At 40.7% G+C, this 144,179-nt stretch overlaps 1 protein-coding gene and 3 long non-coding RNA genes across 4 annotated transcripts; 2 read left to right on the top strand and 2 right to left on the bottom strand.

Moving 5' to 3' along the window:
• Positions 1 to 30,491: 30,491 nt before the first annotated feature.
• On the top strand, positions 30,492 to 66,803 carry LOC136301382 (uncharacterized). The gene is made up of 3 exons (XR_010723859.1): positions 30,492 to 30,801; positions 56,610 to 56,784; positions 66,054 to 66,803. It is a non-coding gene; the product is annotated as an uncharacterized lncRNA (long non-coding RNA).
• A 13,069-nt stretch (positions 66,804 to 79,872) lies between these two features.
• Positions 79,873 to 98,262, bottom strand: HAS2 (hyaluronan synthase 2). Its single transcript, XM_066176678.1, has 4 exons — positions 98,176 to 98,262; positions 88,696 to 89,322; positions 84,060 to 84,161; positions 79,873 to 82,032 (listed from the first exon to the last, which is right to left on the bottom strand). The coding sequence occupies exons 2-4, from the start codon at positions 89,320 to 89,322 to the stop codon at positions 81,100 to 81,102; spliced, it is 1,662 nt and encodes a 553-aa protein (XP_066032775.1). The 5' UTR covers positions 98,176 to 98,262; the 3' UTR covers positions 79,873 to 81,099.
• On the top strand, positions 97,697 to 98,290 carry LOC136285472 (uncharacterized). The gene is made up of 3 exons (XR_010719471.1): positions 97,697 to 97,795; positions 97,929 to 98,046; positions 98,206 to 98,290. It is a non-coding gene; the product is annotated as an uncharacterized lncRNA (long non-coding RNA).
• Positions 98,291 to 105,095: 6,805 nt separating this feature from the next.
• LOC136301377 (uncharacterized) lies at positions 105,096 to 111,058 on the bottom strand. The gene is made up of 3 exons (XR_010723858.1): positions 109,930 to 111,058; positions 108,590 to 109,315; positions 105,096 to 107,967 (listed from the first exon to the last, which is right to left on the bottom strand). It is a non-coding gene; the product is annotated as an uncharacterized lncRNA (long non-coding RNA).
• Between the last annotated feature and the right edge of the window lie 33,121 nt (positions 111,059 to 144,179).

The raw sequence follows: 144,179 nt of genomic DNA, 5'->3' as shown, positions 1-144,179 counted from the left end.
CTTTGCTTAACAGAAGGTAAATGTGGAGAGAGAAATTGGGGGGGGGGGGGGGGGTGATGAGAGGATGGGGCAGGGATCCAGTGTGTCTTTAAATGGATTCCTCACTCTGCTACAGATTACCTGTGGGACCCTGTTCTAGGTGATTAATCTTTCGTCATTTCTGTGTAATTAGACATTCAAGTTCTCACAGGAATTAGCTCTTGCTCTATGTGTATGTACTACATCTCACATGACTGTCCCTTCAGGTGAAATAAAATCCAGGCAATGAGCGTTTTTGCCAATTGCTGATGGTTTTAGTCAATAATTGTAACTGGAAGTGAAGCATAGAAGTTTTGAAAGAACTGAGAATTTAAATAAAAAATAAATTTAAAAAAAGAGAAAATAATTTAGAAAGTGATTTTGTTCTTCAAATATCTTGTCACTTTAACTCTACCCTACATGGGTTCCTTGGTGTGCCACAGATTTGCCACATAAGATGTGGCTATGATCTCTTCTTGTCCTCTAGTCTTCTGTCATTAAAATAGGATTATTAATACTTAGAGGGGAACTAAGAGTGCTCTTGTGGATCCTGGGAGATGAAAGGAAGCCAAATCTTCTCAGAAAGAGCAGACTAAAGAATCAGATGATAGCTTCACTTTTATGAAACTTTGTGCAATTCTATAAATGTCCTGAATTCATTTGCCCTAAACATCTGTGCATTTCTTAGAGATGCCTTATTTTTTAAACGGTTTGCTGTGAGCTGGCTATAATGTGAACAATACTTAGTCCTTAAGATCCAAAACATTAGTTTCCCTTAGAGATTTTTTTTTTTCCCTGAGTGGGTTCCTAGTACAGGGGATTCTTCTTTTAGACTGGCTGGTAACTCTGGCACTCTCGTCACCCTTGTGAGACCTCACTTGCTCCTTTTTGCAGCAATCACCTCAATATTTGCAGCAGAATATCTAGGGAGAACATGGTGCTTCTTGTTCTATGCTCTGAACCACAAATTCTTGCCAAACAAGTTCCAAGGCACAGCAGTTACTTCAACACCTTAGCACTTCTGATTTAATTGAGAAAAATTATTTTGAAATTGTATCCTTGGATCAATCTGCATCATGCCACTGTGTAAGGCAGAGTGCCATAGAAAGTGTCCTGGTATATGCAACCAAGTTATCCCAATTAACACATTGAGAATCTGAGCAATTAAAATTATAACATCACGAAAAAAATCAAAACTATTAAATGTTTGAAGAACACAGTATTCTTCTAGGTGAACTACTTTTCAGGCTGATGGCTAAATATGTCCTTGGCTTATATGACTTTTTAAATGAGATTTTTGTGAGTGCTGTTTTTTTATTACTTTAAGCTCTGTCAGGAGTTCACTGTTCAAGGTTTAAGAAACCTGTGTAATTGAAATATTACCAAGAGGGGAGAAAGGTGCCCAATAGCTATTTCAATGGTGTCAAGAAGCACAAAGTTCTATCACAGTCAATTTCAGTCTCAGGAGAGAGATAGAAGTACTTTTACCAAATTCAGCAGAAACCTCTATCAACTTCTATTGATATGGAATTGGAAAGGAGGACTGGAACTGATTTTGGTTGATCTTGTAGTTCATAACCCTCCTCCAGGCAGATGCAGCCAGTCCTGAATCACTCATGGGGAATGTTTGTGTAATCCCTTACTACAATCCTCCAGCAAATGAGATTCCATGGCTTCCAGAAGAACCTGCTCCAGGCCTCACCATCACTACTATTGAAAATATTTTCCTAGCATCTAACATAAACTTCCATTGCTTTATTTTAGACCACAACTTTGAATCTGTCCCCAGCAGTCATGGAGAAAAATTCCTCCCTTTCCACAGACATCTTCTATTATTGCAATACATCACAGTTACCCCAAATTGCTCATTAATGGAAGAGGTCCTGCCTGAGTTAACACAATTTGCTGTATGTTACCATGTGTTTACAGAGCAGTGCTGTTTAAGTGTGCTGGGGTGCTTAACCCCCCCAAAAGAGAAGTGAAAGGCTTTGGCTTCACCCAGCAATGAAGCTGCAGCTGATGCACAGAAACTTATCTAAAGACAGCAGATTGTGTATCTGTATCCTCAGCCTCCAGCTCAGAAAAAAATCCATATTTTTGGCTGAAATTTTCCTAAAACTGCTCAACCTGGGCTTCACTGAATTAGTGTCATAGAAAATTTAAATTAACTAAGGTTTTAAGTCTGACAGTGTAGCAATCAAAATGTAGAATCTTGTTAGGCAATGTTAACAAAGCTGTCATTACTTCTGCTTGATTTATGTTGCTCTTTGACAATGTGTATCTAGGCAAATGCAGGGATAGTAGTCTCTGCACTTCAGTAATTCCCTTCACCTTCTGCTTTTCCTTTAAATATTCTTGAAATGTTCAAATCAGACAAACAAAAAACCAGCAAAATGTACTTTTGTTTTAGAACTTTGGCCTTGAATCTCTGATAGTGTGACTATGAGTCACACAAATGTAGAATACATGCTTTTGTGAATAATGAGTCAGTAAAATATTTTCTGCTGGTGTTACAGACATCTTAGGGAGCTTTACTGGCTGTAATTTAACCTCAAAATTATTTTAAACATAAATTAGGTTCTGCTATTGTCCTATAACATTTAGTATATAACAGTTGTATTACATAAATTATGAAAGCTATAATCTTTATGCTTCTCTGTAGCTTTGGAGGAAAACCAAAAAGGCTCAATTGGAATAAAGGCTCCTAAACTGTAGGTTTTGTTTTCTCTTGGCTTTGGATCTTCTATCAATTTCCTCTCATTCTTGATGATTCTTGCTTGCACATCTACAAAGCTTTTAGCATTCACAACAAATATATTGAATGGAACACTTAAAACATACTAATAAAAGGGAAATTTATATATTTATATATTTATATATTTATATATTTATATATTTATATATTTATATATTTATATATTTATATATTTATATATTTATATATTTATATATTTATATATTTATATATTTATATATTTATATATTTATATATTTATGTCTGTAAGAGGATACAATCACTCAAGGATGAATTTACATACAGTGCTTAAGAAATTTGTTTAAAGTGATGCAGGACTATTTTCACTTAACACAGGAGCTTTCTAACTACAGTCTCAATCACTGCCTACAGTACTTATTTTCTCAGTGTGGAAGTCAACATCAACCTACATCTCTGAGCTCCAAGAGTCATTGAGGGTTGCAGGTGGATGAACCCAGGTCCTATTTCTCCCATTCTGAGTATGCACACAGGTATAATATAATAACACCTCTGCATGTTTCAAATGCAACATTTTGTTACAGGAAGCTCATTGCAAATGCAGAGTAAAAATAGCTATATCCTACCCATGTGCAGACTAGGCTATTTGCCTTTTCTTTAAACTCTTTTCCTTCTTTCCAGATTCCATACAGGCTGTTACAGATGAGCATAACCACATCCTTTTCAACCAATCACTTCTTTTTCATTTTCTTTCCTCTCTTTTTAATGGATGAAGACAATGCTTATTCTGAGCACAAATACAAATGTAAGCTGCAGAATATCTGCCATTATAAGCAAACTTACAGGAAAGTAAATTTATTTGCTGTTAAACCACAAAGTACTGGGAACTCTATCTTCATGTATTTTTAAGTGATTAAATTAACCCACTTCTAAATCCTAATTCTCCAAGTAAAATAAAGTGCATTATCAGATAGCTGTTGACTGGTGAAACTGTTGTGGGTTTGACAATGTCTGATGTGCGGCAAACACAGAAATGTACCTGCTTTCTAATGTCTGGATTTTGTTTTTCGGGGTTTTGTTTGTTTGTCTTGTTTTTCTCAACATGGTATGTTTTAAGAGAGATTTAAGGAGAATTTAGCTAGTTTATCAATCCTAGTGGAGAAGCCCAGAGAAGCTAACTTTAGTCTCAGGGTGGATTTTGGTGGTGCACTCCCCTGCCCTCCCCAGGCCTCACTATGATCTGAGAACCATTTCATGTAGGGCTGCCTACATGAAATCTGCCCTGATCACTGCCCTGTATGAACTCAGGTCAGCAAGAGATTCCTCTACCACCACTAACCTTCCAAGATCTGGTGGGAAAGTACATGCTTAGTCACTCTTTGCTGCTTTTTTTCTGGCTTTTCTTTTGGATAATGCGTGCATAATACCACTATACAGAGATCTAGAATCCAGTTTAAAATGTTTTGTTGAATCACTCTACTTTTCAGGCTAAGGCTGTAGTATCCTGAGCATTTTAATTCACTATAACTCAGACATGCTGCTCTACCAGCCCCAACTGCCTCAACCTGCTCCTGCCCCAACCCTAAAGGAAGCTGACCTAGGTTAACATTAAACTGGCAAATAGATAATGAATTTATAGCAGGGATTATTCCTCTGATCTTCCTCAGGCATCTAACTCGGTGGTTGTGCTGGGACATGGAGGGAGCAGCACAGGGAGCTGCAGGATGGCAGGAGAGAGAATCTGGATGGCAATGTCTGCCTGCATGGGTTTACACTGCCTCTGCTTCTGTGGTGCTCAAGAAGAATTTTAAGAACTTTAAGTTCCTCAGCTGGAGTGTCCTTTCTTTCCTAAAACAGGTTGATTTTTCTGCAGAACAACCCTGGGTGTTACACAGACTCATGGCTCCTACAGGTGTCAGCACCTTTCCCATAGACCTATGGCAATGATAGAAAGGCATAACTTAATCACCCAACTTAGAAAAAAATTCCCAAATTAACTTTTGCCTAAGATAACAAGGTTTGTATTCTACTTACTAAATAAAATTAGGGCCTGTAAAAAGGATTCTTAGCATAAGAACATAAAAATACATTATAAAATTCAACACTTTATTTTTATCATTTCCATAAAGTCCATGATATAAAAATGTTGGCCTACTAAATTAATTTTCATCAGGCTTCATTGCACAGTCTATTCTCCTGATGTTTCCCAGGGATAGCTGCTTTAAGTTTTTGATTTAAATCATTAAATGCTTGATTTATAGTGCATGCTTCCGGAGCCTTAGCACTTTTCCAACTCATAATGCAGTGTATTCTTATCCTAATCATGTTACTGTTTAAATATATTTGGATGGTGGGGGATTAAAGTGAACCAGCCTGTTCATTTTCTTACAAAGGAGTAAGATTATTTATCTGAGAGCTGCTAAGGCACAGAACATAAGTCAGACCAGCCTTGTTAGCAAGTTGGAGGCAGACTTAGCTGCTCCATTAATATTTGAATATCATCAGCTGGTGTAGCCTTGCTTCTAAAATGTATTCCCTTTGGATAAAATCCATATCTGCGCTGGGAATAGTTGATTATTTGGATGTTGTAATACATTTAACTTCTTTTAATCTTTCATGAAACAAGACAGATAGAGGTTGATGTATCCAAGCTAGGAAAACATGTTGCACAGGGTTGAAGGACATGCTTTATCTAAGAGTATTCAATAACTTCTAGCTCCTGCTCTGAGTAACTACTCACCTTTGATTTTTGTTTAAAACTGTAGAGAAATTTGTGTCTTCTTTTATCATTGCAAAGAAAGATATCCAAAGCTTTGATGTCAAAATCTGTACTGGACTCACTCACCTATTAGAAGGGCCCTTACATCATTTATAAAATTATAATAAACTTTATATATTAGAAAGCAAGAAGCATGTAAAGACAGTATTTTTAATGTCATTTCTATCATGACAGACTGAATCCAGACCTATTGGAGTCAGCCCCCACTGCAGCTGAGAGCAACTGATGTTTCCTTGAGTAACTTAGATTAAGAAAATTTTTCTGACGACTGACCAACTCAAAGCAATAAATCTCCTGGTTTTGCCAGACTTTTTTGTTAGAGTTTTGTATTTCCAACAATCTTATAAGCAGACGAACAGTGGGCATAACCACATATAAAAATCACACATAAAACCCCACTTCTTTGTCCAAGAGTATTTGTGAAATTTTGTACTCAGTTCTGTGAATACTTCAACACTGGAGCATTGCAGTGACAAGCAGGCAAAAGGGAATACTGGTGCAAAGTCTATTTAAAATTGGAATGCTTAGAAATTTGCCGAAAGCAAGTATCAAATTGTTCACAGATGGAAGCTGGTGGTGTTCTTGCAAGTCTCTTCTCATTGTTTTCCGTTTTCAGAAAACAGGACTTAATACGGTGGTGCAACTTTAAAGAGAACATACGAAGACTAGGATAAATCATGCTGACTCTCTCCCCCCAGCAAACATCACTTCTTTAGCCAGCTGAAAGATTCCAATATTCTGTTTATGTTTGACATCGATCATTTATTTTGATTTACAAAGAACAAGGGAATTATGGGTGCTGACAGGAAAACTGTGGGAATTATGCTGGAGTGATTTTGGATGTTATGAGTCAGGGTTACTGCCCTATCACTTTGCCAGATGTTATCGGCCCCTTTGGCTAAAGCAGCAGCAGTTAACTCTGTGCTTCAGCTGAACTGCTGTGCATCATAGCCTGGTGTGTTAACCTCCCTTTGATTTCATTCTTTTCCACTGATTTATATGATTCAGTTTCACCCCGTTTACAGGATGAATAAGATTCAGTTTCATCCAAGAGGAGTTCAGGTCATCCAGACTGCACCGCTGTGAACCAAAGCACAGAAAATGGGAACTATTGGGCAATTTGCTTTGAGGGCACCTATAACCCTGACTACAGCTGTGATGGAGACACATGCCCAGCAGGTAACAATAAATAATATGCAGCAACATTGAAGACAAATGGATGAAATACATGAGCTACCAAAGATAACAGAACAAAACTGGATATTTTTCCTTATACAACAGAAGGGATAAACATTTTTTAAAATTCTGCTTCCAGGCCTTTTCTACGAGATACTACTTTCAGTTTCCAGTGGTTGTTATCATAGAATCATACAACAGCCCAGGCTGGAAGGACAATCTGGTCCAAGTTGTTGTGAGAAAGGGAGCCTAGAGGAGATTATGTAGCAGCCTGCACACCCATATCTTGAAAAACTTAAGGGATGAGCACTTCACCACATCCCTGGGGAGGCTAATGCTGTTTGCTGTAGTTTCCAGACTGATTTAGGGAGTAAGTATCCAACACTGAAATACATACGGGAAACCAGAAATGCTGGAAAATGGCAGTGATTAGCAAATACATGAGTGTGGAGAGAAACCAGGTCTTGATGCTTTGGCTAGGCTATACTGCTGTACTCATAAAACAAACAAATAAATCAGCTTTTAGCTGGATGCATTTAGATTTTCCAACTGGAAGTGTCATTAATTCTCTAAAATCATTCTTGTCTTTCTATTTATTAATTTACTATGAGGAAAAAGTGGAAACTGTTGCATGGTACCATCTGGCTTTCCTTAGAAGTATGGTACTGTGAAAGGGAGGTGGCCTTTATTATGGATTAGCAAGAAAGCTGGGACTGCTTCTTCTTTTATTCAATGGAAATTTATAGCAATATTTTATATTTTACTTTTGCCTGCTTGTCACAGCATCTAAGCTGTGCATGAGAGACCCTGTCTACTGGCTAAAATACTTCACAGACACCGGCTTTGGTGAGCAAGGTGTGGTCTCCTTGATTGAAGGCTGGAAATTTCTCTCTGCTCTCAAAAGTGGTGTGGGTTTTATAGTATACTTAGATAATGTTGTGTTTACTTCATACTTCTTTCTTTTCTGCTGAAAGTCCCAGGTAACTCTGCTAGGAGGTTTGAATTATTTTTAGGGTGCCAAGTAGAATATTTTCAACTTTCCCTTTTGAGTCCTTTCTTGTCACTCAAAAATTTACACCAAATTTTTTCAGCCATTCCCTTTCATAAAGCAAAAAAGTTCTTTTTTTTTTTCCTTTCCCATTTACTCTTTTTCTTCTTTAAAAAAAGACAAAATCCCCCCAAACCAACCAAAAAATTCCCCAGATTTTGCATCAAATCTGGATTTCAGTTTGATTTGAAGATTTGATAATCTTCAAATATATGTACTTACCAAACTTTTTATAGTATTGTTTTCTGAATTAGAAAATTTATTTTCATTTCAGAAGCCATATATTTGATAGGTGATCAATCAAATAACTTCCCCTGACATTAAATCTTAAATGTCCAGAGGTCTTCTGCTGATTGCCTAGAGAATGTGACAGTCCTTGTTGGCATTTTCAATTAATTTTACAGTAGGTACCAAGAACAATGGCACCTCTTTTTCTTCTCGTGCTTCAGATTCACAGCTGGGAAAATCAGCTCTGATTGAGAAATATCTGTTGGCTGAAGCAAGCTATTGGAGCTCTAGCTGCATGTGATGAGTTTGGTCTGCAGAATGGAGCTCTCTGATTGTGTCTTTCAAAGGGGTCAGGATTAAGACAAAGTGGTTTCATAGCCCTTTTTTACAGGCTACCTGCCAGGAGGTGAATTTAATTCCTACAAATCATAATAGTAACAGAAACAACAACAATAAGAAAATCTGTGCGTTATGTCAATATTATATGCTACTGTTGTTCCCAAAATATCTCAGAATGGCTGCTTTTCAACTGATTCCTCTAGTCCTCTTTAGTCAACATCATCCCTTCTGCTTTTCCTGACAGAACTTGAGAGTTTACCAAAGTTTTACAAGCTGACTGCATTTGGGGTTTCTGCTCTGGAAATACCCAGTTGCTCATCACTCCTAAGATATCTTCATATCTTTTTTATGCTACAGTCACTTGGAGCCAGAGTTCCCATGAAATAGGGCAGTTCCAGAGAGAAGTGCCACTGAGGGTGTGTTTTAGCCAGAACTGTAGATCCACACCTGTGCATTTACTTATGAGTCTCAGGCGCAGTTCACAAGCTAAACTGAGAAGTTCACGTATTCAAGGACTTTGAAAAAGCCAGGTTTCCCCTTTCCTTAGAAAACCCCTCACTTCTGGTTTGCATAGAGAGCTTTGCTGGATTAAGGGCTTCACTTCTGCTTCCTTCAGTTTCTTTCAGAGTGAAGTTGCTGCTGATCATCACTTTTCATCATTTTTCTCTAATTGTAGTGTATCAGACTGGGAATAGAGGAAACCACCCTGGTGTTACTGCTGCCATCTCCCGGGTCAGCAGAGGGAAGGGATGCAGCTCAGAATGTTTTCATAAAGGATGTGCCCATCATGGTGAGTTTGCCACCTCTTAGCTCTGGTACAAGGAAATTCCATACTGTTTTGTCTTGCCAGAACCACAATTTTCTCAGCGTTTCAAGTAAAACTGGTTGCTAAAGTTGATTCTGGCAAAATGATGAAATCCATAAAACTGTCAACTCTCCCAGTATCAGAGGTGGGACTGTGTGCCAGCCTTGCTGGCACGGTGCCCTCCTGCCTCTGCCCCCTTCCCTCTGGCAGGCTCATTGCACGATCCCGAACTTCCCCGAATGCCCGGCAGGAAATGTGCTCATTGCAGTGTCTGGATTGCTGCGGCACTTGACTCGTCCTGCTGGCATCTCCCTTCTGCACCAAAATGTTGCAATGAGATGGCAAAATAACCCCTCATCCTTTTAGAAGTTACATTGTTCTAGCCTCTCCCTTTGCAAACTATTGACACTATTCACACAGTTCAAGGATTTTACTTCTTTTGGGTCATTCTGAAGGACTTTTCTAGGCGTCTGTTTTGGGGGATTTTTTTTTTTTTTTTTTTTTTTTTTTTTTTTTTTTTTAGGAAGGAACTAGATACATATAAACAGAAAGTTAGCAAATCATAACATAAATACCTCTCCCTTCCTCCTACCAAGCCATTTGCTTTCCTAACTGAAACCGGTGGTTTGTGATTCTTCACATTATTCTTTTAATGTCATGACCTGTGTGTCAAAGTGAGAGGTTGCTTGTGGATTTTTCTTGTCTTTGAAAGGAATACTTTCTCCAGAGACAAAGAAGCTCTTTTACAACACTCTTAGCCATTGCCATGAGGTGGGAGCTACAAATTGGGCAAGCCTGGGCAGTTGCATGCTGACTTTTTTCATTCCTCATGTCCCACAAGTATTTCTCTTTCAACAAGGCTTCTGTGTAACTGAAAAGGAACTTTTTTGTTTCCTTGATTTAGTTATATTATGTTTTAAATTTTCTCTTTTGGCTCCATTTCCCTCTGGAAGCTGCCCCGGCCATAAAAATTATCAAATAACCCTTTAAAATTTTAAAATTGAAAATTTATATTGTTCCTCTATCCCTATGAACAAAAAAAAGGGACAGATTTACTTTATTTCATTTGCATTTTCAAAGCCTTTGCAAGCTGTTTTCCACAATAGACCAGTCATAGCTTTGCACCTCAGAAATGAAAAAGTGGGCAGATCTGGCCCTTGAAAAAAGCCTTTTCCAGCTTTTTGTAAACATTAATGACCTATTCATAAAGAAAAGGGCAAAAGTTTCACACAAAGAGATATTAAAACATTGAGACACTTGTAAAGTCTGTTGGAGAAATAAATGATGGCTTTGAGCAGACACTTAGGGAAGGAGAAAAGAGGGTTACAAATATGCCAGATAAAATCTTTTGATGAGATTAGGAAATTTCCATCAATGTTTTGGTGATTTTTGTATATGCATATTATGTGAAAGAAGAATAGCTGTACCACATAAAACAGCAAAATTGTCCATGTACCTAAATACTCTGCCTCCAACACTGACAGTAGTGGTCATTTTTGGAAGAGTGTCCAAACAGAGCAGGAATGCAGTGATACTTCCCTGGAACAGGGTCCCATTTCCAGTGGCTGGTAACAGCAACACTGCCTGGGCCACCAGCATGTCTTTTCAATTCTTGCAGGCATGTCCAGCTGTGTTTTGACCGTGTATATACCACAGTCTCCTGTGGCAGGAGGTTTCACAGTTTAACAGCTAGCTGTGATAAAAAAAAAAAAAACCCTAGTACCTGCTCATGATTGTTTTGAATGTATGACCTATTTTAATCAGCTAATGTTCTCCTTCGCAATCTTCTGTTGGGAGGAACAGTGATTTGTAATTCTCTATTTCCTTTTCACCTTTTCCATTCTACTTTTAGTTGATTTTTCAGTCTTCTGTCATGACACTTTCTAGTAAGTTTTCCAAGACTGAGGATTCCTTATGTCTACAGCTGCTCATTCTATCAAAACTGTTTGGTGTCTTTGATCTTTCAGTATCATTTAGGTCTGAAAAGACCCTAAAGATCATAAAATCCAATCGTTTTTGCTGCTTTCTCTATCATTCTGATTCTTCCATATGGTTGCATGGAAGAAATGGGCTTATATCCTTTCGCCTTAAAAATATACTGGCTACCACCAGTGGAAACCTGATGGAGAGAAATCTCTGACAGTTACTGCTATTTTAGGCCAGAATTCAGAAAAGTGCTGTGTGCTGTTGCCTTCTGTACAGGACAGATGTTAGTCGTGTAACTTAATGTAATACTGGAAGGTTCTTGTCTCAGATCCAGACAAGCATTCAGGTTTTCAACTCCTGTTTGGGCTTCTAACACCTGATTTAATGGAAAGCTGAATACTTGGTTAGATGTGGTTACCATGCAAACCTCAACAGAACTAAACCTTTGGTGTGTGCTGAGGGGTTTGAACTTGCCAGATCAAGGCATCAGCTTTTCAGAGGTGTTATGAAAAAGAGGCCCTGGTAAACTGAGACTATCAGGGATTATGGGAAACACTTTTATCCTGGATGATACACATGGATGTTCATTCAGTATGGCTTTGCTCCTTCTGTGGTAAACTGTTTAAATTTTCACTTCCTTGGCTACAGAAATGTTACCAGAAGAATGGATTCTGTGGGAGTGCTAGGCAATCTGTACAAATGCTCTACTGTCTTATCCAACATGGTACTCTGAAGTATAGAAAAATGGAATACATGAGACTTATGTCTTTATGCAAACAAAAAGAAAAAAGACTGGATTCATTATTACATTTTCTTGGATGAAGTCAGGCTTAGTGATTACATTTTCCTGTAAGAGGAAAGGAGCAGCAGAGGACACCTATCATTCCCAGCAGCTGACTTTTGGTTATCATTCAGTGCTCCACAAACCCCCTATGGTTACTATGTATTTTAAATCACCTGATAAGTTCAGTGCCTTGTGCAACCAAGGCATGATTTTTGTCTGATTCAACATTTCTCTTTAGTGGGAATTCTTATGTGGGCAAAATCTGTGTGATTCATCCCTCCGGCAATTCACTCTCTAAGATAATCATTGCACATAAAGGTCCTGTGTTAATTTCTGTTACAAAAAGAAAAGAAATGAAACAGAAACAACAAATGAACCACTTCTTTTCCTCTACGTTCCAGCTTTCCATTTGGAACCCCGCCTTGCTCCATTCATCTGCTTCTACCAGTACATACCGGATGAGTGTCTCTTTACACAGTGCATAATTCAAATTTATGAATGCAGTTTGTGTAAATTGGACATTACTGAATTTCCAGATATGGTGATTCAGCCCTAGAGAATTTGCTTTCTCTTTTCCATAATTTGAAATGCCATTCCCTATAAGTAGTCCACTTAAACGCTGCTGCTGGAAACCATGAAACAAAGCAAACAGGCATTCACAGTTCAAAGTGGTGTTGTCAGCCTGGGGAATTTCATTATCACCTTCCCTTCCTTTAATTAGCTGTATTTCTAGAGTTTAAATAGAATAACTAAATGACTAAGGGGCCATAACTAGACCTGAATTAGAGATGGAATACAGTATCCAAAGGCACATGGGTTACATCTGCTATTGTGCTGTGCAGAAAAGTAAGTCAAGCATCTTGTTACCTGAGGTAAGGTTATATGTGCAAGATCAGAAGAGTTATCAAGGTTGATTATCCACTGATGAGACAAATCTCAAATTCACAGTGAATAGGCCCTTCCTGTGAATGACTCTAGGCAGAGAATTTCTTCATAAACCATGAAAGCCAAAGACTGAAAACTAAATTCACATCTTGCCAAATGACTTGTGCTCTCTGGGAGAGGTAGGGAAGGACTGAAGAGAGAAATTGAGGGCAGAATGAAAAAAGAAAAATCCCTGATGTGGCATGTTTCATGTATTGCAACACAGCTTGATGCAGCCAATTGTTGGAAGTGCAAATAGCTCCGTGACCTCAGGTCTAAAGCATACAGCTCTGCTGCAGAGAGGAATGGCAGGCTTTCTGACCTAACCACATTATAATAAATGCTCTAGTAAACAAAGAGGTGCTCTGGCTTTCTTTAAAAACTGCAGGCGAAAAAGGTAAGCTGTGAAGTAATGCCAACATGTTGTAAGCATCATGTAAAGAGAGTATGTGGATGGAGGCCATCATAACATTTACAACCACAAAGTCATTTGCTTTCAGAAACAGCTGAGGTGGAAAGGGTTTACTAGGCAGATCTGCCCAAGGCAGTGAGTAATCCTGTCCTCTGTGAGGGGCCTGACTTAGTGCAGCCTCAGCAGCTGGTGGCAGCCAGCTGGAAATGGGTGGCATCCACTGTGTGTCCTCAGTGCTGCCCTTGGATGGTGCAGCCCTCACCCAGCAGCACCTGGCACTCAGCGGAGCCCCCATACATGCCCAGCACATGGGGCTGTACACACTCCAGAGGGTAACACTGGTTTGTACTGCAGCCATAACCACAGACCTGATGCTGCAGGCAGGTTGGACTTGAATGCTGCTCAAAGGATGATGACAAACTGCTAGATGTATGTGCACTTTTCCCTATCTCAATCTGAATTCCTAATCAAAGTGTAAATTAGTTTCCTGTAGATTTCTCAATTAGTTTCTATTAAGATATAAGAAAGACATTATAAAGAATAACTCTCCAGCAGTTTTGTCCTCTCCACAAAGTTATATCATCTACCACTTGATTAAAAGTGTGATAGTACTGAACTCATTTTTCATGTTGATCTGACTGACTCCATTTCTCATGTTCATCTGGAATTGAATCATGAGGTCCTAAATACAGTACAGTTTAACTCTACTCTTTGATAATGCATGGAGATATACTGTATGCACTGAGTACATTAAACATTTTAGAAAATCAAAGATTAGTGGTTGGAATGGAACTTATGTAACAGTTTTCTTGCTCTTACTATTTTAGGTAATATATTTAGTTCATTTTATATGAATCTTGAGAGTTATAGCCATCTTAACACCTTAAAAAATTCTGACATCTGAAGTTTGAGGAACACATGGCATAAATCAATATTTCTGTACTTTTTCTTACTTCTTGAGTTTTGGTGGGGTTTTGTTTGTTTGTTTGGGTTTTGTTTGGGGTTTTTTTTGTTTCTTTGTTTTGTTTTTGTATTTTCAACACAGGCTCTTTGAAGGTGACAGACCAGTAAAGAAATTTTATGCCCCACTTAAAACCGGCAATGATAATAAAGTTTTGACATTTAGGATAGGCATTAGATTTCAGAAAATGCGTAGACACTGTGATCATGACTAGCTCACAGATTTCTATCCCCACTACAAAGAAAAAACATAATATGCATAAATATATTTCTTTCTATATATTTTTGCAAGTGTAAAAACTGTGCTTTGCATACAAAGAGCAGGTACAGTGACATTCTTTCAGGAGACCAATATTAGTGCCAGTTAAAGATGCGGAAACTTGCCACGGGCTCTGCAGCCCTGGGCTTGGCTTCTGTTTTCCCATTGTTTGCTCTGCTCATGTCAAGGCTTCTTTCAAGAAAGGCGATGGCAAAACTCCCACTGACTGTAAGGAAAGTGAGGTTTGGCCCTTGGTGAGCAATAAAAGCTCTGTGAAGGATGGGGGTGGGAGTTCATGGGGCTCCTGTGGGGCTGACATGCACCGCCAAGGCTCACTCACACCCACCCCTGCACACCCCTTCCAGCTTCCAGATTTACTGGGCTCTGTGGAAAAACCTCACATCACACTGCATGGTATACTCAGTCACAGATGAACTTTGAATCACTCTAGCTCACGGATTCAAAAAGAGCAGCCTTACTGCCATTGCATAAAACAAAGAAATTGTTAGTTTCTTTTGTCTTGTTTTTGGTACATTATTTACCTGACAATTGGGAAAGCTTCACAAATATTCTTTTGTTGGTGGAGCCATCTGCAGAAGAAGAAACAAGCCCTCCTTTCTGAATAGTGCTTCAAGATTAGGCATCTCTGTCCCTTTCAGGCTGTGGGAAGTGCTGTAGGGAAGATCTCTCTTGTCCTCATTTGATGCTCCCCTCTGTGAGGCTGACACAGCCCTCCTGGAACCTTTTGACTCCCTAGGCCTGGAACAGAGGAGAGATGGAGAGCTGAAGCACAGTTGTCCATGTATAGACAGGTCTGCCTCTCTCTGGAATTGCAGTTCAGTCAGATATTGGGATGGGGTCTGAGAGAAGGAAGAAGAGTCTTGTTTCTGTATCCCTCATCTCTCCACTGCACAGAGATTTTGTTCCCCTGACACAGAGTCAGTGTCTGCCACTGAGTCCCCCCATTTGTTTTCCAGCTGGTTCTTTAATACTCCTAATATTTCACTAGTAGGGAATATTAATGTTTCACTCTTGTACCTGACAAGTTCTGGAATACACAGGGGTGATATACATGGTTTTACTTAAATTAATTTGTAACGTTTGAAATTCAGTTTAAGTCACCAGGAGAAAAAAAAGTCATGGCACAGACAAACGATATTCAAACTTCACCATAGTATGATACATTCCACTGGTGTTGACATCTCCTAGCTTGCAAGGTGAAGAGCAGATAAATCAATCAACACTTGGTTTAAACCTACTGTGGGGACAATACTGTAGAAAGACAGATGCTTGATTGACAAATTCCATGATAGCTTTCCCTGCTTTCCACACTTGCTTTCGTTGTTTACACAAGAAAAGAAGACCTCTGCCTCTCCAGCTTGTTTGAAAATAACAGTTTATATTATAAATATTTTGTAAATGTTCAAGTGAGGGAGGCAATACTACATAATACTTTTTTTTTTTAACAGATAAGTGTGGAATAGCTGGTATAAAGGTGGAATAACTATTTTTTGCTAGTTGTGTGATTGGTCTTCATCCTCCCAATGTAACTCATCTGCCATTTTGGTTGATACATAACAAATTATTTAGGTTTTGATATTTTCATTTGATTCTTCATGGATCTGGCATTTAAACCTTAGCATGCATGTCCTATTTGTGTGAAAATCTTCAACATAGATGCCATTGACATAAGCAGCTTATAGTGACAACTTCAGTTTCCAGCCAGGACAGAAGATCTGGTAATGTTGAATACTCTTTTGGACATAAGTCATTATAGCTCTTAGAGCTCCTGACAGAAAACCTGCAGAAAGGCACTGAGTGGGAGCGTGCAACAACTAAACACCAAAAGAGTGAATGATACTCAGAAAGATTTTTCTGTATGCTGGCAAAGCTATCCCAGAAAAAAATCCATTGCGTCCATTATTGTGGATCTTGTAAGCTTGGGATCAGAGCAGCAGTTTACCTGGTGTTGTATAAACCCTTGGCTGCTACACTCAGGCAGAAGAAGTCAGTCTAGATTCCAGACATCTGGAAATGTTAGAGCATAAAGGAAAATATCTTCCAATTTTATTGAGGGCCAATACTTTTCAGTAATTTAAGAATATGGACAGAAAACAAATTTCCTGATGACAGTTGTCAGATACATTTTAAATGTCACCTTTCAACATTTCTCTAAAGATTACAAGAAATACTCTGAAAATAAACGATTTTTGTGCTATGGAGCCTCCTGATAATTTCCTTCCTTTACTTAATGAAGTAAGTTGCTTTCAGTTCTGCACATCCTGAGGGAGGGTGTGTTTTATAGGTTATTTAGGTATTTCCTTTCACTCTAAATGGTGGACCTGATCCGACCAATACTTCTATGCTGATTTGAACACATAGAAAGAACTCCTGATTGAAGAATAGCTTTGGGTGTGGAACAAATTTCCCCAGGAAATTGAATAGACCATACTGAATTATTTATCCCTGTCTTCCATCAAGCACATGAAAAAGGTTAAAGGCATCAAGTGCTTTGGATCACTAATATTTTCAGGAAGCTTGCAGCGCAGCATGCAGTAATGAGAGAGAGCTGGTAGAACTGCCATTCCTTCATGGGCATCATTGTACTGCACAGCTCTGAGACATGACTTGTCTTTGGGCTTGGACCAGGTAGTCCTCAGAAAGCCATGGATAAAGTATTTATTGGCTGTCAGGAGTTCCTACTGCCATGGGTTTGAACACACACCATCACAACCTGGTCATCATCTCCAACCTAGCGTAGCTTTCTGAGTTAAATATTGAAGCAACATTCCCTTCTGCATTTGTGACTAACAAACATCAGACAACTGAAGCTGCTTGAACATTCAAACATTTGAAGTGTTACAAAAACTGTAACTGCTTTTGGAAACTCCTTAATCAACAATATCAGAACTGACTACAGAACATCAGAATCTAACTAACTCTGATTCTGATGACCCATTTGGGAAAAATCATTTGCAAAAAACTTTAGGCTTATAGGTAGTATATAAGTATTAGATACAACTGCAAAATTTATTATTATTATTGTCATTAAAACTTAAATTATATTGAAAATTGACAAATATCCAGTCTTAGATGTCCAAGATGTGATATTTTAAAAGATTTGGGTTTAGGGAAGCTGCTTAGTGCTCCAAAATCTTGTCCCCAGTTTCCTCCTAACCCTAAATTCAATAATACCAACAATATATGATAATTGTTGCAGCAGCTTCAGAGAGAAAGCCTTGGACCAAAGGAATCTGTGACTCTGAATCATAGTCCATAATTTGTGATGTTGAAAGATGAATCCGTATCCTTCATCAGTTATAATCACGTTCTTCATTACTGAGTTTGTTCTGGTGCCAAAAAAGGATGTGTTTCTCTCCAGACAAAAGGAAAGGCAGTGATTTGCCCAAAATATGTACAGCATACACAGAGAAAGACAAATGTGAGATGCAGCAAAAAGACACCACACAAAGTGTGGACAAGTATAGACTCATGGCATAACAGCTGTCAACTTCATTGTGAAAAAAATGTAAATTCCCCTTCTCTGTCCTTATGTTTTATTCACTCCCGTGTCTTCCAAGAAATTCCCTGCTATCATGCTATTGCTTTCACACCTTTCCTCCCAATACACAGATTATACCCTCCACCCAAGTTCAAAAGAGATGGACAGAATAAAGAAAAGAGGACTATAAGCATGCTTTTTTTTTTTTCTTGGAGAAGTGCCAGTGCAGTTTATCATCAGGAATGATTTAAGACCCTGAATCAACAAAGTTTTAAAACCTATTGCATGATACTATGGATTTTTACTCTTTTAAAGCTCTAATACATTTTGGATGGACTTAGATGTTACCTGGGAGAATGCTGGTTGAGGCTTGAAATTCCAGTTTCAGAATTCACTTTTTGTGATTTCTTTTGTTTTTCATGTAACATTCACTGTATTTCCTGATGCTTCTCATCTGTAAATCCATTAGGTTGGTATTATGAAGAAAACAGAAAGAATTGCGGAGTTTGCTTTAATGCCACCTAAGATTTTGAGTACTTTAGAATATTTTTCAATACATAATGCATGGGTTAACATCTGAATTTCCGGTCATGAAGAAGAAGTAAAAATGCTTAGTTCCCAAGTGTAGGAGTTATAAAAGCTTTTTCGTTGTGAATTAATATCAGTCCTATGGGGATACTCACAGAGTTGTTTATACTCACTAAAGTCAGAGTTTATGGATGATGTATATTCAAAGGCTTTGAATCAAATTAGCAGTGTTATCTAGTTATTATTCTCTGATGTTAATGAGTCATTCTGAGCAAGCAGTATTTCAATAATTTATACATTCAAGTTTCATTTTACAAGATTCACTGCAACAATAAAGATTGATCTTGATCATTCCAGACACTGGCAATCCAGATAACAAAAAGTATGGAAGAATGGTTTTGCAGACTTGAAAATATACAGTCGTTTCTTCTAACTGCTCTTAAAATCTTCAGATGGATGAGTTTTATTCCTGGCCTGTGGTTTGCTTTGGCTCATATATTCCCTTTTTTTTCTCAACTACAGCTCTCCACAACTTTTTTAATCCTTCTCTGAGGAATTTAGTTTACTCTGATTATGAACTTCTCATTTACTTCCCCTCCTTCATGTATGTAACAGCTTCCACTCTTCAAAGTCCAGCTAGTAACTGTTGCTGTTTTCATAGGCATGTCCAAGATCAAACTCTGCGGTAAAACATTTACTTCCCCATATCTGCTGTCTGAATCACCTTCTTTCCTTCATTTACTGTGGAGAGGTGTACATCTGTCTTTCTACCATTCTTCTGGCCTCACTTCTTCCTTTTCACTGTACCAGTGTGTCAATTTAGTTAATTCTGGATGCTTTATTCCCCTCTTCTCATCCCCTACACTCACTCAATAATCCAATTCTCTACTTACCTCCTTTGATGTCCTTTCCAATCTGATGTTCTATGATGCTCCAGCTCTCACTCTTGCCCTTATCTTTACAGAACAGTGTTCCTTTATGGCTCTGAAACTGGTCCCATCTCTTTGGGTACTGCCCTCAGCAGTGTTTCTTTCCCTTGCCTGTCTGTACTCACTGCTTCCCACACTCCCCTCTGGACTTTCCTCTGGCTGCTTCCCACTCATCCATACCTTTTCTCTCTGATTCATCTATGGAGCCCCCACACAGCTATGACCACCTCTCTGATCTTGGGAGCATTTGCATTTATTTTTTGATGCACCTGTATTTTTCACTGGTATTTGTCCCCTGGAGTTAAGTGCTTGGACAGTAAAACCCACAGGCACTAGGTTGTGCGTAGTTCTCCTTCAGCTGGTTTATTCCCCTAATGAATAGGGGAATGCTGACCAAAGGAAAATGCACTTCAAGTCCATGTCCTTGACTTCAACTTTTCCTTATTCTTTAACTTCCTTTTTTCAGCTTTACGTGTGGGGTCTGGTAGCCATGAGCCGATTTTGATCTGTCTCAACTATTTCTTTTATGTTTCTCATGGAACCCTGTTTTCTCACTTCTTGCTGTTCAGGTATCTCGTCAGCTGTTTCTAACCAGATGGTCTTTTTCATTACTGTTGCCACTTACAAATACATTATTTTCCTCTACTTTCAACACTTCCTTCCTTTCAGTTTTCTCCTTGATTATCTCCAAGATGTCTTAGTGTTCTTCCAAGGCTAAGGATGTGTGATGTCTGGATAAAATCTGGCTGAAAATACCATTATTTTGAGGATTAAAATGCTCATATTCTCTCTTTTTTTTTCATCCTGTAGTTTACTCTTTCAGTTCTATCTTCTTTCTTTATCAGCATTATTTAGCAACACCTTTTCCTGTTGCCCTGCTGTCAGGCTTTTAAATCTGTTTTACCGTTTCTTTCCTTTGGCCTCAGTTAGCTTTTCCATCCAGTCTACCTCACCTGAGAAAAGTTTCTGTGGGTCTCCTGTTTTCTTGTTCAGTTTCCTCCTTTCAAAAAAAAAAAAAAAAAACCACACCAAACAAAAACAAAAAAACCCCACCAAAAACACACACCAAAAAAAACACCCCAAAAAAACCCAAAAAAACCCCCAAAAAACAAAAAACCCCAAAAAACCAAAAAAACCTGTCATGGCATCTTCGTCTTCTTTGTTTCTGCCTTTATCCAATTTGTTTGCAATTCCTTTCAGCTTTGATGTTGCTCAAGACAGTATGTCCAAAGCAAGTAATTTTGGGATCATTCAGATTATAAAGTGTAGTCTATACCTATGCAATCCTACCTACACTGAAGATTTAATTTTGAACATAAGGTGGCACGGAGACAAATATTTGTCAGCATATATGAATGTGAAGAGTAATAGCACATTAGTTCTGAAACATGAATTACTAAAAATCTGATATAGCCACTGAGTTGTACAGGACCCAAATTCCTGGAGATTGTGCAAGGCCAAAGAGTTCAGTTGGACAAAACAGAACAAATCACTCCTAGTGAAGCAGTAAGTCCCAATCACCTTAGTCCTGCTGAGCTGTGTGGCCTTGGGGGAAGCCAGATGGTTCTGTTATACAAATATCACGTAGAGCTGAACATGACCCTGACTCAAATAATGCCATTTCTGGTAAGTAGGATTGTAGGAATAAGCGGAGAACAGGATGTTCATTATATAAAAGCAATGTAGGACACAAACCAAGACAATTCATAGTCTGAGTTTTTTCCTACATTTTTGTTGCAATAAATCCAATGATACAGCTGTTTTAATTACACCTCTTGGTCAAATTGCAATAGAATAAACATTTGGTCTTTTTTTCTGTAACCATAACTTGAACTTTTTTTCACCCACACATGTGCAGAGGCGCAATCATACCACATGGAAGTCTGCACAGTAATTTAGCATTCCATCTTTTTTTTTCCTTCACTAGCACTTCCCATATTCTCTCAACAAGGACTCCAGCCTCAAAAGAAGTCTTAAGGTTTCTTTTGGTTCCATGTTTGTATAGTCTCATGAGTGATAACTTATAAACATTTCCTTCATAGTACTGGCTCTTTTTTTTCTTTTTCTTTTTTTTTTTTTTTTTTCTTTTCTTTTCTTTTTTTTCTTTTTTTTTTTTTTTTTTCAAAAAAGGAAGACTTTCTAAAGGATGATTATTTCGACTTCAGTCCAAATACAAGTTCCAGTGTCCCAGGTCATATCAGATCTTAATTTCTGAATCTGCAAAATGAGGAAATGAGTGATGTCCCATTTAGGAGGGGTAGTAAATCCAAAATCAGTGAGACACAGGGATTCCTTGGTGATAGGACTGTGCAAGTATCTCAAATGACAGTGGATTAGGAGGTCATAAAGAAATTTCATTTCAGTGTACTTAGCTTTCAGTATCAGGAATTTCTTTTTCCCAAGGAGTTTTTATTACATATATACATAAAATTGCTTCACGTAAATGAAGGATCCTTCATGTATAGCCTTCTGTAAGTGCTGTGCTCACTTCTAATTGTATTATTTGCTTTATTCTCATTGTTAGTTAAAACTGTGGAAATAAAAGGAAATAGTACCCCTTCAACAATTTGTTCCAGTAGTATCATTATATATTTGAAGGTCTTGGCTGAGACTCTGTAACGGTGTGATATTTCCATCTTATTAATAAAAAATGAAAGGCAAAGTCTATTCTTCCTGTTTGTATTCAAGAATTACACAGGAATAACACACTTGTGTAATTTGGGATATGCTTTCAGGGTCAACATCCAGCAGCATTGCTAAAGGCGATGTCTGGATTTTCTTTCACATAGGCACAAGAGAAAAAAATTAAATGCAACATCCATTATCTGGTCTACACCTGGAGGGTCACTGCTCTACAGAGCTGGGAAAGCATCATCTTTTCACTGTAAATACAAATAGGGTGAATATTGAGGTTTGGCTTGGTTTAGTTTTTTTCTTACAGGAATGCAGCTTAGGAAAAGAAATATTATTGTCTAAAGCCCAAGGACAACACAGAACATTTTCCGGACTGAAAATACTTAATTACTTACTGTCCATCAGACAAGCTGCTGTTCTGCACTTAGCATCATGCTTCATTGTCTGACAGCACAGCTGGCTGGAGGCTGAAACTGAAAATCATTTTCCTTTGCTCAATTTTCTTGTGAACAGCAAAATAATGGTGTTGATATGCCAGACTTCACTGGGAAAGTGCATTGTGAACATGCAAGATCTGTCTCCAGTGGTCTTAAAAAGAGGAATGTGATTTGATTCCTACAGAGATAAATCAGAACACCTTCAACTTTGGCTTTGCTTAGTCTTTACTGTGATAGACTTCCATTGTTCTATGCCCCAACCATGAATAACCAAGAACACTAAGGCAAGAAAAAGAAAAAATGGTCTTATGTTGTGAAGCCACTTAGCAGAGCTAAGTGAGCTATTGTAAATAGACAATTCGTGAAGCATTCAGTCCAACAAAGCAATCTTGACCCATTTCCACTTCAATTGACATTAATGTCAATTTTATACTATCTGTAAATGCATGTATGCCTCTGTCGGTACACAAATATTAAAACTTAGAACTCAGTATGCAGTCTTTCATTTTATTGGAAAGCATGTCGGTGAATTCGGTTTTCATCAATTTGCAACTGAGCAATCAGGTTAATTCTATTAGCACTTAATGCAAGTATATTTCATAGTATTATTTCTGATAGATTGTTTAACTCTCAGTGCTCAGGTGTGACCTCAGTGACCAATCATATTTCATTTTCATTAGTATTAAGTTGCACAAACAATATAAAAGAAAGTAAATGTGTACCTTTTGGGAGCACAATTCATGCTGCTTTAGTAAGTATTTTGTTTTACTAGAGTTTATTATACTGTTTAAAGTTTTAGAGTACAGCTTTTCTTCCTTTGAAGTCAAATGTGAAACTCCTTTTGCTTTCAGGGTAAGCTGTATTGGACCAATAAATCAGTGCATTTTCTCCGTGTAGCCTTGAATTTATTAAGATCTTCTACTTCAATCAAAAAAAAGAGTCATCTATTAACTGGTATAAGTCTGTTCAGCAGCTGATTTAGCACAGGTTTGGTAGTTGAGAACACATGTGCAAAGGTCTTACAAAACAGCCTCCTGACTAGTTTTCCTCGACTAAAGCAAGATGCTCCCTGAGTTTCTTCAGATGGTTACTCAGTCTGCTGCACCACATCGTGCCAATTAAAGGCTTATATACATTCTATAGGATGTGCTTTACAATGCTCTGCTCAAACTTTCTAGTCCCTCAGGGCCACTTGTGTGGAAGACCTAACAAAGTTTTCACAAAAGGCAACTATTTCCAGAGAAATTGATGACTTACTCACAGACTCCATTTAGTACACAAGTAACTGCCATCATAAATATTCATAAATATTCCAGAAATGCCAAGAACAATCCAAGAAGGAAAGGGAATGTCTAGAGAAATGCTTTTAATAATAGTACAGCTCAAATGTACTGCAAGTTCTCTCCATATCAAGCAGCCCTGTGTTTGCATGGGTCTTTTACTGCATCAGAGAGCTGTAAATAAAATGTCGCATCATGGCATTTAATAAAAACCACAGCATGGCCACTTTAACACTGCTGTCTTGATGTAGCAGGAACTCACAGGTATTTTTGAAATAAAGCTTTGAAGTAGTTATGGGAAATGGACTTAGGAAAAAATCTTGTCCATAAGTTTTGCAAGATCAGGTCTAAATCCAAGTGGCTGGACTGTTAAGATGCAGTTTCCTGCATGTATGTTAGATCAGGACTGTGATTTCACTATAAAGCACATTAATTCCTGTATTCAGAGACTGTTTTGCCTTATAGCTGTGGACATTCCTTACTTTCAAAGAGAGGAAGTCTGCAGAGCTGTGAGGGACAGCTGAATTGTGTTTAAAAGCTACTTGATTATCTGTTGTAGATTGGCAAAAAATCTGAAATAAAACCTTTGCGGAACAAGAACCCAAATGCAAGTCAGTGTAAGAGTACAATCATTTTAAAGCAAATGCATGTTCTAAAGAAGCTGTCTGATCTGTAGCCATTTTCAGTGGCATGAGACTGAAACAGAAACATCTGCTTGAATTTACCAGTTATGAAGCTGCTATTGAGAAGAGTGAGTGAACAGTGAATAACAAAATTATTGATGCTTAAAGAAAGGAATTAAAAGCTTATGTGAATTTTACCTAAACAGAGAATTAACTTCTTTCATTGAAGCATTTTCAAATCTAGTTTAAAATTATATCATCCTTTATATATTAAGAACCTGTCTTTGCTGCAAAAATAACCAATGTATTGCTCTTAATTTGAATTCCATCTACAAACTAAGCCCTTCCATTCAATGTGGTAATATTCTTACACACAAGTTAACTGGCCCTTTGGGAGGCATAGGCTACAGCTCAAGTAGGGATGCTGCTAATCCATTCACAATTTATGGTGTCTCTTCACAGTCATGGCTTCTTTTGCTCCAGTAAACTAACTCAAGAAGCAATAAACACAAAAATAACACTCTAGGATTACTAGGGATAGAGGTGGAGAGAGGAGATGAGGCTTCTTGGGATGATACTTGCTCTGGTAACAGGAGCTGCTGTCACTGAGGTGTGTCCCATCTCCTCCTTGTGTTTTGTCAATAAATAAAAATAAATAAATATTGCTTTGTCAATAAATCCACTTAATTCTTCCCATCTGCTCTGCCAGCTCTCTGGTGTTTTGGCTGGGGTTCATTCAGCCACCCACGCTAGTATCAGGCACTTGAGATGCCAGGATATCAGAAAAAACCACAGATATCAGAAAAAAATCACAGATACAGCTCAGAGACTGGCAGATGTAACCCAGGGCCTACGACGCTCACACTCTTCAGGGCAGCAACCAGAGGTGAGGTGGGTACACTTGAGACTTCTCAAATGGCATCTGCTGCTTGTGTCTAAGCAACTGAACCAAGACCTTCATGTCTGTTGATGACAATGGGGGTGTAGATGCTTTGATTTAGGTATCCAGATGTTTTGATCCATGGCTGACTCCCACTCTGACAGAGGTATTGCCTCCAACTCCCTCAGCAAGGCCTGCTGTAGCTTATATGTCAAACCTCTCAGATGTCTCAACAGATGATTAGAAGTTTTAAACACAGCCTATGGTAAGAATTACAGGAATAATATTATTTTATTATTTATTAATATTAGAGAACTTTTATTATTTCAAGTATTTAATAAGTATTAAATTCTAGGGATGGCTGAGGTTGTCCAGACAGGTCAGATGAATAATGCAGGCAGTGGAGTAGCTGCTGTTGCCTCAGCTTATTGCAGTGGGATGGTGACCACTGCCATGATCAGGTCTGAAGGCTCACAAGCCTTAAAAATAAATGTCAAGTTTTCTTCTACATGGAGTATTTCCCACATTATCCACAAACACAATCAGGTTTTCCTGTTGCCTTCCACTTCCACACAATTTCCCAGCTTCATTGCAGGGGCAAGGTGTCTTCTGCAGGGTTGGTGGCCAAATCCTGCTGCAGTGGTTTCAGATGTTACTGTCTCCAGTCTGGGATATCTGCTGGGTTGATATCCCTGTACCTGCAGAGGAGAGTCCATGCTTGGATCTCACTCCTTCAGGTCACATTTTGGCATGTCAAGTCAGCTTTAACATGGTTCCAAAATTGCTTTTGCTTTGAAGTAGTTTTGCAATCATCAGACACTTGTGTACACAGACCCCAGGAGGCTGGGACTTGGCCCACATCTGGGTACTGCTTAAGCTACCAGGAAAGGAAACACATTAAAGTTTCAAGCGGAATCAAGAAGGTTTGCGTGAAGTTTCTCTTCCAGCACAATGCACAGGTGTCTGAAAACCACAAAAGACTGTGAATGGCCTCTTAAGTGGTGCACCACATTTCCCCTGGAAAGGCCTCAGAACAACAGTGGTGGAAGTCCCCGAGGACAAGAGCCAGCAACACCTGCGCAGTGACAGCAGACACAGCCTTGCAGACAACCCAGCAGACACGAGTTTAACAATTCGCTGACAATTTGCAAATGTAGGATGAATTCACAGCAAGTCTGCTTCCAGGCTTTTGTAGTTCAAATGAAAGATTTCACACATTTCTAGGAATTGCCCTCCTGATGGAAAAAGGGTCGGGCATTTGGAAGCCAATATACAGAATGTGATAAACTTCAATTAAAAGAAAATGACAGGAAAAATAAAACTAGGTATTTGTTGGGTTTTTTTTTTGTGGTTTGTTGTTGTTGATGTTGTTGTTGCTGTTGTTTTGTTTTCGTTTTTTGGTAGTGCTTTTTGTTTTGTTTTGTTTGGAGTTTTTTTGGTATTGTTTTTTACCGTGAAAAGAATTTGGAAATCATATTTCCCTGGGGTGTAAATAGATTTTCTGAGATTATTTATTTGTCACTCTGTGGACATTCATGATAATTATTTCTGTTGTAGAATGGTTGCAGAATGTGACATCCAACAGAAAATGACAAGAAAATTAATTTTTTTTTTTCTCCCAGAAAGAAGAAAGATACTTAGGTGGTCATGTGGTACATCTAATGGAGGAAAGGCATACCTTGAAAACAATACACAACAGAAAACAGAACTGAATTTGCTCACTCACTTCTGTTTTCTAAACTTGCACCAAAAAACCCATGGAGAGCAAAGTGTAACTTAAACATGCAGAGGGAAATGAAAATGATGCCTTTGACTTGTGCAGACTGAAGCAGTTTCTTTTCTTCAAGGAGAGGCTTAGAAATAAAGGCATGTATTGACATATCTGGTTATCATCTCATGTCTGATTATGAACTAAAAAAAGACAAGAAACTCCATTGCAGTTCTAACAGTAGAAAATTCTCATTGAGCTCAAGTGGTAGAGATCTCTGAATGTCTAACTGAATATCCTGGGCTCTATTCCCATTTTTAATTTGCTGACAATGTCTCATTTATGAAAAAGGAGCCATTTTAAATTCTTTCAAGAATTAAGTGATACTGAATTACTCAGAAGGATCTTTCTTCAGCATTTCTTGTTTAGAAAGGCAATGATCAGCATTCTATAGGTTCTCAATATGCACAAAAAAGGAGAGAATATGGGGGATTCTTTTGGACAAAATAGTGTAGATGTCATACATCAAAAATTAGTTATCAACTAATTATTTATAAAATGTTTAAGTATCAATTATTTAGGTGATAGACAGCAGCAGAACTATGCAGTCTAGAGCTGATTGTGACATCCCAGAAGATAAATGAGCTACAATATTTAGATTAAACAAAAAAGAACCATTATAATAATATACACAATGAGCAAAGCACCGCATTTTCTAGTTAATGCCAAAACCGAGTCTCACAATGAAGTGTTTGTGGAACATTAAAAGTATAATTTAGCATATCTGAATAAATTATTTTCTACTATGCAGTAAAAACAGAGAAACACATGGCATAGATTATAGCCCCAAATGCTTTTAAAATTCTTGGAGTGGAGGCCGCCTGGCAACTTTTGTACCAGCTGGAAGAGCGAAAGCCCAGCTGGCTTGGCAGTAGCCACCATCCTGTGCCTGGGCTGGCAGGCGGCCACTGCCCCCCTTGCACGGCCCGAGCCCCTCCCGTGCGTGCCCGCAGCAGCCCCGGCACTGCCGCACCACGGCTCCGGCACAGAGACACACAGACGTACTCCTGGAAAAGCCTGGATGATAGTGCTGGGGGATGCAGGAGAGCAGGTTTCTGGGGTCCTTCCACGTTGAAATCTCTGTCTTGAGATTGTGAAGGGATGATGAGAATTCAAGGGCTGGTGCCACTGTGAGGGAAGGGGGGAATACGGAGATTCATGCAATTGTTTCAAAACCTTGCTCACATGGAAGTAGGATGCAAACAAAGGAAAAGTAATAATTTGTGTGTTTTATGGCCTTTAATCTAAGCATTACAGGACTGTTAACACACTGGAAGTAAGCTCCCCACGGTCACATACTGATGTGGTCAAGTTAAGGAAATAAATGTAGTGACATCAAATCAGAACTCCAGTTTGGGAGGGGTGAAGGCTGTACCCAGCTTCAGGCGAAAGAGTGAAAGCAGGATGCCAATAAACAGCCACGTTGTCTCCTTTGATCACTCTAGTGGAGGAAGGGAAAGTCTCAAATTAGGGAAATTGGCACCTTCAGGACTTCTGGGTCCTTCAGAGGCTTAGGTGTAAATAGAAAAATAACCCAAAATGGGTCACCCTTTGTTATACAGTGAGAGGGAGCACCAACAAGAGAGAGATCTTTATGCAATGAAGCATTATTTGTTCTATGTCTCAAAGTTCCTGCTTTTTTGTCGTGTTCCTTTGACAAACATAGTAGTTGTCCATCCTTCCCAGTGCTTCCCTAAGCCTGAACAGTGTCTTTCCGGGAAATTAAAACAAATGCAGTCACAGTGATCTAAGCCTGGGTTTAATCCCTCCCGACTCGTTCCCAGCGCATCTGCTCTGATAACGCTCTGGTAATCAGCTCCCTCCAGCTCCTCCCAGTGCACAGCCAGCAGTGGCTGAGACTGAGGGGCTTTTCATGGGCATGGGTAGGAGCTGGCAGAGGAGTAAACAAACCTGCAGTCAGTGGGGATTTAATTCCACCTCATGGGTTGGTGGCAGGTTACTACATGTCCCTTCTCACGCAGGATAAGCAGTTGAGGTGTTAGGGCATGGGTTGGACTCGATGGTTTAAAGATCTCTTCCAACCTAGTGATTCTGTTCTCTTCCAAAGAGCCCTATCTGAAGGCTGTGCTGATTCAGGAGAAACCACAGACGGCAGGAGGCAGAGTCCTTCAGCACAGCTCTCCTTGAGAAAGTTTTAGTGGTTTGGTTGCTTTTCTGGTGTGGGTGCTTTGATCTTCAGGGGGAGTGTCATCAGACCTCCTCCTCCCACAAACCCTGAACCGATGGTAGAAGTTTGGACCTTGTACCGCGATAGTGCCAGGTCTCACCTGCTCCATATTGCAGAGGAACTCTCCCTATTCATATGACTGAAAGACCTGTGCAATAGCTTCAGCTCAGGATGAAACACTGTTCTGAATACCTGCAGAGTCTGAAACATACCATGTCACCACTAATTCCCATGGGAGGGAGAATTTGCTCTCCTATGTTTTATTATATGTGAACATGTCCAGACCAAAATCCAGAGGCTGGATTCATTAAATTGACAATAAAATATGTTCTCAAGGATGAGTATGTAATGCTTTCACACAGACTGAAATATTATTTTTGAATTGGACTCACAAATTTATTTTCATTTGACTTTCAGTGATATTGAAACACCTGTCTCTTTGAAAACAGGTCTTTTTGACTTTTAAATAATTTAGTCTCTGCTGAAAATTGTATCCTATCGGCTGGAGAATCTGACCCAGGAAGTCTTTGGTTTACAGATTTTCAAATTCACCAAATATTTCTCATATCTCTAAGACTTTCCTTGCTGAATACCTTCAAAATTGTAATGCAGAATGGAAAAATAAATAATGTCCTTTGCATAGTCAAGAAGATTAATACAGGCTTGGTTCTTAGCAGAATACTATGAGACTCTGGAGAGTTCCAGGCTAACCATAATGGATAGTTTTGAAACACTGAAACCATGTGCCCTTTCTATTCCAGGACTTGGCCTCTGACAGAAAGGCCACCAAGAGTCAGGATTTACTGTTGTAGGTGTTATGCAAATGGCTTTTGGACCCCAGTCAGTTTGTGCTGTGCCATCAGGCATGGGGGGGTGTGTGTTTTGCAGCAAATTGTTCTGCTTAGTGGCCTAAAGTTATGATAAGCTACAGAGTAGTGAGTGTAAAATAATGGTGATCAACTCCCTTTTTAAAGGAATACATAGAGTTGCACTGACATTTTACCAGTGAAGTATCCCTGATTTAACTGGAAGCTGCTCTCCTTTACCTCTGTGTGATCATAGAGTTAGGTTTTATATTTGTGTAAGTGCTGTATCTTGATATCCACCTGTCCTGGGATGACGTTGTGAAGTTTGTACCCCCAATCGTCTGTTGGGTTTGTGTTGGATATTGCCCTGTGTGCCTTTGGTGTTGGGTCTGGGAGCAGGGAGAAGGGAGAGGCGCGTGGTTTGTTTTCAGAAACTTTCCTCCGCTGGCTGGCCTTGAGAGTCGGATTCAGCAACACACGGCGAGGGACGGAGATATCTTCTTTTTTTTCTTTGTGCTTTTTTTTTCAGTAGTTAGTTAGTTAGGGAGTAGCTAGTAGAGGGGGAGAAGCTTCACTTTTTTTTTCTTCTCCTCCTGTTTTTTTTTTTTTTTTCCTTTTTTCTTTCCTGTTTTTTTCTCTCTTTTTTTTCACCTTCCCTTGGAACTGTTAAAATCTCTCCAGACTGAGGACCTGGGGGAGTGCTGTGGGTGCTCACACCTGGAACCCACCAAGATCCATCCGGCACAGCAACGTTTCCCAGTGCCAGAGGGACTGAGACAGAGCAACCATCTCCAGGAAGGACTTCTTATCTAAATCAGTCATCTCTCCAGAGTGGCACGAAGTTCTTGTCATCAGGTATTGTCCAATTTATTGTGCTGGGGAGTGCTTTGCCTATTTAATAAACAGAGTTCTTTCCACTTCTCTCTGAAGAGTTTTTTTTTTTTTCCTGAACCAGTTGGAGGAGGGGAGGGAAGGCCCCTTAGGAGGTTTCCTCCCAAATCTACCTTAAACCTCTACATCACCACACACGGATCTGTTGCACTTTCCCATGTTATCTAAGGCATATCACACTGTGCTTGTAATGAAGTCAATGGGGACTTTGCTTTGGAATTGAAAAAGAAAATAGAAAAAGACTGGGCATCATGTAAAATAAACAGTAATATTAGCTTCTTTAATACCCACTTCATTGCATCATAAATAAAATATTTTCTTTTAAAATTGGACGTTGTAGCAATTCATATCTAACTTTCATCTTAGCTTCAGTGGTAAAATTCTCCTCTCATGTTACCTCTGAATTATAGAGGCATGAAAGAAGAATTAGGCCTTGATATTTGAATTCACTACTACGTCCAAGATGCAAAAATCTGATCTTTTCTGGATTATGTTTAAGTGTAGGGAGACTGCTGTGCTTCTTCTCCATTTCTGTAGTTAAAGTGCTCTGTATATATCACTTATATGTGCTATATCAATTTTCTTTTAAATTGTGGATTATAGGCCTCACTGAGATCCTGCAAGGGTCCATCAGGAGTTATGGGCAGTAGCCAGGAGCATTCCCATCCTTTTGAAGTTGACAGTGAGAAAAGGCTGTAATTACAGGTGAATGTCTGCAAAGGACAGGGAGTGGCTGTCTGCATTAATTGTTCGTTTCACCCCTTCTTTCAACAAGTCAACGTGAACATTTTCAGCCACTGACTATTGCCTTTTCTCACTTTTCCACTTAAACAGACCAGTTCTACTGTTGATCCAGGAGCAGAAAAAAAAAATAGGTAGATAAGACAGAGAGGATTCAAATACACATCTAGAAGACATTTAGAATCATAGGATCACAAAATCCTTTATGTTTTTCGAAAAGACCTTAAGATCAGCCAATCTCACCATTAACCCAGCACTGCCAAGTCCACCACTAAACCATGTATGTCCCCAGGTGCCACATCTACAGGTCTTTTAAACACCTCCTGGACTAGTAACTTCACCACTTCCCAATGCAACCTGTTTCAAAGATTGACAACCCTTTACATAATGAAACTTTTCTTAGTATCCAACCTAAACCTCTCCTGGCACAACTTGAGGCTGTTTCCTTCTTTTCCCTGGAAGAAGAGGCTGACCTCCACCTGGCTACAACCTCCTCTTAGGTGGTTGCAGAGTGTGGTAAGATCTCCCCTGAACCTCCTTTTCTCCAGGCTAAACACCCCCAGCTCCCTCAGCTGCTCCTCATCTGACTTGTGCTCCAGATTCTTCACCAGCTCCATTCCCCTTCTCTGGACCTGCTCCAGCACCTCAATGTCCTTTTTGTAGGGGCCCAGAACTGAACGCAAGGTTCGAGGTGCGGCCTCACCAGTGCCGAGCACAGGGGGACAATCCCTGCCCTGGTCCTGCAGGGACCTGCACATTCTTTCTATACAGCAAAACAAACTAGGTCCTAAAGCCAAGAGATTTCTGAGAGCTTTTAACCGGCTGTGCCCCAGACAGCAGTCAATTGCATTTTCAGTCATCTAAATACCCTTGAACTGTGGTGGCAGGCCCAGCTCAAGGGGGTCCTGCTTGAGTAAGCAGCTGGCAGAGCAGGGAGACCACGCTGCTCTGAACACAGGCTGAGGACAGTCTAAGTCACAATTGTTTTAGAAGCAGAGGATGACGTCTCTCAGCTAAGAACAGGTCTTGTCCTTCTGCTGACAGAATTCCATCAGTAGAACAGTAGATTTCTTTATGTGAATTGATTATTTTGAGCTTTATAATCCCCCAGCTCCCATTGTATGACAGATTGGATGAATCCTACTACAAGATGCTTATCCAGTATTATCTGCCTGACAGATAAATACCTTGATTAAGTGGTATTAAATCCAATTCTTTTTCCATAGGCAGCTGATCATTGGCTGTCCATGTCCTCTTTTTCTCAGGCCCTGGAGCCATCACCTTTACTGTTTCATTCTGCTATACTGCTCACAGATCAGGCTAATGGCTTCTCCAGACAGCAGGCTCTGCTTCCACTTCTTGCAGGCTTTTTGAAACAGCAGAAGAAAGTTAACAGGTGTCAAAATATTCAGTGATATTAATGTTTGAGCAAGTTCTTACTCATGTTAAAACTTACGAAAATTCATCTGCTTCATAAACTTGTCTTATGCCTGCTTGTGGGTTGTCATGTTTGCAGGTAAATCCAATGCCTTATTTATACCATAAAAAAATAGCTAGGATGCTTTTCTCATTGCATGACAATCTGACAATCACTTACATGTCTGCTGAGAGACTGCCTTCTCTTTATGGATAGGAGCTCCTAACATATCTAATGTCACCTTAATGCATTAATATACTACAATAAGATCAAAAGAATTTGCACCATAATCTGGACATCACTGCTTGAAATACAGCTCCCTGATTTAATCATATGTACAACACAAGAAGTTCCTTGAAAGGGGCATATCTGTGCTTGAGACATCCTTGTTACAAAAAACAATAGCAAATTATCAGTTTTTTCAAAGTCTGCAGAGATGAAATTCTTTAGACGTGATGAGCAAAATTTTATTAACGGTGTGTTTCTCTTCACACAGTCACAGGAAAACTGGTACTCTCTTTAAAAAATATATAGCTTTCCATCTATTTTTAAGTACAGTTTTCTTTCTATTTTTATGCCCTATATATAGGCATATAGGGTATATATACCTATAAATGAAGTAGCAAAACAACCTTGTGACACATTTCTTTCTCCGCCTAATCTGTTGGAGGGTTTTATGAGACTGATGCCAGAGTGCTTGTCGAACACCAGTTCTGTCTTAGAATCATAGAATGTTCAGGGGTTGGAATGGAACTTATAAGTCATCCAGACCCAAGCCCCTAGACCAGGTTGCTCAGAGCCCCATCCAACCTGGTTTTGAACACTGACAGGGTTGGGGCATCCACAGCATCTCTGGACAACATGTTCCAATGCCTCACCAGCCTCTCAGTAAAAAATTTCTTCCTAATATCTAACCTAAATTTTCTCTCTTTCAGTTTGTACCCCTTACTCGTCCTATCACTGTGGTTTCTAATGAAACAGAAAAGAGACTGCCCGAAGAGTGTAAGCTTTGACTGACATGGTCTCTGCTCAGGTGCAGTTGGGTAGGCTGGAAGCATCTCATTCCAATCTGAGCTATAAATATATGTTTCAGATTTGAGTGGAGAACAAGGAGCTTTAGTGAGCCACACAGAGTTAGAACTGCCCTGTAGCATTCTTGCTGTAAAATTCTCTGACAAAAAGCAGTCTCTGAAATTACTGATGTCTTTTGAAATAAATTCAGAGAGTGGGACACTGGTTTAATTCTGGCACCTGAAATGGTATCTTGTGGAAATGCACAGAAATTTTTATTGTGACTTGTCATCACAACTTATATAGTCAGCACATGGAAATACAGGAATATTAGATTTTAAGTAGTCCCTTGTTCTTTCATGGCTTAAGCATAAATATCATTCTTCTTAGTTCCCCTAGAGATTCAAATAATTTAGAAGATAATAAGGTTGGTGAAACAGTAGATGAACTGCCTATCCCAGTCCTCTCACTGTTGGTGTTGGCTGGATGCATGCAGAAATGGGCATGACACCAGCTTAAGGACAGGTTACTCACATTTTTTTCCACTTGCCAAAGAGTTTTGGGAGCAGATGTGTCTTAGTCACAAAACCATTACTACAAGACTACTGTTGAATAAGCATTTAAGTAGTCTTATGCTCTCTCAGAAATGAGTAAAGTGGATGGTCCCTGAGATCCTTGAGCTTACCTGTCACCTCTACAGGTGGCTGAGACGTAATCTAGGGAAAGAGGGGCTGGCCCGGAGGTTTGTGGTACTTCATGGTTCCTTCACAGACATCTATATCTACATCTATGTCTACACAATGGTTGGCCTTGATATCTTAAAGGTCTGTTCCAACCTAAACAACTCTAAGATTCTATTTATATGTACATGTGTATTTGTGAACAAAAACTTAAGTGTGTGTATATGTCCTGTCTGTGTAAGTTGAAGAGGAGAATCAATGCAGGCAGGGAGGGGGAAAAAAAATGGAAAGAAAGGAAAGATTGTCATCAAGGAGTTCGATAATATGAACAGGAGTTTCATGGTAACTAACTTCATGATAGTTGGTATCTGATTAAAACTGTTTAAGAATTACTTTGCTGGAAAGCCATTAAGGGAAGCCAGCCAGATATTAGGTAACTTAAGGCTGCTTGGGAAATCAAAACAAAGTTACAGGGCCATTAGCTCAGTGCTATGCTTTTGGCGGGAGAACGGACTGTGGAGAAGGGGCCTCCAGGTTTCCCGAGTGATTTTTTTCCTCCCTTATCAGTTCCACTGGGGACATACGTTGTTTGGAGAGGACGCCAGAGGAAGGAGTGGAGGCATTTCACCTGCCATGCCCATCTGGCCATCTTTGCTACCCACTGAGTCCCGTGGGGCCTCTTCTGCGGAGGAGGGGCACGGCTGGGCACGGCTGTGCCAGCCCTGTGCTGATGCAGGTGGGACAGGAGTGACCTCTTCCGTTTCCACTCCTTTGTTTGCCACCAGAGGGCACAGAAGTTCAGGGCATGGGCTCGCCTCATCCTCCTCAGGAAACCCCCAAAGGAGCCGTCCAGGCACAGCCAGGCCTTTCTCTCCGGCTGCACATCCAGGTTTTGGTTGTCCCAGCTTCTCCTTCCATCTTTGGCTTCCCCCTGAGACGTGCTTGCTCTGCTGTGCCCACGCAACATTTCCAAACTGCTGCACACACGAAGCTAATAAACCAAGGGACAGACTGGCTGTTGGGAGCAGCGCGTTGGCCACTTTGGCTCTCGGTGGGAGCGCTTTGCCAGCGGAGCTGAAATTCCAGCAGTGCTGGCTCTCGGCATGCTGAGTCTGTAAACATCTCCACATTCTTTTGAGCTTGAAAGTAGGCTAGAGATACAGCAGGGAGATTGTCTTCAAACCAGCTCATGGATTACCTCTGCTGTTCCAGGGCCATGCTACCTGGTGTTGGTGCAGTGCCTGTCTGCTTGCAATCCCAGTGCCTTGCACAGACTAAGTGCCCCACTGATTGTGAAAGATGGAAAAGATCTTAACAAAGGAACTTGGACATTACTAGAAACAGTGATCATAAAAAGTGTCTTTTCTTGCTTCAGAGTGGTTTCTCAGGATAACTGTATTTGTTAGTGCTAAGGTAGTGCTGCCCGGCTTCCCTGGTACTCTTAGAGCATTCTGTTGAGTTATACTGAATGAAGAGAAACCATTCCCAGCCCAAATCTTAGCATTCAGGAATTTTGCAGAAACTGCAAGTCTACTTCTATTGTGTGGAGGAAAACTATTTAATGGAACAGTTTAATGATGCTGAGACTTCCAGAGGCAGCAAAATACTGATACATAAGGCTCTGGCTTTGTTTGAGCGAATCCAGTTCCTGCTTTCCTCATTGAAACATTAGAGGCGTGTCTGCATGGGCAGTTTATAATTCTACAAATTGTTACTTTACTATAAAAATATGACTGGTGAACTGTTGGCGACTTATAGTACAGCAATACTTATGTTGTCACATCTTCGTTCCCATGTATTTTGGTGGTCCCCTTCCTGCCTTTCTGTCACTTTATGCCCTGTGCCAGCCAGTTGCTTTAATTAACAATGTGTTACTCCCTGCTTAAAAACTGATGCCCTCCTTCAAGCTCTAAAGGCCCCCTAATTCACCCTCCTCATTGCTCCTGAGGTGCCAGCATATGTGCATACAAGGAGCATCAGGGAAATATCTCAGCATGGGCTGCAGGGTGGGGCAGTGGAGGTGAGAAAGGACTGTCTGTAGAACTTGTATTGCCCGAGTAAAAGAACAGCATGTTCCTACTGTTTCATCACAGACACTCTGATTTAACTATTCAAAGTGAAATACAGGGACTTTCACCTGTTTTCTGCTACATATCTTTTGGCACAGCACAGGGAGGATGACAACATGCATGGTGCAGAGGAGAGGATCACCTACCCTTGGGTCTGAAGCTGGTGGAAATCCATACATGGAAGCAGGGTCTTGCTCTGAAGGAACAGCCAACTGTGCTTCTGGACACAAGCAAAGCATGACAGTGTAAAGCAATCACAAATGCAGAAGGTCATTTAGGTATAAATCTTGCAGAACAACCCTGCTGTCTCTGACTCAGACACACAAATGCTTTTGGAGAATGAATTTTGCATGATCGTTTGTGGCATGTATCTTGTCAGGTGCCAGGCTCTCTCATTTACTCTGCATAAGACCTTTTGGTCAATCACTCAGCAGAGGTATCAATCCCAAGAGCCTCATTTTGAGAATAAATGTGAGGAATCACTGGAAAAGACAATCAGACTAACGCTGGTTAAGAATCCCCTGAGCTGGCTCTATCAGTGCTTTAAATTTGGATTATTTTTACCTAATTAAGTTGTTGTGACAGTAACCTAGCGCAGGCAAGGAGCCAGATGAGATACCCAGTGACCTTGGGTGGATAGTTTGTCTTCTGCTGGTTAGTGATTGCCAGATATACCTGGAAGCCTTTACTGGTTGTTACCCGTCCTGTTTAAGGACTCCAAGGTGCATTCCAAGGGCAGTGAACATATGGACTTTATGCTGAGGACTGTGGGAGGATCTTCTCAGGGGAGCAGGAGGCTATATCGAGGTATACTGCTATGGTTTGATCAGGACATTTGTACAATGCAGTGCTCTCAGCCTTCTCACGACTTGGTGTGTAAGACTCTTTCAAACTAGCTAACACAACTAGAGGCTCCTGTTTTGAAACACAGCAATTGCACTGATTTATAGCTTTGGGAAAACTAAGTGAAATCATTTGAATTAGTTGGGAACTTTGTCTTTAAACAACTCTTTATTCTTTATGTTTTTCTTTTTCCTGGATTTTTGGAAATCACTGATTTGTTGAAATCAAAATGTTTTGTGACATGGGTGGATTTTGGCAAACAGACAGGACCCATGCAGAGTTCTGAAGAAACCCTTCCTGCCAGGAAATCAGCTGCCATCAGGAAATTATTTGTTTTTTTGGCAACTCTCTTGGCTCATGGCCAGGATGCATGGCTCCAGTGCAACTTCATGTACAGACTGGGCTTCCTCAAAATACGAGCTTGGGCTAGTACTGCTATACAGGATTTCAGCCTTCAGCTTGGGGACATTGTGGCTTCCAGGCTTCCTGGCCCTGGGTTAGGAACTTGCAAGCTCAAGGAACTGCTTTTCCCATAGTACACAAATCTCAATGATGGTTCCACAGTTTCCCTTTAAAATATATGAACACAATTACTGTCATTGTAAAAAACCACGTGGACCAAGCTGTTGCTGACAAATCATCACAGCTTCCTACAGAAAATGTCTTTGCAGTCTATTGGCAAAGCAAACAAATAAAATATGGACATATAAACTGAAGTGTCTTCTGCTAAAGCCTGTTTTATGGGTACTGTAGGGCTCTTAAGTGGAAGTGTCCTTGCAAGAATGATCAGTTCAGTGTTAGCCACAACAATGAGATCACTATGTCTTGGGCAGAGATAGCCTTATGACAAAGTTTTCTAAGGCTTGTAGGTGGAATAAAGAGCCCATTTACAACCCTCCATGGGAAGAAGAACAAGGTTAAACAGCACAGGGTATGAAATTTCTTCTGGGACAAGAGACTACTCTTTTGGGCTTAGATGGGACTTAAATGGTGCATTACGATCACTGTTTTGTTGTTTTTTTTTTTTTTTTGGGAGGTAGCATCACCCCCAGCTCTTCTCAGACGATGCATTATAAAGGGTTTGTCTGCACAGCAGAATCACTCTATGATTTTATCAAGGTCTGGCATCCCTGCACTGGCAAGCCAAGGTGGCAATAGCAGTAAAAAATACACCATACAAGCGCTTTAGAATAAGCATTAAAGTGTTTTGCCAGTGTTTCTAAAGCATGTGAACCCTGTTATTAGCAGATGATAACATTCAGGTGCTGCATTTTCCTGGCCATTGTCCTTCCTGGCAGGCAGATTACAGCAATTCAGACTCCTTTGTTTTGTTGAGCAGAACTGCTTCTATTGAGAGCTTTGCCCAATCTCGGGCACTCATCAAAAAAAGGAATGAATTTGGACTCAAGCTAATTGAGGTTATCTTGGGGAAAATATATAGACACAAAGAGGTAAATCCATACAAGGGATGCTCACATCTCTTTGTCATGCCTTCTCTTTTATCAAAAAAGAATGAGTGCCTTCAGGTATGCTAAATCATGTGTTACCTAATTCCTGCTGAAATTGCTTTATTTTCCTTTGGGCTAAAGTGGCTTCTGATGAGAATCTAAAGAAAAAACTGAAAATCTGAATATCTACTAAGTAGATCAGCAATATTTCCTATCGATTTTTCTTTGCTCCAGTTCTTCATACAACATACTGCCATTTATAGTGATAATCTTTTTTCAGCTGACCTATCTACAGCATAGCATATTTAGTTTGATGACAGTATTTATGACATAATATAAAAGTGGTGTGTAGGAGCCAGGAATGGGGAAATACTTGGAATGAAGTCAAACACAGTCACACTAAACATCTGATTGTCCAGCTCAGTCTTGCGGTTCTCATTCAAGTGAATTCTTTGGATGGGAATTGGGGCTGAGTAAACTGTAAAACGAGAAGCCTTAATCAGATTTCTGTAGATTGGAATTGATCTTTAACAGGTTTTCTGTGTAAATGGAAAACCTTCACTATTGTAGGTGTAGCCTTTTTGAAGTCTGACATTTGCAGACAAATCCTGCTTTGATGTTACCTTAGTATGCAAAATGGTTTGTAGTTTTCCTTCTGTCTATTTTTTTTTTTTTTTTTGGAACAGTGTAATAATCCAAAATGACATTATTAAGTACAGCTAGGTTGGCCAACCAGAGGCACTTTTTCCAGAGGTAACTGACTGATTCACAGGTAATTGCTTTGGCAGGAATGCTTAAAATCAGAGAAATCAGACAAATGGAAAAAATTCATTAAATCAGGATATTCCAACCTGTAAAGAGGCACCTGGCATGAATTTACAGACTTGAACCAAGTGTTTTATTGGGAATGCAAGAACTTGTTCCATGATCAGTGAAACTAATGAAGCTTCACATCTGCTGAATTTGTATCTTATGATTATGTTTTTCACCTGTTTTCTAATGCCGTAAGGTCTGGAGTATTCATAAAAATTCATCATGTAAGTTCTCTGATATCAAACAGGAGAGCTCCCACTGCAGTATTGATAAGTCTCTCTCCCCTATGAAGTTATCAGGTTCATTTAGTCCCCAAGAGCTCAGATAACTGTAATCCTCCATCCTGTTGAAGATAAGATTGAATTGGTTTACAAGTGGAACACATATTTGGAAGATCACACAGATAATCATCACTCCTCCAAGCCATAAACACACTGCATAATTATCCAGATTGTGTTCCTTTATGACATCCTGCTACAAGTAGCTCCAGCTACAGTGTGCCTACCAAACTGATCAAGGAGTAGAAACTATGATAAGGATTTGCCAATTACAATCTGGAAACTGAGGTAAAGATACCACCAAAAAAAATTTCCGCCATTAAATTTAAATTCCTAAAAGCAATTATAGTGTAATAAAAATGTTAAATGAAGGATTGCTGTCTGAGACAGCAATACAGTACAGTATAACTAGCACTGAATGAAGAAAACAACCAGGATTTGTGTGCAGAGGACACTGCATGCATATATGCTCCATTTGATTAAGAATTGCTGGTCATAACACCAACCTGCCACTCGTTTCTAATCAGTATATGGTATTAACCATATTCTATTAACCTTTTACGCACCATCCAGAGTGTTGTTACTAAAAACCACTTTGTATACTTCAGTAGAAAGTGAGCAGTACTGATGGTTAAATGAATGGAGTTAAATGACAATTTGTAGGCAGGTGGTTGATAGCAACACAAATTTCCCCACTTGCATTTGCTGATAAGCAAAATCATAGTAAGTTTTCAAAATAAATAAGAATGTATTTTGGAAAGGTCTGTCACATCAAAGTTCTCCATTTTATAATGAGAAGCATCTAAATGTCTAACTGGTGCATAATTAAGAAATATTCAGGTCTGAATGTCATCATCTTTAGAGCAGTTGTTTCAGCCAGTTTTAATTGGTTGTTGAATTTGAGATTGTTTAAATTAAATGCCATGCTTTATTAATTAAGTGAAACAATATTTATCTCACTTATGTGTGGAATGGGTTGGGAAGCTGAGACATAATTGAGTAGAACACACACAGACTTGAGCCAGAGCAGAAAGGAAATACTAGTTTAATGAAGAAATTTGCACAATAACACTTAATCATCTGCCAACATGTAGTTGTCTATAGTGCTACTGTGTCTGCTGTGCACAGACACAGATCCCATCTTTGTCTTCTGCTGGTGACCCTCTGGCTCAGGAGACAGTTGGATAGAGCCTTTCAGGGATGAGCTTATACCCTCATATGCCCAATATTTGCATGAGAAATGCACATGAGAATATGATGTCTGGAACAGATGCATTTTGTGGGAAAAATTCTCATGTCTCAGCCCTGAGAAGGCAAGGAAGATGTTCTTTTACCATGACATATGAGTTCTGAAGGCCCACCTGATTACTGTAGCATGTTCACAATAAAATTCTTGTCACAGTCTCATAGAAGCCATAAAAGGGCCAAAAGACATATAGGGGACACAACTGAATAGCTGACACCAGACTGCTTCTTTGCAAAGTGTCTGGGAACTTTAAAAGACATTGGCAAGACAGGAGAAAGCCCACACCCAACAGAGATCAAAAGAACTGTAGCAGCTTAAAAAGGGAGCTCCTACAAGAGCGGCAGTAAAATTGTTTGTGGGAATAACTCTCCTTTTGGTCATATAACTGGTTGTCTGAGAGGGGTGGGACAGCCACAAAGAGATGTAGAATGCATGCTGGGGTTTTAACATGCTTTTTTCCTCCACGTAATTTAATCCTGTGGTTAAGTTAAACAATATTTTGGTCTGCTTAGTCCCTGGTTTTCACAGAGTTTCAGAAAGGAGATACAGCTGGTGTCTGAGCTTGGTCAGAGCTACTATACTCACAAGTCCTGACCTAAAACCAGGAAATATGCTGGATTTCTCATCTACCAGTACTGTTCTTACAGAAGAGGAGCAAAAGAAGGCATTTTGGGACACCATGGATAATCTGGCACCTTGATTAATGCCACTGATAATGTATTGTTTTCTCACTGTCCATATTATCAGTTAAAATTTCAGTGCTGGTGAGTTTTCATTATACAGAAAATTAATTGACATGCACTAGAAATGTAGAAGATGTTATTTTTAAAAGGATGGACCCATTGTATATATCTGAATTAATTAATAGATTACCTCTCCTTGTCTGATTTTTTCCTGTCATAACAAAACAAACCACAGCAATAACAACTCTTCAAACAAGGCCTGGGAGATCACTCAAGGTCTCTCCTCTCAGTTACTTAACCCACTCGACTATGGGTACAAACTTTCATGAGATATTTCATGTATTTACTTTCTCTAGGCCATGATAAACTTGGACAAATAACCAGCTGTTTGCACCCCCCGGCAACGGATGGTAACTACAGCTGAAATCTCCTTACACCTTTAGGCAAGTGTCTGACTTCAGAGAAGAGAATGAGGTTGAGTGTTGCTCCCATGGCAGTATGCACACTGCCTCTGCATTTCTTGAAATTCTCCTGCCTTGCTCAAAGAGGTTTCCACTCAGCTTGCTGGCTTTTACAGACCATCTTTCTCCATGGCAGGGAGTCAAGGTCCCTGTCTCCTGGTTGTGAGTCATGGTGCCTGACCCAGCCCTGGGCCCATCCCACTTAATTTTACTCCTTTGACAGTGGCATTTACAGTAAGAAACTAATGACTGTACAGTTCAGAGGGGCTACATGGATCATCTACATGTAAGGTCTTAGTCATCTCTGAAGGTGTCTGGCCTCTTTCCATTAACTGCAGAGAAAATTTGCAGCAAATAGCCTTGAAATCTACATGGTTCAGTTACATTCCCAAAGTTGTGTAGAATAAATCTTCAAAGGGGTGCCTAAATTTGGAGTGTTGCTATGCTCAGTATTGCAATACCTAAATCGCTTTTTTTCTTCAGAAACTTCTGATTTCAATGCTGAATTTCTGAGTTTCTGTAGGACCTGGGCTAACTTCCTACACCTAAACATCTAGTGCCATGTGAGATGTTGTATTGTGTCCAGTATAAAAATGACAGACCCAGTGCAAGATGTATCTTTCTGGAGCAGCAGCAGAAGGCCATGAAAATTACCCTGTGGCACTTTTGGCAACTGAATTAATCCCCTATTAACACAAAATTAATAAAAATATGTAAGAAAATGAGGTAGTTAGTTACCTTAAATCTTTGTGAGTCCAGCTCTTGAACTTCTGATATCATAGCTCACCTGTTATCCTTAACATTGGATAGCAAATCCAGTAGACACACCTCGCTGGGGACTCCCAGCCTCTGCTGGTGCACAGTGGTCTTGTGTTAGCCCATCTCTATAGACTAAATGGTACGTTTGAACAGATGCAGGTCCTGGAAAGCTGCTGTCTATTAAAAATATGTATTAACAGTTTCCTTGAACTCCCTCTGTGATACCATAGGTCATCAAAATATTTATTTAGAACAAAAAATACTCATCTTTTCTGCAAAGAAGATCTTGACAGAAATGCAACCTCATCAAACTATCCTGCTTCTCTTGCTTTGAGCACCATCACATGTAAAACAGATGTTGTGAATCCAGATAATCTACCAAGTCTGAAAAAAGTCATAAAGTATAAAACAACTGTTCTGTATTTGTAGATAGAGATAGCTGAGATAGATAGAAAGACCAGCTGAGTAGCAGTAAAAGGGGAAGCCAAAGCGAATTACCAAGTGTTTAGCATTCCCTCCTCTTCTCAATAGCTGTAGTTGAGTAACCTTTTGTTCAGGGTAAACTTTTTCAAACTCTTTCATACATGGACTGGGCAGGACAAGCAGCATAGACTAGATCAAAGCTTTAACAGATGAAGACAGGATGAATCAAACACTCACAGGTGAATCAGATCAGTGAAACATATCCAGACAAAATAAACAAATACGTTATTCAAGACTTCAAATTATTTACTGCAGTTTTCACACTGCTCTACTGCATCAGCACACCTTCCTTGAGTAGATGCAAGTTGTAACAGTTCCCCAGGTAAATAAACCAACTTCTTGTAAACAGAATTTTTAATTAACTGGTCTGATCCACGTCATGGATGCAAAAGCATGTGAGCAACCATGCTCAGGCCCAGCTTGAGTTCAGTGGGACTCCTTGGAGCAACTTCAGCACCGCAAGGACATGGCTGTGCAGTGAGCGGGCAGCAGCTGGCCCTGGTGCCAGGATAGGTGCAGTTTGACTCCCAGGAGGTAGAACTTGCCAAAACACAACTATGGGGCCATGCAATGTGTGTCTGTCCAGAGGAGGGTGCAGGGACAGAGATCCCTTGTATGGGGAGCTATTTCCAGCCTCCCATTAGCCTGGAAAACAGAGAGCTGACAGTATTGGTAAAGACAAATTAATGCTGATATGGTTTGTGCTTGTGTCAGGGTTTTTGCTGGTATATGTATGACACAGAAGAAATTGCAATTTTAACTAAATCTCTATGCTGGTCGAAGTATAGGCTTGGTCAAATAAAGAGAGGAACATATGAAATAATGCTTTAATCAGTTAAAATAAATGTACAGGTGGAAGTGGCCAATTTCTTCTGTAGCTAATTTCGTGCTCATACTATGAGCTAAAGATTGGCAGAAGATTTGGAGGTTGACCAAAAAATGAATTTTTTTTCTATTTCTTCCTTTCCCTTGAACATTTGCAAGCTTCAAAGACTTTACTGAAATAATAATTGTAAAATATATTTAGTTTATTTGTGTGTACTGAGTGAGGTGGATTCATATCACTGAAAGAGCTGATACATGCCAGTTATGCATTTTGACTTACAGGCTTTGACTCTGCACAAAAATTACATAAGATTCTTTTTCTTTGTTTCTCTTTTGGCTACATGGTCAAAAAGTTCATGTGAACTCTGAAGTAGTTAAAAACCAAATCACTGGCAATAAAAATGTATGAAAATTATTCATATGGTGCAGGTGAGATCACCATAGTACTTTTGAAATATGTACCTGTGTGTGTTTTATTCAGTATATTTTGGAGATTGCCTGATGTAAATTAATTTCATGGAAAATTAAGCAGATAGCCACAGCTGCACTTCACAACTGCCAGAGATCTCTCTAACTGGCAATTTTCCAGGAAGCCTGCTAAGAAAGAACTGAAAAGTTTACCACAAGCAGCTATGCTGAGGCAGACTCCAAGACTGAAACAAACTGGCTGTCATTTTACCATGTGGTTACTCATAAATGTATTGGATATTGGAGTTGGTTTTGAAGTCAAGTTGTTTATCACTCCAAAGGGACATGTTAGAAATCATTGTATCAAAATTCATTACTAGAATTAATTTTAGGCTATTCATTGCCTAGAAGATTTGACATCTTTTGACTTTCATAATATTTATTCTAGCTCCCAAAAGACAGTATCTTATGAATTACCTCATAGGTTTAAGGAAGGAGTAATTTTTGAAGTATTACTTTGGCTAAATATTTAAGCCATTTGTGACTATAAGTTAAGCTTTTAATTTAAATGATAAAAAGCTAATTCAGCAAACTATAATAATAGCCTTATTATTTATTGTTCTTTTAATATTACTGGCAGAGAAATGAGGTGAGCAAACTTAGAGGATAGACTTGTCATAGTACTGGAGGGAAGCTCTACAGAGACAGACTCAGTCAAAGGTCCAACTCTAAAACCAGAATTTAAAGCAAATACTCCCCTGGATTATTGAGACCACAGGTCTTGGCTGTCCTGCAGAGGGATTTTTGCACTGCCTTAAATCAGGATCGCCAAGTTGAAGAGTATGGGCAGTGATGGAGAGTGAATTTTGCTAAAAGTGGTTTTAACAGTTAATTGAACATTTCAGGATGATTTTACATACAGCAACAGAGAGCACAAGCAGACCCTACATTTCCTTCGTGTTCATTTATTGACCTGTTTAAACTAACCTTTGAAAAATGTTTTTCTATACAGATTTTTTTTTATTTCTTTCTTTTTTTTTTTTTTTTTTCCATCCAGACAGCTCTGAAATAGACAAGGAGAACATTTGAGAAAGGAACATGAGCAAATTGTAAATTGTTCTCTCAACACCTTGAGGTTATTTTTTTGTTTGATTCTGTATTTTGTGGGAAGCGTTGCCTACAGTTAGAAGCAAACAGGTTTGTGAACAGGCACAAGAAACTAGGCAGAGGAAAAACATGTGCGTGCTTTGCTGGATACTAGACTTGCTCGTCCTAATCAATGTGATCAGATAATTTCCAACTGCAAAGCACAGTCTCCTGTTTAGTTAATTTCTTATTTTGTAGCTGTTCTACAGCTAATAGTAGTGAACTGAAAAAATAGAAGGAACATGTCAAATTAAAAATAGCCTTCCATATCTTTATTTTACTGTAAGGGGAAAAAAAAAAAAAAAAAAAAAAGCAGGCAAATGTGGTTTGTCCAGAAAACCACTCTGCCACTTCTTAATTTTCAACAGCTTAAATCAGGAATTTGTCATAACTTCATGCTTAACTGGTTCCCAAGTATGGGAGCCAGCAAAGTTGGAAGTTGATGAGCACTGTATTGGCATGGCCAGTTTTTTGTCTCTTGGGTCTGGAGGTATTTGGACAAGTCAGCGAGTCATAACAGGGCATTGTTATGGCTGCCCTGTGCCCTGCTTGGGGAATATTGACATCCTGCCCTGTCCAATCCTTCTCAGTGGCCTAAAGACACCAGAGCCAACCAGATCTGAATCATGCAGCCCACAAACACATGGTAGCCACAAAACTGAGTTGGACACCTGCTCTTCAAAACTGTAACATTAGTTTTGGACATTCTACATTTGTGTCCCTCCACTGTGGGAGGTTTAGGATCCAATAGGAATGAAATGCAGCTTAGGTAACTTCATAAGACAGTATTTTGTTTTGAAGATCTGTGAAGAACCTTAGAGGAATGATGATGCTCCACAGCAAAACACTCTGCTCATTGATGAGAAAATGCCTGGATGGGAGGATTGACTACATCCCAGGAGGAAAATAAGGCTGGTTCATCAGGGACAGTTCTGTTGACACCAGACATATTCAGCAGGCCATGAATTTAGATCTTGAACTTAAAATAGCACAGGCCTCACTGACTGAGTCTTGTTTTATCTGAGCAGGTTTGTGTCTTTCTTCTGTAAGTCAAACACTTGCACAGTGTTCATTCGTATAGCCCTGTAGCAGGTCACATACATGAAAACCTGATCCTGGGTAATGCTGGCCAGGAGTTGTCTATGGAATAGTTCTTATCTGAGTAGTACGAACTTCTGGAAACTGCAGGAAGTGCTGACACTTGTGGGTGAGACAGTGGACAAAAATGGATGAGACAAGGAAGAACAAGCAGTCAGCTCAGAAGCAACCCTGGGGACAAAGGGAGGATAACTCTAAAACAGACCTAAGCTTCAGGGTGTCTCTTTTGAGGTGGGAAACAGCAGATGGGACACACGAAGATTTTTTCAACATTTTTTTCAATGTCTGTAGGATGATGCTGCTCTAGGCAGGAGTTAGATCTCTTACCTGAGCTGACAATATCCACTTAAGGACTCTTCTGACAGAGCTGGGAGCTATTCTGGGGGTCTGTCTGACCTCCTGTGCTTTCCACATCTCAATTCCTTTACAATATGAAATGAAACCAAGTCTTTATATTTTTTAAATCAAATAAGTATTATTGTTTTCATCTGGTCATCCCACCATCTATAAATACTTTCTGTATCTTCACTGGACACACCACTCCAATAAAGGCAGGGATCAGGAGCTAGCACAGGATCTATGGCTGGCTCAGGTCAGGCAGCATCTGACAAAGTCTTGCTTTCCTCTCCCTGGGGCTTGTCAGGGAGGGAAGAACAAATCAGAGACGCAACTCTCTAGGCCAAGAGATGTTTACTGAGTGGCTGCATTGAAGAGAGGGCAACAACAAGAGAAAAGATCAGATCTTCTGTCTTCTCCTTGCTACAGCAAAGTGAAGTCAAATATTCTGATGTAAAATTGTAGGGAAGTGGTTTTAGCAGAGAAAATGGCTAAAGGAAAGAGACCACAACCTCTGTAAATATAATGGCTAACTACATTGCAGCATCCAGTGGTCTCAGGCACCATGACCTTGAGGCAGATGCTAAAAAGCTTATTCCAAAAAGTCAAGAATACAGATCACAAGTTACTTGTACTAGGAGAATAGATATTTTACAAAGCCAATTGATTTACAGAGCATATCTCAAAGCTGTTAGCATTGTTGTACAGATTTTCGTTGCTCTTGCAAAGGTGGGCAAGGCAATCTGCAGTAGTATTGAGAAGAGGAATGCCCAGACTGGGACCTTTATTTAAAGCATTTCCAATCACAGATCAAGGAGTGGCATTGAATGAAGGATTTAGGGTTTTTTTCATAGGAATGAGCTCACTGGCTGGAATAGGGCAGAGGAGCAGTGAGAAAACATCTGAGTGAGAAAGCAGCTTTCACTCTCCTTCTGTTAACAAGATATCCTGCCCAAATTTACAGGATTTAGGGCTAAAGGTCACAAGGCTGTAGTTTCTTTTGTAATGCTATTTCCAGATTAAGGTATCTATAATTTTTTTACCAAATTAAGCACTCAATTCTTAGCAGTCATTATCCTAAAGCAAGCATCTCTCTGGGCACTCTTTTCTATGTAAAAAAGAAACCAAAACAGTGACGCAAGTTATCATAGGGAGGCTTGCTGTTGAACCCAATTAGACAAAGAATCATGGAAAAAGCAGTCATAAAAAGGGCAAAGTTTACTAGTCCTGGATGTCTTAAGCATGTTTATTTATCTGGCGGAGGTCTTGGTGATTCCATGATTAACATCTTGATTAATGAAAACATGTGCTCTGGCTGCAAGTTAGCATTGACGATGGTTTTTGTTTGAAATCTGTGAGTGAGGGAGATGTTTCCACAGTCAGAAAATCCTCAGTGATGGATTGTTGTGCAGGCAGGGTTTTTAGTGTGACACTGTAGAACAGGCTGTTCCTGGCCAGCAGACCTGGGGCGTTATGCCCTGGTTCTGCTCATTTTGGAGGCAGCTCTGACAACAGCGGGAAGGGGCACCAGGGCGGCTGCCTCACACTGTGGCTTACTTGTTTCCTTGGATTTTTCATGTGTACATGTAACTCTGGCATCACCCTTCCCATGGCCTGTCCTATCCATGAGGTGAAAAAGACCCATCTCTCATCTCAGATACAAGGTGTTAAATAATTACATTTGGACATCTTTTCCTTTTGCACTTTACTTTTCTGCAAAGTCAGAGCAAGATTATACGTATCTGTACAGGCTTTTATTTCTGGCAATGTGCTTGTTGCTGTTTATCTCCTAAACACATCCTTGGGTTTAATGACCTTATGGGCCTATATTATAACATGGATCTTTGTGAACGGGACTGAAGCTGAAGTTGCAAGTTTATGAGTTTATGACTCAGAACCAGACTTGAGCTGAGAAGGGAAAAGAGGTTTTCCTATAAAGACCTAATTTGATCTATAGCAGTAATACAGTCTGTTAAGGACAGTAAGGGTAAGGGTCAGGAAAGCTGATCCCATGCTTGCTTTCCCACCCTTTCTCTGCTTTGGGACAGGCTGTGCTTGTATTATTAGGGAACAACTCCCAGCATGCATGCAGGAGCTTTCTACACCCTTCCTTTCCCCGTTGACTTTTGCTCTGACTGAAGCACCATGAAATTTCAGCCACGGACTCAAGAGTTTCCTGGACTTTCTTTTTGAAACTTGGTATTTTCTATATTTCTTCTCATTTTTTAAAGAGCTGTGAACTCACTCTTTTCAGAGACTCATCCTCTTTTTTCTCTGTGCCTTTCTTTAAGACCAAGGTGAATTTTTACTCCCATTGTGTCAAAACAGTTTGTGCAAACCCTTCTCCAAATTTGCACAAAACCTATGATCTCCTTTCTTTCCTGTGTAGCAATTCAAATCTTCACCCCACACCAACACTAAATACTGTGTTTGGTATCAATGTCCTCTTTGCTCATAAAAAGTATCATCAACTTCATATTCTTGGTCAGGTGGGCTTTAAGACTTCCCTGGGAAATCACACAGAAAATTCCCTCCCATCCTCAGCCACTCAGCTACCCAGCTTCCTTAAGACCTCCAACAGGCAGTCACATTCTTCTTCACAGAGAAGATGGTGACATCTGCTTTCTCTTCTTACTGCCTTGTGGCAGATGTGTTCTCATGCCACCCTTAGGTGAAAATTGCCATCCACCTTCATATCTTAGTGGCCCTGGGGAGAAATGTCAGAGTGGCAGAGAAGGGGTAATCATTGGCTTTTCTTACTCTGACACTTAAGCCTGATGGTTCCTTGCTGTCAGGACACAATATCTGTTCTATCTGTTCTAGCTTCACAGGTCTACAGCGTGGGTGAGAAGACGTCTGGAGCCAGAAACTGCCTCCAGAAACTCCTCCACAACTGGTCCTACCACAAGTCTCTTTTCCTTTTTGGCATGTCTCTGTTCTGCTAAATCCTAAGATTTCTCAGTTTGGAAAAATGATAATGGAGGCAGAATAGAGCACACTTCCATAAACCCTGGCTTGTACAGGGAAAACAAACAGGGGCTGATCAGATTGACCGTTCACAGTCTCTCAGAATATAAAATCTTTCAGGGCGCTCAATAAAATTGTCAGGCATAACTAAAAATAGGCAAAAAAGGAAAACTTTTTGTGTGGCCTGTAGTTACATTGTGGCAAAATAGATTAAATAAATAAGTGCCAAAAGGGATTGACACATTAATGGAGGATGAGTGTTTTGTTGACTATTAGATACTATGCTCTGGATGTAATTTCAGTCTCAGGAAATCTTTACACTGTTGATTTTTAGAGGCTGGTAGGCAGTAAAAGGACTCTATATACCCTAATTCTCATACTTTTGTTTCAGTATCTGCTAATAATCACTGTCAGAGACAGGACAAACAAGCTTTTGATTTGACTGGCTATGGTACTTACATTTTTTTAACAAATTGGAGCGGCTTTGCCCAGAACTTGGACTACAGAGTTTATTCTGCTCTGCATATTGCACTTCTGTTCTTTTGCTGATAGCCAAGAATGACAAATTTAAAATAAGGCTTATGATAGCAGCAGCATGCATGGCACAGGCTGTATGGTAATGGGTTGGTTTTCCAAGTAAAGCACTGGAACAGCTTCAGTTACTGCCCATAAACAGGATCTGAACATCCAATCCCTTGATGGTGGAGAGGGCCTGCAGTTGGGGTAGATCACAGCTTACTGAGCCCAGAAGCTCTCAGCCCTGCCAGATGCTGTGATTTCAATCCATAGTTTGAAATTCAAGCTACTCTGTCATAACCCCAAAGCCTGCCACAACCTGGGAAAAAACAATTTCACATGATTCTCTTGTCCGACTCAGTAGGTAAGAATAAGGATACTGGCAGCAGGTAATGATCAGTAAGCAACATTGCACACCAAGTTCACAGAGAGAATGGAAACACCCTGCTAAATTCACCTGATCCTTAGGATCTAGGCAGTATTATGTTAATGGTTGGACTCAGCAATCTTAGAAGATTTTTCCAATCTAAATAATTCTGTCTGATAAAACCTCAAATCTCAGGGTAAGTAAGTGAAATATTCCCCAGGCAAGTCCTTTTCAAACCCTGCTCTGAAATGTAGGATGTGAGGAATGATGATGTGTATAGAACAAAGCCAAAGAAAATATTCCCTAATATTTGGAGAAATAAAGTGGGGTGGTTTTGTTGTTGTTTTTTTGTTTTGGGGTTTTTTTTTAATTTATTTTTTTGCATTTACACAGCAGGACATGCAGGAATTTCAGGGGCACACTAACATAATCAGTGCAAATGTTGGTCAGCATTTTCAGCAAATGCTGGTCTTTCTTGCTTTTTGGCTTTTGTATTGTTTTGTTTTGTTTATTGGCTCTTTTCAATACCCCAGGGGTCTGCTGGAAAGGACAGAAATATAAAAATCAGTCCTGCAAAATGCTGAGAGCCCTACACTGGCCTGGCTGTTGTGGAAACTGAAGACACTATGCACCCATGGGCAAGGTCCCTGCTGCTGGGCAGGATGAGTCCAGTTAACAGGTGTGAGATTCTCTAAGCTACTAAGGCATAGATTCAACTGTCATAGATCCCATAAAGTAGTAGCATTTGGCAGATCCTATTATTAATGATACTCTGTTTTCTGCCAATAATATAAAACAATAATGCTTGTGAGTTAACCAAATTCAAATCATATGAAGATTTTCCTGTATTCTGTCCAAAAAGTTCTTGTAACAGGCTGATTCATCCAATATAATTTCTATCCCAAGAGCAAGGGAAGATGATTTTCCCACTCTTTCACTGTGGGAAACAGAATCCAAATCAGCCTTGATTTAGTTCTCTTGGTGGTCGCAGACAGGAACTACCTTTTTTCTAGGAGAGTGTATCTAAGTTTTGCTCGTAGCAGTTTTCTAAAGAAATGACTGTTCTCTTGCTGTAAAGTTGCTCATACCATGGAAATCCACCTAATCAAATAAGGGTTGAAAACCAGCAAAGAACTATTTTCCTTGCTGCCTCAGAGCCATCTGTCTGGATTGCAGGTCCCTGTGGATTAATGTGTGAAATTCAAGACCTGGCACTGTGGTCTTTATTTAGGGAGTTGCAAATACATGCAGAGCAAGTGTTCTGAGCTTTTCTCTGAACATTAGGGCAAGATCTCAAACCATTTACAAATTAATCCATTAACTCTCATAGACCCCTCAGAGCCTTTCCACCCCTTGTGCCATGAACGTGTTACAGGAACTTTCAGGGTTATTTTGGGGTTTTTTCCTCTTTAGGAGGAAACTTTGGTATCATGAACAAGGCATTAACTTTGCTGTCACCTAGTTTACTTCCAATGAGAAATTGGATCCAAATCTCTACTTATCCTGTTGGCCAGATCAGCTCCTGCAGCTGCCTCTCACAGCTCTGTGACGCCTGAAAACTCAAACTCATACTCTGCTGCTTTCCTATAGGGAAGCACAGTTAATACACTGTTCATGATGATTGGCCCACCTGCCTTGGGTAGTGACTTAAGTTGTTTCCAAGTTTTGACTCTACACATCTTGCTTTATTACACCTTTTATGAAAACCAAAAGAGTGCTCAGGCCACCCAAAATCTGATATTATAAATATTACAGTTGCTTAGTCTGTACAACGGTGCAGAAAGAAGATGGTGTTCTGCTAGAAAAAGCTCTTGTGATACATCAATGGTAAAGCACAACAAAGGATAAAGCAAATTCAGGAGAGGGAAGGTCAAAGTCAAAAGCATTATTTCAGATCACTGTTGTGATCAGTCTCCATGTGTCAAATGCACTCCCTTGTTTGAAACTAAAGTCAGGAACATGGAGGTTCTTGGGATGGCTTGTGCCAGTACTAAGTCCCTCAATGGCTTCCTCCTCCCCATGAATTGGACCAAAGCAGGAAGAACTGCAGGACTTTTTTTCCAGCTCATGTCTGGATGTGCTGACTGGGCTCAGGACTCTCACACTGGAGTGACAAAGTTCAATCTGTCTACAGCACCCCATGGACTCATGATGTTTCTGTGGAACATAATTTAAGGATATTTTTAATTTTTCCTAACAGATCTAGAGGTGAAGGCAGGGGTGCACACATGCACCTTGACAAGGTTATTTAAATCCTTCCAGTTCTTTCTGTCACAGTTTGTGCACCCCTGCAGACAATTCTGGTGAGTCTGCTCTTTCTCATATCATCACCCATTTCAGCAACAGCATCACTGCCACATCACTGTGCTTTCTGCCATTTTTCTTGTTTCTTGAGTGACTTCTCTGAACTGTCCTGCAAAGCAGATACCTTCTCTTCATGGGTACTTCTAAAATCTTTCAGTGAAGGCATCATTTTGCTGCCCAGATTGGGAATGGGCTCCACCTTTCTACCGGGAAAATGGGGGAAAGCTGGGAATAAGAGATGGCCATCACTTAGTTATCACATTAGCACTACAAATATCACATTTCAAAAGTAGTCAATAATCCTGTATAAGCTGAAAGCAACTAAGAAGGAATCAGAACACATGTCCAGTTAAGAACTGTGCCTCTGAGGGCCCATGAACTATAAGAAATTTATTGTCATGCTGTATCCTGTTCATCCATCTTGCCAACTTCCCAGAGACAGTGTGTATTCCTGCAGTCCTTCCTCTCCTCTTCCCTTTCCTTCCCTTTCCTCTTTCCTTCTCTTTTTTCTCTTCCTTTTTCTTTTCCCTTTCCTTTCCCACAATGTACACAAGCATTCAAAGTGTCAGCATGTTAGAAGAAAAAAAAATATATATACACTGAAATGACTAATGGGACTTGGACCTATGTGGTAATGGACGTCACACCCAGAGTGACCTCTATATACTTCATTTTCTTCTCTGGAAAATATGATTTAAGTTTTTATCAAATGCATAGTTATCATCTTCTAGTTTCAAGGGAAAGTCTAATTTGAAATTGGATCTGCTACATTACTCAGTTTCTGAATATTGCTATTTTTCCCACAGATTACCCGAGACTTCCATATAGAAATTATACTTTAGAGATGGAAATCCAGATTATACACTTTCTAAGTATTACATTTAAAAACAGCTTTTCAGGCTGATTGTTGTAGGACTAAGTACTACAGTACTCAATGTAAGTTTTAGTTTTACATACTTGCTAATTAAATCTACATGTTTAGATGTATTATAGACATATAATATGGGAGAATGATTTATGAACTTCTTCTTTCAAAGAATTCAAATATGTAGTAAAGTTCTTAAGTACTTTGGAGTAATTTTTTACCTCACAAAGGTCATCAGCGCAAGCTTATTTCCCTGTGAAGTAAAAATATTTTTTTTTTGTGAGGAAAAGCACTGCTTTAACTGCTTCTGGATACAGAATGAGATCTCACAAAAAAGCTACTTCTTCTAGGGAAGTTAACTATTTAGCTGAAACAGATGGGTAGAAAATAGAAAAATATTTCTGAAATTTCAAAGATATCCACAAAGGAGAGCAACAGACCTGGTGATGGATCGGGAGTCCAAGTCCTGTGAGGAGCAGCTGGGGGAGCTCAGCCTGGAGAAGAGGAGGCTCCAGGGGCATCTTATCACTCTCAAAAACTCCCAGAAAGGAGATTGTAGATGAGTGAGGGTCTGGCTATTCTGCCAGGTCGCAGTGCTAAGACAGGAAGGAACAGCTTCAAGTTGCACCACAGGAGGTTTAGATTGGATCTTAGGAAAAGATCGTTCATGAAAAGATTTGTCAAACTTTGTAACAGGCTGCCCAGGGAAGTGGTGGAGTCACCATCCTTGGAGGTATTTAAAAGATGTGTAGTTGTGGCACTTAGGGACATGGTTTTAGTGGTGGATTAGTCAGTGCTGGGTTAAGGGTTGGATGATATTAAGGGAGATATCCAATTTAAACAATTCTATGATTTTATGAAATTAACTTTCAAAACGAACTGAGCTGACAAAAATGCTTGAAAGTCTTCATACAAATGGAATTTGGTTAATTTTAAAAGTCTGATTGGCTTTTAAATAATTCTTCCATTGATTAAAAAGAGATGTATGTAGATCAGAAACAGTTTTTATAGAATCTTCCCTAGTGCCCATCACTATGCCCTTAACTTCATGACTATACAAATATTTTAATGTCTTTAACTCATTCTGTTAGAGAAATGGGTAGGTTGAAACACTCTTCCAACTCTACATACAACATCAAAAGTATATTCAATTTACTTTTGAAAGCACCACAGACATAATTTATATTAATATGCTAAATTTTAATAACTAACCTCTTTCCATTGTAGTGGGAGGAAATTCATTTGCAAGTACAATTAGTGATTTAGAAGCCATCAGTGAAGTCTTTATGATGAAAAACGATTTGTGGTTACAGATTTTTGCTTTCCCTTGTATATAAAAATAATTAATTTCTAAGTCACTGCACTCTTTAAGATGTTCCAGGGTACTCCTTGTTTTCATAATTTTTGAATAAATAAGGAAAGAATTGATACATATCTGAGTTTAATGGAAAGAAAATGTTAGGTTACATGGTTCTGTTATTTTGCTTTTGCTCTTAGAGCTCATGAGCAAATTTATTTCCAAGAATTTGTTTTTAATTTGTTAACTGAAATTCTAGCAAGTGTCCTGCAAACTGAGAAGTGCTTACTTGAAGTCTTCTGTCTAAAATGAAGGGTGTGGATCAGCAGCTGAGCCAGCAGAAGGACAGTAGTTAGGCATTGGGGATAACTTCCCTCACCGAGGTTCTAGCCTAAAAACATTAATATTCTTTGAGATCTTTACTGTGCTGTGCAGCCTGAAGTCTGTGCAGCCTTCCCACACACAAGGACAACATCACTCGTTTGTGGTTTACTCTATTCCTGCCCCTTTGGCTCAGTGTTTTTCAGCCACACCAGTTCTGACATACTGAGGGGAGGATGTTCCCTCCCAGTGCTCCTGTGGGACCTTGCAGATCTGCGCTGGAACTGCCTTTAGCTGAGGAGGAGTAAAGCCTTGAGCTTCAGCTTCCTGGGTAAATGCTTTAAACCTCTAAATAGTTAGATAAAAGCAACAGTTCTGCTTCCCTTCCAGATGCAGGATACACCCAAGGCTGGCTGTGCCTTGTGCAGAAGTGACTGCTGTCAATACACATCCAACTTTTCCAGGAAACACTGGTTGGACTGGACCTCTGGGGACTGGACCTCTGGGGATATGAGTGTGGGACTGGCCAGTTTGCAAGTCTCAAAGGACTGCAGTCATAAGAAAGGTACCAAAAAGTTCTCTCGAGGGATAGCAAACCAGGCTGTCAAGCACTGGAAGTACCTAGTGAACTTCACAGGGGAAATGATCACTGGTTGTGGCTCTTTTTATTTCCTGCAGGGTTAGGCAAGTTTTTGTGGATTGCAGTATTAGACTTAGATATTTCAATTCTGCCTTCTGCTCCGTGAAAGCATCTGTTAGTGTGGTCCCCTAAATCTAAGCATGCAGGCACATGCATGCAGGCACTGCCTTTACATGAAGCTTCCCAAAACTGAAGCAAAAGAGCCTGGATCTATTGCAAAAATTATTTCAATGCATTGGTTGTTCCTTGGGAATTTTCTAAGCAAGCCATTTGTAAATGTAAACATATTATAGGCCAATTAATGGAGTCAAATGTTTTAGCAGCTCTGTGAAAACCATCATGTGGCTAATTCAAGTCTTTGGGAATTAGCAAGCTGACTTCGGCCAGAATCTGCACAGAAAGGGAACTCTGTAAAACACTGATGAGGCAGGACAGAGATTTATGCAAAAAGTGGAGCTATTTCCAAAATTACTTTTTTAAAAAATGGGTTTTTTTTGTTCCAAAACAATACTAACTTTTCTGTATGTCATACAGAAAAGAATTCACTAACATAAAAAAATTTAAATGGAGATTTGTATTTTATTTTAAAAGTTCTGAATTTGTTATGGGAGGTGATAAACCCTCCCTTTCTCCTGTAGATCAAATGAGGAAAAATCCATATTGTTTCCAGTGTGATCTGTCTTTTTCCTTTTAAGTACCATCAAAATCAGCAGTTCCATGTGTTTGTTTCCTATTTTTCAAAGCAGTTTCTTTTGTGGGAAGGAAAAGTAATGAGTTACTACATTTCTCTGAAGCAATAGTGGAACTATGCATACATTTACTAGCATCTGTGCACTTTGGCATGCTGCTGCTTCAGTGTGGATTGGGGTCTTGACTAATGGAATCACCTTTCTTTCATTTGCAAAAGCACAGTGACTGCTGATGTGCACTGGATGCCTCAGGGAACAACTGAATGCAAAAGAATGGCCCAGTGATTATGGAACATGCTTGTGGAAAGGTTCACTCTCTTGCACAAGGGTGCAGCAATTCCAGAGCAGGACAAAAATCTCAGACAGTTGCTCTTTCCCCACATGGCTTTATCCTTCAGGGACATAGAGCATTGGGGGTTTTTTTCAAAAGCAAATGCAAGGGGTTAAACAGTATACTTAAACTGTATAAATAGAAAAACTCTTTTGCTTAAGGTATGATGCAGCCTTTTGATCATAAGGACATTGTTCCTTTGAAGCCTGTTGTTCCTTTTAATTATATAATATTTATTCTTCTAATTCACTGTAGTTCCACAGAGAGCAGGAGAAAATCTTTTGTCCCCAAGTTTCTGTTACCCTCCTTTCTTTGCATTTCTGGGAAAGAAGCTTAATGTCAGAAAGCCACAGAACTGTGATACATTGCATGTCTCCACTGTGACTTTGACTGATCTTTTTAGCCTATGACTAACTTAGACCATGCGGTTCTAGACACCAAGATAATTTCAGGATATCTTACCTCTTCTGAACAGTATAGTAGAAAACAAACTCACATGGATGGTGTTACTCAGATTTAAGAAAAGGAGATCAGATGGCTTAGATTCTTCTGGTATTGTAAATTCGCTAAAGCATGGAAAACCTGGATTACTGCCTGTAGTTTGAAAGGGTGAACTAAGAATAATTAGTTGGAAATTGAGCATATCAAGAGAATAAAGGAGAATTAATAACAATGCTCCCAGAACTTTCCTGGAAATCAAGTACATCTACACCATTAACCATTTTGAGCAGCTCCACTGGTTTAGCAGTAGTACCCTGGCCTTCTCTCATGTAGCTGAGAACAGGGTATGACTGTTAGTTTTGGATAAGAAATTCTTCATGCAGATGTCATTCAGCTTGGTCTTTCTATGAACTGCCAATCTTATTCTTAGCTAGCTGTGTTTCTTCTGGAAAACTTCATGTGTGTCTGACATGGAGAATGTGCCTCAAGAACATTGTAACGTCACCAGTTCCTTCATGTTATCAACACTGTGAACATGAACCCTAAGAAAACTGATTTGACAAAACATTTGCTTGCATCCTGGTTCATGAAATGGCTTTTTGAGTTCGATTCCTGGTCTCTGCTCAAGAATGGAGATTTTCAGGTTTTACATCCATGGCTCTTTCTATTCTGTTGGAGACAAGGGCAAAAGGAAATCTATAAAGGGAGTATAGCAGACTATTAATGAGGGAGAAGAGAAAGGATAATATATTGTATCATCTGTAAAAATTGCTTATGGAAGTCTAAAGTCACATTGCTTGTGACTAACTCACATCCTCGGCCCTATATTGGCCCAAGAGTGTTGTCGATGAATCAGCCCGATCTCTGTAAATCTTTGATGTATGCTTCTGGAGAAAAGGACATGCTCTCTATCTCTGACCATATGTGAAACTTTCCCCTTCTCTCCTTATTGAATTTATATTGACAGAGAAAAGGAAGGAGGTTTTGGAATAATCCCAGCAATGTACAGAGACAAATGATTAATGCTTCCTCTTCTGGATGCTTGATAATTAATGCAACCTCAGATATCCTGAAGGAAGATATTGCATATGTGGACCATACTTCTCAGAACCCCGTGAAACTGAAACCTGGAAATTAGTTAAATACAGTCAGCTCTGCAGTTAGAAATTCTGTAAGGTAATGTCTTCATGACAGGAATCCAAAGTGTTTGGATTAACTGGCTGTCAACTGCATCTGGAAAATTAAGAGTAACTGAGAGAAGACAAGAGGAAGCAAGAAATAAAGACTTTATCAAACTCCCAACGAAAACATATAAACATCAAAAAGCTGATTTATAGTCTCTTATTTTGTGTATTTAAAATAAACCTTCTCTAGAAACTACCAAAATTAAGATTGATAATGCCAGAGACAAATTTATCCTGAATGCTCTTCAGTGCATTCACTTCCTGAGACATCGTTTCAGTATATAGAACACCCCACAAAATCCTTAGATTATTCTCAGATTATAAGGTTTGCACATGCAAAATAGGGTTCCACCCACTTCTTTATGGCCTGTGGCCATGTTTTACATGGATGCACTAATCGCATGTGACAATGTGCTGCATACTAGGGGGGACATCCAGGATTGCTCAAAAAGACAATGCAGCCCTCAAAAAGAAGAAAACTCTCTCTCCCCACATAGTAAGAACCAGCATTCCCTGAAATGACAAAGAACAAAGCAATAGCATTCGTTTCCAGAGCAACTATGAGTGGACAACACTTCAACCTTGTTAACACTTCATGAGAGAGCATTGCCATTTCTCTGGTACTCTGAAACCCATCCCAGAATTTGGGCTAATAAAGAAATTAACACTCTGTCACAACTTTGTGGGGTTTTTTGTTTGTTAGTTTTTTGTTTGTTTGTTTTGGTTTTTTGTTTTTTGGGTTTTTTTGGGGGGGGGGGGTTGGGGGGGTTTGTTTGGTTGTTTGTTGTTTTTTTTTTTTTTCTTTTTGCTAGTATGCAGTAATACAAAAAAGCAGCAGCAAGTTCCTCATATTGTGTGAAATTGCTCATTGCATGGGCACTTTGTTGGATAGTGAGAAAGTGAATGGCTTGCATCTGACTCAGAGTGTTTTGGTGAGCAGCACAAAAGTAATTTATCCTTATTCATGCTGCCTATGAACTAGGTTGCCACACATTTTTATGATATCAAATTATGTTCTTAAGTGCTAATATGCTCTTTCTAAACACTCAGGATCTAATATTCAAAGAACTTGCATCTCTATCCAAAGTAAACTAGTGTTTAATGGCTCTCTATTTAGAGAATAATTATGATATCAAAGATGTAGGCCACATCCAAATCATCCACATAAATGCTGTCATCATTCAAAAGTTAAAAGACCATTTCAGACTGGGGAGTTTTCCAGTCTGTCTGACCCTGGTTCCTTCAGCAGTAAAGTAGGAGCAACAGGTGATTCAGTGCCAGCTGTAGTAATGTGGTCTGGATGTGTTAGTTGAAGCACAGATGAGTCTAATTCTGTCTGAGTGGATAGGAATAAGTCTTCACTTCTCAATCTGCCATTGCCATAAAGTCCTACGTGGGAGAGGACAAAAAAAAAAGTCACCTTATGTCTTAAAAATACATCTTACCATGAATTAATGGTGCAGAAATGTGAAACAAGCAAGAATAAAGCATTTTCTTCCTGACCACAAAACTAATTTAATCTTAAATTTAACTCTGGTGGAATCGAGACATAAATGTATACTGGGAAACTGAACTAAAGACCCCAAAATACATCTGAGATTAGAATATCTCCACATTCACCTCTAAAAAGACAACTGAACATATTTTTCAAAGCATGTTTTCCACATGTAGCTAAATTGCAGAGCAATTTCTCACTGGTTATCACCCTGATCCATCTGGATGGCTGTAATACTGAAGGAAGTGGGACTACTCTGCAAGCTCAGAGGAAACCAAAACAATAAAAGGAACAGCTTTTAACACCCTGCCACAAAACCCCAGCTCTGATGCAGAGAGCCCAAAATTGCCATGTTCTATCTTATGTTTCACAAATATAATTTTCTAAGAAGGTGTCTTTCTCCCAGTGGCTCCCCCTCAGTTCTGCAAGTTATTTAAGTACAAACTCAGGCCCATCATTTCCACAGGAAGGCCTGCATTGCACAGACTCCTGGGAACCAAAGGAGAAATCAGATTTTAGACTAAGTTGAAGACATTGGGACTACTGAAACAGAAGTTTCCAGACAGACTTCCCAGCTATTTTAGTGACCCTGCTCCTTCCCTTGTCCCAGCTTCCCCTCCTCACATCACCCACAGTTTTTGTGCATTAGTTCTCACTCAGGACCTTTCCCACCACAAAGCAACTGGCTTCCCAGTTATGGAGGGTTTGCACCAGGGTCTGCTTCCCACTGACATTAGGAGACATTACTTTTCTCACTCCCAGATGCCCCCTAGACCTGTATCAGACAGCTTTTGCAGTCTGAAATGCCTCCGCACCATCCACAAACACTTTCCACTCATCCCAGTGCTGCCACCCAAACCCCTGAGGTCGTGCAGAAGAGCTGCTCTGAGAATTATGATGCAAATGATGGGGAACAATTCCTGCTGCAAAATGCACATATGCATAAATGTGTTTTACTGCCTATAATGAAAACAATGGCTTACCCAACTAGGTCTTGCCCTGAGGCACACCAGAATCCTAGTGGAAAAAACCCTACCTGTGTCCATGTGAAAGTAGGCATCTATTTTTGAATGGGTGAGTAGATCCCAGAAGATACATAACTCTATCTTCTGGCTACTGAACAAGGATAGAGTGAAACTTAATTTTAAACCATTCTGGTAAGCTGAGAAAACACCTACACCCACGATTTGTTCTTTGAATTACTTGTTAAGCAAAGACTGAGGTAGAAGTAACATTTTTCTACATGAAAGGTGATATTAAAATAATATTAGCTAACCATGCAGTGATCTAATATTTTATGCATGCATAATTGAAAAAAAGTTTAAAATACCTGTAATTTGCAGGTAGTGGATGTAGTGGTCTCAGTACAAAAATATCTTGGGACCTGAGAGCTTGTTTACTCTTTCACCTCTCTCAAATGTCTTGGTATAAAATAAGTAGAATATAAAATACCAGCTAGTGCCACAGTCCCATGCCTAGCTGCTAAACAAATGTAGTTACTGACAGGGAGGGAATCAAAATTGTCTGTGTGGTGGGTTTTTTTGAGGTTTGCTTTGGTATATATTTGTAAGCAACACAGCAAACTTGAATGCCAGCTGGCAGAATGGATCCAATGCATTCAGCTCTACTTCGGGAAGGGTAGTTTACTCTCCACAATTTCAACCCCTTACTTTCAGAGGTGCTAAAAAAAAAAAAAAAAGTAGTTAAAAAATGCCTTCAGAGATGAAGGGGCTGCAGGGGGAAATGCAATTCTCAGTTTTTCAGCACAGCAGGATAAATAATCTGATGACATCATAAAAACCGTGACAAAATCCATTTACAGTGGTGTGCCCACAAATTTTCATTCAGTCTTCCTGTAAGTTCAGGTAGGCAAACATCGACATGTTATTTTAGGAGAGAAGGTTTAAAAATACTGACAGGCGGCTGTTAGAAAAGGCTGTTGCTTTCCTTTGCCAGGAGACACATTCATTTGAGCCAAGGGCTCAGACGGCACAAGAGCTTTATTGTAACAGTGCATCATACCACACTGCTCATAAACAGTTGGATTATTCATGAGCAAAAACTTTTATTTCATTTTAAGAGTGAAGACTTACATATCTTCAGCTGGAAATGCAGTTGGTAGCAGTTTAAATTTCTTTTTCTTAACTAAGTGTTAAAACTTTTGGTGTTCTGGAGAGGAGCAAGATGACAGAACAGCCTGTTTGTCTCTGGTGTTTACTCACTCAGGACAGGGAAGGGTCTAAAGAAACATCTGGTGTCAGCTTTTTTTCCACTAAGAAAAAAAAATAAAGCCAGTAAGTTTGTTAGATAGAAAAGTAAGTTCATGAGTCATGAAACTTCAGCTAGGAATCACGGAAAGTTAGAGACAGTGAAGACCAGTTACAATTTATTTTTACATAATCCATAAAGGAGAATGGGGAAATTTCACTCATGTTTGTTTGGTGGGGTTTTTTGGGGTGTTTGTTTGTTTGTTTGGTTGTTGTTGTTTAAATTCTGAATGTGTCTTGATTTACATTTCCAGCTGGGAAGAAGGTTGTGAGAAATGAGAAATTTAAGTGCAGAGGCCAGAGGGGCGAGAAGGGCAGGAGCTAGGCTGGCTACAGCTGGGAGCTTACAGTGAGTGGAGAGTAATGAAGTAGCAGGAAAATTTCTTCCCCTCTGGCCTTCCTCTCCACCTTCTCTCTCTCTCTTTTTTTTTTTTTTTTTTTTTTTTTTTTTTTTTTTTTTTTTTTTTTTTTTTCCCCACTTTGAAAAGGGAAAACTGTTTCAGAAAGGGAAAAGGGTGTTTTCTTTTCCCTCTTTCTGCCCCCTTTCCTCTCTGTTCTCATTCAATCTTCCCACGGGTCACCCCAGGTTTCCTGTGTCCCAGTGGGAGCACATGAGAGCCGCACTGAAGTCCCAGGGCAAAGCCCCCTTGTAGCTTGCAGTTGGACACGAAAAGCAGGGGAGGACTAGCCCCAGATATATCACTACTCCCTCTGCTTGGGACACCCATGACCATCCATTAAGGCCTCAGGCTGGTGTGGTATGAAACTCCTTGAAACAACTTCCCCATGCAAATTTTTATGGGGAGAACGGAGGGGTTGATATGAAAAATCACGTTGTGTTAAAATTTCCTCCCTCTCAATAACAAAACGGCCTTGCTAGGAAATCCTGTAATCTAAGTACAAGCTTAGCACCGTCCATCAAAGAGAGGATGTGAGCAGCACTTGTAAAAAGTTAATAACCTCCATGGTGGGACGGGGCAGAGCAAAAGGAAAGTGCTGAGCAATGGCCAAGAGGATCCTTTCATCTCCCAGTGAGCTCAGTGACTGGAAATGTGAAGTTCACTTCAGTTAATAGTAGTTTTTAAATGTCTTTTAAAATTACTCAGGATAAACAAACAGAAAGACTCAAATCCAGTTTTTATGACTTGTAGGTTTTGGGGTTGTTTTGGGCAGCTTCATAGGTCATAAACTCATGAAAAAAAAGAAGTGCAATTTTTAAGCAAACAGTAACCAACCAGGGTAAATGTACATCTTTTCTTGACATGAACAATTGCCCAAAAATACAATGTTAGTGCACATCTCAGTAAATGGGGAGGAAATACATAAGCCCTACAAATTATTTTCTGTGTATTTAATCCTCTTCATTGTTGAGAAAACCCTCTAAGTCCTTACATGCATTTCAGGTCTTCTGAATTCTTGATAACTGCATCCCTTTTAAAAATGGAGTACAAATGCCTACGTGCACAATTGCACCTAGACCATACACAAACGGACTTAATTTATTTTGGTGCCAAACAATGCTGTGAAATACTTTGACTTAATTTTAAGGAAAAGCAAACAATGACCAGTGTTTGTGATGACACAAGCTGTGTCATAAAATGCACCCAACAAACCATTTACATTGCAAAAAGTTGCCCCAACTGTTGTTTATATTGGAAGATTAGCACATTCATATCCTCTGGCTAGCAGATAACTATCAGCTGCAATCACTTGGGCAGTGAAGAAGAGGATATTTTCAAAGTTGAGACATGCAGAAGTATTTATATTGTTTTCAATGGACAGCTTAAGCCCATTTTAGTGTGCTGGAAAAAGTATTGGTAAAAATGTAGTAAAATATCCTAATTTATGTGAGTACTGTGTAGAATGCAATCCAAAACTCATTACAAGTTTAACTGGTGTAAGTCAGCATTAATCTGCTGAATAAGGCTGATTTATTCCAACTGAGGAAATAGATTTTGTTCTATATGTTCTATTTAATGTTTCTTTACACTTCTTGATGAAAATATGTCTGAGGTTGGTGAATTAGTCCCCGTACACCTGATAGAGCTGTTCCCAAAGGCTCTCCAAAATATTTCTACTCTCAGGCCTTTTGCTCCACTTCCCCTGCACAAGATAAGACTTGCTACTGAATCCGGGGCTAGAAGGAGCATGTCCCAGGCCATGATGGCAAATAAGGAGATATTTTGGTTTTATGTATTAGTGCTCAAATTTTAAAGAACACCCTGTGCATTTAACCAAACTAACACAGGACTGCAGTGATGGTTTTTTATTCTTCTTTTCTTTCTCAAGGAACTATTTTATGACAGGGGTGGATTGATTGATCTGTCAAGTCACCTGCACTATACAGACTTATGATTATGGGCTATGATTAATAATCCAAGTGGGTTTCAGTTGCATGTTTCCTAGTACAATACACCAGAACAAAAAAATAAAAGGCTCTTTACCTAAACCCCTAATTCATAGAATGGCCCAGCCATAAATCACATATTATGAATGATCTTTTGAATGTCCTACAGTGTTGTCCATGTGTAAGCTTGCAGCTGGGGCAGAATGTGAGTGGATTTAGTGTGTCAATTTTTTTTTAAAGAACATTTCCAATTTTTGTTATGCAGATTGATTTTTTAATTCCCCAGGACAAAAATATAAGTATTTTAAAAAGTTATTTTATAAATAACTATGGCCACTGTTTGTTTACATTTCTAATTTCTGCCCTTTTTTTTTTTTTTTTTTGTGGACAGAGTCCTGTAAAAAAGAAAAATAATTTCATAAATCCTTATTTCTTTAAAGTGTTAAGTGGAAGATATGTGCAGGGGAAGGACGGCACAAAAGAGGAAGTAAAGGGAGTCACGAACCAACGACCCACGGAGCCTTCCTGTTGAAGTTACACGTTGAACTGATCTTAATGCCCCTTTAGAAACTGGGGGGAATTTGGAAATGTCTCCAGATTTCACAATTGGCTTCTGTTTTGTCACGAGACCAGCTGAGTCCTCACATCGAAACACTTTCAATCTTTCCGACTCCAGCTCAGGCCCTCAGGCCTGTGGTTGTCTCTCAGCAAAATGGAAACATTCATGAAGCACCGAGTGCCCCGCTCCCAGCCTGGGATATCCATTCGAGCCTCCCGCCGCCGCGCCGGTTCCCACAGCAGGACGGAGCCCTTCGGGGAGGTGTCGGCTGTCAGGAGTCACTTGTCAGGATAATTCATCGCCCCGGGGAAATGCGAGCCGAGGAGCAGCAGCCTGCTCCACTTCTGGGGAGGTCAGCCACATCAAAGCCGAGATGTGCCGCGGCCTCCGAGCGGGGAGGAGTGGCCGCCGCTCTTGAAGTCGCCAGCTCTCCTCTTTCTGTGAGGCCAGGGAGGGTCGGGGGATGCGTTTGAAGAGCTGGGGGAAATCTGGGATCATTCAAGCCGGAGCTGAGGAACAAAAGAGAAGGGCTCTGACTTACTGAGGCTTGATGTGGATTTGCTCAAATGGGTCGGAAATAAAAATATATGGGGCATTGCTGCTTCGCTTTGCTTTTGTACTGGCACACTGCAATTTCACTTCAACTTCTCTTTCACAGTGCAGTAGACAAGGAAGAGTAGATCCATCTTCTCAGTGCAAAAACGCTATTTCAGGGGTCGAGGACTTGTCCCTCAAGGATGTGTGTTTTTATCTAAGAGCATATCTCTTTCCCGCTCCTTGATTTCAGAGCATTTGGGAGTGAAAACAACTTACTGAACTTTTTTTTTCCCCACTTCTGTTTTTACAACTTAAGCACGGGTTTGTCAGGTGTGTGGAAAAAATATGAGTTTTACTAAAGCATCTGTGTAGTGAGACAGGAAATGGACAGGCTTGGAGCTGTCAGGGGAGAGAGCACAGATGGGAAAGACTGGAGATCACTGGGATGGATGAGATAAGGCATGACCAGAAAAAATTAAATTTATAGATTTTAGTTTATTTCAAGTTTTAAAAGTTGTTGATGTTCAGTTCATAATTGAATTATGTCTGGAAAAATGATACCTTTTATTCCTGTTACTTTCAAATATATATACAAACTATATACAAAATATCTATAGCTATCTATCTATCTAAATATATCTATATATATATATCTATATAGATATATATAGATATATTTAGATATATATATCTATATATTATAGATATCTATATATCTATAATATATCTAAATATATCTATATATATCTATATATACCTATATATATCTATATATATCACTAGGGAAGGAGATAAATGAAAATATTTCATTGCTACTGAGCACAGGGACAACCAAAGATGTCCCTGTGTCTAGGAGACTGCACTGGCAAGGCGTGAAAAGAGTAAAAAGTGAAGATGAAATGGCATAGGATTTAAAAAAAGAAATAGGGGAAATAGAGTTCAGTGCATTAAAATGGATTTTGCATTTGATTGACATGGCAGTCATGACTTATTTTAAGTTACGTCATTGTATGGTCTTCAGAATATATTTGTCAGCCCATTATGTCTGCCAGCTACAGCATTGAATAAGCTGTAAATATAACTTGCTTAATACTCTTTCTACTGCACAGCTGACTGCAGCCCTTTGAGAGGTGAACACTCAGCCTGGATCACATCACAGGAAAAGACTGCTGGGTGTTCCTGCCTGTGTTCCTCTCTGCTGGAGTTCCCTAGGATTCCCCATCCTCCTTTTCTGCACTTTTGCCATGGTTTTTGAGTGCTCCCAAGTCAAGCTGAAACAAGTTCCCCTGGAACAGGCAACTTAAGATGGGTTTGCCTGACTCTGCAGTGGATAAAATATGCCCAGGACATAATTGCTCTGTAAGCAGGCAACACAAGAAGGGTACATGTGCTTTGTCCAGGTTTTTGATCTGGAACATACTGTAAAAAGGACATAGTGTGATGACATTTATCAGCACTGGCCATCTAGTTAACAACCCTTTGAAATGAACAGGCAAACACCTCAAGCCTATTGTTTTAAGTGAACTTGAAACAAACGTATAAACCTTTCCCACTTGCTCTGTGTCTTTGCTTCAAGATAACCCTAGCCAGGAGATTTTTGCTAAAATCTGATTATCTAACAGATAAGTTAGACCCCCAGAATACTTGTGGATGGCTGACATGGCACTGTCCAACTGTGAAAAGGTCTTGCCCATTTTGCCGGCTGTGAAAACACAGATAGGGTTCCACAGTGAAATAAATTGCATAAGGAAACCAAGTGGTATTTACGCCTTCTCCTTAAGCTCTGATGTCAAAAAGCTGCCTGTGGATATCATTTCTGAAAGACAACAGGGAGTACTCCAATTGAATGTCCATGAGAGCAAAATTGATCAACAAGGTCTTCTCAGTAGGCCAAGGGGTAAGGAAAGTGCTGATATGTTCTGCATATGTTATGCAAGTTGAGATTTCTGGCTGTACCTGTTGTTGCTGTTACTCTGTGGGACTGTCATTCCCACAAATTTCACACATATTAAGCTTGATTAAAAACAACCAGAGGAGTATTTAACACTCAAAGAATCCTTTCATTATGTAGAACACTGAGATGCTTGTTACATTTACACTTAATGAAGTGCATAAAAGACAGTTGCTAAAATATGCTGTACTCTGGCATGTAGCTCAGCTAACAGAATTTGGGGGGGGATGGGGTTTGAAACCTGGTCTCAACACCAAATCTAAAAAAAAAGCAACATTTCGGAAAGTACCGATCGTATCTTGACAAAAGTATGAGAGGGCCAAGTGGGCTACAAATAGCCAAGTAGGTAGAAAATGCCTATGTAGAAATTCTGTATACCTTGGCAAAAATTCTGTCAACTTTCTGATCTCTTCCAGCAGAGAAGTGGAAGTTTCCACCCTGAACTCAAATGTTGTTACAGGGAGGTAAAAGAGCAAATGAAGGAATGAATTGCTCATAGTAAGCCACTCACTAGAAAATAGTAAACAGATAAGACAGAAATATCACAAAGCAGTACATGCTGAATATACCAACAAGTGGCAGCAGCAGGATAATTAGCACTTCAAAGAATTTTTATTAAGACAAGTAAAATAAAAAATAATGGTCTTCCCTCAGGCAAAATGCACATTGAATTTAGACCTGTAGATGCAGGCAGAGATCTCTGCCTCCTCCACTATATGTATGGGCTTAGTACCTCACAAGATTAGGCCCATATCTATGCAACACTGGACCAGAAACGTGTAGCAGTTATACATGGAGCTACACTGGGAAAAGCCTGCTTCTGAATGGAATACTAGCAATTTTTTGAGACTGAATTTTATGAAGTGTGTGGGTGGTGGTATTTGTCAATTAGGTAATTCCCATTATCCTAGTGTCCCTGCTGACTTAGAATATACACATCTTGAATTCATTAAGTCCTGTGTTGGTCTAGGAAAGAAAATGAAGGAATCCTCTTCTAGCTTACAGATAGAACTGTTTCAAGGTTTAGGAAGAGCACAGATTCAAATTTTCATCATTGCACAGTACATTCAGATAGAGGATGTAAAGTGCTCAGAACCACTCCAAAACATGTTGTAGCAACCAACTACTTTCAGTTCTGGGAGCTCAAAGAAGTGAAGTAGGATAGACTTGTCAGGGAGAAGAGGTGAAACAAAATATTTGATTGCCACAATAAATTTAGAAGGAAAGATTAAGTTTGGTTGGGGTTTGAGAGAACAGATCGAGAAAGCCTCAAATGCATTATTCATCTCCATATTTTTTGACATGGTTATGGTGCTTGTATTTGCCTGAATATTGGGGCTGACTCTGGACTATCGTTTGCGAACTACCTCAGGGTAAGGAGCAGAGGGCACAGTTGATAGGAATGGAGGTAGTTCAGCCTCATGTCCCTTCTGTTGTCTCCTACCCAGTAGCTATAGTCTGGCCTAAAAGGAAAGACTGCTGGAAAAGTTATTTATGCAAGTGAGCACGGCCATGAGCATTCACTGTGTTAATACAAAACCTTTTATGGACCAGCAGGAACTCTCTGGGACATGGGGGCTTCTAGTGGATTGGAGGCTGACACCATGAAAAGGAAGGCAGGAGGAAAAGCAAGAAGGATAGAAAACAGTAAGTGATAAAATTAGCTAACATGTCTTTTCTGGGAACAAATACAATCAGACTGCAACAGTAGAGAGAGCAGAAGAGAGCGAAGCTGTAGACATCAATTTCTCATTTTGATTAAACTTTCAAAACATTTCACAGGAACGTGTCTTGAGCAAGGACCTATGATCCAAAGGAACGACTGTAAATTACATGGTTGGTGAAAATATATAGATAACAATTATATGACACCTGGTTGTAAAAAGAGGTTGCATTTCAAAGAGGATGTCTCAGCAGGGATACAATCAAGATTGGACTAGAATCCATTTTCTATTTGTGGCATTTGGCAATCAATCAAAAGGTGATTGAAATTTTATGCAAACACTAGGACATTGTAATTGTGCCACAACCTAACCTATCTAACTGGCCATTATTCAGCATTGAATGATGCTAGTTGATGCATCCTTGTAACATTTCACACAGTTTTATAAAATGGTCCTGAAATCTTAGAATTCCATTGGAGGAAATCTGGTTTCATTGAGTGTTTATATGTACAGAATCTGGATAGAATTAATAAACATACTCAGAACTTTAAGTGGAAAATTATATCTGAGGACTCGCATTTTTAACAGAGGTATGTTAAATAGGAATGCATTTCACTGGGCTTCAGAGTTCCTTAAATGGAGAATTTCTTACCTTTCTGCTAAATACTAAAGCAACACTAGTGTTGAATTTAACATGAAGAAATTCAACAGCCATTAGAGTTGGGAACAAAACTCTTCAGTTCTCTTTAGTTTGCAATTAACTCACGGGTGGAAGCTACAAACAAAAATGCAGAAGTTACAAGCTCAGCTCTGCTGCTGGTCTCTTCTTTTAACTTGTCTCCTCTGAAAACAACAAGTTTTTGAGGACTCTCACAGTTGTGGGTTGGAACCTACTTTTACAGAATATTCTGCTCCTTTGTAAGTAATGTAAGACTGCTCCTTCTAGCATTTTAGCATTTGTATGTTCTTGTTTGCAATAAGTTGAGGCTTGTCTGAATTTTACTGTCTGAATTTCATTGCATGAATATAAAAATAATAAGACAATCCATGGAGGAAGCCTCTTCTACTCTTGAACAGACTTACTGTGGTGTAAGAATGGCTTTTTGGCTTTAATTCCAAATAACATAGGCTTAAAAGAAAAATCAAAACAGGTGTGCCTAAATAAACTCTCAAGAGTTTCATTGATCTATTTGATTAAAATAAATGACTTAACATATACTAAATAAACTGACATGTGCAGACAAGGTTTTTAAAATATGCAGCCCCTCCCTCTCAGAAGTTTGGCAGCAGGAGCACAGGATGATGCCAGCTGGATTACAGTCTACTTGTATCAGGGCAAAGACAGACAGTGTTTTCTGATGGAACTGTAACTCTCGAAGAAGTAAATAACCCTGGCTGTTGGCTGCTGCTGTTGCCTCCACAGCAAGGATCATAAAAAGGACAGAGATCGATATTTGCCTGGATAATGCTATTCAAGTATTTTACCTGAATAAGCATTGATGAACATGGTTTACATTAACCTGGCTGACCTGGTGCTGAAGCAGGTGAGGATGCAAAGCATAAAATCTCTATGGCAACAGCTATAAAGGTGGGAGCATCTTGCATGCCTCACCTATTTCTAAACCAATATGGACTATTTATCATCAGTCTAGATGGAAGTCTTCTAAAGCAGAACAATCCCCGGGCAAGTTATTTTAGTAGTTTACCTCATACAAATAGGTAAAACCTGCTCTGCTAGGATACAGTCCTGCAGCATAGCATGTTTTTCAGCTTCAGTGGATCTAAGGAATGATCCATTAGCTCCTTTTCTGCTTTTCTTAGAAAAACATGTGTCCCTGCATCATGATGACTTGTTCTGCCTGTGGTCAAGAAGACAAATCAAGATCAAATTATTGAATATGAACTAAACTTGAGCTAATTGCATGATCTTTTTAAACTTCTGTTAATGCCAAGGGATTGAATACAGGTGAAACAAACCAAAGGTTTTTTCCAACTATTTTAGATGCAGAAGTGTGCGAAAATGGGCAAAACAGAGGCATCACTTTACCACTACTGGAAATGTGGCCTTATCTCACTTGGAAAACATCTGTTTGTTGTTATGCAACTGTGTTTTGGGAAAAGCAACCTTCAGAGCAGAGAAATACCAGTTCCATTCAAGCTTCAGGAGCAATTCAATTAAAACAAGTGTTAACTGCTGGAATTTATGAAGTGTTTCCTCCCTAATCTTATGAAACATGTGCTATAGGTGGTTAAGACTTTAGCTTTATACCTGCCTGGCTCTGCTGATTTAAATAGAGAAATAACAAATTAGATTTGAGGAAGTGGCTTCAAAACAAAAGGATGCAGGTGTCCTGTGCAATGATGCTGAGTTTCCCAGGGCTTTGCTTGTTAGTGCATAGGGTATCACCCAAAATTCACAGGAAGAAACCCACAAGAATAATAAGCTATTTGTTTTATTTTAACACTGGGTTGATCAGAAAACTTCCCACAGTTCTTGGCAAGCTTGCAATTTGGAAATATATCTGGCAAGTCAATGCCAGATATATTTCCAAATTACTTCTTCACTGGTTAGTTTAAAAAAAACAACAAAAAACCCAAAACAACAAAAAAACCAAAGGGTATGGAGTGATCTATCATGAGTACAGAACACATTCGCAGAGACCAGCACTCTCCCCAACATTTACCAACATGCTACAGCAATGTATTACTGAGGAGTGCATTTCTACTGACAGATTCTTTCCACCACAATTACAGAGAGAATAATGGCTGAGAAAAAACACCCATATGTCCCCATTAACTTTGCAATCTGTCTGTGTACTTACAAAGCCCTCATCACATCTCAGATATTATAGTGATAACAGGGAAGATTAGACAGCCTTCAAAGCTGCAAGAGAAATATGAACGTTGATTCCTAGCCATGATTAATTTGGCCAGAACCCTACACTCCTTTAATTTAATTAAGAACATAAGTAGCAATCAGAGCAGTGACAAAGCAAGAGAGGGACAGAGCTGGCAGCTGAGGACAAGACAGGCTCCCCAACAGGTAAAGACACCCATGTGAGATCTGTCAGGCTGCCCGGGGAGTAGACCCTGCTGGGGGTGAGCAGGTGATTCATTCTCCATGGGATGAATCCAGTTGATTACAGCATGTGTTTTAGAACTGGGACTGTGTTAGGCCAAATGACAATCAAATAAGTAATTACTAGAATTAAAGACTAATAACTATAAAAATTGAAATTAATAGATCTGGCAGCTGCCTGTGATCATGCTGTCATCTTGCAGTATGTATTAAACAGTCTGTCAGGAAAAGAGTAAACTGCTTCCAGTGGGCCAAAAGGGAAGACCATGCACTGTGACAGCTGCACCCAGCACAAGGCACTGTAGGTTCACACTCTATTCCCCCTATGGTAACACATTGATATGCCAATGCCAGCAGGCAGAGCAGCCACAGTAATGCTCATCTGGCCACAAAGGGATGTGCTATGCAGTCAGTTAGCTCATTTACAGCTTATTTATGATTCTTTTAGTGATTAAATCCCTTTTCTCCCTCCTCTGCTACCAGAACCAGATGTCTTACTTGCACACCCAACTTCTGTGGTTCTTGGCTAATATAGGTTTGCTGCACGTACAGCATGTTCTGTTCTACCACGGGTACAACATACATGCAGTCCATGCATCTGTCATGCTGGAGCTGCCTCAGAGGGCCATAATGCAGTCATTCAGCCAACAGCCTGCTTCTTGCTCAGCCTGAGCAAAGTGGGTGCTGGAGCGGGAGGTGAGGATTTCAGTTCTGGCCCGTGCAAAGTCCCATGCAGAGACAGTGCATGTCCAGAGGTACACCTGCCACTACCTCAGCTTCATTTGCTTTGCAGAAGGTGGTATCTTTAGCATCTCCTCTGGTGCCTGCAGGAGGGCAACCCCATATCCTACACTTGTGATCATGTGAGCACATTTTGGTCGCACTTCTAGTGTGCAAGAGGTAAACTGTCTTAAAGTCCTACCTAAAAAAACATATGGAGAAGAGGAGGTGTTACTAAATCAAATTGGAATTGCCCTTATTCTGAAAACACAATGGAGTCTTCCAACAGTTTAAATAACCAAGCTGAAATTTTGATAATTCACAATTCACAAGTCCTGGATGTCTTTGTGTGCACATGGCACAGGCCCCTGGTTTACCTAGAAAGCAGCCCTGAGCAGTTTAAGGCACATATACATCTAAAAGCTTTGAATAGCCTAGGGCATAAATTTACACTGCCTTAATTATCATACATTATCTGTCCATATTTCCTCTCATGCCCTGTGGCCAATGCAATGTAACTAATGACTCTGACACTGCAAGCTTAAGCTACCTCATGCTTACTGCAGAGCAAGGATTTGCCCAGGGCAGACCTCATGGAAAAGAAGTGCTGTAAATTCACTTATCTTATGGTAAATCATGTGAGACTGATCTGGTATAGGTCAATATAAAAGTGTCATGTTTTTATGCCAGTTTGGTTAAATCAAATTATTACCAAAATTTAAGTAAAGTTTTCTTTGTACAAGCTAGTAAACAGAAGTTTCAGTTTTACAGTTGTGAGCATAATTTCCCAACAAATATAAATCAAAACAAACCAAATATAATATAATAACACTTAGACTACAATAAGTAAAATCACAGAGATTTTGGTTACATTGCACTTTCTTCTGTAGACAAGGCTTTCAGAGTGCATGTTTTTACACATTTGACCAAATCTGAGCATCTACAAAAGTCAGCATTTAGGGAAAGGCTATGCAAACTGTGGGATAGATTCTTCTGCTGGGTTGTTTTTATTTCAGAGCTGTCCCTCATTTGGGCAAAATGTTGGACTAGATGTTCTCCTGAGATGCTTCTAACCTGAATTAAACTATAAGCCATGATCTGAGCTGGTCACTGAGCCTCCCTCCATAGGCAGTGAACAGCAACAGGCAGTTGTATGGAACGAGGTCTATTTCTCTACAGTAAAAACATGAAAGAAGCATTTTGTGTTCTGTGTAATGTTGCTTTTATACCTGTTATCAAATGTTTCCTTTTCTGAAGGAGGAGCCTTCTTCTATGAACTTCACAGACTTTCTCTTTTGATGCTGAGCTATCTTCTAATACATCTCACAGTGCTGTCATGCATATCCAGGTATTATAGCTGGTGGCAGAATCCAGGCCAGGACCAACTCTTAGAAAGGCAATGAAGAATGAGCACAGACAGAATTCACTGGCATCTGCAGAATCAACTCACTGGATGAGTTCAGCCTATAACCTACATTCATTAGAAAGACTCAGTATGGAAAACTTAAGAACAATTTTGGGGAGCAGATATGGGCCGCAATCTCCTAATTAATTTAGAGCAAGCTACCCCACTTAATCTATTTTTAGCCACATTCTTCTCAGTTCTTCATGACTAAGTGTTTTATGTAGGAGTATGTCCCCACAGTGCTGTAGGGTCAAGACATAGAAAGAAGCACTGCTTTTACTCATAAAGACCATGAAATAAATAATTATATGGGCAGAGGAACTTACAAAACCTAATTTCCTATGATTCACTTGCTAGCTGTCACTCTTTCACAGGCGCTTTCTGTGGGTTTTGTAATTTCTAATAATGTGTCTGATAATGTCAGATTCCCAGACTTCACTCCCTTGGGTTATATAAAGCAGCACTGATCATGAGCAAGCTCTTGATTCTTCCTGTTCTTGCTGATATTTGTGAGAAGCGGCCAAAAGGAGGTCCTGTCATAACCATATAATTTCTACAGAGTGTGTCCAACTGGAAGAAACTGAAGTATTAGAAGACAGTCAGCCCAGCAGGGATGCTGTAAAAGAAGCAATGGAAGTATTAATCCAATGGGTCCTAGACCCCAATTAGTGTTTTTTTTTTCTTGCTTCCTGCACATGACCAGAGGTGAAAAAAAGAAGGATGTGCAAACTGCAGAACTAAATGACATCTAAGGATCTTTTGAGAGAATAAGATCCCACACAATGTCCAGTAAATAAGTGAGCTGACCTGCCTTTTGCTTCTCAGTGAGGTAGTGATAGCTTATATTAAACCTAGTAAGAAAAAGGCAGTGACTCTTTTCAATCTGGTCATCATCTGATGACAGGGATCACACCTGAACTCTACAATCTCCCAGACCAGGCTAGTTCCTGCTCCACGTATCAATCCTACCTGTGTCCAGAATTTTCTGGGGCAGGACCCTCTGGCCTATGACAAAAACATGCCACTGATTGTATTTACACTTAAACAGTAGAGTATTATCGTGTACCAAAGCTCAGAAATATGGCCTGGATCTCTGCTTTATTTATTGACAATATAAATACAAGGTTATTTTTCTCTAGGCAGTTTGGTAACTTATAGAAATCTTAGTGTTATTTTAGGAGAATGAGTTGGATTTATTTGGCCGAGACAAATATTGTAGCAAGTATAATATTTATTCTAAAAAGTATAACATATTTCTTCCATAGCTGGAAGAGGCAGGAACAGTTTGTGGCACACATCCCTCCATCCATCCATCCATCCATCCATCCATCCATCCATCCATCCATCTATCCATCCACCCACCCACCCACCCACCCACCCATCCAATCCAAAAAAAGGCTGAAGCAGCAAATTTAGGCTAAATAAAAGTTGGGTGGGAAAATGTACTTTATTTAAGATAATTGTGTTAACTCCAGAGAAAAGTGGCATTTGCAACAAAGCCTCAGTAATACCAAATCTCATCAACAACTTTAAGTAGTTTTGTATCCTCTTTACCATCTTAACTCTTGCTAAGAAAAAAATTCAGACCAAATTTTTTAACAGACAGATTCACAACAGCTTGTGCATCAGGACATGTTTGGCAGTATGTGTCTGACAGGATTTTTTTCTGCCTCCTAGAAAAGTTCTGCTAAATATTCATGCATTTTCTATTGAAAGAAACCTGATTCTTAGCCAAAATGAAGCTTATTAGTAGACAGAAGAGGAGGGGTCCTTCCTCCCTGCTGCACCTCTGATCATTGTAGGTTTTGTATTACACCTGCTCTCTGCAAACAGATGCTCTCAAACCCAAATTAGTCTACTACGGAAATGATTTATAACTTGACATATTGCCAAATCATGGCATTATTTGGAAAGGTTGTTTTTAAACTTTTACGTAGAATTCATCATTTGTGGGACTTTTTTCAGCGCCATCTGTCTATCAGAGGTGCCTAAAAAAATCTGTGTTTTTAAAATGTTCAAAATAGACCATGAATATTTCTTTTAACATGTTTTCTCCTTTTGACAGAGATCTCAAAATATATTTGCTATTAATGAAAACCAGGAAATGTTATTAACAATCTTAATTTGCTTGAGAACACTTTCAATAAGAACTGTTTTCTACTCCATTTTTCTGCTGAAACGTTTTTCTAAACAGCCGCAAACACGTTGAGGAGAGTGACCCAGTCACAGGAAGGGCTCTGATTTTTTGGGTACTCAGTACCAGCTGCTGCTGAGCTATTTGTGCCTGGGGTCAGGATGGATGTGTTTGGAACAGAAATGGAATGAGCCTCCATGCGGCCATGCGGGTGGGAACAGTCCGCACCTGCTTCAGAAAGGATGACAGGAGAGTTTAAATCTCTACCCCAACCCCTTGCTTAAAGTAGGGGCAGCTCCAAGGTCAGACCAGGCATCTCAGGACTACCTAGTTTAGTCTTGAAACTCCCTCAGGGAGGATGCACTGTCCTGGCAACCTGCTTAGATGTCTTCATGGGGAAGAAGCCCCTACTCATATCCAGGCCAAACCCTGAACCTTGAACCTCTCCCCTTTCAACTTGGAGTCTTTCATCACCAAACCAAGCAGCACTGTGAAGAGCCTGGAATCATTTTCTTGGAAACCTCCTTATAGGTATTGGATGTGACATTAGGGTCCTCCTGCAAAAGCCATCCCTTGTCCATCCCAACCAGCCCAGTTGCCTCAGATCCTCCACTCCAGCCCAAATCAACCTGGACTGAACTTGCTGAAGTTTATCAGTGATGTCCCTATATTGGGGAACTCAATACTGTGCACAGTACACAGACAAGGGTAACAAGCAACAAGTAACAAGCACTGAGGGCTGAGAAAGCTGTCTCCTAAGTCACTGACCTGTGGCAAGCCTATGTGAGATTTCACTTTGCCCCTTGTGTCCCTGCAGCAGTGGCTGCTGCCCATAACTTTCAATGACAGAAAATATACAGCTGCACTTCAGGTGTGCCAGGGCAAAGGGGGCTTGACAAACAGCAGTAGTGAGGAGCAGGAGAAGACCATGGACCTGTCCTCCTCTGCTTCCCAAGCTATGGAGGGTGATAATTTCCAGTGGACATGAGGGCTGGAAGACATCAGCTCCTACGTAAAGTACTAAAGTACTTTGGCCATAAACTTCAAAGTGCTTCCCAAAAGGAAGCTGGATTGCTACTCCTGTTTTGTAATTCAGGAAGCTGAGGAAAAAGGGAAGGAAGTGTTTTGACTGAATTGACCTAGAAGCTGCTGACAGAGACTCTGGGTGCTGCTATGCCCTGCGCTGCCTCTCAGAGCAGGGACCAGCCCCGGCCACCTCAGGCACGCAGCGCACTCCATGGGCGCTCCATGGCAAATTCCCTCTTGGAAATCAGGCTGGTGACATGAGAACAACAAACTGTGCAGATTTGTGGCTTCAAAGTACAAGTGCTGGTGAGAAATACCATGAATTAGTCATAATCTTATCAAAAATATTTTATTTATGAAAGTAACAATTATACTATACAACCTATATTGGAAATACATTGAATAATTGCTAGAATAAATACAGGCAATTCATTCAATCTTTTTATAGAATGAGAAGATTTATTTGACATTTGAATGTTAACCCAAGCTTTAACTTACATCATAAATAGTTAAAAGGCATAGTCAAGTTTTTTTGATTTTTACCGTTTCTCTTGCTTTCTTTTAATACTGTTCTATTTTGTAATCAACATGAATCAACTCTCCAATCATTAACATAATATTAGTATGACTTTCAAGCAATCATGTACCTCAAGATAATCAGACAATAAGGTAGTGTGTGTGCAGTTCATTCTACAGCAGAATCTATTCATGTCTGCATAAAAAAAGAGAAGCTGAAAATGCTTCTAAGTTCTTTAAGCATCATATGCTGATTTCTGCTTTACCACAGTGCTTTTAATACCAGAATCTAAAAAGGGCAGCTGGTCTTTCTGTTGCTCTTTATAAAGTATATTAGGGCTCAATGCCACATTCCTTTGGCTGGTGAAGGACTGCAGAATTTAGTCCTGAATATTATTTCTCAAAACCATGGTCCAAAATAAATGTCCAAGACTGATTATTAGGCACCAAGGAAGTGATGCATTTGCTAAGGCTTGATGTTTTCTGATAAAAAATTGGCTTCTTTTCTGGTAGATATGCTGTAGTTAAAAACAAATTATTGGGCTCAGTACTGGGGTCTGTATTACACTGGATGTCAGAAGAGGTGATGTGTTTATTTTCTGTAAACTGTATGAAGGAATCTGTATAAGTTTTATAGTACAACACACATTTTGAAAGTGTTGATAATATTTTATTTTATTTTTTTTTTTTTAACCTGAACTATTTGCTTGGTACTAACAGATTATTAACAACTATGACCATCAGTGAATTCAATGGCAGTTTCAGGTGCCCAGTATTTTTCCAGATCAGAAGTTTTTGATTGCTCAGGTCCCATATAAAATCAGTGGAAGGCTTTCCATAGCAATGTCTTTTCCAGTGGCATGGAGGCCTGCCTTGCCTTATGGTTTATTGTGCATGCCAGGGATATTATGTTCTCAGCAGAGAAGCAAATTTCCCTTTTACAATGTTATCAAAACAAAAACCCCAAATTGCACATATCTACCCCTTTGGCCTTTTTTAATGCACAAATATGCTTGTATGCAAAACCTGACACTTTTGGGCCTTTCCTAATAAATGTCTTAAAAGAGCACATTTAAATGCTTTTTCACAGAAATAACCATTCACTAGTTGCAAAAATGCAGAGAGACTTTTTATTCTTTCTGTTGTGAACAATATCATTTCAGCAGAAATTTGGGGGGAGAATGTATGATATTTTTGTCCCCAAATATATTTTAAAAGGCGAAAGAACAAAATGTCGGGGAGGCAGCTTTTTTTGGCAGATAGTAAAATATAAAATATGCAATTTAAAAAAAAAGTTGGCTTAAAAATACACACACACAAATAATACAATAATATAAAAATACAGCTCAGCCAATGGCCTCTTAAAATTTACCTTTGGCATTACATTTGGCAGCCTAAAACAAAAGACCCTTCCTATAAACAGAACTATAAAAAAAGAGAAGTTCATAAATTAGGTTGCAAGGGGTTGTACGGTCCTTTTCTTGATTCTCCAAACTCCCTTTCTTTCTGTCCACACACATAAGCATGACCAGTGAGGTATATAGAACGTAACACTGTCAGGCATATGCACAATAAAAAAGTGCATAAACATAGAAGTTCTCCCCTTTTCTTGTGAACAGGTCGTAACTGTGTGGTTTGCATCCTTTCCCCCTTAGAAACAAAAAAAATCTGTTGGGGTTTTTTTTTGTTGTTGTTGTTTGTTTTGTTTTGTTTTTCTCTTTTTTGTTTTTTTTTTTTCTCCTTACTTTGGCAGGATGAAAATGAACCCAGAGGAATATAAGTGTCCTATTCCCAGCAGCAGTGATCCATTTCCCTTGGCAACATATGTCTGATGCCACAGATACTACAAGGTCGTTGGGTTGCTTTACAACTCTGGGTAACTTCCCACGGAAACATCATACGTCTAGCACCATGTCGTAGTGTTGTTGCTCTTTCTTCCGCCTGCCACATTTGTTGATAAGAACCATGTACAAAGTCAAAAGCAAAACCCAGTAACATGCATAGAGTATTGTGCCAATGATGAGAACTGTCTGTTTTGACTCAGAAAATGGCTTTTTTGATTCCTTGTAAATAGTGAAAATTACGCCACCTAGGAGGATTGTAAACCAAATGGAGACTGGAATGAGTCCTATAAAATTAACTACAATGGTTTTCCTTCCTGACGTGCCCCACCCTGCTTTGTTTATCGTGGCAATTGCAAACATCTTTGCTGGCAGTAAACTTGACATGTACAACACTGAGTAGAGTGACATGAAAACCATGACAATGTTGCCCCTAAGGAAGCTGGCAAAGGAAGACTTTATCAGGCCAACTAACTGAACTGTCAACAGGAAGAGGAGAATGTTCCAGATTTTTCCCCTGTAGAAGAGCTGAATGACTGTGGCAATAAGGAAGAAAGGAAAGAATCCAGTGATTACAGCTTCATAGGTCATCCACAAATGGTGCTTGTGGAACCACATGGCATTATAAAGCCACTCTCTAAAGTAGGATTTACTCCAGCGGGTCTGCTGATTCAGCCACCTGAGATACTCTATCGGTGTTTCTGTAAGGCACTTGGATCTAGCTGTGTATTTTGTTGCATAGCCCAGGCTTAGCACTCTGTTAGTTAGATGCCTGTCATCTCCAAAGCTGCACTGGGAGCCCATAAACTCTTGATTGTACCAATCTTCCACAAATTCATGGAGTAAGGAGTTTCTGTACATTCCCAGAGGTCCACTGATGCACTGCACACAGCCAAAGTAGGACTGACAGGCTCTTTCGATGTTAAATGCCATCCAGTATCTCACGCTGCTCAGAAAAGAGATCCAGGAATCATATTTGTTCAAAATCTGCAAAATAAAACCAAAAGTTTTCCTTTTAGATGAGCTTTTAAAACAGAAAATGTGCACATTGGATCAATAAGGAATTTTCTGAGACTAGAGCACCATTAGAGCACCAAATGTGGTGGGAACCTCACTCTGTCCAACTCATGGCAAATCCGGGAACTATGCAAACATTTCAGTCAGGACATTGACAGGAAGGGTGAGATGAAACCTTCAAATGTCTGTTTCACCAAGAGGTTCTTTTTTTCCTTGCAACCTTTCCTATTCTCCACCAAGAAATTTCCTTATTTTCAGTGTCATTCTTCCTTCGCTTTTGCTCCTGTTAAAGACCTGCTGGATTTAGACTTTCTCAAGAGGAGCTGGTGAGTTCACAGCTTCCTGCTGCTTTTCTGCCCATGCACATCTTTGGGACTCACAGGACTCCTTCCAGCCCTCCCAAAACAATGCTGGAGCATGAGAAAAGCTGAGCACATGGTCTTTGCCCTACATTTATCATAAGGTATCATAAGGCTGACCCTAGAGATTTAAACCTGAACTGTGTCCCCATATCCAGCATTAGGTCCTCTGAGGAACAATCTGTTCTGTCTCTGCAGTACCAGCCTGTTACCTTGTCCCAAGACATATGGTGATACTCCAGTAGAGTCTTCCTCAGGCCCACATAAATGTCTCAGTCTTTCTCTTCTGCACAACCCAACTGCACAACCAGTCTGAACACCCAGGGGATGTATGAGCGCATCCACTTGTGCAGATGCACAAGTCTGTGGCTTCACATCCAGGTTCTCAACACACACCTTGTGTCAGGGAATGTGACAAGTGTGTGGATCTTTGGCCGTCTACAACTATAAAGCATTGCCCTGCAACTAGAAAAAAATAGTCTTTTTCTCTGATGGTCCTAATTTCTGTCAGTTTTTAATTCCAGGACATATTAGAAGTAGCAGGGCTTGAGGATAGGATCAAGCCTGGCTCAAATGTATTTGGTGTATGCTGGAAAATAAACTAAGGGGGGGGGGGGGGGGGCGAAAAAAGCCCAGAGCCTTCATTCTGTCACCTTTCCTCACAGAGGACACACATCCTTTCCAATGCAGATGCTTATGAACCTTCCTGTCACAGCTGAACCTGTACTCACACATGCCTGGAATTTCACACACCTAGACTGTCTACGCCTGGTTCGTGGTCAGTCTAGACTCCAAATCTATTCAGGTTTCTGTGGAAATCCTAATTTCAGGAGTTATGAGCCACATGCCTGAAATATTTCTGACTACTTGGGCGTTCATTAGCAGGTTCTTATGCATTTACATGGCTCTTTCTCCTCTGTCTCACATAAAAAGCCCAACTGAGAATGGGAGACTGATCTTAAGGCCAACTGAAATATTCACACATCTCTCTGTATAAATTGCAGTGGAAGCAGTTGTGTCAAAAGGAATCAACAGTCTTTTGCTGTAGTAATCAGCCAAACTCAGTGATGCTGAAAATCGTAACACACATGGAGCTGGTCTGGCTTGGAAGTTTTCTATTGCCCTGTCTGACAGAGATGGCAGACCCAGGAACACACAAGAGTGCACAGTGCACAGCCCTTCAAAATTACTTTTATTTCTAACAATTTTAGCTGCCAGTAGTAATCAAAGTGCTTGAAGTTGCTGCACGTGGCTTTGGGAGACCTGTTCTCAATTCCCTGCTCCCCTACAGCTTTTCTTTTGTACCTTGAGCAAGCAGCTATACCTAGAGACAGAAAGATGCCACAACAGTCCTGACAATGCCAGTCCCCTCCTTTTCACATATAGGGATCAGAATATTAGTTCTTTGCTTGCTATGGATGCTAAAACCATACAGTGCTCATATCCAAGAAGAGTTCCCATTCAATGGACAAGAAGGTTAAGGTATGATAAGAGCATCTATAATGGCATCACACATTACATATATGCATATAGTATATACATATAAATTATATTTAATGCTACTTCAGGCGGAGAAATCTGTTGCAATCCAAATAGTTGCTGAAGCACTTGTGTTAATCTGAAAATTGTTGTACTCACCTGCACATCACCTCCAACTCCTCCAACCATGGGATCTTCTTCTAAAACTTTTACCATCTCCACTGATGAGGCTGGATCAAGCATTGTGTCTGAATCACAGACCTATAAGTTAGAAAAAGAAAAGAACAGAAATGGGTTAAAGAGTACACTGGAGAAGAAAATAAAAATCATGCAAGTGATTATAATGACTCTAAGTGCATATTCTCCTGAATGCAATTAAATCCGACTTTGAAGTCTGCACTAAAATTTCTGTTAAAGGTCACCTGTACCAGGCAGCAAGGCGTAGTGCTGCACAAAACACAGAGCTTGTTCAGGCTGTGCTCACAAATAATCCTCTGTATCAGCTCCATTTGTTTTGCTGGCACATTGGGCTGGCTTTCTCGAGTAAGATATGGGGCACTGCAGAGTAAGACAGTGTTTGTGGGCATGCAGCAGATTCCTGTTGTGCTCTTACACAGAATTTCCCTGCATCAGCTGCATGGTTGGAGCACCCTGGTCAAATATTTCCTACTTCAATATGAGGGAAGGAGTGAGGAGTTAAATCCCAGGCACTTGTTATTAAAAAGAAAAAAAGTCAAGTAGGAGTCTGGGAAGAAAACTAAAAGTTCTTTCACTCACAGAAGGCTTTAGCAATTCACGTAAAATTTGCATCTCATTTTTCAGAACAAACTCATTTTTAATTTTAGATGCATGATGTGTTATTAGTAGTGCGGAGATTTGACATTTGATGTAGAGAAATTATTTGCTATTTTCCTCTGGCATTTTTATTAAAAAATATGTAAGGCCAGAAGGCGTGAGTCCCGAAATTCAGTACTCCAAAAGACCAAGGCAGAAGTAGATGACACACAAGGCATTTCAACTACACAAACACTCCTAGTCAACTAAACACTGTGTACATTAGGAAATTGGCTTTCCCCTGGAGAGTAGGAGGAGGGCTCAAGACAGGCTGGCTGGTCTGTGAGACAGCTGGCATTGCTTTCGTTTGCTCTGAGGAGAATGACTTGGGCTGCAGCCTGTTTAAAACAAGAGGGTGTCTCCTTGTTGCAGTTGCTGCAGCTGAAAGAACTGGCCACATCATGTGTGAACTCATTTCACAGACAGCCAGGAACTGGAGCAGAGACTGTCCCAGAAACACCCCTCTGACTGGCTGAATCACACCCGACAAATTCTCATACTGCCTCCCGTTTGTCCCCATATTGCATTTCTGAGATGGGGTCAGTAGGAGCAAATCAGTAGCTCTGCATAAACAGCATATTAAGACAGATTCTGTTGAGGCTTTGTAAATAGATATCCTAATTTTGGTATCCTTTCATGAAAAGTTTCAATTCAACCTAAGCCCTCTCACTCCAGGGGAGAGCTAACCTTTACGTCTGCTTTATGAAGGGAGAGGAGAGCATTGGTGCTCTGCTCTGGACCAGACTCAAGACGAGATGTTACCCGAGACAGTAGGACTGCATAGCTTGGGATGCAGCTGGGACTCTGCCAACTTGCTCCCCTCCATGCTCACTCAGAGGGGGCCAAGAGGAGAAAGGTGATGAAAGCTCTCATATCTCTGTCAGGAGAAAAGCCACAAGCATCTCCAGCTCCCACTAACTTGATGCATCCATCTCCTCTCCTCACTGGCCTCATCCCACAATGTCTTTGTAACTTGGCCAAGGCGTGACTCCAGCTTTAGTGAAAAGCTGTTATCAGTGGCAGCAGTGGGTGATAGGGAGCAAAACAATTCTGCTGAAGAGGGGAAATGATGCCTATCCTTTTACCTGGGTCTTCCTGGACAAACCTGTTGCTAAGTGTTTTGCCCAGGGAAGCTGTAGTTTGCTGAACTCCCAGGGTGCTCAGGCAGTGACAGGCATGCCATTCCTTGTAACCATGAGTGGTGGACTGGGATCAGCTGCCACCCAGCCCTTCTGCTTTCCTTCCAGCACCTGTCACTTGAGCACCTCCCACCCCACAGATGTATTTACCTATGGCAGAAAGGCCTGCCCATGAGCCACATCACTAATATAATAGAAATGAAGAATCCTGAAAACGCTGAATTTTTAAACAAAATACCATCACATGTCCTAGGCATGCCAGCACAGTGGGTATGTCTGGGTTTCTGGAACAAGTCTAACAAGCCATCATTTTCCATCTGGATGAAGTTTTTGAAGGTGAACAGAGGACACACCCAGAGAAACACAGTCACTTAGGAGCCGAAATAAACACTGACACCTGCCTATCTGGGGTGTGCCCAGGACAGCCCCAGAGACAATTTGCCATCTTTCCACATAAGGGCCTAGTGACCCAAACAACACTGCCTTGGGTCACAAAGTTACATGAAAGGGACAGCTGACCTTAAGGGAACTGTTCTGTTACTTGCTAACAGTGACAGTTTATCTCAGCTGCTCTGAGTTCAAACTGTGCTGGGCTGTCCACACAAGCACCTCCAACAAGCCAAGATGAATTGCACCCTGGTTACCTCACAACACTGCACTGATAATATCTGCCAGTTGAACTCTTCCATCTGATTACTTGCACGCTCATAAACTCTTCTAGGATGGAAACAAGCATTCACAGCACAGTACTTAATGAGAGACCACTAATGAATAACAGCTCGATATCTGCACTGGTCTGACTGTTTATGATTACCTGTTCATAATTCAAGAGTGTCTTTTAAGAACTGTAAGGCCTACAATTTTGGGGGTGGGCAACTTTTAAAAGTGCTTAATCACTGATGCAGACTGCTTAACCCTTGAAATATTTGGCTTGTTTAAAGTTATTTACCCTGGGTCACCCCAAAGGACCATTTGAAATATCTCAACCTTCATTCATTCATAAAACAGAGCCACATTTTAGCTGCATATTTTTATGACTCTGCAGTAGCCAGGACCACCAAGGGGCTGCATTTCTACTACAGACATGACTGTAGATGCGACTGTGGCATCAGTCACTACTGCAGACTGTGCTCAACACTACAGTCCCTGACAAATTCATTAGAACTTCTGAGCCAGGTCAGGAGTGTTAACTGACAGAAATATCTCTTCTACTTTCTGAGTTTATGCTATGACTGTTGAAATAGAAACACTTTTTCCGGGTTCCCTGAAAAATAAAAGAGCTGAACTGAGGGAGGAAACTTGTAATGAATCTGCTTCCTCTCTGCCTGCTTTCTCTGCAATCTGGTATGTCTGTGTGAAGTGATTATAAACCCATGTTAATAAAGAAAATCAGCATTTTAGTTCCTAGCATTTTAATTCCATCATAGTTCCCTAGCATTTTAATCCCACCATAGTTCCTCACAGCACAAAACCAAAGCACAGACAATGGAGAGCTTAAGCCCTTTGTTTTAAAGGAATAACTTAGTTTCAGTTCGGGAAGTGGTAGAGGGTGGGTTTCAAATCTTGGCCTTACTCTCCTAGTTCCAATAACAGAGTGGTTCCTGGCACTCTTCAGTTTCTGCCCCTCCAGTGCACTCACTGCTCTCAGCCCAGCTACTGGCAGCCTCTCCAGGTCCCTAGGACACTGCACGTGGATGCTGTGCTGTGCAGAGCATGCACACACGCCCACACTAGGCTGGGCACAGGCCCCAGAAACGCATGTGGCTCAGCCATGCAGCTGCCCTGAGCCAGCAGAGAGCACCTCATGGGGAGCTGCTGCTCCACTGCAGGAGGCTGCTGGATGCTCTGAGTGTGGGAGAAGCTGGGAAGAACTGAGAGTTGCTCATTAGGAAAATCATCTCCTATTCAGTGGGATTAGTCAAATGAGCCTTCTTGGCCTCATTCTGAGATTTCTACAGAAGGGTCCTCAGTGTCCAGCCAGAGTATATGATCCCACCTGCCTTCCTCCACACATGACCCTTTCCCCTTCCCACAGTCAGCAGGGCTGTTTGCAGGACTGAGGAGTGCTTCCATGTAGGTAAGGTGAAAAGATAGACAATCTTTCAGGGGATCCAAGGCAGCTGGAAAGAAATGTGCCTCTGCTGCTTTGGAAACACAGAGAGAGGACCCAGCCTAATTCATTTTTAAGTGAGTAGTGTGTCATAAGGGCCTTAAAGGCCAAGTTGCAGTGAGTGAGGTAATGCAGCTGTAAGTGATGAAGCAAAAGCTCCTTCAGGCTTTAGCTGAAGAAATTTCCTTTCAAATCTACACATTGACCCTTTTACTGAATACTCCACGTGGCCTTCAAAGCCTTTAAAATACATTCCCATCCTTTTTACAGACTTCACCACTTCTCCAAGCTATTCCCTAGTGAGACCAAATCCCTGTCTGACTGTTTGTATATGGGGCCACTAACCAGCTCACAAAATACTGCCTTACCCGAGACCTTCACCTACGGGAGCAGAGATGGAGCTTTCAGGAGATCACTGGCTTCATCTGAAGGAAAACCATTTGGATGAGGGGGCAGTACTGAAGGCAGCGGAAGGACTTTCAGATTTCTCCAGTAGCTGGTGCACAGATTTAAAACAGTCACAGATAGACTGGCCATTTTAAAAAGTAGCAAAATACCCTTTTAACGGTCAAGCTGTTTCCAAACAGACTGAAAGGAGCACTGTGTTCATCAGGGACTAGGATGGCCTCTAACATGCTGCACAAAATATACAAAAGCTGCTTTCTTTCAAAGTGTGTTTGAATTGGCACTGACCTGGTGCTCTAATACCTACCTGTACATAATCCACGCTTCTCCCCAGTGCTTTGAATGCTGTGTACATTACTTCTCTTTTTCCACCCCATTTCTGCATGATGCAAACACTTTTGTTGGACAGGACCAGCTGAGATACATGTTGCATGCTCTCTCTGTGAGACTCCTCTGTCTCACCCGGACCTTTGTCGTGGAAGTTATTACTCCAGATATAAGTGGCACAACTGTCCCTACCCATGATTTCAGTGAAAATGTCCATCATGTAAACGTCATCTTCTGAGTTCCCATCAATGACCATAACAACTTTAATTCCAGGGTAGGTCAATCTTTTTACAGAAAGTAAACATTTTCTTAAGTAGTCAGGATCTTCTTGATAGGCAGCAATACAAAGGGCAACTGTTTTGTTCAGTTTGATTGGAGTCTCTAGTGACCGTTTCATTTTCCTGTGCTCTAGGTAGGCAAACAGGCTTTGGATGATGAGATGTGATGCCAGGATAGCACCATAGAGTCCAAAGGAGAAGTAGTAGTTGTCTGTTTGGATGAACTGGTAGCCCACAATGTAAGCAGCGGTGATTCCCAGCAGGAGGGACACCCCGAAGAGTGTGGTTCCAAGTATTCTCAGGATACATATAAACCTCTCACAATACATCTGCAAAGAAGTAGGGAAATCATTAGCAGAGCCACCACTTACTGATATAAGATATCATAAGGGGTGCATGTGGCTGCAACACAGATCTCAACATCAACAGATACACCCCAAGCTTCTGGCTCACAGATTCACTGCATCCCCTTGCTCAACTGAACATCTCTTTGCAGTACTTCCTCCACGTAAAGTATGATCCAAACGGACTTTATGCAGCAGAGATGTTTTCTGCTATTTGAAGTGCCCTCACAGAAGGTGCTGTGTCAGGATCTTATTTTGGCAGCCTGGGCTGGTTGGATAAGACACTCTGTCATATTATCCTGAGGAGGTTGGAGAAGGGGTTTTTGGGCCACCACTTGATCATACGGTCACAGGAGAGCGGAACAGCTGAATGTCTGGGCAGCCTCTCCTCATCCCCCATCCATGTCGCAACTGCATCCCACCCTGAATTGTTTCTGTCGCTTAGTTATGTTTGCAAAAATATTGGAAAGACATTCTTAAAACAGATGCCTGAATGTATTTATAATTTTTTAAACAGATGTCTGACTATATTAATAATTTATATTTATATAATCAGACATCTGCTTTAAAAGGTCTTCTCAATACCACTGCAAAAATGTATTATTCATATAGTTGTGTACATAGATACATGCACACATGAGCATGTGTGTATAGGGGCTAAAGCTTAACTGAGATTAAGTCTGTGGCAAAAATATGCATAAATTTAACAGAGCCAACACTCCACCCTGGACTCAGAAATTCACTAGGACATCAGCTGATTCTGACCATTTCTACATATTTAGGTTACCTGGCTGTAAAATCTAACCTAAACTCTGGGCTATGAAGCAACTAGCTGGCACGGAGGGTGCTCTGGCATTCTCAAAACAAACAGTATGGGCAGGCAGGCAGGTGGAATCTATTAGTACCTAAATGCTTTTTCTGACAATCACATTACCCATTTTATGCAACAGCTTTCTCAGAATTGTAAGAAGTTAATAACAACATTTTCTGTCAATAGATGCATTTTATGTGAAGGACATAAAACAGATAATGTCTGTTTAAAGCTAACCCAGCAAGTGTGTTGCAAGTCAATAAAACTCATGCTTGAATCTTTTGCTGAATTAGTTCCTCTCAGAGTAATGGATTTAATATTTGTGTTTTCTTGCTATTATTCATATTTTCCCTGCTGTTATCATCTCACTCATCTGTTGCTCATGTTTGTTTGGCCAAAGCTGAAGTTGGAACAGGCCTTCCTTACATCATATACGTTTTTAACTCTTCCTTGAAAAATTACTACCAAGATGCAGCGGCATAGCTGTCATCAACTATATATATGTCTGAAAAGTTACAGGCTTGGGACGAAAAAGTCAGCACAGAATCATTTACAACATAAAAATAAACTAGACAAGCATGAAGTTTGAGGTTACAAAGACTTTGTCTTTTTCCACTGGCTATTTAGGGTCTTAAATTTCATTTTTATATTTGGAGGCACTGTTAAAGAAATCGGACCCTATCTCTAGGACTTCCTTGAATACTTAAGGCTGGGCTCTGACAGGTGCTGTAATCATCCACCAGCAAAAGAGACCCTCCCTGTTCTGGCCTGTCTGAAAATCTTTCACAGCAGGAGTCATAAAGATGCCTAATAAAAGACAACTTATGCTTACCACCACTATAGGTGAATTGAAACTCAGAGCCCAAAACAGACTTGCTTTAGAAAACAAATTAAGTAATGGATCCCCTCTAGATTACCTCGAAGTAAAAGAGCCCATGTGTTTACTAATCCCTCAAGTATGCAAAATGTCACAAACATCAAGGTAAATGTCTCATTAATGGTGCACTTGTCCTCTGCTTTCCCATTTGGGGTCCTAAAGTCTGCTTACATTAATAATTATATGGCTGAAATAAACAGGATGCACATTAAGATCTGGAGTGGCTACATTTGAATGACTATATGCTGTAGCAAGCAGGCATCTTTTACATTAATTTGCTGTTGTTGTGCTCCACCTATGAAGTGCTTCTGCACAAAAGGAAAAAAAAATAAACCCAAATTCTCTGATTTTGTCATTACAGCACAGATCATTTCCATTGCAAAAATCCAGTCTTTTAAGATCCAGAAATTAATTTCTGATGCTAATAAAACAACATTTCTTTTTTCCTTTCACTGTCAACCTTACGAAAATAAACAGTGTTTTGATCTAAATTCCTGGCTTTCATCAAAGAAACTTTCCCCTTTGCAATTGAGGGTTTTATGTGTAGTCCTTTAATTGACTGAATCTTGGGGGAACCGGAAAATTTGCTCAATATTCTCAAGATTTAACACAAGGTATTGATAGCTTGCCCAGCAGAAATGATCTTCATCAACTTTAGCATGCCCGAACAATGGCAAAGAAGCCAAAAACTCTCCACCCATCTCCAATAATTAAGCCAAGACGTTAAAAGGAAATGATGCTTGTACAAGTCTGGGACCAAAAATGAACTGCTGAGTCAAATGCTAATACTGAGGCTAGGCAGCAGCTACATCAGAGACTTTCACATCAGACAGTGGTGTTACGAGCATCTAGCCTGGCCTGACACAGTGAAATATAATAATTCTATCCTGCAATTTGGGCACCTAAGTCCCTTACAGGCCCTAAATCACTTACCTTCACCTAACCCCATGGTGCTGAACCCAGTATGAGTTTTAGACAGTCTCTGGCACGCAGGTTTGCAAGCAAGAAGGTGAGTGTATGTAAAGAGCCTTCTAAGTCTACTAATGAGCAATTTTTTGTCATAATGTTGCAACTCTTTCCTTTCAGGGATGGAGCTGAGCTGTGTTCACCAGCCCATGTAGTAGAACTGAAATGTGAAAGCCATATGCTAAATCCTAATGCTGTGTAGGCTGCTGCTGATTCAGTCACACATTTTGATTCACAAAGCAGTGCTAAGTACATAGGTGCCTTGTAGTGACTGTACAGTAGCAGGCAAGCAGTGCCTTTCTTTGGAGGCTCCTATGGAAAAGCATGACCAAGAATTGAACACTTGCATGTACTTGACATCAGAGTCCACCCAGTGAACTGTTCGGCACTCTGTGTCTTGGCATTCTGAGAAAGCCAAATATATATACAAAAAGAGTATTTCTTCTTTGTGATGAAGGTGAATTTACATTATTATAAACAACTGGCACAACTAAAAATTGTACTATTCTAACAATGCTTTCATGAAAAACATCAGGTTAACGAATGACTTATACCTATAAAGTACATCAAATGATTGGGGTTAACTGTAGCACTAGAGACCACACTCCTTTCTCAGACTGAATAATGCCTTAGATCTCAAATTAGAAGAACATAGCAAAATATGCTTCAGTTTTCTCTATTCTGAAAAATATTTAGGCTAGCATTTACTGTAGTTATGGTACATAGATCTAACTTTTATAAGATCTAGACACTTGACTGAAATTCAGCAGGTTCTTATGTCCTGTTTTGAACTGAGTCTTTACCCAGCAAAGAACACTGGTGACCTCCATGGTAAAGTACCAATTTCTCCTCCTCCAAAATCCTGTGGCAAAGTTCATCCAGATGGCTATTAATCAGCTTTCATGCATCTCTGAGAGTAACAGGGCCTGAAGATAGTTCATCCCTTTACAAAGTCAGGAGGCAAAGAGAAAAAAAAAAAACAAAACACCAAAAAAAACAACCAACTTATTTTGTTACTGATACTGAACAGGGGCAAATAGATACCTAGAAAATCAATGTGCACTGGTGCCAGAAGATACGAATATTATCTGCAGCCTGTTCTATTCTGCACCCTCTGCTGTGTAGCTGCTATGAGGACAAAGGAAGCAATCAGGTGGTGCCTGGCATCTATTGATGCAGGACCTGGAACTAGTGACAGGGGTCAAACTGAAGTCAGGTTTGCTTGTAACACATGGGACGCATCTTACTACACCATCTCTTTCAGAAATCCCCTCGTGTGCAACACTCAAACATTGTCACGTAGTAATTCTGGGTAGCTTTTCCTCAGAAGATTAAAAAGCAAGAGAGAGAGACACAGAAAGTTTGTACCTTACATGTAATGATTTGGAAGGTTTTTTGAAAAAATTAGAATTTATTAATTCCAAACGTCTGAAGACATTTAGAAAAACCCTAACCATAGGTCGCAAAAGCCAGCATCTATCCAGGAGGCAGTAATAAAAGGTCAATCACAAACGTGCTCGTTTTTGTCCCTACTGGGCCTGGCTGAGATGGAATTACTTTTTCCCATCGCCCTCCAAGTGCTCCACTTTGTATTGGTAGCTGGGAAGGTGTTGATAACACAGCAGTGTTTTGGCTACTGCTGAGCAGTGCTCCCACAGCGTCCAGGATGTCTCTACAATATTTTCTCCCACACAAATACGCTATGGGTGGACAAGGCCCTGGGACGGAACATTGTCAGAACAGGTGACCCAAATTGACCAAAGGGAAATTCCATACCATATGACATCTGCACAGATACAAAAGCTAAAAGGAGGAGGGGGAAGCATTTTTTATGACATTTGTTTTTCAGTACTGAAGCCCTACTTCCTGGGAAGTGGCTGAACATCACCTGCTGATGGACAGTAGAGGATAAATCTTTTGTTTTCCTTTGCTTCATGCACAGCCTTTGCTTTATTAAGTTGCCTTTATCTCAACATACCAGGTGTTTTGCTCTCTTATTTTCTGCATCTACATCCTGCTGAGGAGGAGAGTGATAGAGCAGCTGGGAGGGCACCATGCAGCCAGCCAGAGTCAACTCACCACAGTCCCCTTTACTTTTAAAGGTTACAAAGAGTTGTGCCTCTCTCTAGACATCGAGGGCTGTGGTCACAATCAGCAAATAGTGCAATACCACACAAACAGATCTACAAAGAGGAACGCTTGATGCTGAGGGCCTCACTCCACCCTCCATACATTTTTGTGCTTTGCTCTGAACTAAGTATAGTCAGACCCAATGGACTAAAAACCTGAAAAGTGTCCTCCAGAGGTACACATTGCAAGTAGTTTCATTCAAGAGGAATCCTATTTGGGAGTCTAGTTATTTCTTGCTTTGCAATAGAAACTCAAGCAATTTCATTGAAGAGGGGACACTTGTAGCAGCAGCTTCGATAGCACCTACTCATTGAAAATAAATTGATAATACAAATCAACCTCATGTATAAGATCTACAGATCAGATTTGTCTGGAACCTTTGAGGAAATCAGAAGTGCTGAGTGCAGAAAACCTTTAAAACATCTAATTTTTATATGCCTGTATGGAAGCTGAATTCTTGAATATCTATTCAATCTTACTGCTAAGGCTTTGAATTCAGCAAAGCATGTATGTGTGTCATTAAAGATAAGTGTGCACTTAGGTATTTTGCTGAAGAGGGAAATCAGTGGATAATTTATCCTGCACTTCTGTAGTAAAGGCACATAAAAATCTTTCTCTGAAAAGCTGCTATTTCTAGGACACTTGAGATAAAAATGCAAGTATATTTTTGACAAATTTATTGTAGAGATTAACCTCCCTTATGAAGGTTGTTGGATATGTCAATACTTAACCACTGCATTTCTTACATTAGGGAATCTAAGAGTGGATCAGGGCCTAGACAATTTGAATTTGCTTCCTAGTGTTGTCATTCACCTCTTGGGTGACCTTAGATAAGTGAATTCACCTCTCTCTGTCACAGCTTCCTCACCTGTAAAATGGGAATCATGACCACTCAAGAAATTTTTGGAGGTCTATAAAACCCTTCATAAGGCTAATCTTTTTAGTGTTATATGAGATCCACCTGTTCTCTAGTTCCATATACCTGTTTTTCGCCAAAAAACACCAACAAAAACCAACACACCCCTTGCTATTTTCCTTGCCTATATTCACCTGAAGGTAGTCTGTGGGGATTTGTCTGTAGCAAACATACAACTCTAACTCAGCAGGATCCCTGAGATTAGTGAGGGGGGCACCATAAAATCCAGCACACACAGCTTTAAGTGCATACAGCTACCAAGGGCTGTTCTGCACACAACCAAAGGAAGAATGTAATCTTTATAAGCCTTAATACCCACTTCCTTACTTATGAGAATAATAGCTCTGGCTGCCACAGAGCAGCTGCCTCAATGACACGAATGTTTCTGAGTGCACGTGTGAGTGCCTGCACACACTGTATCTGGGCCTATACACACACTCTCTGGGACTACATGGTGTTTGAGGCTTACAGTTTCTCAGACAATATTTAGATTCATTATTAGTGTTATTTTAGTGGCAAATGAAATAATATATTATTGGAGTACAAATGATTCTAGGTACATAGTAATCACAAGCATCAGATAGCTGCCCAGACTCCCTCTTCTGTTCTACAGCCTGCGGAGAGGAAAGTGAAAAGTTATGCTCCATCTGTACACCTTTATTACAGAACAATTACCATATCTGGAACTTTTGGTTATTTCTAACTTCAAGATTTTGTTATGCTGTTAATCTAATGGAAAGGGTTCACATAAGACTAAACTCTAAAGTTAAATTAAAAGTAAATGACAGGATTACTGATGATGGCAAACTTTATCTGTATGCACAGGCTTTGATCAGCAAATCAAGACTCTCCTATTTGTTCAGTGTATGTTTCCCACTAAACTGCCCAAATTCAATCTCTTACAGGTTTGAGTAACCAATGCGGAATGAATTCTATGGCTGCAGGTTGGATTTCACCCTAATGTACACAATAATACACTAGTTGTTAAATAAATTAAAAAAAGAAAGAAAACCAATCAAAAACCAAAACAAATGCTCCAAGAAACAAAACAAGAAGTAAATCATATTAGTACTCAGATATTTTGGATTGCGATTAAACAAATATCTAGTTTAGAAATGTTTTCTGGTTGCTGGTTATGAAGTCCATGGATGCTTTTGGCACAAACCTATTTCATGCCTTAGTCCAGCTAATAAATAATTATCTGGGGTACACAGTTTATTATCTTGTAATTTGTTTATAAAGCACAGGTCATACCTTGTTTGACTAAGTCCCACTACACTGAATGGAGGAATACTTTGCTGCTCTATACAATAATCTTGAATAGCAAAAAAATGAAGCAAATGTGCTTTTATGGCCCAAATATGAAGACTTGAGTTTTTTTCCTAGTGAACTTGCCTGTAAAACTCCACTGGATCCAATAGAGCTGCTCTTCCTACTGGGAAAACCTTGACCCAAGTTCTTCTATATTTGTATGTAGGGTAAGAAAGATTTATTACCCTTATCTAGTCCTCAGAAGAACCCCCAAGGCACCCACGTTACACATAATATGTGCTTTCAAAGAAGTGCATGGGTGCCGACAGAAAAATGATCCCAAAGGCAGAAGACTATGAAGCTGAGCGAAACATGGAGAAGCAGCTATGGCCTAAGAGATGTGGGGTCACTGCAGCCCTGCAGAATCACAGAACCTTTAGGGTTGTAAGGGACCTGTGAAGATTGTGGAGTCCAACCCCCCTGCCCAGGTTTGGTCACCTAGAGCAGGTGACAAGAATGGGTCGGGTGGGTTTGGAATGTCTCCAGAGAGGGAGACTCCACGACCTCCCTTGGACAGCCTGTTTGGTGCTCTGCCATCCTCATCTTGAAGAAGTTCTTCCTCTTGTTGAGATGAAACTTCTTGTGTTTTAGTTTAAGGCCATTACTCATCACCCAATGTTGGACACCACCAAAAAGAGTCTGGCACCATCCTCTTGTCACCCGCCTTTGAGATATTTATACGCATTGATGAGATTCCCTCTCCGTCTTCTCTAGACTAAGCCAATGCCCATCAGGAGTGCGGTACTACAATGGGGTCCTCTCGGGGCAGGGAAATGGGGTAAATTCTCTCCCAGGGGCCAATGCCCCCTCCTGCCAGCATCGCTATGGAGTCTGGGGAGGCTGACGAGCTGGCTCCCGGCCGTGTCCGAGAGACACGAACCGCCGCTCCAGGAGGTGCCGGGCAGGGCTGCCGGGGACAGAGGGCTCTGCAGCCGGGCAGGAGGCGCCGGGCCCCGCACCGGCCGCGGGCAGCACACGGAGCGGGGGAACCCCGGCCCGGCGCCGCGGCCAACGGGGCGGAGCGGCGGCGTCACCGGGCGGGGCCGGGGGATCCCCGCGCGGCCACGTCACGGGCCCCGCCCGCGGGAGCGACCCGGGCCCGGCTGTGCTGGCGCTGCCATCGGCCCCGGGGCGGCCCTCCCTCGGCCGGGGCGGGCCCGGCGCGGGCGTGCGGCGCGGGGAGCTCCGGGCAGCCCCCGCCCCGCAGCCCTCGGCTCCCGGCCCTCCTTCGGGAAGCTGCCCTCCCTCCCCCTCCCCTCCCCTCCCGCGCTGCGCGGCGCCTGGGCGGCTCGGCAGCGCTGTCCGGGCGGGACGTCAGCCCCACGCCCGCCGCCTCGCCTGCCTTCCCTCAGCCCCAGCCCTCCCTCCGCTCCTGTCGCGTCCCCGCCCGGCCCTGGATGCTAAGGCGAGGGGCGGCCGGAGAGAACACGGAATGGGCTCTGAGCAGGTCTCGCCTTCCCCGCTGCGATCAGCGAGCGGCTGCCCAGCCTGTGCTCGATTTTATTCTAATTTCAGAGGGTTTATGGGGCCGTTGGCTTTTTTTTTTTTCGTTTTTTTGAATTTGGTTTATTTTTTCCCAGATCTTGAAGCTCAGCAATGTCTTAAACGGATTACACGGAGGAGGGGTTGAAGCTGAAAACCTCATTCATCCTCACGACGGTCCTATTCATTGCTGAAATAGGTGTAGCGTAGGAGCCGGTAAGATCCTCCCCCAGCCCCACTCGTATTTTGGGGATGTGTTCCAGCTTTCCTCCCTTGAATAGTGGGGATGGGAGGAGGGGGTCTTCTGCTCTTGAGCTGACAGAAGCGTAATCATAAATCACCTACCTTGTTTGTCCTTCTGTCCTTTGGTCATAGAGGGGCTCCAGCCAACTGTGTGGTCTCACGTACCGTTGCTCCCGCTGAATAGTTTCCAAGTTTGAGGTAAAAGAACAAATCGCACTTTTCAGGGACTTATTGAGACGCTCAGAAATAAAAATTAATTAAAAATGAAAATAATAAAAAAATCGTGTAAGGCTATTCAGTCCTACTCATTTTCTCCCACGTGTTTTCACAATTATTGTGTATTTGTCTTTCTCTGCTTCAGTTTCTAGCTCAGAGTTGTGGGATTTTTCCCCCAAATAATAGTAATAGTAATAATAATAATAATAATAATTAAAAAAGTTAGAAATAATAAATTAGGAGTTAGTTTCTCGTGGTCGAAGCTGAAGATCTCATTTCAAACCCGGCTAGCCAGGAGCCTGGAGAAGTTGCAAGGCAGCGTCTGAAAGTTTGAGAGATCAGCATCAGATAAAGTCTCTTTGGTGATACCTTGCTACCCGAATAACTGTTTCAATGAGGTTTCTCAGCAGCAGCAGCAGCAGCAAACGGGTAATATTTTCCAGACGCCTTTTTCTTTCCTGCTGCTGCTGCTTTTCTGCCTCTTCCACGTTATGGGGTCTTTTAACAAGGGAGACTTGACTGTTTTAATAGGCGGAGGATGGGAAGAAGGAGGGAACTCCTGTAAGGAGGAAAAAAAAAAAAACCAACCCAACCCTCCCAATTGCCATGATCTCAGCCAAGGACCAGTTCAGCGCCAGGAATCTAATTAGCCAAGTTGCAAATTTTTTCAGAGAAATACAATACACATATGTTGCCACCAACTGGTTTCCTCTTCATGCCCCGCAGTTGGGGGAACCCCCCACCTTCCCCACTCGCTGCATCCTTGGGCTTGGGGTGTGGGATTCATCCTTCCCACAGCCACTATTCGGCTGGGACAGTTTTTGCTACTGCTGGTTTTTATTAATATGAGAATTGCGTCTATGAATGGATGAACTTCGCAGTGTTCAATCCTGCTTTACCCGTTCACTCTCGGGAAGATTTTTTGTAGTAAATACCCAAGGAAGCTCCCACTGATATTCATACCCATGCCTCTTGTGTTAAAACAAGCCGGGAAACATGTTAGACCGTTTAAAAACTGGGAAATTGTGGTGTGGGCTTTGTTTTGGTGTTTTGGATTGGTTTGGTTTTGGGATGGTTTTTTTTTTTGGTTTTGTTTCGTTATAAATCAGAAGTGTTAATTCTGTCGATGGTTCCCGGCTAGCCAGGGGCACCAGCAGCCCACAGCACACCCCATTGCCGCTTGCCGGCCGCTCTCACTCGCTCCTTGTGACTCCGCACTGCCTCCGAGGCGGGTTTCCCGCTGTCGATCCCCGTTTGCAGTGCAAGTGACATGGAAGAGGCACTGGGTGGCACTGTTGAGGCGGCGGAGCGCCGGGAGCCCAGCGCGGGGCTCGGGGCCGGGCCGACGCTGCCGCGTCCGCCGTGCCCCGGCGGGGACCCGCGGGGGAGGACGGCGGGGATCGGCTTCCCCTTCCCCCGTACTGCTTGCTCAAGGACCGCAGAGGTCGCCGCGTTGGGGCGTCGAGCCCACAAAGGGAACCGTATCCAGACACCGTTGGGAAATCCGGAGATGACTCTTCGCCGAGTTATCGCCCCTCGTTACTTTCTGGTGTGGGAAAACTCCAGAGCACTCTGGGGGCTTCTCGTGTGCAATAAATGGTTTAAAGTCGGTGGTTGCCTAACCTGGAGATTTTTTGAGTACCTGCTTTGGGAAAGTGGTTACATTTACAGGTGTGCTCAGTCACTGCCACGGGGAGAGTGGTTTTAGGATGTGGATTGAAGCTGAGCTCCTTGAACGGCCAATCTGTCTCAAATCTGATTACAGTTTAAGCCAGAAGTTTGTGGGCAGTTTTAACCTGGCATTGCCAGGGAAAGCAACTGTTTCACCCTCCTCCTCACCGTCCCTTCTTCTATGTCATGAGAACTGTTCTAGGTTAGAAATTATTTGTTTGCGGAGAGGGAATAGCAATAAAATAAATAATTTGGGCTGAATGAAGGCAAAACAACTGCTTTGGCAACAATCTGGCTTTTGATGGTTTAGATTATCCTTGAAAGTACAGCGTGACATAACATACATAGAGTCTATCAGGGCTTTCAGGTATTCATCCTTCTCAGACCTTCCTCCCAAGGCTGCTCCATTCTTATACTGAAACCACCTCCAAATCTCTGTCACAAAACGCTTAGATACAGAGCCCTGCACACCTCTGTCATCAGGCAAGGGACATATGACATTGTCTGCTGCAGACAGGGGCAGAGGGCAGAAGGGTGTCAAGAGGGCTACTTGATCCCCCTCTCCACAGGAGCCACCCTAGTATCTGGTGTAAGCCAGGCTTATAACACGATCACAGAATCACAGAAAGTTCAGGGTTAGAATGGACCTTGAAGATCATCTAGTCCCAACCTGCCCTGCCATGGGCAGGGACCCCTTCTATTAGACCAGGTTGTTCAGAGCCCCATCCAACCTGACTTTGAACACTGACAGGGTTGGGGCATCCACAGTCTCCATGGGCAACCTGTTCCAGTGCCACACCACCCTCACAGTGAAAAATTTCTTCCTAATATGTAACCTACATTTCCCCTCTTTCAATTTGTACCCACTGCTCCCTGTCCTATCACTCCAGTTGCTGATGAATGATCAATGTTTGTCATTTAGCCAGGCAAGGTGCTACCTCAGCAAGCTCTGCTGAGTTGTACACATAACCAAGTCCTTGATGTCGGTGTGAGCCCTAAGGTGTGATTTCCTGGCATCAGATTTTTCTCTGGTGCTGTGAGAGGCAAGAGAGGATTAGCACAGGTGTCCCTAGTCCATCCATCCATGGCTACTCTCAACACTCTGCCTTGGGGAGCTGTTGCTGCCAGCCTCGTTTGTGTTCCTTGGGCACTTGGTGGCCTTGTCTTGATTCAGGGATATGTATGTCCTGCAGAGGGGACTTAATGTTTAGGATAATTTCTGAAATGAGGTTTCAGGAGAGGGTGGGTTTGTTTCGTTTGGTAATAACTAAATGTTACAGATTAATTTTTTCAAGTGTACACTTGTTATAAATGAAATAGTTTTTTGTTTGGTTGGCTGGTGTTGTTTTTTTATTATTTTTTTATTATTATTATTCCGCCTTTTAATTGTTACATTAGAAGACTGTATGTCTTCTCTACTGATGAATGTACATTACTCTGGAAATACACAGTATCCCATTGGATTAATCCCATGCTCCTTAGGGTTGAACAGAGATCAAGAGACAGTAGATCAGAGACACAAATCTTTGTGCAGCAATAGCAGCACTTAAATCACACCACAACTTTGCTTTAGAAAATGACATAATGGGAATGGTGAGTCTCTCATGTCTCTAGCTATTTCCTTCTCAGCCATAGCTCATGTTGTGTGATCACACAGTCAGGGCAAGCGGGAAAACAGGTCGGGAAGTTAGGTTTGCCTACCAGGAAGGAATTAAAAGTAGGAGGATATGATTAATGCCAATCCATGCAGTGCTATAGAAACCAGATGTAGATGTGTTTCATTAGAAGTATATCACATCTACATTTATATGTTATGTTATGTTATGTTATGTTATGTTATGTTATGTTATGTTATGTTATGTTATGTCTACATGGTTACCATTATCAAACAATCCTGTCTCCTAATTATGATTTATAGTCACAAGTAGTGAGGAAAAGGGATTTCTTGGCTGTCACTGTCCACAGGCATAGATTGTCACCAGCCGTAGGAGAAAAAATCTTAATGAACTAACCTGATTTAATCTTCTAATGAGGCAATGGGTTTGTGTGAGAGAGGTCAGACAAAATATATTTTTGGGGGAGATTAGCATAGGCTATGGTTAAATAAATTGCTTACTGCAGAGTAAATTAGTGGATGAACTGATGGCATGTAAGCCACTCTTCAGCCACTACTGAGTACTCACTTTTACCCTGAGGGTATCGTTCCATGTGCATTTTTCTTCTCTCTTCTTTCCTGTCACCCTTAAATATGTGAATACTCACCTCCAGCATACACACATGCTTAGTCTGGCAGAGTTCGCAGTGCTTCACTGATCCAGTGACCTGTGCTGAAGACAGCTGCAGAGCACGATGGCCATTTCCTACGTGCATGTGTGAGCTGGCCGTGCAGGGCGAAGGGAGCAGGGCTGCTCTCAGTGGAAATGAGCAGCCAGTGCTAGCAGGCAGCAGGACTGCCCTAAACAGCCTCTTCAGGAGCATTGCTGCCAGGAAGACAGGAACAGATCTGATGCCCCAGTGACGCTGACATGGCTGAGCCCACTGGCGCTGAAGGCTCTTATCTTGCATTGTCTCTAAGGTAAGGATTTACACACACCCTTTTACTGCAGATCGGCTATTGTGTAGGGCTTATCAAAAAGAAAAGCAAGAAGCAGACTCTTTGCAATGCATAGTCGTCTTCAAGTAAGAAAATGAGAGAATATAAGGATCTTTGTCGTGTAACAGTGAAAAGCTAAAACTGGACAGTAGATGTAGTATACATGCTAGACAGAAGGCACATTTAGTAACAAGCTTTCTTTAAACAGTTATCTGAACGATGAAGGGGAGTGGTGGATTCCTATGTTTTGAAATCCTCTGGATGCTTTTTTGGAAGCTACATTTTAGTTCAGCAAAATTTATTTGGCCCAGTACAAGAATAACTGGATTTCCATAACAGGCAGATCAGACAAAGTGATCTAGCAGTTTCTTCCACCTCTAAACTCCATGGAGCTATCAACAACCAGACTGACATGTCAGGTGTGTTCCACACCTATTTTCACATGTAGCAAATTCTGCTGGAAGTGGAAGGCTTACAGAAACCCACATGTATGAAAGTGAAAGCAGAATTTTGCCCTAAATTATGATTTTTTTGCTAACTGAGAATCCACTTGCAGATTTTAATATAAATATCATGGGCAATTTAAGGCTTATGAAGACTGGGTGCAGACAGACCTAACACTCTATGGTTGTTTTCACCATATATAGAGCCATTTTAGAGGCTTTCAGTGTTCTGGGAATTTAAATCCAAGGTTATTTATATGCAAAGATTTACAGGGTCCAGAGAAAACCATTGGGCTTTAAACTTAAATCACTCTTGCAAAATTGAAACTTTCCAACAATTTCTTTTTAATATAAGAGAGAAAGTTTTAACTTGAAGCAAGTTAGAAGTTAATGGCAGGCAGGTTCAGACTAGAAACAAGTCATGCACATTTGGATGTGTCCTGAACTCTTGGCTAGAATGGACTGTGACTGTCAGCAAAAATGCCTGTCAGGATGGTTTGAAGTAATGGGTTTTAATGTGCAACCAGCATGGAGCAGAAGGAAAAGCAGGTCAGTTAGAGGTTTCTTTTGTGAAGTCTAATTTAAGAAAAATTACTTAATCACATGTCTATAGTCTAATGCCTAGAGTCCAGTTTAGAATATCTCAGTGTTAAAGTAGATTATATTCTGTAGGATCCACAGATAACACCACATGAAACAAAGAGCACAGGCAATTAAAGATAGATCTATACACAATGACTCTGCTAGCGAATTAGACTGACCAGAGCCCGGCAGCTCGAGGTAGGCACATGTTCACCCACACGATTTCACTGCTGCCAAGCTCCTGGCAGAGCTGACCTTGCCCAGTCTGGAGAGTCTTACTATCCCTGAAGGGGACCAGGTCCCCCCTGGAAGAATGCCTGACCTCTCATCTCCAGTGGGCTGCTCACAGGATGGAGAAGTATTCCTCTACATTCCCAGACACCTTCAGATGGAGAAACTGGAATGAGTAATAGGTTTTACACATGCCAGCATAGTGGTTTTTAGAAGCCTCCACAACTGGTTGGAGGTCATTGCCTTTATTAATCTCCCTTCTTCCTGGGCAGAGCACTGAAGGAGTGCAGCCAGTCACAGCCTGTTTGCAGGCCTCTGACAGCCTGGTGGTTGCAGTTGTCCTCTCAATAGAGGCAGTGCAATTCCCAGCCACCACGTGGGAACAAAGACACAGGGACCTCTAAGGTGCTTATTTTTTTATAATGACAACAACAACAACAATAACAACAACAATAGTAAATTTTTTAAATAATTGACAATAAATACAAATTTTCATTGACTTTAAATTTCCTTTGGCATGAAATTTTCACGAACTGAAATGAAAAAAACAGCCAGTAAGGCTTGCCTAGAATGTATGAGATTTAGGCAGGGGCATAGGACAACCCTTTTATTCATTTTTAGGGTGCTCTTTTATCTGTTGCTGGTACTTACCAAACAGTTCAATCAAAGTCGCCCCTTTACCTAAATAATTACACAGTCTTTTGCTTACTTTCCACAAATACATATTGCAGATCAATATTAGGAAGGTGAATTCGGCTAAATTGATAGGCCCTCCCTACCTCACCAGCTCCATGAGAGATGGCTCAACATCCTGCAGGCAACTGAGAATAACTACCCCAGGAGACCTCAAGGAATGCAGCTGCACTCATAAAAGTCAGAGGCCCATTTTCTGCCCATGTTGTATGAGAATTCACCAGAAATCAGAGGACACATGTATCTCTTATTCTTTTCTCTGGAAATCCCACATCAGAGCATCAGCTCTCAGTTAATGACATATTTTTCATCAAAAGTAGCTAAAAATCAGGAGTGAAACTAACATTTTTGTGGTGCTGCGCACCTCCCAGCTGGCTGCTGAGCAGCTGTGTGGAAATTTGGCTGTGACATACACAGTTCACCAAGGAAGGGTGCACCTCAAGATGGGATCCAGCACCTTTTGTGACAACACTAGCAATCAATTCCTGCCCCAGAAGTCTGGATTTTTTTCCAGTCCAAATTCTTTCTTGCCTGTCATATACACTTAGGCTTTAGGAAGGCTGCATGTTCCATTTTGTGGTGCTCTCTGTCCTTCGTGGATATTCTTGGCATGTGATCTGGGTTGAATACTGGGTTGCAGCATACAACAGCTGAGCTGTTTAGGTTATTAGATGGTGAGGCAGTCAGCAGTGGAAGATGTTTGCTGCATGTTACCCAAAGCATCCACAATGCGTGAAAATATCTGGCAGTGTTGTATTGTGGAGCTGGAAATGAACCTGAAGAGAGCAGAGCTGCTTACAAATAACAAGTATCAGAGAGTACTAGTGATCTCCAGCAGCTTGCACACAAAGCAGGTGAGATCTCATCACAGGCAAACACTTTTCATGCTTTCTGCTACAATTCGATTTGCACAGGCAACTGTGCCACAGTCCTTTGACAAACGTAGTTTTGAATGTATGTGCTGATAACAAAGCACACGTGTGAGCAGTGACAGTCTGCAGAGCCTGCTGATTCTGCTGGCTCTTCTGATCTTTCATTGAAAATGTTTTCTGTTCTGGTTATGAGGGCAGATTTCAAAGGCACAGCTTTATGCCTGTTGTCAGACTTAAGCCTTGATGATGAGGTCTTTCTGGTCTTTCCCTGACCAAAGCCACAGGAGCAGGTGACACATCAGAGCTACCAGTGAATTGACCGAGATCTATCTGGGAGTATTCAGGTGCCCTGATGTAGAGTTCAGCTTTTCCTCCTGCTGCTTGCTGTGCTCTGGAGTCACATCAACTCTCTGGCCTTTGTGGGGGAAAGTCTTTCTGCTGCTGGGAAGTGGAAACTGTCCAGGTAGATATCAGCATGGAAGCAATGCCATTAAGACATGAACTTTCATGTACATATGTTGGGGAGAGCTGTGAGCCTTGCTACCCACTGTCCCCACTGCAGGCTACAGGCAGCCACTGTGCCTCTGACCCCCCTGGCAGGGAACAGTACCCATGGCAGGAGGGGAGTGGTATAATGGCTGGATGGTTTTTCCGAGATCTTTTCAGAAAGCCAGCACCTTCCTGAAGATTAAGAGCTGTTGTGTTATGATGTAGACTGACTCTTAAAGTAGTTGAGAAGCTAAAGAAACATCCCTCCATTGCATCTTCCTGTGTTTCAGTGAGTGGATTTTCCTCACTATGGCTGGAGGACACACAGTGATGTGGCTATTAAAGTAGCTCTGGTGCTCCTGTCCTGTGCCTGTTTCTAGATGTTAAACATAGCTTACACTACTGATTTTATTACGCAATGGACACACAATTTAGCATAATAAATAAACAGAATCATTTAGGTTGGAAAAGATCTCTAAGCCCAACTGTTAACCCAGCACTCCCAAGTCCACCATTAAACCATTATTTACACAGTGATTTGCAAACACTCATATTCTGTGGCCAGTGGTAAAATATGCCATCCTCTATCAGCTATCTGTCTGAAACTCTGGGTCCTTCTGGACTTGACAGTTAGAATGTCCCTAGTCTGAAAGTACCTGCTAGAGAGGCCCATGCCTTCCCATAATGTCACCTGCAGAGGTTCTAGCTTTCTGAGGTCAAGAAAGACTTTTTTTTTTATTTTTTTTATTTTTTTTTTAATATGCTCATCTGACAGCAGGTCAGGTTGTCCCTATGGTCCCAAACCAGGGAGGATGAGCTTCAGGATCCAGTCCGGTCATGAGAACACAAACCTGAACATGACCCTTCAGAACCAGTGGATAGACTCCAGTTAATTTCATTTACTAGAATAAACACAGACATGATAACATATTAGGCATATGATTGCTAGGAATTTTGTTACGGCAGCTTAGGATCTTGCAACCTATCACTTGACCAAACACACTCATTCAGGTGACAAACACACTTATTCAAGCCATGTTAATCTATTTCTGTGCAAATGCTTTAGCAATTTTGAGGGGGTTTTTTTTTTTGGAATGGGTTTGAGCTTATCATATTCTGTGACTTGGATGAGTATGCACCATAAATTCCAGCATGTAAAATCCTACGTGCATGAAGCAAACAGATTACAGCAAACACAAGCCCCTTTAATGTAGATGCATTAAGGGTCTCAGACCCTCTGCTAGTCCTGCAAGAGTCACCAAGCCTTAACAGGCTCAAATCTCTCAATCTCTGCACTCTAATCCACAGTACTGATGGATTTCTCCTGCATAGTGCAAGGAATATTACGTATGTCCATGACTTCAAAATCAAAGGTATAGATGAATGAAGGACAGATAAAATCTCTTCACAAAAATCTCTGGATTTTGTGGCATTGCCTGGTACTTCAGGTTGCTATGTCTTGCTAATTGCCTTTCATTAAAACGCCTTGGCAGCAAAGTGCCACTAAAAAGATCTAATCCACTTCCTATCAAGCTATCATTGAATAAGCAATTACATTAGAAAATGAGCACAGCATGATCCCTTGAGGGGCTCACCTAGGGATCTTCTCAAAGGATTTTCCTTCCCACATTTTCTGAAGATTAGTATTAACTGATATCAATTATTATTAACAATGGACTCAATGAACACATTTTTTGAAAGAAAAACACAAGATGTTTAGTTACAGTGATGACACATAAGGCACAGATTTCACACCATTGGTCTGCAGATGGCTGGGTAAGCCTATAATGCTGGGGAACAGCGTTTTGATTTGATTTCTGCAACAGCAGCAGAATAAATCTCCAACTGCTGTCTAAGACCCCAAGTCCATTCACTCTAGCAGACCCATTTCATTGCCTGGCTTTTTGCCAAATCTGTCATAGGGAAGAATCATGTTGTAATGCAATAGCACCCTGACTCTGCAGGATGCTTTTTGATCTTGCCTGTATAGATGAGGTTGTGTCCTTGCTATGACGACGTTATGGCAATGTGCTTGCAGCCCTTTGAAGATCAGGGGTTTTCTTCATTTTTGTAAGTTATGCTCCTTGCTGGAAGGTGACCCATCCTGAGTGGAGACAGAGAAATCTTAGGAAAAGAAGAACTAAATTAGGGAACATTTTCTCAGAAATTTCTGTTCCCAAAGGAACAAGAGAAAATTTTGCCAGTGCTCTTTGCATTCTGGACCAAGGGTGGTGACAGTTAACAGACACTTCTTTCCCCGCTTCCCTTCCAGACACATCTGCTGGGTCCTTTGAACCTACAGCCTGCCTCCTTCTAATGCTCCGGAACAGCAGCTGGTGGCTTTTCCCTGGATTCACCCTCTGGTGTCCCCAGCTGATGGGTGTACCAAGGCTTTCTCTCTCCTGGTACCCAGAACAGCAGGAATTTGTAACTATCCTTTAGTTACAATTCCTCATAACAAAGGAAAATTGACAGAGATTTTAACATGCCCATGTGTATTAATTGTTTCTTTTATTCAAGCAATGTGGGTGAAAGTATTGAGGGGATTTGTGAAGGAAGGCAAACATCAGTCATTGAAGAGACCTGTAATATTTTTACTGCTTCCTCAAAACTACAAAGCCATTCCTGAGGGACTCGAGCTCATGTCCAGGCCTCAGCTAGGGATACTTCCATAGCATCTGTGCACCAACACTCACAGTCTGTAAAAAGAGGGGTTTTTTACTCACCCCTTCCTGAGGTTTGATTGTTGTTTTTAGAATGGAGCAATGGAAAACCAAAACCTCAACTCCTTCTCAAAGCTGTCTTTATCTTGCATCCTGCCTTTGAATTTGCTTAGCTGCTCTAGCCTTTCTCTTCCAGAGGAAGTAAAGGGCCATGTGTTTCAATGAACTGTCACTGTTTGCCTTCTAAGTGGTGAATTCATGCCCCTTTACTCCTTTTCAAGGCAAGCTTGAAGATTCAGGAGGCAAAATCACATGTTCCCTATCAGAGCTACCAGAGATGTCAGAAACCCCCACCTGCATGTTCAAAGGGAGGTTACAGGTGCACATGAGAACTGAGGAGGCTCAGAGTGATGGTAACTCATGTGTGGGTGTCTGTGGCCTCAGCAGGAGGCTTCAGCCCTTTGCCCCTCTCAGCTTTTTGTCCACTGCCAACCCAACAAAGAGTTGCAAATGTTTTCCATGTGCTGGTGCTTTGTCAGCCCTCTACAGTTCCAGTGCCAGTTCTGCCCTCAAAAGCAGAGTGGTCTTTCAGCTGAGATCTGTTGGGAATACCTGAGTTTGCAATATGGGGTGTATAAGCAGTCTGGTAGTGCCTACTGTGACTTCATCCCTCTTAGGCAAAACAATTGTCTCCATGGTCTCCATTTATAGCTGAATGGATGGGAAACCTGGATGCCGGACTTTCTTTGCACAAATATTTCAGTCTCATGTTGTTCCAAAAATGGTGTGCTGTGCAAAGCAATGAAAGACAAAGACTCTACATTAGATTTACCTGTGAAGAAGACCCTGAAAATGTCACAAACAAGTGAAAAGGATAATTCTATAAATACAATTCTGTATCAAAGCAAATGATGCTGTGATCATCAAGACCTACTTCCTGTAAAGTTTCGCTTCTGTGATGTCTACTAAGGGTTGTGGCTCTGCTGATGTCAGTTAGGAAATTGATTTTAGTCATCTTTTGGACACTGTTGCAGCTAGTACTTGAAATACCTTAATATTTTGGAAATTTCTCTATCATTCTTATTAATTTCATAGAAACTGGCATGGGAATTAAAAACACTGACAAATTACGAAAAAAAAAGTTAAAATAGAGGAGGTAAAAAGAAGGTTGCCAGAAATTAAACAGACAAGGTAAAAAATACTTTTGAAAAAATACTCTTAAAGAATGAATTAGAAGTGCCCATTGCAATTAACCCCCCTTTCGTATCCCAATATCTTAGCTGTTTTTTGCCTGCGTAATGGAATATCTGCATTTTTAAATGCCAGTGAAGTTTAACAACTCTTAGTCACAGGGAGTTGCAGGCGATTAATAAGATTCTGGCATAGCGAAAGCTTCCTCTTACAAGTATTTTCACTTTTTTCCATCATTAATCTTGAATGATCTGTCCACATCTCTTTCTTTATCTTCTCTCTTCCAGGAGCTGGTCTTCCCCAAAGCAGTTCAGCAGTTGTGTGGGCTGCTTGAGCTGGCTGCAGCAGGGAGGGCAGGGCTGTACAGTGCTCTGAATTCTTATCATGTGTCTGCTATGGGAAACCCCCATCTCATCTGGTGTCATTTGTTTTGTAATCTTCTGGGTGGCTGATCAAACCCCTCAGCAACTGGGCATTGTTTCGGTAAATGAAGTCAGGAACCAAATTCCCCAAGGTGTGGAGGTGCATAGAGCTAATTCGTGTGACGTGTTACATTTGTTCAGCTCTAGTTCTTTCTCAGAAACAGAGAAGGATAGTTCATTGAAGCAAAATCTAAAAGGGTTTTTTAAAATATTTTTCTTACTTTCTGTCTTCCTCTGTTCCTGCAGAAACCAGGAGCCCCACTGAATGTTCTCCATTTCACTCTCACCCTCTTGATGGGGGATAATCACCCTAGCAAGACCTTGTGTGGTGCAGGGTTAGGCTTATCTTATTGTACACGCCACAAAAGGGGCTCACGGGCATCTCTACAGGGTATAAATAGCCTTGAGACCATGCTTAAGTGTCAGTTCTCTTTCTGCTCATGTTTCTTGATTATATGAACACCTGTGGGGCTGCCTCTCACTTGGCTCATGTAGGTCTCTAGGTAGGTCCTGGAGGTTTGGTGGAGCACGTCCCCACAATGTGGATGGGCTCCAGCACTTTATGCCTGGCCAAAATCTTCTATCTTTATATGCTGAGTCTTCATATGACCTCTGCTCAGCGGGCCAAGCTGCTGGAGCATTTTTCTAGGAAAGCCCATTGCTGTTTAGCACAGGATAAGATGGAATGTGAAAACCTGAGCTCAGCCCAAGGCCCTGAGAGTGATTTTCACACTCTAGGCTGAATCTATTTGGTAAGTCAGACAACAGGCATGGGATGATCCTTTCCTCCCGGTCCCAGGTGTCCTTGTGTGCCCTTGGGTTAGGTGGACCCAGCCAAGCACACTCTTAACTGCCTGCTCTGCTCCCTTTCACCTCCACCCAAGACAGAGGCTGAGGGAGGGCAATTCCTTTGTGGTGGGGTGTCCCATCGACACCTGGCACAGACAGGGATGGTTAGTCAGAAACCACTGGAAATAGAGCAACCTGGGAAGAATCCGCTCCCTCACACAGCTGCTATTGCCTAACGTGAGCTTTGCACGACGCAGTAATTGGTTCCAGCTGACTCAGAGCAGAGCTGGCGGGGGAAAGTTCGCGTCAGGAAGGGCGTGCGGCTCCTGCGCCGGGGACACGGCATCGCAGAGGTCCTCAGCCGGCAGAGGAGCCGGGCAGAGAACAGCAAGAGGTGATTCTTCACTGAGTGTCACAGGGAGAGCTTTGAGTGAGGAAACACAGCCGGATCCTCACTGTTCCGAGTGAGGAAACACAGCAGATCCCTTTCTATGCATTGTGTGAGGAGGGCTTACTCCTCTGTCCAGAGAGGGCACTCTTATTGCAGATATTTTAAGAGACCTGCAGTGGCAAGTGATAACATGGCTGATTGTAAATTATTACTGATATTAACTAAGAGCATTTCTTACCTTTGATCTAAGCTGGGAATATTATAGGAGCTCAAATCAATTGTATTTGAAAATATTTGAAATCTGTTAGACACAGACTCACACTTCTCTCTTTGTCTGGTGTTACTGGCCAATAACATTAGCAGTGATTAATATTGTATCCATTAAAAAGGGGATAAATGACAACATAAAGGCAACGTGAATTCAATTTTTATTTACACAGGCGAACACTAGGATTTACTCATTCTTGGTCTGCATTTGTTGTAGCCCTACTTAAGCTGACAGCCAGAGTGAAACCAGGTTTCAGATGCACCGTGGTTCCCTTACAGATATAATGTAACACTTTAGAGTGAGGTGAGGTTTGAGACGCAGGATTGTTTCGCACTAGAGTTGTGATTTCTGACAAGACCCTTTCCAGAGATTTTTAATACCAGTGGGGTAGTGCTTTTTTTTTTTTTTTTTCTTTTCTTTTTTTTTTTTTCTTTTTTTTTTTCTTTTTTTCCCTGGTTTATATATGAATGAGGCTCTGCCCTTTTCTTTTCTTTTCTGTTCTTTTTGCTACAGCTCACTGGCTGCTTCCCTTTTTTCCCAGCCTTGTAGTATTTCCACCCTCATCTCCCTTCCCCCAGTCTGCCACAGTGTCAGTGAGAAACAAAACTGCTGAAACCTGAGCTTTCTGGCTAGCGAAGATGAAGAATGAGAGGAGGTGGTAATTAAACCCTCCCCCATATTATTCATGCAAAAGAATTGTCTTTGAACACCACTTCATCCTGGGAGCCTCTCTGAGTTCAAAGAGAAAGTTGAGTTGTTGTCATTCTGGGGCCATAATCTAATCACGGTGTCCCCCTTTGATTTAAAAATCTTCTTAGGAGGTGGCAAATATCTCTCCCTGTCTACCCTTTCATATTTTATTTTTAATTTTTAGTCTTAAGAATGTGGTTCTTGTTGTTTTGGTGTTTTTCTTGTAGTGCAGAGTTTTATCATCCAAGTTAGACTGGTTCCTGTCTCTGGCTATGGTTTAAGAGATCTAAGCCTTTAGCAGTATCAGGAACAGAAAAATATTCCTCTCTGTAATTGCAGACAGTTCTCTGTATGCACGATAAGACCAAAAGGCTTTCCAGGAGCCTCCATCTTCGAAGGTATTTCCAGATTCATGCTTTCAGAAGCAGCTCTGGTATAAATGGTGCTTCTTGGGACAGGCATCTACCATCTACTGGGGTTAATCTACCATTTTTAATCACTTGGCAGCTAAAGAGCACTGAATGAGTTTCTTCATCCTCTTCTTGCCCTGTTTGCTCTGAAGAAGCCCAGCAAAACATGTCGAAACCTCAGTCCACTTCCACACAGACCATAAATGCTGCCACTGACACACAGGTATATGCCCACACATACAAAGTAGGACATGATGATCGTAGCAGTCTTGTCCTTTTCAAGGTTATTCATTGTATGATTCTCTGATGCACACATTTAACGTGTTTTTGTGTTCTTCCTTGCAAGGGCTGTTCTGCATCAGTGACTTGCAGATGACTAAATCATCCATTATGGTTTCTGAGATTTTTCAAGTGAAAGCTCCAGTATTACTCAAAGGGTTGGTGAGATAGGGCCTATTCCCACTTCCACCAGGTACCTTCCAGGTAATGTCCACCCTTCCTTTCAGAATTTATTAGGTCTGTTCAGGGCACACATACTTGCTCAAGGTGCTCCTGCGGATTCTTGCAGAATTCAGAGTCTGCAGATTAATAAAGGCAAAATTAAGTTATGGTCACTGCAGGCTGGGGTGTTTCTGAGCACATGCAAGTGATTGCATGGTGAATTTTGGCTCCTTGGCAGTGTAGTGATGCTGAGGAATTGCCTGTCCAGTTGTAAGTGTGAACACCTGGGCTGTGTGTCTCATCTGAGGCAAGATTTCAGGACATCTGAACACTGCCCTTTAATTCTATTGTAAAAAATATTTTAAAATTGGATCATTTTGTTGTGGATAATAAAAAAACTTAAGGAAAAAAGCAATCATAAAAAAGTAATGACATCAAGTAGATTTATCTGTCAGTTTAAAGCTTTTAACACACAGCTTCATTTCAAAAACACCAAATGCTAGTAGCTCCCCTTGAGCCCATATGGCTCTGCTCAGTAGACACACTTAAAATAAATCCTTACTCTTTCTCTAGATATCTAAATATACACCTGTCAGACTTATTTTTAACATCTTGTCTTACATTTTTGGTTCTAATAATTTTTAGATACAGATTTACAGCAGAGTGATAGTTTCTTTTCATCTGTATCTGGTCAAATCTCTTTTGTGCTGCTTATATAATTATCATTTTAAAAGCTGCTAAGTAGTTTTTGCATATACTTCTCATGCTTGAGTTCATCTCTGCTGACTTTGTGTCTCTAAGTATTAGATATCAAACTCAAGACGGTGACTTGGTTTCTCTCACTTTTTGACAGAGACACATAGGCACTGACAATGACTGTTCATCCCTTCCTGAGGTTGCTTGGATTAGTGTTTTGTGAGGAATCTGGAGTGATCATTAAAAGGAAGTGCCTAATTGTTAGGCAGCAAAATGAGAAGAAGCTTATCCTTCAGCTTTGGCTTTCATAGCAACCAAATCTTCTTCATTAAGAACTGAATCAGTTTAGCTGAAATGCTGCGTAATTATTACATAAAATATCTGATATTCCCAGATGCCAGTGGGGCACAGCTGATAAATCTCTGCCTTGTTTCCTGCTTTCCACATGAAAATAGCCAGGCTGAACACTGGCTGCTTTGAGTTAGAGCAGTGAGAAGTGAAGATCACCTGAAAGATGCCTCCCTCTCTTCTTGTGTATTCAAATACACAAGATGCCATGAAGGAGGGCAGATTTTGCAGCAGTCTAGTTAGGGATTAATATTTGTATTTTTTAGATAAGCCCTTCATATAGCTGAATAGCTCTTTTTTTCTGGCAAATGGATAAAGCTTTGTTTTTTGTGTGAAATACACCATAACTTGCCCAATGGGGTGAAACTCTCATAAACAGATCATTTGAAAGAGAGTAGCTGTCTTTTGCTAAAGAGATGTGGGTTCAATTTCAGATGCCAACAATAAAAAAATAAAATGTTTGACAATGGGGAAATAAACAATTGAACAATAACATGGAAATTCATAATTTTCTGTAAATTAAGCCAGACTGTTAGAATCAAAGTTTCTGTATTTAGTAGCAGAAACCGCAATTCTGTGGAAGGTGGTTGTCCTTCTCTTAGGTGATGTTTATCTGCACAAAATACACATGGAAGGATACCAAAGTGTTGTTCTTGAATCTCTTTGTAATTTTATGTTGGTCAGATTACAGACAAATTCAGGATGCCCTGACCTAATCTGAATGAACTCAGAAATCACATAAACATCCACAGTAGAAAAAGCAGTATTCTGTACAGAATAAAACCAAACCACAACCAAACCCCCCCTCTATAACCCATACCCCAGATCTCTGGTTTCCATTCATAAAAGCCAAATCAATGAATAGGCAAGGTTATTGAGGTGGCTTCCTGAGCCACACTTCCAGCATGTGACAAAGGGTGAATTTGTGTTTAGAATTGGCAGCTTCAGTGATTACTAATCAAATTTATGGGTCTGATTCCTTAAAATGACCAACAGAACTGTGATCAGCAATTGCATCAACATTAGACAATTTTGTAATGTGTAATGTGGCTTATATCTGTGGCTGGAGGGCAGGAAAAGCTTTTTTTTTTTTAAATGGGCATTGCTTTTCTTTAAGATAGAAAGCAATGTATACCAAAAAAAAAAAACAAAAAAAAACCCAAACCACTTATCTTTACAATTGTGTTTGTTTCAAGAACAAATACAAAATGGCTAAATCTTACCATTATTTTCACTGACATATATTGGGTATGTTTCCTTTGTACTCCACTGTTTGTGATCAACACCACCATAAAGAAAACAAAGCCATGATTATTACTACTATAACTGGAGAAGAAAATATCTCCTGATTTAAATAAGGAGTAAATTTCACAATATACCATGGCAATCCATTGAGTAACTTGTGGCATGCAGCTTTAAATTTGAATGGAGGGTTATGGGGCTCTTAATTGAGTTATTTATTAATATTTGTCATCTACAAAATAACTTTACTTTCTTTGAAGTCTTTAGACACTTGTAGATTTTTGTGGTAGAAATAATTTTTATGGCATTGGTCATTTAATTAGTCAATGATGTATTGGGAAGCCAAAGTTATGTCACATCCCCATGTGCTTTCATTACTGGCATCTGTGATGATCTTTCCTTTCATGGTCTGAGGTCAGCCTTGGTGACTTGCATCTTGGATGCCCACCCTTCCTCTGAAATTCCCTGAACCCAACTGTCACCTTCCTTCTGATGCTTTTAATTTCCATTTGCATTTTTCCGCCCACTGACCTTTAGTGATAGGTGTCCTTCACTGGACCTTGTCTATGCTGGTAACAGAGGGCTGTGGGTATTTTAAGGTGTGTCCTGATTTACACAAACAGCTGTATTTTGCATCTCTTTCATGACAGAAAAAATCACCCCAAATTCCAACATTCAGTAGCAGTGCATGGAGATTTGCTTTGATTCTTTGGCCAGCTTGAGTGTCCATATTATCTCAGTGACAAGAATTCCTTACTTATCTCCAAGGATTCATAGACTCCTAGGAAAGATGTTCCCATTTTAGCCATTTGACTTCAGCAGGTTTGGTTCTCATGCAGTCAAAGCCCAAGGGTATTGCTTTGAATGCTTAATAAGAAGCAAGAGCCAGATAAACACGGAGCAGAAGGCCAATGAGGTCCTATTGTAAATCTATCAAGCAAACACAAACCCCTCCCTGACCATCAGTCTGATTCCAAAAATGTGCTTAATGGAAGATTCATGTGCCAAAGGACTCCTGTTACTGGACTGTGCTGAGCTGAGGTATTATTGAATCCTGTGTCTTTCTCTGCATTTCTAGTGATGTGACTGGAGCTCCTGTCCTGCCCTGCACTGTCCCAGTAGCTGTAGAAACCAGTGGAAATATAATTGAACATGTGAGATTCGCTTAACTCAGTTATTCAAAGCATGCGGCTGCACTATCTTCCAAAACACCCTCCAGCCAAGCAACCCTTAGCTTGGCCATAGCTAAAAAATGTTCTAAAAATGCTTTTGAGGTCAGCAGCTCTGTGAACGGCTGAGGGGGTGCAATAGCTGCAAGCCTTGCTGAGCACACTTCGTGCACGGCTCAGGAACGCCGCTGCTGAGGGTGCTCCTGGCTGCTGCTGCCTGGAGGAAACCCATCCAGGCTCATTCTTAAAAAGTCACAGATATGCACTGGAAAATCCTTGATATTTATTTTTGGATACAGGGCTAAACCCTGGCTTTGTAGAGGTGAGGAGAGTTTCCATTGATTAGATTAGAGCCCAGACTTCTTTTTCCAGTTTGATTTCTAGCTGAGCCCTGTCTCAAGCTGCTTCCTGAAGGAGTGGCGAGGAGAGTTTTGCTTTTTATGTTCACCCAGGGCAGGGTCTGGGGCTGGAAATCAGCCTTAGCTACCACCATTGCACTGTGATAAATAGGAATTTGATAGTGGCACACTGAATACAGACAATATAGATTTGAGTTTTGGGTAGCTGCAGTTTGCTAATCTCTGCAGCTGCTGCTTAGAAATTTTCTGGTAGTAGCTAACAAATTCTTCAGAGAGATCAGCTTCCTCACCAGAAGGAAACACGTTTACTCAAATAGATTAAGTTTCTCATATTTTATTTTTAATTTCTTCTCTTATTACTATGTGCAAAATAAGAATACCCAGCTCATCTCACCTTTTCTGTCTGTAGATTTTCATCCTTCTCCAAGGAAGGTCAGGTTTACCCCCTTTGCAGATGGGGAAATTGAGTCATAGGGAGAGGTGTCTGAGGTCATTAAGAAGCAAATGGAAAAAAACTGTTGTGTAAACTGGTCTCTGGAGTCCCTGCCCAGTTACTTGCTCCCTTAAATGTCAGTCCCACAGGGTTTAAGCTAAACCTAATGGTGATAAATAGGAAACTCCCCACTGATTTAGATGGTCTTTGAAATGAACATACATGTGTGTATATGTATCTATATATATATTTCTCTATATATCTATATATCTATATCTATATCCTTCCACAACTTCAAGTGATTTTAATATCTTATCATAATATCTTGATCTCATCTAGAAAGTGTTAGATTGACACAACAATTACAGTTCCTGTGGTCAGTCAACAATAACATTATCACCACTACTGCAGGATGACTGAGGGGCTGATTAAACACACCCTGAGGAGAGTTTGCCCAGTGAAAGATGCAGAGTCCCATTGCTATGGATCCAGATGTCAAGCAGACTGGCCAGACCTAGAAGTCTGCTGCACTGGAACATGGAAAGGTTTCCTCTGGCTGGATGCTGCTGTGTGGGGCTCATGAGATGGGTCCAGTTGTGTGGAGTACATGAACCACACCAGGCCACCAGAGACAAGAGGAGACAGTCCTGCTCCTCTCCGGTGAAGAGGCAACATTTTCCAGGAGGATGTGGAGCCTCCAGACTTACCTTCCAAGCCCAGAACTGGATTTTCTGTTCTTCCTTACAGTTCCCAAATTTCTGCTCTCCCAGATTACAAGGATTCCTCTGCTTGACTGTGGGAAATCTACAAAGCCTGTGATGAAGTCAGGGCTGGGCAGCATGCAGGCAGCTCTCCCTTCCAAGGAGGGCTACCCCTGGCATCCATATGGCACTTCATCCTACTCCCAGCTCCCGAGCAACATGCACTGTGCAAGTGTTCAGTGTGTCCCAGGTGGATCTAACCAGCTGGATGGGACACAGAAGCCCCCGGGGAGGCCACAGTGCTATAAATGAGGCACTACCACTTAGAGTTTGAGCAGCTTTTTTTTGTCTGTTTTTCCCTTTCTCTGAGTGAAGTATCCCCTAAAATGTGTCTCCTTGAACTACCCAGATGGCTGAGGTGTCACCAAAGGTCTGGGTTTCTGTGGGTGCTGTTCTTTAGCCGGATGTTCACTATGGGAGTGATCATTGTCACCAGTGAGCTTTCCAGCTCTGACGTCCAGGATGGTGCCTGGGGTCCCAGTGGGGCTCCAGGAGTGAGGCTAGCAAGGTATCTTTTCCAGGGTCTGGATGGGAACTAGAGTTGGCAATGCTTTGGGCTGCTCCCCGGGTCTGCTCACTCTGCTTCCTCTGCCCAATCTCACTCAGTGCTCCTCTAAGTATTTTCTATGAGAAAAGGGAGCAATAACAGCTCCAGTGAGTCCCACACCTTTGTTAAACTATTTTTAAAGTCTTTATTTCCTAAATGTAAGATCTCAAACCTTCCAAGTCACATGATTGCTACTTATCAACATTTTCCTGCCTAGCCTTTTAAAACTTCCACTAACTCATCCTGACTCCCCCCATTAAAGATATGATAACATTTTGTATCCCATTTCCCCTATAATTAGATTGTACAAACACTGCTTGTCTTGCTGAGAGTGAGACTATCAGTAACAAAACATTCCATCAACTTCCAGCACTTTAACAAGGTCCCCCTTTTTTATTTTATCAGTCTGATGTGAATCTCTCTGATCAGGTGTTAACAAGCCAGGTTATTTTCCCTCAATAATCCTCTAGCACTATAAATACATACTCACTACTCAGACATCGAATCACATGGGCTGCAAGGAGTTTTATGTTTCCCACTCCTACCTCATTTTTAAAATATCTTTGTTTTTCAAATCTCTCTTGTTAGTTGTTCATAACAGCAGCATCAGTACCATATCCTGGAAGAAAAAAATAGTTGGCTTTAAGGAAAGTTTGTTTATGTTTGCTACATGTTGGAAGGAATTTGTTTGATTTATGTTATATTATCCATATAACTATTTTCTTATGGATTTTATCAGTGATCCACAGCTATCTGTCAAGAACACCTCCTTTTTGCTTGATGGGTAAAGTATCTTTGGTGATCACAACCACACAAGAGATAAGAGCTGAATTCTGTTTTGCCCTTGGAAAAGACACTTCACTTTCCTGAACTTATTGCTCACCTGGAATGGCTGTGGTCTTCTTGAATTTACCACCTTCTCTTTTTGTCCTTCTGGGAGATTTCCAAAACAGAAATGGGAACTGGACACAAGACATCCAGTAAATGAAGAGCCCTGAGAAAAAAAAAAAAACAACAAAACACCAACAAAACAGCAAACCTCTCCCCCACCAAATGCTATAAGGAGACAATATATTTTCTCCTAAATTTGCATAAGAATGCAATTAACTCCTGTTTCATTATGCAGTTTCTTATTTGGTTGTAAGAATGTTATCATCTCATGGGGAGAAAAGGCAAATAGTGATACTGGCAGGAATTATGATCTGAATTGCCCAGATTTTCAGTCAAAATTTCTTAGGACTGTACATAACAAAATTTCTAATATTGTCTCTACCATTCTTTTTTCTATAACTTTGTAAAAAGCTATAAATTACTTCAATGCTGATTTTTCTCCTAGAATTCACTAGTCAAGGCCATAATACTTGAAATCCAGAATGACTATTTAATTACTTAATTTAAATATTTAATATTCAAGCCAAATATTGAAATTAAATAAAATATTGAATGTTGCACAGAAAAATGCTTACATCAATATTTATACCTTTCTGGCTTTGTATTGCATCAAACTCCTTAGAAACTTTTCCCAGGCAACACCACCACTTCCAGGAGCTCAATATGTGAGGGATGAGGCACCTCTCATACAAAGATAGGCTGAAGGAGCTGATATTGTTCAGCCCGGAGAAGAGAAGGCTTTGGGGAGACCTCATTGCAGCCTCACAGGACCTAAAGGGGGCTTAAAAAAAGAAGGGAGAGGGGTTTTTGTCGGGTTTTTTTGTTTGGCTGTTTTTGGTGGTGGTTTTTGTTTGTTTGTTTGTTTGGTTGGTTTGTTTGTTTGTTTGTTTGTTTGGGGTTTGTGTGCATGTGGGAAGACAGTGACAGGATAAGGGGCACTTATTTTAAGCTTAGAGAGGGTAGGGTAAGATTAAGTATTAGGAAGAAATTCTTTACTCAGAGGGTGGTGAAGCACTGGAACAGGTTGCCCACAGAAACTGGGATTGTCCCATATCTGGAAGTGTTCGAGACAAGCTTGAATGGGGCTCTGAGCAACCTGATGTAGCAGTTAACATTCCTGCCCATGGCAGAGGGGATGGAACTAGCTGGTCTGTAAGGTTCCTTTCAACCCAGGACAATCAGTGATTCTGTGATAAACTCTTTTCATACCCTCAGAGTCTCAAAATTAACACTTAATCAGTGCTAAAGATGTTTTCTTTACATATGGAAAAATTCGCCTTTTGTGGACAGGTTAAAAACCATCTAAACATACATCTAAAAATCTCAATCACAATAAAAAAATGGTTCAATTGATAGCAAAAATAGAACAGATAATGAATTATGGAACTATCTCCAGCAAACAGTAACACAACTTACTTCTCTGATGACACATGATTGTCTTGCCCTTTCTGTGAAAAAAAAATTGCCCTCTGACTGCAGTATTACTAATTTTTTTACTGTTAAGCCATTTTGAACAAAGAGTGGTGTTGGTATTGAGCAGCCTCTGTAAAGATTAATATACAGATTCTGCCAATTTTTTTTTCCTCCTCTGTCATTTTTAAAAGAGTTTTTGTTTTCTTCTGGTGTTTCAGTTTGAAATTTAACTCAGGAAACTTCCACTGCCAGGCAAAACAAAAATAAAGCAGAAACAGGATCAATAAGTAGAGAATTATGTAATGCACTGATGCAAATCAACGTGTATTGCTTTTGCATGGCCAGGTTTAGTAGCTGGGTCTATATGGGGTAGCTTCTCTAAGAAGCTGCCAGAAGCTTCTCCAATGTCCAGCAGAGCTAATCCCAGCCAGCACCAGGATGGATCTGCTGCTGGCCAAGGCTGAGCCCATTGGTTGTGGTAGCAATGCCTCTGTCATAACATATTTTAGAAGGCAAATAAAAAGTTATTGCACAGAAGTAATTGCAGCCAGAGAAGATTGGAGTGAAAACATGTGAGAGAAACATCCCTGCAGACACCCAGGTCAGGGGTGAGGAAGAAGGGGCAGGGGGTGCTCCAGGTGCCAGAGTAGAGATTCCACTGCAGCCCACGGTGCAGAAAATTGTGAGGCAGCTGTGCCCCCTGATCCACCTGCAGCCCATGGAGGAGCCCACACCAGAAGAGGTGGATGCCTGAAAGAGGGTTGTGAACCTGTGGGAAATAGGGTCCTGGCAGGGACCCTTGGAGAGAAGGGTCCAAGCTGGAGCAGGTTTGGTGGCAGGACTTGTGACCCCGTGGGGGATCCATGCAGGAGCAGCCTGTTCCTGAAGGACTGCTCCCTGTGGAAAGGGGGCCACACTGGAGATTCATGATGGTCTGCAGCACAAGGGATAGACTCATATTGGAGAAGCTCATAAAGAACTGTCTCCCATGGGAGGAACTCCACACTGGAGAAGGGGAAGGACTCCACTCCCTGAGCAGCAGCTGAAACAACCTGTAATGAACTGTGTAACCCTCACTCCCTGTCTCCCTCCACCTCTCAGTGGGAGGAGCTAGAGCTGAGAAGGAGAAAGGGATGGGGGGAATATGTTTTTCAAGATTTGTTTTATTTCGCATTATTCTGCTCTGATTTTGATTAGTAATAAATTCAACTTTATTTCCCCCATTCAAGTCTGTTTTGTCTGTGACGGTATTTGGTGAGTGATCTCTCCTGGTTCTTATTTCACCTTAGTAATGTTTGTTATCTTTCCTCCTGTTCACTTGTGGAGGGGAGTGACAGAGCAGCTTTGGTGGGCATGTGGGGTCCAGTCTGGGTCAACACACCATAAATGATTTTGTGGAAAAATATTTTCTACTATTTTGGTTTCTCAGGAAATTGCATATAGGTTAATAAACATAATAATTCAGATTTAGCATAGGTATATTCCTGCAAAGTCACTTGGTTTAGTACCATGGTAGCTAAAATGTGAGTATAGCATGCACTAAATGGATTAAGATCTGGCCAGCTGGCAGATTTCAAAAAGTATTGGTTGATGGGGAATTGTTACCAAATGGATGTGTTTCTCATGGAAATTCCCCAGTGGGCTGTTCCGTGTCTAACACTGTTCAACACTTTTATCAACTCCTTATTTGCACATGTTGTAATAAGCTTTGATTTTCCTTGATACGCCTGACAGATTAGTTAGTGTTTAGTGATGTACATGTTTTCTGCAAACCGTTAGCCTCTTAGCAGAGTTTTGCTGTAATTCATTCTGTTGCCTCTTGTGGTCTGGACATAAAGTTTACTTTTTAAGACTTATTGTGAAATTCCATGTAGAATTCTGCCCATTTTTCTCTTTCTCTCACAGATTAAAGAAGACACTCCTTTACAAGTTTTGGTACTCAGATGAAGCAGCTGGAGAGTCCACTCTCTAGTGACTTGTACTTTGGAAAAAAAGTTGAAAACTTTTAAGGAAAGAAAGGTTCAGTTACACATTGGAAGACTCTGGTTTTGGACCTGTGAAAGAAATTTAGCTCCCATTTAGAAGAAAGCCTTCAACTGTGATCTGAATGAGAGATGTGTCATTCTGGTAATGTTTTGCACACATAAAAAGCTCTTTATTTAAGGATGTTGCAGTGCTGAAAAATACTATATCATTAGGAGAAGAGCATAAAAATATAAAAATATTGATCAAAACTAAGTTACCAAAAGTAATGCTAAAAATGACACTGTCAGTATGCCTGATGATTTGATTGTAGAGGAGACACCCTGATGACTGTGAGAGGGAGGTACCCTTGGTTGGTATGTGTTCAAAAGTTAAAGGAATGAGTCTGGAAGAGACAAGTGAAATAGGACAAAGTGAGAATATATTTTGAAAATTTTTTTTCTATATTAGGGACCTTTTCTTTTATGAACAATCAAATTTTAAAGAGGTAGAAAACCTGGTACTATTCTTCACACTGGGGAAAGAAGGTGCTGAACAATGTTTAAGTTTCAGAAGGAGAAAGCCTGAAGGGTTTTCCTCTGGTTTTGAAGTGAGGAGTCCATAGGTTTTGCATGTTGGATCACTGCAGGGGTTGTTGTGAAAGCCCCTCTGCAAACCAGGGCCAGGAAATTAACAAGGGAAGCAGCAAATAGGTGGGGGGAAAGATTACTTGGGAACAAACCTTGTTGGAACAACTAGCTAGGAGCAATTAACAGGGCAGCCAGCACTAGCCCTGGCCAGTGGGAAGAGCCAGCCGCAAACACTGCCAGACTAGCAGAAAGCACCCAGGGGAGTGGCAGTAAGGGCAGGACTGTGCACATGGGACTGTGCCTGCCTGTGAGCACTGTGAGCAGGAGCACTGGCTGGTGGCAATGGCCAGGGCTGCCCCTGAGGCCAGCCAGCTGCCAGGGCATGGGTAGAGCTCAGGCATGATTCTGCTGAGAATGACCATCCTGCTGCTGAAGTCTGCCTGAGTCTGGATCAAAACCAGAGTGAGACGCAACAGGAAGAGGATATCTCTGGCTGACACCAATGCACTGATCTTTGAGGTCTCTTTTAGCCTCTCTGGAGTGAGCAGGTACCTTAAGGGGGAATGGGATCATGTTTCCTTCTCTTGCTTGGACTTTCTAGGTGGAAAGGTATGCCTGAAGCTCAAGTGTCTGCTGTAGAAGCACTACTAGGCTCATGGTTTATACTTTAACAGCAAACTACCACTGGAAAATTTACTTACTGTTAATAGGTTCAGATCACTTTATTTGCACTTGGTTTGCCTATAGTTGGTATTCCCAAATTCTGGCTTCTCTTTCCTTGTTATGAGGAATCCTCAGCCCTTCTAGAGTCAGAAGACTCTGATGCCATCCTAAATGGGAAATAAGCCCAAAACTCAAAAAAAAAAAAAAAAAATGCTTTCACTCATGAGAGTGGGAAATATCCTTGTACCAAGTATATTACTTGTAAATGTGTAAACATGGTCTTGATGGTTTGAAGGATGAAAGACTGAGAAGTGACCTGATGGGCTAGAAGGCAGTGCCCTGCTGAGACGTCAGATCCATCCATTTCTGCTGAAGCCAAGAGGAATCAAGGAGGTTTTGCGGGGGAAGTGTTTCTTCAGCCATAGACCCAGTCTCCTGGTCTGCTCACAGACCAGCAGCATTTCTCCTTTGTAGCACTCTCTCTCTACACTTCCATGAAGGGACTTCAAACAAACCTTGGTTTTGGAATGTTTCTGTCTTGAAGGCCTGCGTGGCATTCTTCCCTCTGGCAATGACTCGTTGCTTTTACTTAAGACTGGAGAAGTCTAGGAGCCAGGCAAACAATACTACTGAGCAATGGCAAACATCTCAGCTTTCTTTAGACTGCTAATATTATCGGCAAATTCAGTGCTGACCTGCAGACTGCAATTTGTTCTCTTTAAACATACAAGGAAAACTCCTGTGAAGCACAAACCGTCAAGATTATTCTGTGTAAGCAATTATCTTCTATCTTGACTGGACTGATGTGGGCTGGACACACAGTTTTGCTTTGTAATCATGTAATTGCTAAATGAAATCACAAACTGGTGGGTAAAAATGCAGAAAAGGTGTTATTAATGTTTTGATGTGACTGCTACTGAAAGAATGTCACAGTGTCTGCCATATTGACCTCCACCCTGAAAAGCAAGACATTGATCATTTAATGCCATGGCAATGTCTTCAGGTCTTAGGGCTTCATGGGCTCTACTGTGAAGCAAGTGGATTGATTGATAAGGTTCAAAAAGTTTAAAATTAGTAAAAGTAAGTTAGGAAATAACAAAAAGAGAACTGAATTCTAAACTCCCAATTTAGGCATGAAAAGAGTATGAAATCAAAAACAATAAGCAGAGATGAGGTCTTTGGGGTCTGTTGCTGACATGGTATGTGCAAAGAGGAGAGAAGGGCACCCAGAGCATCCCCTCCTGCAGCATTGCTGTTTGAGAAAGCATCACACCGAAAAAAAGATAAAAAAAAAAAAAAGAAAGAAAGAAAAAAAGGTAGCTGCCCAGGATGAGAGGAACACATGCTATTTCCTTTTTCTTTTAATTCTTTTCCTTCTGGTGGGAAGTTATGTGTATGTTGAAATATTTCTCTCCTCCAGCCACAGCAGCCTACCCCAGATAAGAGTTTTATTTTAGTTCAGTGAAACAAGATAACCTATGTTAGTACAAAATATCTCATATAGGTAGAGCAGCTGAAAAAGTAGATTTAACCATGGCAGTAGGAAGCTCTGGATTTACAGAATTGCATAGTTTAAAAATTGAAGCACAGACTAGGCTCTAGGGTATCCCATGATTCTGGGATGAAAGTATATAGCATCTTTATTAATATTATAAAAAATTTTACCCATAGATGAACTAAATCTGAAGTAAGCCTTTCTTCTGAGGCTTCCTCTGTCTGTCAGACTTCTGTTTGTTTGTGAAGTTTACAAGCTTCCTGTGTTTGACCGAAACCAGGGCTACTGAAATAACTTGAGAAATGTTATCACTCTGATGTTTCTGAGCCAACTAGGATTAGAAATGACTGGAAATGTTATAGAAGAGCCTGTTTTCATGAGATTTCTATCCAGATATATGGACCGAGGGGGTTTCTTGCTCTGTGAACTTACAGAACACCTTTTAGTGCTCTTTGATGTAAACTCCTTGTTTCCTGTTGCATAAAGAAAAGTCCCCCCTGCATTGTACCTATGCAAATTACAGCAAATAGAACAGTATAAGCTCACCTTTTAAGATCTGACCTTTTGTTTGAACTGCTAACACCTGAAAGATGGAGGTTTTTCAGTTTTCAAAGCTGGGAACTACCGTTTGTTTGTCGAGCTAGGAGGAGATTTTGTTATAACCGATCCTTTCAGGACTCTGCAATAGGCATAGTAAATACTGTATTTTTTTTTTTAAGCCAATAGAAACCAGACCACACAGAGTTAAAGTCCCGACTCCGTCCTGAGGGTACTTTGTTTTCTTTACACAATTACCTGTGGTCTCAGTTTGTTAGATGATCTTAGCTGGCATTTGAAGTAATACTGAGACCATTGCCATAGGGATGCAGTCTCCAGCTTCAGCTTGAAAGATCCCTTGTGTTTGTGTATTCGGGTCAGACATTTAGTGTTACCTGAACTTAATTGCAGTTTGTTTTTGCTTTGCATTGTCTTCTAAAAAAGCAGTCCAGGGAAAGAGGGAGGCCTGGGAAAAACAAACTGCTTGACCAAAATGACTCCAAAAGCAGCATTAGGAGCAAGTCTAAACACATCTCTGGCAGAAAGGTTATCTCCTTGGTCCCCATACCTTGCCACTTCCTGCAGAAGCCCTGCTTTTTTGTTTATGGCCCTTAGCAAAGCCCAGGACTGCTATTACCTTACCTTTGTCTTCCATCTCAAGTTCAGACTGCTCTTGCAGGCAATGCAGCTCTACTCTGGCTCCCTTTTCCCAGTTTTTCCTTGGAATTTTCCTTTTCAGTCCCATACAAGGAGGTTGGGTGCCCTGGCTGTTAGTGACCATCATTAAGGTCACAGTTACCACTAGTATCCACCTACGGCTGTCTTCTTTGATTAGCAAATACAGTCCTGCTTGTTCTTTCTTGAGTTAGGGCAGGCAGTCTCCTTCTCAGTTTGGGGCCTCCTTTAAAAGTTGTCTCAGTCTGGGAAGCATTTCTAAATGCTTCAGACACCACTGAAAAGACACCACTAGTAAAATATGGCCTTTGAGATTTGTGTGCATGTTCACATCACAGCGTTTCCTTTTAGTATTTTAATGTAGATATAAAAGGTGTTGGATATATGTTGTGGGCTCAAATTGCAAACTCCATTGACTCAAAACTTTATTTGACTTGAGAGCTAGTAAAAAACTCTTCTGAGCTCCATTTATGTGCTGACGATCTCTGCAATGCATTTGAATGCTTACAAATGATGGCATGTACTGCTGAGACTTATCTCAAGATTGGTATGTCACATCAGAGCAGGCAGATGAGCCTGAGACATCTTGTTATCTCAGTTTAATGGGTTCCTGCAGATGAGCTTATTGGCAGTAAATGTTTGTGCACATACTTGTAGCTAAAACAGTGGGCTGACAGCAAAGTGCTAATGTTATTCATTCCCACGAACAAATGACAATTACTTCCTAATTCACCTTTCTTTTGCTGTAACTCAATCCACATGTGTTGTTTCCATTGCCCTGACAATGAACACCATATCTTAAACTATCATGGCTGGACCAAAAATCCTTTCAATTAATCTAGCTTCTACTATTAAGGTATTATAACCTTTTCTTTTTTATTCTTTCACAGAGATGAACAAAATGGATTTGAAGTGAGGCTGTAGTTGCTAAACTCTCTCACCATTTCATATAATAATGACCATCATAATAAAAGAATATGTTTGAAAAAAAATGACAGTTCTACAGTCTTTCATGAAGAAAAATCTAAATCAATAGAGTGCAACTGTCTGAAAGTGCTAAGTGAAACCAGGTAGTTCCAACAATTGGATTGGAGACACTGTTTACTTATGTGAACTCAATTTATGTTTAAAACAAGTGAATAAAGTATATCTGGAGAGTTCAGTAAATTTTTTAGGAGTGAATTCTATATGCAAACTGGAGTCATGGCAATAAACAGACTATTCTGCCAAAGTATTACAGCAAATGAAAACGGATCTGACTTTGTGCAAGAACTCTGAAGTAAAAGTTAACACTATGACAGTAATGATCTTGAGCCTTACATGCAAGCAGGCTTTTGTGCTAAAAGAAATGACTGAAGAAACAAGCTGTGCCAAGATGAATGGAGCAGAACAGAAACAGGGCAGCAAACCACTCATGAGAAGGCAGACTGGCTGCATTTCAGAACATGCTCAGCAAGTGAATGAGGAATATATTCCTTTATGGTATAAGGCATTATAAGTAAATGTCAGGAGGCTGGCAAAGCTACCCACACTGTTTCTTAAAAAAAAAAAATGCCCAAAGTTGCCAGTCAATAGTAAATAGTTTGTTAAAATGCAAGGAAACAAGTCATATGCATGTGAATAAAGAGAAAAACCACATCATGCCCATAATATTCTGTTAACTGAGTAAACTTGAGGGTATGGAGCAGGCACCTCTCTCTGCTTGTTGGGTCATGTCTGTCCAAACCACTTTCACTCTGTGTCAAGAGACTCTGTAAGAAGCATCTACACAATTCAGGAATACAAAGTATTGCATAATGCATGACAGGTAAGTAAAAGCATCAAGCATCCATAAATGCACTCGTTGCCACCTAGAAGACACCTGATGATGGCCAGGCAGTTACCACTTGGGGCTCAGCAGAATCAGTGATGTTGTTCAGTTGCCAACTTTCACCTTTCAGTTTTTTCCTTGAGGGCATACACCTCCCGTGCCAGTATTTTTTCTCATGATGCCTCCTCCCAAGGAATTAAAAAAAATGGAAGTATTGAATTGCCAAGTAAATCTACCATTATATAGAGCTTTGCTTCATCAGTGTCAACACTGTATTGATAACTGAAAATGAATGAAATGGGATTTATTACTGCTTATTAGTATTTAATAGCAGCACTTTTTTGGGGAGGAGGAAGGGGAAACAAATACATAAATCAGTAATTACAGACTTATGAAATAGTGTTGAAAAGAATTAGGCCTCACATATTACCATCTCTATAAACATAATTTTAAACTACTGGTAGCACACAACAAAGTACCTGAAAACCATAATTTTGGGACCTAGAAACAGTTCTACAATAACAGCATCCATAGAGTGTCTTACTGACAGTGAAATCTGGTACTCAGCTGTTTTATTAATTGCAGTATCAAAGTTTAATGATGGATGAAATTTTATGATCTGCTCAAACTGGTTATGAATGGTTAAACTTTTCCTTCAAATTTGCTTTCCTTTTTGAGCCATAAAATTACCTGTGGTCTTGTTTGTCAACTCTTTCAAGGGTTGAGGTATGCCTTTAACCAATTTTCTATAAGACTTTTAAGCTCTTTCAGTTATAAATTCCCATGCTATCATTGCTAACTGTTATTGCTCTTAAAAATGCTCTGATTCCAACAAGATGTGGCCACAAAGAAAATAGCATTTAAATCTGTTTGATTAGTGGATAACTTCACCAAATAAAAAGGAGCAATCAAGCAGTCCATTTTTGTCAGTGAGTTAGCTATGTGAGTTATATTAATTCCTGCAGAAAGCACTTTATTCTATGGAGTTTGTTAATAAATAATTATCATACATTCTCTTGAGTCAATCTGTCTAAGTGGAAACATCAAGACCGATTATCTTGTAGCCCGTAGTGTGTAAAACAATTTGCCCTCAGTAGGTGGGCTGTTCTGTATTGTTGCTGTTTTCATATACCATTCTTTTACTCCAAAGAAACACAGCTCACCTCTTTGAAGTGATTAGCTTATGGAAATATTTATTATAGGAACAGCGATTAAGTTTTGGTTCCAAGACAGGTATAAGCACCCTCCAATCTATACAATTTTCCTTCAAGCTAAACTCTTCCTAAGTTCAATCATAATATCCATTATTCTCTTTCATTATTAAATCCCAAAAGTATTTCAACCCTAAACTGCTTAAATATCAGCAGCACTTAATTAGTCCATCTCTTTCAAACATTTTTCCAGTTCTGGGAACGTGAAATTCTTTTGCTGCTGAAATTATAGCAAAAAGCTATTTGCTGGCATGGACCTAGTTTACAGTGAGATAGTCTTCACTACAGCCTTACAATATCTGCCATGAAAATCCTCAAACTACATTTTAAGTTTCCAAATCATGACCAAAACATTTAATAGGTTTGTATTGGAGGCTTAATGGATAAACCAAGCAATTTTTTCTTCTCCTTCACTCTGGATGGGTGGAGTGGAACATCCTCTTTGGGTTGAACAGCTACACAGATTACAGGGGAGCCACTCTTTGTCTTACCACCCATGGTAAGAAGGGTGGATCTTTCTATATTGATGGATTAATTCTGTTTGAGTACCAGGATGAATGAAAATGGAATTTGGCTCTGCAACTGTAAAAAACTCAATGCATAAAGATGTCATCTGTGCCCCACTCTCAGAAACATATAAACTTCCAGTGGCAGTCAAGGAGTTTGGATCAGATCCTTTATTCTCTGAGTTATGGCATGTTATGTCCTTTCTGCTTCCCAGACTCCAGTTTATATGTGACAACTCTTGACTTCTGGATAGTAAGAGTCCCATTGTTTTCCACCCCTCACAGTCTTTTTCTCAACTTAGTCCATTTCCCCAGCAGAATTAATTCCAGCTTTGTTCTATAAATGCTAGTCTCTTTCCTGAGTCACTCTAGGCATTGAGCCAATGAATTCAGACTAAACAGAGGATATTAATTTTACTTCAGCATGTATATATTGCACGAAAGCTGTGATGCACAAGGGTTTACTTCCAAGAACTAGAGTGAGACAGTTGTGTAAGTTTTCAAATTTGAACGTCAGAGATAACTTGCTGAGGGAATTGGAGACACTTAAGAGGAAATCCTCTAAGATTTTCTGCTTTTAATGACTAAATACCACAAGAAAGTGGGCTGTGAAGTATGAGTCCTTCACCTGAAGAACTGGATGAGATCAAATAAACCTTGGGCTACCACGTTTTGATATTCCACATGCTGGTGGTTTCCAGGAGTGGATTGCGGGAAGGTGTTGAACTCTGTCTTCAGAGCCTGAGACATTTTGCAAAAGAGAGGGAGAAGACAACAGCTGCTAGAATCTGAACACTCCCAAGGCATTTGTTTAAATATGATTATGATATTGGGAAAAGTGAAGCTCACCTCTCTCAGGTCATGGAAATAGCCTTGTAACCAGAGCAACCAGACAGTCTATGCTGCCTGAGAAACCTGGGTGCTGGTTAATGCTTGCTAGGAGCTGGCAGTCCAATCACTAGATCTAATTTAGCAAATTATGTTATGATCTTCCCTTTGCTTTAGGGGAGAATGGTAGGGATGTTACTCAGGCATAACTTCAGTAGCTCAACTAATAAACATTTTCTTGAGGCAGACAGCTTCCCCACTGGATTCTCTTGAATAAAGGCATGAAACACTTACCACATCCCTGGACAAAAGGTCTTGCACCTTATATTTGTGGGACTGATCGGATTTCCTTATTTGCTCAGGGGCTTTATTGTTCTGCCTCAGCAGAGCTGTGCAGACTTTATCTCTCGCAAATACATGAGAAATACAGTCCTTGCACCCACAACTCCTTGCCACTGTTATCAGTTAATTAACAGCACAAAGAAATAACAAACCTTAGCCCAAAAGGCATCACAGAAGTGAATGAGTTAACTGCTTACAGAGCTGAGGTTGATGCTAGAGAAAATACAATTTAATCCAGTTTCAAGTCATTTTTATCCAACCTAAAACTGTTAAAAGAAGATTTACTCCCTTGAAGACAAAACAGTAATGTCCAAGATGTTACATGTACGCCTGCAAGGACACATCTGTTGATACATTTGGGGAACTGTTCTGGCTTAACTGACCAGCTGTGCAGGAAATATATGTGGGATCTTCCTCGAGACAATTTGTGCCATGTGTAGGGCTGACCAGAAAATCCCCAAAGTTTTTCAGCCCTAAGCTGTCATCACTAATTCTGCGTCCATGGAAGCCAGTCTGCTGGAAGTGGGGTGAATCTGAACTTGGAGGTGAGAGCAGAAAATTAGTGAGCATGTCTAGTTGTCCACATGTGTTTTGTAGAACTACAAAGGAAAGAGATATCTTTTCTCCAACCAGGTACAGCTGAGATAAAGCAAGATCCCTACTGTTCCTGAACCTTGCAGATTTTGCCTCACCAGGCACACTCAACTGAGCCGCCAATCAGCAGCTTTTACAGCCCCCATCTACCTGGAAGTGTTGATGATGCTGACAGAGGCTCTGGGGCTTGGCATCAGGAACTGAAGTGATACCTTCTAAAAGTGTAGACATAACCCTTTGGTGATAAGTCACAGAGATCCATGAGTTAACTGGATAGATTTTCCTAATCTATCTAGGAAATTTAGCTGTCATAATGTCAGCTGGATATTTCAGTGCTACATATCAGAAACATAGCAAAGTGTGATGAAGTGAAGAGGCCAGGCCCTTTCCCCTTTGCCCCTTTTGATCCAGCTCTTTGGTTTTCCCCTCTTCACAGCCTCTCCCCCTCTCAAGGGTCCTGCTCCTTCTTGTGTCTTTCTGCAACAGTCTCATCTCCTGCCTCGCCGCTGAGACATTTCTCCTTTACCCACCTTCTCCTGTCCCATCACCCCTGGTTTGTTGCTCATCTCCACCCATATCCAGTGTCCTCATCAACCCAGAACCACATAGGCATGTCCCACTAGTTTCAGGAATTGCTTTATTAGTTCATGTCTGAACATTTTGCCCTCTCTGAAGAGGCATAACACCATGTGAGTCAGTCTTGCAGAAATAAGTCTTACTTGTCAGATCTTTGCTTAGGTCCTTTGGTGAGGGATTGGTTATTAGAACATGGAGAATCTTGCTTCTCTGTGGATAATGATGTAATGTATGCAGCTGTCTGGCTTAATCCAGGGAAAGCTAAGGGAGAGTTGTTATGGACAGTACTACCCGTATTCTGGAAATGGAAAGCCAAAGTGAAATAAGGGGTTTTACGTGTCTCAATGTGACACAGCTGATTTCCTCTTCATGCTACCATGAAGACACAAACAGGGTTCATGAACCTGCTGTGGCCTCTGTCCTTGTCATGGACCTCTGGATGTTTTCATCTTTTGATGAGCTTCATTTAATCCATAGAGATCAGAGAGAAGAGTTACAGGGTTCAACCTCTGATTGCAGACCTGTGCTAAGGAGCCCGCAGGATGGCACAAGCTGCCTCTGCAGTCTTTCCTCATGGGCCCTCCCTGTTTCAGTGAACTAAATGAACTCAATGGGCTTAATATCTTTCCCGTAATGGTATATTCCCATCTGTTTTTATAGGACCAGCCTGGAAAGTATTTCCCATAGCTTCAGAAAGTAACTAGTCATATATTCACCACTTCTTTTTCATAGTGCTGCTCTCCAGAGGCTTTGAGAGAGCAGCCTGACGCTGCACCTATACCAGCCTTTCCCTACCTCAGGTTTCCCATCCCTTTCAGTGGCATGCAATAGAGCAGAGCACTGCTCACCTGACCCAGGTAAATCTTGACAACACAAGGGTACAATTGCACTGGCTGCCACTGGTGGTCTACCCTGTTTTCCCTCCAGTTAGTTCTGAGTCAAGGTTCTAGGTACTGTATTTAAGGTGTCTGGTTCACTGGTGCATTGCTGCAGTCCCTGTGTTGTGCTAGAAAACAGTAACAGCAGTGTTACAGTGCCCTGACAGAGCTGAAGGCATAGCAATTTCTACATTTAAACCTCCTCTTAGTAGTTACAAAAGTATTTAAAAGTTGAGTGACAAGACTTCTTTCACATATTCTCTGTTAATCATCATGATAGTTTTAGGACAGACTCCTACATCTATAAAGAGTCCTGCCAGAGTATGTCGAACTCTGTGGAATCAGAAGTTTGTGGGCAACCAGTCCAGATATTGTACAGATGTTGTGAGGGAATGCCAGTCTTAATGCTAAGGTTGTCCAAAAATGTGCAGACATCACCCAAGCATGTGATCCCTGGACCTGACTGATAAAGCAAAGGGCTGCTGATGGGGAAGAACAACCAAAAAAGACCTGGAATCTCCTTAGAGAAGTACTTGGAGTTCGTGGATGAAGATTTCAGAATTCAGCTTTGGGCTAACTAGTACTAATTGGTTGCTAAACCCCATCACACAATTGTGAGATCCAAATGCATACAGAATCAGTTCAGCTCACTACAGTGGGAGGAGTATCAGAGGTAGAAAGTGTATGAATGTTTCTACAAAGAACACCCTGATGATAGTTAAGTAGGTGAAAGCTGATGCAATAAGTATGTGAAGGTGTGTCTTAATATGCAGGGATATTTAACCCAAAGGAAGGGATTTTTCAGACAAATAGGAAAGTGTCCGTTCTTTAGGAGTACAGTTTGAAAAAAAAGAAAGGATATAGAAAAGTACAAAAGTATCTGCTATCAGAAATGACATTTGTGGTCATTTCTCTTAGCCAAACCAAATTTTCTGGCATACTGATTTGATACAAAATGTTTGAATAGCTTTCATTCTTATTCTTTGAGCAAACACGAAGGAAAATCAGTCCTAATTTGAGTTCAGCTCCATTATATTTTTCAGTTTTGTCAAAATGCAATATTTATAGAACACCTGGCAATATTTTTTGAACTGCAGTCTATATGCTCAGCCTTTGGCAGAGGTTGGGAGTTTTTCTTTCTGAGTGTCAGCTAGGCCGGAGACTAGGCCTATCAGTAACATGTCAGTGTTTTTTCTTCTACTGCCATCACATTGATGTTGCTCAAAATGTTCTGCAAAGATAGGTGGATGCATATTACCTTGGAATTGGTGTTGGGAAACATATGCCATTTAGTTTGTTTCCTATTTAGTTTGTTTCCTAACTGGTAGCATTGGTGCAGGCCAGGAATAAAAGTTTTGCTCAGCAAAGGTCATTTATTAATATACAGCAATAGTGTTGTGCATTCAGTTAGGTCCTTCTCATGTCAACTTCAAAGCCCTTTGCATTGATGAAAATGTGATCTGTCTACAAATACAATCATTATTTTACATAAGTTGATTGTTACAACCACTTTTTCCTTTGAAGAAGGAGGGAAAGGTGAAGAGAAAAATTCTTTGAGGATTTGTGACACAAAGGTGGTAGATTCACACGTTCACCCTGTGCAAACAAGCAGCAAAAAAACCCAGATGCAAATAACCTCATGGCCATGTCAAGCTTGTTATAGCCACTTCTGTATCTAGGCTGAAAATAAATCCCATGGCTGCTTCAGGCAGAGGAAAGAGATACCTTTCTTATCATCAGATCCTCAGATCATAGGCTAGGAGAAGTGGAGGTGTACAAGGAGGTAACCTCTACTCTTCTAGTAGTGTGACCATTGCTATGCATGGGGTAGGACAAGGCCATTTAAAACACTCTGGAAAAAGTGAAAATATGTATTTTCTTCACAAATATCTTCTTGGGAGGAGATGCTAGATGTATCTGCTGTGATGGGAATGGTGGGAAAACTGGAAGTGCCTGTGAGGAAGAGTGTTTGGTGCAAACATAATGCGCTTTGCCCTGACAAGATCTTGCACTGAATTGTGTTGGCTCATTTGTAAGACAGAGAATCCCTCAGTGCCAGTTTGCAGTGAAAGTGATACAAAGGCTTGACTCGTCTGATAAAAATGTGTCAAAACTTTCCAGAAAAGATCAGTGATTTAAATTATGTAATTTTTGAGAGAGGATAAAGAAAAGGAAAGGGAGTAGGTAAGTAAAGAATCTGATTATGGACAGAGGACATTCCACTGACTCTTTTGTAGTATCATACAACAGCTTTTCTACAGGTTGCATTTCATAGAAAACAAGGCTTTTCTATGGGGAGAAAATGTTCAATCTGCCATCTCTTAGAAACTCCTTCAATAATCATGGGTATGATCTTGGCTCTAAAACAATCCTGAAGGCATACCTTTATCTAACAACCAAGATAAAGAAGTAAGAGCATCTGCAGGGGTCTGGACTCTTGCAAATGCTACGACACATCTGTGCCAGCAACAGGCCAATGTGAGAGAGTTTAACTCTGGTCTGTTGTTTACTCTGGACTTCATTTCTGGATTTCAAGTTTCTGGTGGCCTTTGTTCAGATTCCCAAGCACAGAATTATTGTAAAGTAAAGAGGAGGCCAAACTTGGACTTGGAAGAGGAATCTCTGGCGCTGTTTGAAACATATAAAAGCATGAGGTTTGGCTAACCTTGCTGGGATGCTGTTGCACAATTGTGTATGTCAGAGATCAGTAATTAGCCCTCATGCAGATCCTGCTGTCTTGGTGGTCTTGAAAAAAAACATATATTTTTATGTCGCAGTGGGTTTTAATGCCAAAGAATAAGTATTTGATTTTTCAGATAAAGCTACTGCAACTCACTTTCAACTTGAATGAATGTTGGCAGGCACAGTCAAGTTTCTTGCAGATCTTTATTATGTCTGTCAGCTATGGAGTCATAATATCACAATCACAATACAATGCATGATTTCTTGACTTAAATATTACTGTCCTTTCTGCTTAGGAATGGAGCTACTTAAAACACCCTTTTCATGTAGAGAAGTGTTGTTACTTACACTTTACGCAAGAGTAATTGAAGCATCATAGGTTTGAGTCAAAGACTTCAGTAATGGTCACTTATGTGTGTGTTTCAAAGACTGAATATATTAAGCACAGATGGTCACACAAATTTTTCTGGTAGACTGGGGAACTGAGCCCTGGCACACTAAGTTCTGTGTGAAAGCACTTTTCCGTTAGCATCACGGTGTCCCAGAAGGCTGCATCTTTTTAGTAGGTATTTTCCCATTCCATCATGAAGAACATTCCCAAAGGTGCAGCACTGACTTCTGTTTAGAAGTAAATAATGTAAAAAGTCTCATTGAGGAATCCCTGGAAATGCCTGAAGAAAAAGAACCCCAAACTTTTAAAGCTCTTCCAAATGTTTGTTTTGTTAATGTGCATTCTCAAACCTGAAATAAACAGTAACCACACCTGACAGGATGACTTTACTGTCTTCACTACTATACAGAAAGAGGAGAATGTTGTATTAAAAAAGAAAACTATTTAATTTCTTCTTGGTGTAAGTCTATCATGTTATTGCCTATTCCCAAGTGGACAAGTTGTTGTGGGCAGCGGAGTGCTCCGCTAAGATATATGAGCATCTCCAGTGGGTGATTTGACTTTAAATGGCCAAAGCGCTACCTGGAGACATGGCTTCCTTTTCTCCATAGAATTCTCAAATTCCTAATTTAATTGCCAAGGGGTAAATAGGGTGAAATCTCCACTTAAAATTATGTTTTAAAAGGTCTTCTCTGTGACTGAGCATAGTCTAAAAGTTGTCACTGGTGTGTCTGAGAACAATATTCACTGTCACACATAGATAATCCCCATGTTCTCCCTAACCTGACTAAAATTGTGGGTCATCAAATATTACACATATGTGGAATGCCAAGTGTTCCAATTTAGCCCCAAATCTTCTTTCAAGAGAAGTTGAGTCCCCTGAGTACCTCCATTTCTCATATAACTGATGTCCTTAACTGCTTAATACTTCAAATTATTTAGAATCAGATGTGCAATTACATTATTAGAAGACTTGGAGTTATTCAGTCACAAATATGTGCCTCAAAAATACAGTGAAAAATGAAAATGCAATAATTTGAAAAATATATTTTAAAGCAAAGCAAAATATTAAAAATTAGCACCAATACCCACAAAGAAAATGTTGCATAATTATCACTCCACCAAGCTTGCTTATATCAAATATTTCATAGGTTTTTAAATGAGTGACAATTGCAGAGAGTGTGACAAACAGAAATGGAAAGAATGAAAAAAGAGGAGAGATACAGTGGAGCCTCAGAAGAGCAGTGTCTATGTTAGCATGGAGTAGAGTCCACTTGGAACAGAAATGAGTGAAACTAGGTGAAGTAGTTGTTGCTGAGGGTCTGATATCTACACCTGATTGCATTTAGGAGAGTTTTTTGACATTGGCTATAGTTTGTCCCCAGAGCACAAGATTGACCAGAGCAGATCATTCAAGAACTATCTCTTCCCCTAAGTGAACAGAATTTGGGTCATTCTACCTGAGGTTGCTGTAAGTGGTAATGATGAGATTTGTGTCAAATGTATTAATCTGTTACAACACAAAATATTAATGTGACTCATGTGACATGCAGGCCTGAAATATAGAATGATTTTATGAAAAGGTAATTTCTGTATTTTATTTCAAGAGCCTGTTGCCAGCTTTATGAGGAGATTGTAGCAGAAGAATGAGTCTGTTCTATTTCAGAGCTATGCAGCAATGGTAGAGCTGTACTCTTGCTGAACCATTACCGCAAATGGTTAAGTATACTTAAACCAGTGTACTTCCAAAATCTCCCAGCGTATCTTCAGTAATACCAAATCCATTGCTGAAAAGAGGGTGGGATTTTTCTCAGGCCACAGAATTTCCTGGGCAAATTCTGCAAATTCAAAAAAAATCAGATGAGGATAAAAATGAGAATCTTTCAGAACCATCTTAGTCTGGGTCCCCTCCCCAAGAAAATGCACAATGTAATAGATGAGAAAGCACTGCCCTTGGGAACCACCTCTCCAGTGAGAACACCTCAAAAAAAAAACAATAAACCTCAGGTCAAGGTTTTGTTTTGATCCTTCAATGTTTAAAGCTTACTGTGACCTCTAATGCTGGGATACAGCTGGGAGGTGAGAACCACAGTACTGCTGTCAATTCTACATGAGTTGTTACAGAGGAGGGAACAGGGTTGCTCAAACCCTCCCAGCAAATCCAGCACAAGGTTTGTTCTTATGTGTGCCAGCGTTTACTTCTCACAGTGGAGAATGCTTGAGTAGGATTGGAATGGACCCTGAGAGTATACCTAGTCCATACACCTCTCTTTCTTTCCCACACAAAAATTCTTTATTGCTTCTTTCACTTCAGCTGTTTCGAGCACCAGGGTATGCCAGTCTGTGCAGCCTTTGCCACAGGAAAGCAGACTGCAACTCTGTGTTAATTTAAATCTGGCTCCTAATCCTGCTGATGAAAGATCACTCTTTGTTTCAGTCAGCTGAGGTGCCCTTCCCAATGTGCAGTTTCAGCATGAGGTGGTCGCACAGATTTTGTGTCCTGACAAGAACTCCAAAGCTGACTCGACAGGTTTGTCTTGCAGGCGATTCAGTGTGGAAGAGCGGAAGACATGGAAGGACTGGAGATGAGAGCAGCAGGTGGGAGCTGGATGGGAGAGTCTCCAATGTATGTCTGTGATCTGACCTAAGTCAAATCACATAGTTTTGTTAAACCTTCCCTGGCTTAGTATGACCCTTCCGTTGATATACAAACATTTTTGTTAATGAGAAATTTTAAATAGATAGAAATTTTAAATGGATGGGCTCAGATACTTTCGAACGATGTTTGCATTTTACTTCAGACTACTTTCAGTTGTGAGGATTAGGCTGGTAAATTGCTTTTACCAGAGCATTAGCATAGCCTGTTGTTAAAATTCATGCTCTGAAGGCCGAGGTACAAAGGCAGTCAGGTGTGTAGCAACACACACTTGGGGAAAGCTGGTGGCACTCTGCCTTCTGCATTGGTTAGGCAGTTTTGCAGAGTCCACTGACTGCATCTCCTTATTTGGGCCCCTGACTGCCCCTGCACAGCTGGCCCACACTGGCTGGCAGTCTATGAACTAATATCATTGACGTTTATTGACTGGAAGCCTTTGAATATTATGTTTGTGTGGAGTTTATTTGAGCAATACAAATCCCTATTTGGCAGGCAGTTTGAGTTCCCTCTAAAGAGGCTTGTCTGTGATAGTTTTACCACTTTAACTACAGTAGTATAATTGAAACTGCAACACAGAAAATACTCAAGGGAACAGGCAATTATACTGGTGGCAAATTGTTTATATTGGCCTAGCATATTACAGAACAAAATGAAGTATACCAAAATGATGTTTTCTATCAGTTTGTGTCAACATATTACTCTAAGCAAGACTTCTATCCATGTATATTGGCTGGCCTCAAGTCCTCTTTCTAACAGATTTAGGCATTCTGGTATAATATAAACACTTTCAAATTTAATAGAGTTCCAAAGTGAATAATATTTTCTCCTTCTCCCCCAAAATCTCCATGTCTGGCAAGCCTAAACTCACTGTTGATACCTGCTTGGGTAGAGATCTTTTTTCATAGATCCCTTTGACTCCACAGACTGTAAGCAATGCTGTGAGCTCACTGTGACGTGTGTGAAAGTTGAGAGTGGCTCTTCCTTCTTATCTCAGTTGCTTTGATGGCATTGGGAAGATAAAGAACATGCTGTTGCTTTTGATGAGGGGAAAATAAAGAATTAGCAACAGCAACTGTATTACCCAAATCTTTGCCTGCAAACAACTTTGAACAGGTCTTTGGGTTGCTTTGATTATTTTTTGTTTGTTTTCATCTGCTTGACTGGTCAAATGTCTGGAATAGCTAGAAGTTGCCAAAGAAAGAAACAGAAAGAACAGGCACCTTAGGCATAATATTTTGGTTGCCTGGTTTTCTGACATGCAGTGAATGAGCCTGTCTTAATGTTCCTGTCACCTCCTGAAAAGCTGACATCTTCCTGAGAGGTTGGAGGAGACAAACTGGCAGCAAGGGGAGGGATGACAGTGGCACACACAGGTTTGTAGGCATCAGACTAAGAAAGCAGGGCAGGACCCAGGGCTGGCTGCTGCAGCTCCCACCCAGGCTGCTGCAGCAGCACTTTGGGTTGGGTGCAAAATGAAGTCCTTGGCTCACCATGTTTAGCTTGTGGCTAGGTCAATAGTTCCCAGCACAGCTGGCCAGGCCCCAACAGATCCCTCTACAGGTATTTAATTCTCCCCATGCACTCCCCAGAGAGTCAAAGAGTGGAGCCAGGGTACACGGAACTGGGAATTCCCCTAGGCATTGGCTCATCGGGTTCATACATTGTTATGTATCTACCAGGTGATATCTGTTAAAAATTCAGTCTTGCCTTTTTCTGGGTGGCTAGATCCTTTCTTTTAAAGGACTGTTGGCTCCTAAACCACTTATGATATTCAGTGCTTCTCATCCATCAGCCCTTGCTGTGCTGAAGATTCCACCTCTGTTTACAAAATGTTCAAAGAAGGAGGAATTTGGGAGCTGGCCTGAAAGGCCTCCTGTGTGCTTTTAGTCAGCACTTCTCTCTGTAGATTGCAAAGGTTTTATAGCTCCTTTTCTCCTTTTTTTCTCCACTTCCATTCATTCTCTCTACAGCTCCTTGCACTTTCCTCTTAGATAACTGTAATCACAAACCAGATTAAACCTAAAAAGGCAAGTTTGGGGGTTTTCTTGTCTTTATCTTTTGTGCACCACACAAGCGCACCAAGCAATAAATTATTCTTAAAATTTTCTCTGCCCATGGCATGAGATGGTTTGCATTCCATCAGTGGTATTTTACCTGCAGAAACCATATTGTTGACTTCAAAGAAAACAAAAGCTGTATTAATTGTGAAGTTGTTTGGTAGGAGAGGAGAAATGCTTCTAAATGTTTTCCAAACATAATGTTTAAAACAGTTTGTAATATAGGGGTAGTCTGAAAAGCAACATCTCTCAAACTGAATTGGATACTAGGTCATGATCAGACTAAGACTTTTGTGAAATATCACCAAGGGAGGATTAGATTGGAATTGTATTGGAGAACACGGACAAAGATGTGCAGACAAATCTGCAAATTAGCAAAAGGTAAATCTGTTCTCTAATAGCATCCAGAAGGGAAGGTATTTGCTGCTGACAGTGAGGCCAGAGCTATAACATCATTCAGAGTCGCCAAAGAAAACTTTTGCCAAGAGATCCTTTTTTTTGTTTAACTGCCATGGATATTGACTCTCTTATGACATGTTACTATTGCAGTACCAAAGGAAAGCTTCTGCTGCTATGAAATTTTAGGGTTCCCCACTTTAAACTGAAGAATTTGTATTGCTTCTTGATGTTAAGAGAAACTCGTTCTGCACAATGGAATCAAAGAAATCATGGTTTCTCGTTGTTCCTTCCACTGCCCAGTGACCAGGGTGTGTGATCTCAGCATGCACAGCTAATTCTGCAGCCACCAAATAAATTTCTTGTAAATGTCCACAATGGTATATCACCATGAGAGCAAGATGTGGAGCCTGTCTCTTGAGTTGACATATTTTTATGGCTCACAGTTGATGGAGCTTTGTGGGTGGCCTGGAGCCATCTCTCTGTGTGGCTGTGTGGAGGACTTAGAGACAGAATCTGCCCTCATTATTTCACCAGTAAGTAAAATAATCTCTGGACTTTAGGGAACCCTGTTCATGTCAGAAGTTAAGAGCAGAGGATCTGTTCCTTTTCTAGGAGGTGCTTTGCAGCTCCTCCTAGATTCAGCCCTCCATGGAGCCTGGAGGATGGCAAACTCCTCTGCTGTCCTGGTGATGACTCTCCTTTCTCCCCGCCACCCTGACTCCATCCCACGATCAGTTCCTATCTGTCTCTGCACTTGAATCCTCCTCAACCTCCTCCCTTCTCATCCCATCCCCAGACTGTTCCCTGTTGACCTCCTCTCCCCTTTCCCCAGGCTCTTCCTGCCACGCCACTCCCCATCTCCACAGTGGCTGATGTCCTCAACACCGAGTGGAGAGGGACAGACACTACTTGTTATCCTTGTTGCCACATAACTACATTTCCATGTTGTGAGCAAGCCTGCCAAAATCCTGTTTCCTGCATAGCAAATTGAGAGCTATCACCAGCTGGTAATAGCTTGCAGACACAACTTGCTGACTTGGAAATATTCTTGACAGAAACAAGAAAGCTCAGATTATCAATCCTTGCTATCATGAAGACTTTAAATCAAATATGTTCCAGCATCTGGTTAATGATCAAAGCAAATCCTTTAAAAAAAAACAAACCACACAAAAAAGCCAACCAAAAAAACATTATTTCCTGATAGGCTTAATAACCTGGAATTATGGAGACCTTTTATATCAAGTTAAGAGACTGACTTGTGACCACCAGTGAAGTGTGAATCAAAGATTCTTCTTAAATCCACAGTGTCTGCTCTACAAAGGATCCCACCAAGCCCAACACAGCATACCAGCATTCACTGTACAGTCCTCAGCAAGCAGAAGGTCCCTGAGTTCATCATTCTCTGGTTTAGAGAGAGGAAGAGACCAGCGCTCAGGGTTTGTGAATAACTTCCTTGCCTGCTGCTGGCTTTTCTTTTTTTTTCTTTTTTTTTTTTTTTTTTTTTCTTTTCATTCATGATGACACATAAGAAGCTTGGGCTGTTTCTGACTGGTTGTCTAGAAGGAAACCAGGCAGTGGTTGAACTCAGATTATTCAAATAGCAAAAGGAAAAATCATTTTGGGCATCACATGGCTATCTTAAAATTTTATTTAGGAACCTTGCCACAGACTGCCTTTCTGTTTTGCTAAGTAGATACAAGCAGATATATACATACTGCAGAATTTGCCATCTAAGATAATACATCTGAGGTAGATGCTCAGCAGGTGATATCAGGCCTGTCTCTAGTGTCTATAAGAAATTCTTGATTGAACCCAGTAGAAAAAAAAATTTCCCTGAATAAATGTCAATATTTCTTCCAAGCAGAAATAATCCTGCCAAAATTTCCCTGATCATCCTGATTATTGCAGAGCTCAGGTTATTCTCTGCCTTTGGAATAAAGCATATTCATCAGAGTTCAAGTATCCAAAGAAAAAAAAAGATCCTAGAAGGAATAATGGTAGTGAGTGGCTGCTCAGTTTTGCCCTTCAGGAGCTGTCAGTGTGACCATTATCTATTCATAGCAGTCAGTGACCATTTTCTGCTCTTATGCCCAGTATATTCAAATCACCATTCCTCAGCCTCTTCCAAGATCACCTTCCCTCTCCACTCACTCCTGTATTCTAGTCACCAAGGCCTCAAACTTTCTCCCTTTTCCATAATCCCAGGCCTATAAGTATTCACATGCAAAGTTTGTTTTCCTTTTGGAAATTCTGATTGTTTTCCAACTTTCAGGCTGTTTTAAAATTATTTCCCCACTCCAATTAAAAGTGCTGTGACAGAGGTAGACTTTAGCAAGATGC

Source organism: Chamaea fasciata, unplaced genomic scaffold, assembly GCF_029207755.1.
Source record: "Chamaea fasciata isolate MVZ Bird 193981 ecotype frontalis unplaced genomic scaffold, bChaFas1.0.hap1 SCAF_1, whole genome shotgun sequence".
Lineage (NCBI taxonomy): Eukaryota > Metazoa > Chordata > Aves > Passeriformes > Sylviidae > Chamaea > Chamaea fasciata.
The sequence above is the reverse complement of the archived record's forward strand: the minus strand, read 5'-3'. Positions and strand labels throughout refer to the sequence as shown.

Coding starts and splice junctions, on each gene's coding strand:
- HAS2 (XM_066176678.1), bottom strand. CDS start 89,322: ATGTATTGTGAGAGGTTTATATGTATCCTGAGAATACTTGGAACCACA. Junction 84,162..88,695: donor GAAGCGTGGATTATGTACAG/GTAGGTATTAGA, acceptor TCTAACTTATAG/GTCTGTGATTCAGACACAAT. Junction 82,033..84,059: donor GAGTTGGAGGTGATGTGCAG/GTGAGTACAACA, acceptor TTTATTTTGCAG/ATTTTGAACAAATATGATTC.